The sequence below is a fragment of the Juglans regia genome, chromosome 2 (genome assembly GCF_001411555.2).
Source record: "Juglans regia cultivar Chandler chromosome 2, Walnut 2.0, whole genome shotgun sequence".
Classification (NCBI taxonomy): Eukaryota; Viridiplantae; Streptophyta; class Magnoliopsida; order Fagales; family Juglandaceae; genus Juglans; species Juglans regia.
The window spans coordinates 28,569,230-28,709,804 of NC_049902.1; the positions used below are offsets into that span (position 1 = coordinate 28,569,230).

A 140,575-nucleotide genomic window follows, 5' to 3' on the forward strand; every position below is an offset into this window, starting at 1 on the left:
CTTTCAATAAACATCACAAATTATTTTATTTTCAACAAAAGTTACAAAACTGTCAATCTATAAAATTGAAATGCACACTGCATCTTCAAAAACCACCGACTGTTCATTGTACAAACTACAAACTACAAAATCTATAACACATCTTCAATCCGTGAATGCACCAAACCAGAAAACACAAACAGGGCTCTCAGGCTGAAATACTTATAAAAAAAATACTTATAAATCTCACAACAAAAATACTTATAAATCTCACAAAAAAATACTTCTAAAACATAAATGTCACAAAATATTTATAAAAAAAAATAAATCTCACAAAAATTAAAATCATATGGTTCAATGGTTCATACCTAAAAAATAAAATGGAGGCTCTCGGGCTGTGCCGTTTGCCGGAGGAACGTTGAGCGGTGGAGGCTGCGTCGCTACTGGACAGTGGACCGCTGGGCGTCGGTGAGCCATGAGTGGAGTGGAGGCAACGGCGCTAAGAGTGACGAGTGAGAGGCGAGAGCCTGAGTGGAAATCGAAGAGGGAGGGGGAAACAGGGAAAGAAACAGGGCTGGGGATTAATATGCTCTACTTGGAACGGCGCCCGCCGTTCCCTTTATTTTTTTTTTCTAACCTTAAGATGCAAACGACACCGTTTCACTTATTTAAGTGAAACGGCGTCGTTTAATGAATGAATATATTTAAAATATATATATATATGACGTCGGCCGGTTTTTCAGTTTTTGGCTGGTTCAAACCGGGACCGAACCGACCGACGCCGGTTTTGATAAATTACCACCGACGGCCGACCGGTTCCCTGTCGGTTTCGGCCGGTTTCGAGCTCCGGCAACCGGTCTGAGTCGTTCCTGGTCGGTTTGCCGGTTTTCTGTACAGCCCTACTTAGAAGTCATCTTCAAGCTCTAGGTGGCTACTGTTCACGTGAACAGTAGTCTTTACACAGTTGCAAACGCAGCCGACGCTAGAGACCACCACAAGAAGCCTCACTTGCATCATCTGCCGAAAAAATATTCCAACTAGCTGGGTGGCACCGCACCACCTCATTGGTGGGTGCTACATCATGGTGGTGTGTACAGCACTTCTGTGGTACTGTGGTGAGCACTGCACCACCCGGGTGCGCCCCACACCACGGTGGTGCGCACAACATTGTTGGGGTGCGTGTAGCACCTCTGTGGTGCTTACAGTGCTACTGTGGTTTGCACTGCACCACTGCCCTGCTACGGTCATGGATGCTCAACATAGATGAAGCTTTTTTAAAAAAAATTAGTGGTTAGTGGCAGCACGAACGCTACGCACTTCACAAAACAGTTTTCATAAAAAAATTTGAGGACAAAAATGGCATCCAGAATTTAAGCATATGCAAGAAAAAATATATAAACTGGGAACAACTATAAGATGACTCTGATATCAATGTAAGAAAGCATAGTGAAAAATACCCCAAGCACAACTTACTAAGTTGTTCCACAAGTATATCCAGTTTAGCAAACCTCAAGCATCTCCTCTTAATGGTGAAGTGTACTACGTAGTATAGACTAGAGTAACACTCAACACATCCATAACCTAAATATTATTTCAAGAGAGAACAAAAAAAGAGAGAGAATTTGTATTTTGGATGATCCAACAAACCAACTAAGGGGGGCTATATATATAGCCCACCCCATATGACTAGCCTTTAAAACCAGCCTCCAATCTGCCATTTAAATGGCAGTAACATAAAGCCATGCATTACAATACAGGAGAGGAGAGGGTCAGCCCCACGCGGGCACCCCTCCATCTAACAACCTTTCTACAGGTTCATCAGTTGGCAGTCTTTCAAAGTCTTCTCCCTCATTTTCTTTCTTTTCTTTTCTTTCATCTCCATGGCTCTTATAGAAATTGTTTGCAAAATCTTTCAACGCTAAAAATATTACTTGACTTAAAAATTCATTATCCCAACTAACATAAAATATGAAATATAATAAAAATTGAGATGGAGGAAAGAAAACGAGAGATCAGAGATTTCGATGGCTGCATCTTTATTATTTCCTATTGTAATTGAATACAAAACAATGGTCACGATTTATAGGAAAATTACATGGGGATGAGTTCGTAAATATCTTAATCATTATAAAAGTCAAATCACTTGATTTGATAATAATAAAAATTAAATCAGGATAACTATTGATTTGATTATTATCTCTAACATCTACTCAAACTCAAGATAAAGAGTTTTGAAATTTTGAAAAACATAAGTGTAGCTTTGATATCTGTTGATTGATCGGCGATGAATTGATATAAGTAGTGGTGGTGATGATATAACTGAATCTGGAAGATTAAATCTAAAGTTGTGGTCGATAATGTGTTGATAATGGACCGAAACCATTAATGGGCTAAATATGGCCATAAATATTAGCCTGACAATGTGCTACATATGACCTTGGTCAACTATAGGAGGAAATCAAAAAGCAAAATATGGATTTGACCCATCTGGGTCTTCAAACAATGCTTAAAACAAACCAAAACCTAATAAAAATGCTCACATCTAGTAAAAATACTCCAAATGCATGCATTTAGGATAAAATATGGTTGATCTATGTTGAAGATTTTGTGAGCATTTATGTTAAAACTACATATAAAATTCATGTTAATATGTAATGAACTAACAAAAAAAATTGATAAATCTAAAAGTTTGTAATAAAAAAAGTTTTGAATTTTTATGACAAAATAATGTATCTATATTATATTAAGGTTGGAAAATAACTTGAAAGTGCATTTTGCCTTGTTAGAGAGAGAAACTCTCCCTTCTCTCTAGAAAACTCAATGACTTCGAGTCCCTTCGCTGGAAAGGAGGGTGGAGCCTCCTCTCTCTTCCCTTTCCATTTCCGCAATGTGTATACACTTTCATGATAGTGTTTTTTTTTCTCCCCCTCCACCGGTTCAGTTTTGGTCAAATCTATTGCACTCCGGCCGCCATCAGTCAACACGCACCCACCATGCCATCCTACAGCCACGGATCTACTGGGACGTAGTAGAATCACTCCAAAACGCTTGGAGTGTGGCCCTCACATGAGGCTTGTTTTCGTGCGTGGTCTTCACATGCCACTACACCATGACGCCTCCGCCGGACACACACGTTGTACCAACAAATCCCCCACGCCGAGATCTTCCAGATCTGCCTTACCTTGACTCCCTACCACCGGCGTGTGATTACCATGTGCCACCACTGATGCTTGAGGAGACAGATAACTGGCCGCAGATCAGTCCATCCAATGTCGTGCTTTCAACTATGTTATCGATTTCTCTAACCGATGATTTTGAAAAAGGGACTACGGATCTCTCCAAAAAATATCTCAAGACAACAAAACGTAGTGCACCCACAACTTTCACCGCTTCCAGCAGAGGTTCCACCGCCATCAGCGGTGGTTCTATAGTTCGCATGACTTTGTGAATTGCAAACTACCGTCTTTTAAGACGGCGCCCTCTTTGTAGGTCATGGGTGGAGACCAAGAAATCAGTCCCAAAACCTATTTTATTTTTATTTTTTCTACCACTTTTACACTGTGATTATTGTATTGGGGCGTTTGTTGGGGAACCTCACCCCCTCCTCATGTATGATCCTTAAGAACATATTACATACAAAGTATGGGAGAGTATAGGAACCAAATCTGGTGTAAAAAGGGGATTTACGCCCTTCAATGACTGGACGACATATCACCATTCTAAAACGATTACAATAGAACCACCCTCGTGTGATTATTTCACACAATCTCTTCTCTCTCTCTCTCTCTCTCTCTCTCTTATTGACAGGCATTGGCCCAAATATTTGGAATAAGATCAATCCAAACCAACAGAAACGCTAAAAACAACATTTCTTTTGTCTTTTGGTTTTTATCCCTTCCTATTCTTTAATCGTTTTCTTAACAACCTTAAGCAACTTAGGAAACAAGTGCAAGGAAAAGAGCCTGAAAGTGTTGAAAAGAAATAAAGGAAAGAAAGGTTATAGTGCTCATGTTGTGGTTCTTACGTTTCCAGGACAAGGCCATATAAATCCATTGCTCCAGTTTTCTAAACGTTTGGCCAGGAACGGGATCAAAATCATGATATCAATGACACTTTCGAGCGTCAAATCTATTCAATCTCTAGCTGGGTCATTTATAGTACTAGAATCAATATATGATGATAAAGTCGAAGGAGCTGGGATCGAAGGAAGACTGAGGGATGCGGCTTGAAGAGAGTGGGGGGAGAGATTAGAGAGGGAGGGAGAGTGGAAAAAGAAAGAGATGGGGATTTTATGGGATAATCATCAAAGTCGATTCTATTGTTATCTTCTTAGAATGATGACGTGTCGTCCAATTGAAGGGTATAAATCTCGTCTTTACACCACATCCAATTTGAAGTTATTCTCTAAAAAGTATAATGTTTGGATGTAATTTATATGGATTTGATTACTATACAAAAACAATTTCACAAATTTTTGTTCAAATTGAAGTTGAATCGAGATTCTTGAAACTTTGAACGCAACTTGCATCCTAAGTCATTTGGTTGAAACTTTTTTTTAAAAAAAAAAAAAAAAACTGAATCATATTCATTTCATTAATGGATCACATTACAACTTTTGTCTTTTTCAATCAAAGGATAAATGTTCTCGGGGACCTCTTCTATCCAACACTGCTCTCCTTCCATTTGTAAAGCCATCCTTGCAAGTTGGTGTGCAACTTCATTTACTTCTCTATGGTTGAAATCCAATGTCCATTACCTGCTATTTTGCCATAGCTTCTTAATATCCTTTGTAATCTGCTCTCTCTAAGATTCATCTTCATCTTCAAACTTGACAGCATCAATTACTTCCTTTGCATCTCCTTCAAATATCATATCCTGGAGTCTTAAATCTGAGTACAGCAGCATAGCCCTCCATAAAGCATTGCACTCTGCCAGAAAAAGGGAGTTTACATATCTTCTTGCAGTAGACATCGATGCTAGGACATCTTCCTTATAATGTCTTATCACAATTCTCAATCCATCTTTTGCTTCCCCACATTTAGGGCCCCATCAAAATTAGCTTTGTACCTATTACCTTCAGGTTTCACCCAACGACTCCTTCTCACACCCCTTCATCTCGTTTCATACTTCCCACCCTCTCCATATTTGCATTATGGTAATATTCAAGCCCTGCAACAGCTATTTGCACAATCCTATTTGGACTAGTAATTTTGTTTTTAAAAACATATTTATTCCTTACCATATGCTTTTCATAATGACCACTACTTCTAGTTTTTCTTTCTGTATCTTTCTACACATTTCTATCCACAACTGTACAAAATCCCTACCACATATTAGCCACTTGTTAACAAAGCTCTTTTTTTCACCCCACACATCAATTGCTGCTAGGCAGTTCCATTAGGCATGAATCACAGATTCTTCTTCAATTCGACATATAGGACAGTTTGGATCTTCAATAATTCTTCTCTGCCATAGATTCACCCTTGTAGGCAGAATGCTATTTGTAGTTTTCCATAAAAAAATGCTTGACAGCACCAGGAACATCAAGGTTCCACATCTCTTTCCACATTTCACTACCCTATCCATCATAGGAAGGACCACATTCCCCTATCTTATTCCTCTATTGCAACATATGGTAAGCACTCTTGACCGAGAGCTTACAAATTTTTTATGGAGCCCAGATTTGCTTGTCTGCAGGCCCAAGTCGACTAATAGGAATAGTGCAGATTAACTTAGCCTCATCTTCATTGAACACTGCAGATACTAAGTCTTCCTTCCAAGCCCCTTCCTATTCATCAATTAGATCACATACTCTAGAGTCAGCATGTAAAATTCTTTTGGGTGACTGGACACAGTGAATGGTAGGTGTGGGTAGCCACTTTTGACCCCAAATATGTATATCCTTTCCATTCCCAACCCTCCACAATAGGCCCTCCCTAACCACCTCCAGACCTGACCAAATGCTTCTCCATATTAAGGAAGGTGATCTCCCAAGTGGAGCCTCAAGAATCTGGGAATTCTTATGATATTTCTTCTTGAACACTTTAGCAACTAAACATTGGGGTTCCTATAATAGTCTCCATCCTGTTCAGCTAACATAGCTATATTAAAAAGCTCCAGATCTCTAAACCCCATTCCCCCTATGTAAGAGCATGTTAGGAAAGTTATTATTTTATTGAACTAGGGTTAGGGTTACTGTAGCGTCGTACTGTAGCCGCGGCACTGTTCACTCAGGGGTTTTTTTGGAAGATGGGGTTTGATTTTATCTAGGGTCTTAATTAGGTTTTGGTTTAAATACTCTTTATAGCCTCATTTTCAGAGGTTTTTATGAAATTTGATGAATTTATTCATTGTGAGTTGAGTTTTACTCCTCTTGTTCTTAATTGAACTTCTAAACTTATCAAATGTAAATCACAACCTTTGTGGCGTTCCTCGTTTGTAATTTGGATTCTTGAGACGGGTTCTTCAACGGGTCTAGATTTTAATATAATCTAGGTTCTTGAAACGAGTTCTCATCGGGTTTAGGTTCTCCATCCATTGACTTGATTTTGGCTTTCTTGGAGAGTTTTCAAATTGATTGTGGGTTCAAGGGATTCCGTTCCCGTGGGTTCATATCATTTGGTATTCAGAGCAAGGTTTCCAATCAGATCTGATTCTATCTTTTAATTCTAGCATCCTTAAATTTAATTATATGCCTTCATTGTTCTAGGGTTGCCAAAAAAAAAAAAAATAGAAACAAAAAGTAGGCTGCCGAAATTCTTATGATTTTGGGTTTGGTTGAAATTTGCATCACCTAGGGCTTCAAAATTCTAGGGTTTCCTGCATCTCTAAGTTTGTCAGTTGCTTGGAGTGTCGTTCCATTGATTCTCTTCTACTTCATTGTCCATGCTTGTGTGTTTGAATTCAATTGGTTGGTTTTCACAATTGAATATTGCTGTTTGTGGTTGAATTAGAGAAAAGGAAAAGAAAGGAAAAGAAAAAAAAAGAAAAGAAAATTCGAAAAACAAAAAACAGAAAGAAAAAGAAGAAGAAAAGAGAAGGTGGCGTATTCAAAGTTGCTACATAGTTACAATAAAGAGAAATAAAGTATTTGTTGATTGAGCTTTTATCATCATAGGAGCTGAATACATCTCTCTAGTTGGTATCTTGTTTTATAATCACTCTTTCCCTCGTATAAATTCCTTGAGTCTCATGTCATTTTATTCCTTCATTGTTTCTTGGATTTATATTACTGGTTGGAATAATACAAGGTTGTATTGTCTTGATTTAGTTCAACTAATTTTTAAAGAACTTGAGCGAAAAAACTATTGAGGTAGAAGGCAAGAGAGTGTGAGACTATTATATGGAAAAAGCCAATTAAGAGTGAAACACGAGTAGAGTGCCATTATTCGAGTGTAAACACGTAAGGGAGTGTGTGAGGTTTTCCACTAACATTCTTTTTGTGCAGCACATTATGATATCTCATAGAAGTGACTCATCACCAAAGAGGATGGTACATAACTCATCCCTTCTGTTGCAAGCCATGCAACAACAGTTTGAAAAGTTGAACTTGGTGTTGGGTGAAGTGAGGGATATGATGGATCATCAAAATGCGGTAATTAGAAATCTTCATGGCAGGAGAGATAGGAGGCATCCTGAGTTTAGTGTTGAAAATGGGTATGAGAATGAAGACTATGGTGATTCTCTTGTTACCAGGCATGCACTCAATACAAATGTTAAGATGGATGATATAGAGCAGCGGAGTGAGAACATTTTTCATACTAGATGCCACATCAACAACAAGGTATGTAGTATGATCGTTGATTTGAGGAGTTGTATTAATTTGGCTAGCACCACTTTAGTTGAGAAATTGAATTTACCTATCTTGAAACACCCTAGACTAGGGCTGGGCTCCGACTCCGACGGAGTCGGAGTGCTCGTTTCCGACCTCCGACTCCGACAAGAGTCGGAGCCAAATTGGAGCTCCGACTCCAACTCCGATCGGAGGTCGGAGCTCCGACCTCCTATCGGAGCTCCGACCTCCTATAGGAGCTCTGACATAAGATCGGAGCTCGACGTGCACTCGACGTGGTGCTCGAGCGGAACTCTTTCAGAGAGGTTTGCTCAACTTCCGCTCGAGCGAACCTCTCTGGAAGAGGTTCGCTCGACTTCCGCTCGACCTGTCGCTCGAGCAGAACTTTTCCATAGAGGTTCGCTCGACTTCCGCTCGACATGTCGCTCGAGCCAATGTTCAATATAACGTGTGCTCGACTTGCGCTCGACACCTCGCTCGAGCGCAAGTGTTCAGTAAAAAAAATTTCGGAGTCGGAATCGGAGCTTCTTGGAGCTCCGACTCCGAATAGATATTCGGAGCTACTCCGAATTCCAACTCCGAATTCCGATGACTCCGACGAAGTCGGAGTCGGAGTCGGAGCGGAAGTCGGACGGAGTCGAAATTTTCAGAATTTTGCACACCCCTACCCTAGACCATACATGTTGCAGTGGTTGAATGATTGTGGGGAGGTTAGGGTAAATAAGCAAGTGCTAGTTTCTTTTTCAATTGAAAATTATCAGGATATGGTCTTTTGTGATGTAGTGCCTATGCATGCTGGTCATATTTTGTTGGGGAAGCCATGACAGTATGATAGGAAGGTGATCCATGATGGGTTAAGGAACATGTACAGTTTTGAAAAGGATGGAAAAATAATCAAATTTGCTCCTTTAACTCCAACACATGTCCATGGGGACCAATTGAAATTGAAAAGTGAGGTTGCTCAAAAAAGAAAGAGTGAAAATGAGAGTGATCAAAAAAGAAAAAGTGAAAAGGAGATTGAGCAAACAAGCAAGAGTGAAAGTGAGAATGAGCTGAAAAGCAAGAGTGAAAGTGAGATTAAGCTGAAAAGTAAGAGTGAATATGAGATTGAGAAGAAAAGCAATAGTGAGACCGAAATGGAGAAAGAGAGAAAAATGAGAGAGAAAAGAGAAGAGGGTGAGAATAAGACCTCAAGCACAAGAAAGAATGAGTTGAAAAATAATTGTGAGGTCGAGAGTATAAAAAAAGATGAAGAAAAAGAGAGTGACAGAAAAAAAGAGAGTGAAAAGAAAAAAGAGTGTGAAAGGGAAAAATAGAGTGAAAAGGAAAAAGAGAGTGGAAAGAAAAGAGAGTGTGAAGAAAGTGAGAGAAAAACAATGAGAAAAATGAGTTTTTATGCTAAGGCAAGTTTTAATCCTAACGAACTTGACGTATGTTTGCCTAGTATTGTTGTCTCTTTGTTGCAGGGATATGAGGTTGTGTTTCCAAGTGGTGTATTTAGTGGATTGCCACCTATTAGGGAGATAGAGCACTACATTGATTTTGTGCCAGGCGCAACAATTCCTAACCGACCTTTCTTGAAAGAACATGAGTGTAACATCCCGACCCTATATCATTAGAGACAATTACACAAATATTTTATTAGGTTTGATAATTAGGTTATTATTATTATTATTATTATTTAAGATTTTATTGTTATTAGGATAACTACTCTCATATTTTAAGTTCCACGTTTTCCCTCCTCTCCGCCCCGCACGTCTCCTCTCCTATGCATGCACATCTCTTTCCTTAGGGTTTTATTTTTAGGGTGTTCTCTACCACCTATATATATATGTTTATACGCTGGATCTTCTGCATAAAGAAAACCTCACGCCGCAGACCAAGAACCACTTCGAGCCTTGCCCAGCCCATGCTCAGCCCCGCTACCTGCAGTGCCGTCGACCTCGTTAGACCCAACGGAAACCAACGTTGCATGGAATGACAGAACAAGAATGACTCTGTTTCTCTCTCACGAAACAGAGCACCCCTTGTGTCGTGCCGCGAACCACCATCAACCACGGCGACTCCAAGCTGCCCAGAACACGCCGACGCCACCACCAGCCACCTTAGAAGACACTGGACCATCCCCAGCCGCGAAGACACGCCGCAGCAGCCACGGACGTGAAGGCCGAAGCCTCTGTTTCGCTTCAACCGTAGCCACCTAGAGGGACGTCGAACCACCGACCAACCACCACAGAAACTGCCGGACGCCCTTGTCCCGTCGCACCCACTCCCTTCCGGGAAGCCCACTGCCGTCGCCACCCTCCTCTCTCTCTCGGCAGTGTTTCAGCGTGACAGAGCACCCTCCTCTCTCTCTCTCTCTCTTCCTTCGGCGTCGCACCACCACAGATGAGCCCCCAGTCGCGCCGTCGTGACCCCCGCCTTCCGCCAGAGCCGTCGTGCCCTGCAGCCCTCTCGGTGAGCCCCTGCCTCGTACGTTTCTCTACCATTCTCCCAGCCTCTGTTGCCTTGAGGTTTTAAGTTTTATTTCTTTTAGATTTCAGTTGCTGCAGTGTTTAATAAGATTACGTATATGCCTTTTTAATCTAGTGTCTGGCAGAAATGTTTTAAATTACATTCATAAGTTATATATGTTAATTATGGATAATATTAAATCATTTCATTTATAGTTGAGTTGGGCTTAATATTTTCAAGTTGAGTTTAATTTTATTAAATAAATATACTAGTCAAATGCTCATTTTATTAAGAAATTGGTTAAGGAATTTAAACCATGTTTTGAAGTACATTATGGAGCCAATTATTTAGTTAATTTTCTTTTATCTATTTAGTCGGATTTTAATAAAATTATTATGTTATACTTTAAAAATAAATTATGGAATAAATTATGAGTGTTGGATAATATTATGATGGAGTCTATTTTTTATTAATCGAATGTTTCCATCAATTATTCTAGATTTATATATATATATATATATATATATATATATAGTTAAATTATATTGAGAGATTAGGTATCATATTTCAGCAGTAAGAGTTGTTATAATTATGCTATTAAAGTTATAGGTTGAAAATAGAGAAAATATGTTAAGAATATTTAAATGATATTAATATATTAGATTTCTCATATTATTTAATAATTATGTTAATAAATGAAAGTTATTTTAAGAATTTAAGTTTTATGACGTATTTAAAATAGCTCAAGTATTCTATTAAGTTTTAATATATTATTTGTATTTAAGTAATTTAAAATGCTAGGAGTCATTGGATTATAGTGTTAAACAAAATATTTGGCTGACTATATTTTGGATTGTGAATTTGATTTAGTAGGATATTAGTACATATTGTTTCCAAACAGATTTAGTGATAGTTATTATTGCGTATAGGTGTCGAGTTACGAAGTGATATTCAGGAAGAAGCACAGCGAGGTAAGTAAATTTGATCATAAATTAGGATCATCACAGTTAGCTTATATGTATGTATTATTCAAGCCAGTTCTTCGATAGCCATTATTTATGAACCGCTCATGTCATATGCAAGCATGTCATCCAGCATAGCATACAATCATGTCATTCCGCATCATGTTTAAATTCAGAAATTATGATTTATGTATGTAATATATCATGCATCTCATGTGTATAAGACACGTAAGCCATCTTAATTTCAAGTGTAAGATAAGTTCAGATCAGTTAATAAGATGGCCATTCAGATGCATGGTACCAATGCAGTCCAGTTTCAGGGTGGTGTGCAAGCCACGAACTCAGTCGTGGTCCACCATAGTATGCTAGAATACTATCAGCAGTTCCCCTTGCTGCAGCGGGATGTGGGGCTGGTGCACAACCTTACACACAGGGTTAAGTGTGTTGGCCAGTCAGATAAGTAAGATAAATCAGTCAGTTAATTCAGATAATTCAGTCATACATAGCATAAGCATTAGCATGAACAATCATGAATTTTAAGTTCAACATGAAAGTTCTTATGAAAATTTTATGTTTATTATGTTTTCGTTATGATAGATTTCTTACTGAGTCATCGACTCATTTTAGTTTATTTTCATGTTTTTAATTACCCAGGTGAAGATGATGATTACGAGCAGGCAGGCCAGGAGTAGAATGAGCATTTTAATTTTGTTCAGACTTTCTAAAATAAAATGTGTCTTTTATGACGAATTTATTCAGTTATTTCTTTAATGTTTTTGGGAAGACATTTTTATTAGACCTTTTATTTCATAATAAATTACTTCAGTTTATTTTTCAATTATGAAATTAGAGAATCGCTTGCCGGGTTTAATTTTCATGAGAAATACGTGACACACCTAGCCTACGGGAAGGGGGTGTTACAATGAGTCATTGACATACTTAAAAGGACAAGGTAAGTTGTTGAATATAATGCGTGCTAAGCGGGAGGATTGTATTGAGACTTTTCCTCATGTATTCAAATACACACAAAGTATAAAAACTTTTGTGGTTTATGCTTTAGCAAGAAGGTATGTCATTATCTTCATTTTAGATGCAAAATTGTTGAAACTTGAATATGATAAGGAATTGCATGCTAATGATGATCACTTTGCTAGTGTGTATGGAACATGTGAGAAAGCATCGTTTGATAAGTTCTATAAACTAGATTGGTACTTGTTTAGAAAGAATAGATTTTGTGTACCTACTAGTTTTATGCGTAAGTTGCTTGTGCGTGATGGACATGGTGGTTTGTTGGGTAACCATGGTGTAAGGAAGACTTTTGTTGTATTGCATGAACGTTTGTGGGAATATCATTTGCCTTTCAATGACGTGTTGCATGAACGTTTGTGGAAGTATCAATTGTCATTCATTGATGTGTTGCATGAATGTTTGTGGGAGTATCTTTTGCCATTCATTGAAGTGTTGCATGAACGTTTATGAAAGTATCATTCGTCATTCATTAACATGTTGCCTGAACGTTTGTGGGAGTATTGCTTGTCATTCATTGTGTTTGCACATAATTGGACTGGTCATTTTGGTGTAAGAAAAGCTTTAGGTGTGTTTCATGAACATTTGTAGGAGTATCATTTGCCATACATTGACTTGCTGCATGAACGTTTGCGGGACTATCATTTGCCATTCATTGAGTTTGCATATAATTGGAGTAGTCATTCTGGTGTCATAAAAACTTTAGACATTTTGCATGAACGATTATGTTGGTCTAAGATGAAGAGATATGTCAATCGCATTTGTGGCAGGTGCATTACATGCAGAAAGGCCAAATTTAAGCTTTTGCCACTGGGGTTGTATACACTCTTACCTATTCCTAGTGAGTCATGTGTAGACATATCTATGAACTTTGTTTTGGGGTTGCCTAGGAAAGAAAGTAATAGAGATTCTATTTTTATGGTTGTGGATGGATTTATAGAATTTGCATATAATAGGACCATGCATACTACCACTTTATATTCTTCTTTTGAAATTGTTTATAGATTTAATCCATTTACTCATTTAGATTTAATGTCTTTATGTTGCCAACAGGAGTAGCTTCGATGCATTTTTTCAAATTCTTGAACAAATTAATGATAATGCATATGCAATTAATGATAATGTTACTAACATTTTTCCCTTTGATCCAGGTGGAGATTCGAGGTCAAATCCTTTTGAGGAGAGGGGGAATGATGGGAACCAATGTGTGCCTAGTCTTAAAGATATGTTGCAAGTTCCAGATAGGCCAAATATAAGTTCAATGGCTTAAACGATGAAGATTATGCTTTGATTCATTTCATAAGTAATGGAAATGGCAACAACATGACTTATAGGCTTTGGGCACTTGAAGGCTTTCAACTTCTTTAATTAATTTCAAGGACCTATTTTATTTGCTTAGAATAATTGGGTTTATGCCTATGTAAGGGCATGTTGGGAAAGTTATTATTTTATTGAACTAGGGTTAGGGTTACTGTAGCCGAGTTACTGTAGCGCCATACAGTAGCAGCGGCACTGTTCACTCAGGGGTATCTTTAGAAGATGGGGTTTTATTTTATCTAGGGTTTTAATTAGGTTTTGGTTTAAATAATCTTTTTAGCCTCATTTTCAGAGATTTTTATGAAATTTGATGAATTTATTCATTGTGAGTTGAGTTTTACTCCTCTTATTCTTAATTGAACTTTTGAACTTATCAAAGGTAAATCACAACCTTTGTGGCGTTCCTCCTTTGTAATCTAGATTCTTGAGACGGGTTCTTTAACGGGTCTAGATTTTAATATAATTTAGGTTCTTGAAACGAGTTCTCATCGAGTCTAGGTTCTCCATCCATTGACTTGATTTTGACTTTCTTGGAGAGTTTTCTAATTGATTTTAGGTTCAAGAGATTCCGTTCACGCGAGTTCATATCAGGTTCCCTTGGCTTACACCTCTTGAGGGTAAAGAATTCTTTCCAACTTTGCCATTTACCATAACTGAGTATCTTACTGAATAAACGCATTTCATGATCAAGTTACTTATTTTCTCCCCAAACCTAAGCCTTCTCAGCATAGCTTCAAGGAAAGGCCACTCTACCCTATTATAGACTTTTGACATATCCAACTTGATTGTCATGCTCCCAACTCTACCCTTTTGTTTTGTCTTCATAGAGTGCAACATCTCAAAGTCAATCATTATTTTTATCAGTTATTAGCCTTCCTGGGATAAAAGCACTTGGATTTGAGGAGAAAATCTCGGGTAACACCTTCTTGATTATGTTAGTCAACACTTTTAAAATTAGTTTATATAGCACATTGTACAAGCTAATTAGTCTATAATTCTTCACTGTTATAGGGAACTTCACCTTTGGTATAAGAGTAATAAAGGTGTGATTTTGGCTCTGACTCATATTACCACCATTTAAGAATTCCAGCATAGCTAGACATGCTTCCTCTCCTACTATGTTCGAGTAGTTTTGATAGAAACTTACCCCAAACCCATCAGGCCCAGGTGACTTTAGAGCAGACATATGTTTTAGGGCCACCACTAGCTACTTCATCTACTGTAAACTGCCTCTCCAAACCCCCTTTCATCCCCTCGGTGACCCTGGATTCAGTTTTTAGCACATACTTCTCATTATCATTAGCAGTAGGATACGAAGAAGAGAAGATCCCATTAAAATAGCTATAGAAAGCTTCCTTAATCTCTCACTCTTCATTTACAATCCTTCCACATGAGTCCATAATTGACTTGATAATATTTTTTCTTCTTCTATGATTATCACAAGCATTAAAGGATTTAGTGTTCCCAAGCCCTGACAGTTCCAACTAAGGATTTTCATTGCACCTGGCAGGACTGTTGCGCAGCCTTCGCCACTTCATTGATCGCCATATCATCCGTATCACCTCTCCCTAATTTGAGTTTCTTTGATCCCTCCGCTCTCACATCTACACCCTTCTTCTTCGCACCACCTCTCTTCTTGCCTAAAATGACAATAGGGTTTTATTGACATACCTCTTTCCTTAGCTCGATGCTTCCATCTTCCAGTCTTCGTGGTTCCTTGCAACACAATTAGAACCTACCCGCAGAGATGCTGTTGTCTGTCACTAGAGCCCGAATCCAGCTCTTGTTCAAACATGGGTTTTGACCCCTGCCAATTTGCTTGTTCTTCATTGCCCTCTATGGCCTCCTTTTGTGCCTTTGTAAGCAGTTCTACATCCACCAATAAACAGTTATCCTTCACATTCTTTCTAACCTCCTTTGATCCACATTTTTTCCTTTCCTTCCCACCGTTTTCTGTGCCCTTATAGCTTTCTTCCCTCACATTTGCAAACCTGCTTTTCTCCCCCACACTCACATAGCTACTAGGAAAATTCCCCCCCTCCCCCGCTCTCTAGACCCCCAGGCCCATATTTATAAGCTCTTCTTTTTGTAGCTACATCTGCTCGCAGCCATGCCCTGAATTGATTATTTGGCTCCTCCTTCGCCACCCTTTGGCCAGCTCCCGCACCACACCCTGTCTCATCATGTAAGATCCTACCACATTGAAAACATATTCGTGGCAACTTCTCGTACTTGAGTCTTACCCAAACACTGCTACCATTTACTATGATTGTGTGTCCCCTTGTTATTACTTTGTGCATAGGAATTTCAACTTTCATCCTTAGGTACTGCCCCCACCCAACCCCATCGTTAGGGACCTCCACCTCCATTACCTTCCCCAACAATTTGCCAATTAAAACCCCACAGTCCCTCGTCATAATGCCATCGGTCGGTTATGGATTTGAATCCAGAAGACTTCACTTATGAACCTCCACTGGTGTGGTTGGATAAATCTATCAAACACTTGTAGGATGAATGGATGGTTATCAAATAACTATGGACGTTCATCTATCACCCTTATTTTATATGCATGGGTCTTGAAAGTGACAATGAAGGTGTTGTTTCCCACCTCATGAAATAACGTTGAGTTGCTTACTCTAGATTTTAGATTTTAGCTATAGTAGAGGGTATCACCACTTTTTCGATCACCCGCTCCATACAAACTCTTACAATCAAACTTCTATTGCCTTTCTCCTTGGCCACTTTCACCGATCTCCCTGTTTTCACATGAGAAAATAGAGAGGAAACTTGTAGACAACGATAGCATTTGGTTGAAACTTGAGGATACGTTTGCCTAGGTGTCACGCATAGTTAAAAAAAAAAAAGAAAAAAATATCATTGAGCAAAACTTGAAACTTTTCCTTAATGATTTCGTTCATTCAAAGCATTAATCATCAATGTTCGCACTAGTTGTACCATGTTGGTAATAAAATAAGCGAAAAAAATCTTTATCTCATTACTGGTCATTAAAAACGAAAGTCAAATCAAACAAGTAGTGCGAAGTAATAAAGGATTATTTGACAATACAACTGTTTTAAAGTATTTTTAATATTTTTATATATTCTTCTATATTTCTTTTTTAAATATAACTAATAAAATAAAATATTTTTAATTTTTAATTTTTTCATTCAATCATTACAACTTTTCAAAATTTTCAATCAACACATAAAAAATAAAAAACAAAAAATGATACTATATTTTAAAATTTTAAAATAAAAATAATATTAAAAACCTATATTCAAACAATTTTTTTAATTTTATAATATTTTTATTCAACTTTTTCTCTCTTATTTTTCAAAATCTAATAAAATATCTTAATTCAAATAATTTTATTATTATTCACAGATAGAAAATTCTACTCAGCAGTCCTACACCACACATACTTTTATTTTTTTATTTTAACAAATATGTAGTATATGATTGCAAAATAGAAAAACTCTTCATAAATATATTAATATATTTTAAGTATCCAAACAGACGCTAAGTAAAAGATTAAGTTCCGTTTCGATAGTGAGATGAGATGAGATAAGATGAGACGAGACAGTTTTAGATAAAAGTTAAAAGTTAAATAAAATATTATTATAATATTATTATTATTTTAATATTTGAAAAAAATTTAATTATTTTTTATATTTTATATAAAAATTTAAAAAATTATAATAATTAGATGAAAAAAATAAAATTATTTTTATACAATAGTCTAAGATGGCCGGGAATCGCCGTACCAAGATGTGACAGATCATGTCGATGAGTGGAATCCACCGTAAGGCTTCGTTTGGTTCCTTAACTCCTCTCAACTCATCATTACAATTTTTTCAAATTCCAACACAAAATATAATAAACAATTCAATTTTTTCAAATTCTAAAATAATAATATTATTAAAAAATAATATTCTAGTAATATTTTATCATCTCAACTCAACTCAACTCAACTCAATTTAACATCCAAACACAACCTAAAACTCTCTAACTACAGGGAATTTGGAGCCTTTTCCAAGTTGAAACATTGAATGAATTATTTTTGCTTCCCTTTTTGTTCTTATTATTTTCCAGCCAAAATACATTGAACCGAAAACAGGTCCATCCCATGCCCGTTTGCCATCTCATGGAAGTTGCAGTATATGCCAAAAGTAATGAAGTATCATACTACCGACTACAGTTGCCTTCAAAAATAAAGAGCAAATAGACAGAAATCAACCCCCATTCGTGTACAAAAGAAAATAGAAAACCAGCTCAATTCATGTACCTCTCCAACAACCACACGCGATGTATTCTCTATCCATCCTATAACAGATGGGAAATGCTATATCTTCCGCTGGGAGCTCCTGCTGGAGATTAGTGTATTTTTTATGTGTTTTTTTTTTAAATTATTTTTTATATAGATTTTTTAATAATTTTAAATATTTTTAAAAAAATAAAAAAATTTAAAATATTATTAAAAAATACTTTCTTAATCACGAAGTAAAATAAAAAATCATAAACAAATATTTTTTTATTTTACTTCGTGATTAAGAAAGTATATTTTAATAAATTTTTTTTTACTTTCTAATTAAGGAAATATTTTTAATGATGTTCTAAATTTATTTTATATTTTTTTAAAAATATTTTTTATATTTTTTATTTTACTTCATGATTAAGAAAGTATTTTTTAATGTATATTTTTTTACTTTCTGATTAAGAAAATATTTTCTGAATGGTGTTTTAAATTTATTTTATTTTTTTAAAACATTTTAAAATAATAAAAGATCTATATAAAAAATTACTTTAACAAAACACATGTAAAATAACACTACACCCCAACGGGAGCCAGCGGGGGTTGTAGCATCACCCATAACAGATATTTTGGATCTCGAATGTGTATTCTAAATAATTTATTTATTTTTTTATTTAATAATTAAGGAAATATATTTGAATGATGTTATAAATTTTTTTTATTTTTTTAAAAAATATTTATGATAATTAAAAAAATACATAAAATAAAATAAAATACACTATTCGAAATATATCCTCAGGTCACTTTTTCGGTGGATGTGAATAATTCTCAATCTGTGTGCATCTACATATATATATATATATATATATATATATATCCCCTTATATCTTAAAAGTGGCTATAAGATCTACAGTAATAAACAGTGATTCAATGGATTCAACGGCATCGTCCTCTTCTATCGTTCATTTACTTTCATTTCAGTCACATTTTTACATCTCAATTGAATGTTAAACGTCTGGTTATCTTCGACAGTCCAAAATATCTAGCCTTCATAAAAGAGATGGAATGCAAGATACTTTCTGTTTTTTTTTTTTTTTTTGGCCACAAAATAGCCACAAAATGACCACAAATTCACGACACAAAATCCAGCAAAATCACCACACAAGATGTATAAAAATACAACAAAAAATAAAAAATAAAAATAAAAATAAATAAGAACAGCCTACGGGTTTCGGCCTGTTGCGTGGTGAGAGAGAGAGGTCTGTGGGGGAGGAGATCTGCGTGGGGAAGGTCGCCGGTGATTGGGCTTGGTGGTGGCTAAGTAACGGTGGCCGGCGGCGCTGAGAGGAGCCGAGAAGAAGAGAGATCGAGAGAGAGAGGGGCGTCACTCGAGCTTCAGTCGTACGAAGCTGTGGCTGCAACTTCAGATGTAAGCTCGCAGTCGCATGCGCCCCTCTCGCTCTAACAAACACGAGGCTCAAGCCGAGAGAAAGTTGGAAACTTTGAAGGAAGTGAGCGCCAGAAGTGAGAGAGAGAGTCGGGTGCAAATATATTGGGAAGTTTTAACTGCGATTTAACCACGGTTACAAAATTTGGTTGACTGGGACCTTAAACAATTGTGTGTGGGGTCCACTCTCACTTTTGGAGTTTTTAATTTTTAATTGCTAATTCATTTAATATGGTGTTTATTACTTATTAGAGTAAATAGGAATCCTCTTCCCCAAATGGCAATACACGACTACATTAGTAACGGTTGTTGCTGGCCATTCAATTTCCAGAAAAATAGTATAATTACTTTTTGAGTATTTTTAATATTAAACTGTTTAATATTGAAATAATTTATAAAATTTTAAATGAACAAACTTTGAAGGTTACTCTTATATTTACAAATAAATTATATAAAAATAATTTTATAAATTGATATAATTTTATCTGATCTGTTAAATTTATTTTATAATAAAAATAATTTTATAAAATTACGTTAATTTATAAGATTATTTTAAATTTATTTTATAATAAAAATAATTTTAGAAAATTATGTTAATTTATAAGATTATTTTTATATTATACTTTTATGGTTAGAATATTTTTTGTATCTAAAACATTACTCAACAAGATCACAGTGACCTTATCTTGTAACCGAACACCCATACCTTCATGCAGGCTGCTGACATTGATGAAGAAGAGCATCTCTGTGTATATGATATATACAGTGTCAGAAGAAGTTGGGCTTAGTTCCACGTCTCTGCTTCCTACTTCCCTTCCCCTTTGGAGGGTCAAAAAGTAGAAAGATGAAAAAAAAAAAAAAAAAACTGTGAAAATTAAAGATGAAGGTAGTCCTACGCAGCGTCGCAGACAACAGGAGTAACGTACAAGTAATGACCCCTGCCCAGCCCAATCTTTTTTGACTCATATCTGCCAATGTCAGAAAAAGGTAAATGAATTAAGATGTACGTATTCATTTATTCAATGATAAATTATCTCGGTTATATACAACAATAATAAACAGTACCACAATAATAAATAAGTTTTACTGCACAACTACTATCACATTTCATTTTTATATTTTTTTAAATATTTTAAATATTTAATATTTTTTTTAATTTTTTTTTGAGTTTATTCTTTTTAAATTATTTCAAATTTTCTATTCATTATTCATATAATAAATATTTAATAAAAGAAAAAATAATAAAAATTAAAAATAATATGAAGTGTAGAGTGTTAAGAGGTTGTAAATATTTTTTTATAATAAATACTACTAACCAGTATAAACAGTAATTAACAGTGCTACAGTATGTGATACAGTAATAAATAGTACTAAACATTACTCGTGAACAATAATAAACAATTACAGTAATAAACAGTTCTAAATAGTAAAATAAATGATAGAATTTTATTAAATATTTTAAAAAAATTAAAATCATGTAAATAATTAGAGTTTTTAATATAATTTAAATCTCATAATATTTTTAATTAACTAAAATCTAAATGATTTTCTACCATTATAATATCTTTAGAATTTTCAAAATAGAAGAGATTTACTTTAATAATGAAAAATGTGAGAATAATATAGAAATAAAATATTCTGAATTTTTTCAGTGCTCCTTGGGTCATTGAATATTATGGTTGAATTTTATACAATTCATATATTTTGCTAAGAAAATTATTGTTAAAATATCTAAAATCTTTTAATTTTCATATTATTCAAATTATTGTAACGTTTTGTTATCATTATAATACTTGTTAAAATTTATTTTTCTTTTCCTATACATTAAATTATTAACTAATTAATTTTTTTTAAAAATATATTATTTTTTCACATCATATTATTTTTTAAATACATTATTTTTAATTAAACAAATGGGCAAACGTGTTAGCACGTCATATACTGCTGGTATATATATATATATATATATATATATATATATTAGAATTTGGACGAAACTTCGAAGTTTGAGAAAAACTCTGTTGTTTCTAAATTGATCATAATAATAGGCAGTAATTAGAGCATTCACGGTAGCTTTTTAAGTTTTTATATAAAATAATTAGTTAAAATCTACTTTCTCTATTTTAGATAATGATTTTTACAATTTATACTTATTTATTTATTTTTATATTATTTAAATATTTAATTTGTTATTATTTTCTAACAATTCATCTAATGCTCTTAAAAAGATATTGAGAATTTCCGATCCCTCGCTGCTGAACACAATCAACAATCTTCAAATCTTCATATGATTAAATGATTATGATAATTTATAAAAACAAATTCTAAGGAAGTTAATCCAAGTAGTGATATCTACTACATCCGTAAGAAAAATTTTACTAATTATTCTCATTCTACATATCATATAATTTTTTTCTCTCATTAAATATATAATATATAAATAATGAATAAAAGAAGTCCATTAATTTAGAATAATAAAATTAAAAAAAAGTTTTAAAAAATAAAATTAAAATAAATTAAAAATAAATGTGATATATAATATGAATAGGAAAACTCAGATATGGTCGAAGTCTCAAATCCACGTACTACTCGCCACAGAATCCCATAGAAAGTGTCGACAAATCTTAAAAAAAAAACACTTTCTTTGGCGTATTGTCCACGATGGCATTAAAGGGCCAAAAACCGTGTGCACTCCACCTCCATTTCCGACGACGAAATCAAAACCGACGGCCCAGCTGGCCATAGCCACCACCATAAGAGAAATTGATTTATAATACCCCCCCTCTCTCTCTCTATATGTATATATATAAGCCGTTCCGTTTCTTTCTTGTTCATCCAGAAGATGTGTAGGTCGACGGACTATCACCGATACCTATCTTACGGTCGAGATTGCCGCCTAAGAATCAGAGCATTCTTCGTCCAGTTTTCCGGTCTGAATGCCCGGATACCGTTTCCGGAATCGGTCACTCTCCTCTACCTCCCACGAATCAACGAGAACGCGCTCGATGTCGACGGGGCAAGTATTAGACCGGGCTCACCAGCGTTTGTTACCCTGCACAGGGTCGTGACAGCGAAGACGAAGGAGGGGGAGGCAGTGTTCGGGAGCAGAGATCGGATTCGGGCCAGCGAAGGGGTGCGGTTCGAGGTGTACCTGAGGGAGGAGAAGGTATTGAAGGGGATTTTTAGAAAAGACGGGGACGACGAGTGGAAACTGGAGTGTAAGTGCGCGGTGGAGGTCGGCGAGGTTGAGGTTTCGGAGGCGGAAGTTTGCGTGGAGGTGGAGGGTCACGTGACGATGAATGAGAGGGTGGAGATGGTGGTGAGGAGGAGGAAGAATAAAAGTAGGGGTTGTGGATGGTTGGAGGAGATTCCGGAAGAGAGAGAGGAGGAGGAGGATACCACTCATGAATCGGACGGGTGCTGGTGTTCTTGTGGGGAAGAGGAGATCAGTGGATGGGACGGTGGAGAAGTAGGGGAGAAGTGGGACGAAGAAGATAGTAAGGTGGTAGGGATGGAGATGGAAATGGAAGGAGTGAGATGGGCCGTTGATGTGGGGATATGGGCCATGTGTTTGGGGGTTGGCTTCTTGGTTTCTAAAGCTTCAGCGAGGAGACTGAGCCGCAGGAAAATATTATGAGGCTTTTGTTTACCCAATTTAGAAAAGCTTTACCATGAATTTTTGGTTTTGATCAATTCTTCTCTTTCTTGTTTTTAGTCCGCTTGCCATTCTGATCGGATGGGTAAGATTTTTCCAATTCGGTTCTAACTCGAATCATCCTCGGAATCTGATACTTTCGGCTTGGTCCGATCCGTTCGAGCCTTGGGTCAACCTTTTGGGCTCCTCGTATAAGATTGAACTCGTATAAGGTTGAGCTTATATAGAGTCTGTGGCATGTCCGGGATTAATTAGGGCGCAATTCTCGAATATCTGGTGCTAATAATAATAATAAAAAAATGATTCTCACTAGTAATACTACTTACAACATCACCTGCGTAGCATCTATGTAATATTATTAACGTAGCCATCATGCATTAATTGTAACAAATAAATTGCAGTTTAAAAATCAAGCCATAACCTTTAATATGAGAAGTAGTACTAGGTAATGGGAGATGTACGACATCATTTTATGTCACTATGTAAAATAATTATTTATAAGTTAAATACTGATCTTCGTATTAATAACTGTGAATCAAAATATTTAAAATAAAAATATATTATTTTATTTATAATTCTTTTTATGAATCAAATATATTTTTTTCTAAGATATATGTAGTACTTCCTTAGATCATTTGCAAAGTGCAAATAGGTTTGGAAAATAAGATGAAATGAAAGTTTTGAAAATAGTAATAAGATAATTTGTAAATAATAGTGAAATAGTTATACATTAAGAGAGGCTTGGATAGTAAGTAGAGATGAGATAGAAGTTGAAAGTTAAATAAAATATTATTAGAATAAAAGTTTTTAATATTATTTTTATTTTGAGATTTGAAAAAGTTGAATTGTTTATTGTATTTTAGATGGGAGTTTGAAAAATTTGTAATGATTAGATGAGTTGAGTTATGCCTCATTTGGTTACACAAATGAGATAAGATGAAAGTTAAAAATTAAAAAAAATATTGTTAAAATATTATTTTTTAATATTATTTTTATTTTAAAATTTGAAAAAGTTTGAATTAGTTTTTATTTTTTGTTTTAAAATTTGAGAAAGTTGTAATGATTAGTTTGGTATTTATATTTGAATGATATTTGAGAATAAAATAAGATGAGATAAGATCAAATAGAATGAGATGAGACAAAAAAAAGTAATGTTATATACTGTCGTACAGTATGCAAGCGTCGCGTAATTTTTTTTTAAAAAGTAGGATTCACTATTAAAAATCAATTTTTTTTTTTATGTAACTCTCATATATATTCATTTTTAAAAAAAAAAATTTCGCAACACTTGCGCATCACACGCTCCAAATATCATTTGTCAACCAAAAATATTTCCAAATATCCCACTCTCTATCTACTAATTCTATCTATAAGTTATTATTTACTTTTATATTATATATTTATAATTTTTTTATAAGGTGTAAAAATATTTTTTATAAGATATAATGTGTGTGATAGTAAATAGTAAATAATTTAAAGAATTTTTCCTACGTAACATGGTTGATCCATTTACCTAAAATAGTCGTGGCAATTCTTCAAGTGTGCTCGGAAAACGAGATCCCAGTCGTCCATTATGACGAGGTACTCACGTGTCAACATCCAAAACACCCAGCAAGACTCCGACACGTCAGCAACCGCACCTCTCTCGCGCTTGCTGCCTCACTCTCTCCCATCTGAAGCAGTAGTCCAATCTCTCTCCATCTTTATAGTATATACCTTTTCATGGCGGTCAACGACTCGATATTCCAACACACTCCGTGAATACCGAATTACTGAATCCAGATAGCTGTGGAGAGCGGCTTTCGATCTGTTTAGGCGGGTTCACGAGCTGTATTTTAGGGGCATGGGGAAGACGGGAGGTAATCAGAGGACATACTCGACGAATCCCGGTGACTACAAGCTTCTGGAAGAGGTAGGGTACGGTGCGACCGCCACGGTCTACAGAGCAATCTATCTTCCTCTCAATGAAGTCGTGGCTGTCAAGTGCTTGGATCTCGATCGCTGCAATAGCAATCTGGTTAACTTCTTCGTTCACTTTCTCATAGTTTGCTCGGCTTTTCCCTTTTGGAATATTTCTTTACCGTTTGGTTTCATTAGTTTTCAGTGAATTGGGTTTGATATGAGATCTTGCTTAGTTACTGCGATTTGGTTTTGTTTGTGAAGTTGAAGCTTGGAGGTGACGTGTATTTTTTTGAGATGAAAATAGCGAGCAATTGAGGTTTGAGGAAATATTATTACTCTTTATTGAAATGGCTCTTTTGAATTTACTGTTCGTCTGCTTAGAATTCATCGAGAGCAATTTTTTTAGAGTATTTATGCCTCAGACCCTGGGTTGGTTTAACTAGGCGGGGGTATTGAGTAAGCTAATAATCTTGTTTTCAGCCTAGAAGCTGTTCTTTTGGCCCTCGAGTCGAGTTATTCGTTTTTTTTTTTCTCCTTTCCATGATGTGTGCACGGAGTGTACAAGGAAGATTACACTATAAAATAGAAAAGATTATTCGGTTTGGCAGGAAAACCTACGGATTGCTAATATTTTCAAAGCTATTTTTCTTTTTGGTTTTGGGTAGAAAAATAGCACATCTTTTTTGTGTTTATGATGTTATCAAGGACGAAAGTGCATTTAAAATTGTTCTCGAAATTATAGCAGTAGGATACTTGGCTTGTTGCTTTTGTGTCATGCTCACCCACTGAGCCCTCAAAAGTAATATCTACTTTTAATTTTCCACTTATGTGTGCTCTTAAGAACTTCATCAATGCATGCCTGATGTGATTTTTTTGGATGTTGAGATTGGATACTTTTATAGAAAGAAATTGGATCCGTGAACATTGCTTAGAGATCTGTCTACGTTAGTTTAGTGGTGGAATGAATTTTGGGAAGATTGTATTGTAGGATTTGGGTTACTGGTTTGCCTTGTAGTTTGAGTATGGGTCCCAAGGTTTGGTTCTATTTCTGGAAATTGCTGAGAGTTTTCCAATGGTCTTGGGACCAAAAGACATCTCTTATCTCCATTAACAAAGGTGATTTTATGGGTCCATTTTCATATGGGCGCCTGTGTTGTGTTTGGCTGTCCAGGGGAAAATTAATAAAGGTCTAGATAGGTTGGATGAATATGTCAGAAAATTGAAAATTGTGCCTGTAGCAAATTCTTGACAGTGCCTGGTTGTGTTTCAAAATGTGTTTTGATGAGATATTTGGTGGCTACATGCTAGGGAAAGTAAGGGCTTTTATGAGGTTTCACCTTGATGCAACGACTTGTCTAGAGTGAATTTCCTGGGCTGGCAATTCATGTTGCCGTGTCAAGTTTGGCTTGTGTCAAGTCGGATTCAGCTTGCATGAGTCAACCCTAACCCTACCCATTTAATTAAAGGGGCCAAATCCCAAACCTAATCTGCTAATTTCATGTCGAGCCGTGGATAATGACAAAAATTGTTAGTTCTTGATGTCATATAATGGGTTTGGGTCATGTCAAATTGAGTTAGATCATATATGAGTCAATATAACCCGATCGATTTAATTAATGGATTAAATTCCTCAACCCTTACTGTTATTTTTGTGTCAGGTCGTAGGTCGTGTGAAAAATTCTTGGACCTAGAATTTGTTGAAGTGGGTGGTCATTTTTTTAAAGAAAAAAATGTTACATGAAACAACCTGTAAATGTCAGGGTAGGGGGAGAAGCTTTTGGTTGTTCAGGGGCTGCGTAAGAACTCTTAAAACAATTGCAAACATTCCATTTATTCTTTTCTAATAATCTCCAGCAGTACAAATATAAATGCATTTTCAAACTCAGGTTCCCTGTCTTATTGTTCTCTATGACGTTTATAATTTTATTTGGTTGCCTTTTTGTGTAACTTTAAATTGTTTGTCTATTTGGTTCCTTTTTCGGTTAATTACTTGTTCTTCTAAATGGTGTTTTACTTGCTATCGATTTTATTGTTTTGCAGGATGATATACGTAGGGAGGCTCAAACGATGAGTTTGATAGATCATCAAAATGTTGTTAGGGCATATTGTTCATTTGTTGTTGAACAGAACCTTTGGGTGGTCATGCCATTCATGGCAGAAGGTTCTTGTTTGCACCTCATGAAGATAGCTTATCCAGATGGGTTTGAAGAAGCTGCCATTGGTTCTATACTGAAGGAAACTTTGAAGGCTTTGGAGTACCTACATCGACAAGGACATATTCATAGGGATGTGAAGGTCCGTGAATCTGGAACTTCAACATTATCTCATCATATGGTTTGTTTTTGTTCTTTTGTTTTAAAGCTATGCTGGGAGGTTTCAAGGGAGTTTATTTTGATATTTGTGTTTACAGGCTGGAAACATATTACTTGATGACAATGGGGTGGTAAAGCTTGCTGACTTTGGTGTTTCAGCTTGCATGTTTGATACCGGTGATAGACGGCGTTCGCGAAATACTTTTGTAGGGACTCCATGCTGGTAAGACATTGTGTCAATAGGCTCACTCGTTTTTTTAACATCTTATTGATAGGTAATTGATATTTTTAATATTTCTTGGTTTATGATTGTATCTTATGCTAATTTTCACTATCCATTTGTTTTATATTTCGACTTATCTTTTCTTTCTAGGATGGCACCAGAGGTATTGCAGCCAGGAAGTGGATATAACTCCAAGTGAGTTTCATTCCATCTTGTAACTTCGTAGAAACATTGAGGGACTTTGAGGGGTTGGGGTTGGAGTTTGTACATTTATGGTGTCACTACTGTTGATTACAGCCCCAAATTGAACTCGATTTGAGCACTTGAACTTATAGCATGAGGAAATATAACCCTCCAATTACTAGTAGTTTTACACTTTGTATCCCAAACTACCAAAACTGACATGTACCCTATGCCCTCCAATTACCAGCACTTGAAAAATAGTATGCTGATCCAATTCTGGCTTTTAAGGTAGTTGAAAAATAGGTGACATGGTACGTCTTGACAATTGAATCTTAAAAGGAGGGAGCAAACTGTTTTTTATTATAGCACTTAATGATTGTCATTATGTAATATATGATCATGCCTATTCTTATGATCAATAAAATCTTGTTTACCGATTAAAAAAATGATTGTCATTATTTAATATATTTGACACTACCTACTTATATGTTTAAAAGCTGCTATGGTAGTTTGGGCATGCCCTTTTCTGGGTCATTTGCACTTGGCCAAGAATAGGATTTGTGCTTGGCATGGGACATGAGGCAGGCTGCCATTGTGTGTAACCCCCGTAATAGATAGTTCTTTAAACTACATTTCTTCTTTTGCACCTCCTTTTATTGAACAGAAGTAGGGGTGATAAACAGTCTGTCTGGACCGATCGGACCGAGAGTGAGACCGGTCGGCCTCTGTCCACGTTTCAGAGGACCGAAAAGTTTCGGTCCGGTCCACAGTCTAGGGTTTTTCTGGACCGAATGAAAAAATAAAAATAAAAATAATATTTTATATATATTATTTATATAATAATTGTACAATTAACAATATAAAATTTTAATATGTTATTAATTCTTGTTAATATTCTATAAATTAACAATATGTTATATCTTCATCTAACCTATCACTATTAACAATATAAAATTTTAAATATGTTATTAACACTTGTTAATATTCTATGAATTAACTAATATATAATATCAATTAGTTAATTATATAGTAATTATATAAATTAATAATGTAATTCTCATCTAATTTATTATCATTGACCATATAAAATATTTTTTTATTGAGTTTGCTACATAATCCACATTAATTAGTTACTTAATTTAATTTAGTATTTTAAATAATTTTTTTTATTAATCAATTTAAAAAAAGAAAGAAAAAAAAAAAAAAGAGGCCGGACCGAATGGACCGATCGGACCAATAGCTACCGGTCCAGTCCGGTGCAGTCCGGAAAAATGATGGACCGAAAATGTTCGGTCCATCACCAGACCGGACCGGACCGGACCGACCGATTTGCACCCCTAAACAGAAGCAGATCACCTTCTTATGATAGTTGTCCAAGTGTCTTCTTTGCATAAAGTGAAATTAGAAAATGTCTTTTAACACTTGGTTGTTTGTTTTATCACTCTTGTACAGGGCTGATATTTGGTCATTTGGGATAACGGCACTTGAGTTGGCTCATGGTCATGCACCATTTTCAAAATATCCTCCAATGAAGGTAATGCATTTTAACAGTTCAATAAGACATTATACACAGATCGGGCATGAGCTTGAGAAGGCTTCCTTGGAAGTGCTTTCGTAAAACACCTCAAATATATCTGACCTATTCTTGTTCTGATAGGTTCTCCTGATGACCATACAGAATGCCCCTCCTGGACTTGATTATGATCGTGATAAACGGTTCTCTAAGGTACTGATGTTCTTTCTGGCTAAAGTAGAAAAATACACAAATATGTGCTTTGCACTTAGGTAGTTGCTATTTTTAAATCTCTTCCTATTATAGAATGATATTCTAATTGGAGGATTTCCAGTTGTGATCAGTCGTTTAAAGAAATGGTTGCAATGTGTCTCGTGAAAGATCAGACAAAGAGACCGACGGCAGATAAATTATTGAAACACTCCTTCTTCAAGAATGTGAAGCCTCCAGAACTTTCTGTGAAGAAATTATTTGCTGACCTGCCACCCCTCTGGAATCGTGTAAAAGCACTCCAGGTTAGCCACTATACTGCTGTGATGCAGCTTTCATGCTTTGACATGCTCTGGTACGCTTATCTGATGGATGTCTTCAAATTTGGCAGCTTAAAGATGCAGCACAACTAGCTCTAAAGAAAATGCCTTCAGCTGAACAAGAGGCAATATCACAGGTCATAAGAATACTTTTAGTTAGTTTTGTTTCATAATATGTCCATTTGTGAAACATCAATGAACATGATCCAGTAATTATCAGTGACAAGTGCCTCCCATTTTGAAGAATATTCATGCTGCCTTATTATTGTTAATCTGAAATTACAATCTTGTTCCTTAATCTGGAGTTTCCCAGACCATCCCTTCCATCCTAAATTCCCAATCAATGAGAAGCCGTTACATATGAAGAAAGCACCCTTTCTTTCCTTGATTTCTGAGACCCCTAGTCCACAGAAAACATTGTTCCTGGTAAGTGATAGATTTTTTTTTTTTTTTTTAAAAGGAGTAACAATAATTTAACAAAGAATAACGCCTGCATTAGAGGGTAGGGTTTTCAAAGGAGAGATTTCCTGTGGTTGATGTATGTTAGAACCTCGTTCTCTTATTGTGAATTTGCTCTTTCATCCTGCTTAGATCTGTTTTGTTACAATTTCTGCCAGCTGCTAATAATGATATAATCAACAATATAGGTATTTTTTTTCTTTTTCTTTCTTGGTGAAGTTTGTCATTCATATACTAGAGACTTAATCTCTATTATGTCATGAGTTATTCCCTCTAACTAGAATTAATATAAATAAGTTGGGAAAATGTTACTTTTCAATATAGACAAGTTTCTAAGATCTTACATTCAGCTGGCGGAGATATCTGAACTCTCTAATTTATGCATGTGTCCTCTTATCTTTAGTTGTTATTTCTTGTTTAACCCACCAGAGTGAGTACCAACGAGGAGTTAGTGCTTGGAACTTTGATATTGAGGATTTAAAAGCGCAAGCATCACTGGTAAGAAACAGGGTTTTAGTATTTATCAATTATCATGATATTGAATATTGATATGGTATCTTCCCGGTGGTCGTTGTTTGTTAGATATATTTGCCAGCTACCTTAAGTAATTTTTTTATTAGGTGCAAGATGACGATGATATGCCAGAGATGAGCGAAGAAGATGAAGGCGTAAAGTCTTTGGTTGGTGAGAAGGTATTAGTTTTTAAAATCATATAGTGCATGTCATTCTGATTTTGAATTGGGCAAGTTCTTTTGAAAGTTTGGATCCTAGTGAACTTTTGGTTTCTCGTCTGTCCCTGGCAGTATTCACCTGATTGCCAATCCAGTTTGGCGAAATTGAATTTAAACAACAAATTAGTACAACCTGAGTGTGGGGAACAAACTAGTGGTGAAGAATTACCACAGGTTGACTGCTTGAATAGAAAGGGAAAGAATCGGGAAAGTGATTTACTGGAATCTGGATGCCAAGAGAAAATTGGTTGGAAGGAAGATGTTTCAAGCCCTGAGGCATCATCATCTATGACAGAAAAGGAAATGTTACAGGCCAAGACTAAAGCTCAAATGTTGAAAATTCGTCATACTCAGAGTGGCCCACTCATGCCTGGTGCTGTGCTTGGTCATTCATTATCAGAGAGGGGACAAAGCTCTGAAAGGTTTGTAAGGTCCAGTGCGATGTATTCCATGAAGACAAATTAACCTCTGTTTCTTTATTTGCTGTATGCTTTAGTCATTTTGGATGTTTTCTTTTCTTTTTCTGTGGATAAGGGGCTCATGGTCAATTAATTACTAGGAATGAGAATGGAATTCAACAATGTACTGAAAAAGCTTACCGTGAAGTACGGCGGGCACCAAACTTTAGTGGTCCTTTGATGCTTCCAAACCGAGCTTCGGCAAACAGTTTATCAGCTCCAATAAAGCCTACTGGAGGTAATTCAGTTATTCAATGTGCACTAAAGATCATCAATGTTGCTATTGCTATTAATATTGATATAATACAGGCTTAAAGATTAAATGGCACTAATTGTTTTTCTCTTGATAGGGTTTAGAGAATCTTTAGATGACAAGTCAAAGGCTAATCTGGTGCAAATTAAAGGACGATTTTCAGTAACATCAGAGAATTTAGATCTTGTAAAGGTAATGTTTATAATGATGACATTTTGTGTCTCTCCCCTTTACCCCCCCCTCTCTCTCTCTCTCTCTCTCACGAGTGTTGCTAACTTGAATGTGTGTGCTAGGATATTCCATTAAGTACAGTTCCACGTCGGTCCTCTCAGGTAGGTGGCCAATTTTGATTTAAAAATTTTGTTCAACTAACTAATTTGCTTTTCTACTTACTTGGTGTTCTGTTTGTTGGTTTTAGGGATCTCCACTTAGAAAGTCGGCTAGTGTTGGTGAATGGATTTTTGAATCCAAACAGATGGTTTGTATATTGACCTATTGCTCCAACATAGTTCAAGTTTTTATTAAACAGTTATTTTGTTTATCACCACCATGATCTTGTTGGTACAGCCTCTTAAAACCTTTATGAATATGGTAGATTCTCAAAAGAAGACAATGTTTGATGGCCGTGTTTCTCTGTCCTAATTTATGACTTATTTTCCTTTGGAGAGTCCCAAAACAATCCACTTGCCAAAAGTGAAGTATGTGCTAAAAAATTGTCTTAAACTACCCTCGTCTATATATATATATATATATATATATTTTTTTTTTTGTCTTAAAAAAAAAGAAATTTCATCAAATTCATTTTAACTTCTGATAAAGTGACGAATATTTTGGAATTTTTTGAACTTTTCTCCATTTCATTAATGGTTTTCAGATTTTTTTTGTTCTAAGCAGTTTTTCAGATTTCTCGCATGGTTTAGTTACTGAATTATTATTTCCATATATTTACACACACACAGGGCCACATCACATCTTTTTATAGGTAAAAAAAATCATTTTTTGTATAGCAAATTATGTTGCCAAATTAATTCTAGCTTCCAAGCAGCAAACATTTGGAAGATTAAACCACATATTATGTCAGTTTGATGGTGTTTATTTCCTCTTTAAATTATTACATTGTTATATTCTGTGTTTTCAGCCTGTTAATCAGTCGCCAAAGGACTTTAGCAACAGCAATTTACCTGCATCACTTCTCATGCCGCACCTTCAGAATCTATTTCAGCAGACTGCAATTCAACAGGTGAAAAAAGCAATCTTAGAATGAGTTTACGATTTTTGGTTTGATTTTGACAATGAAAAATTTCTTTTCCTTGATGAACTTAAAATCTCTTATCAACAAATGCTTTTATTAAAAATTTTACTTGTATACCAGGAGCTTATTATGAACTTGTTGAATAGTTTGCAACCACCTGAGGTAGCGGATGGTGAGTATGATACTTCATACAGTTGAATGTGCTTATATTGGAAAACGAGGTATCAAACAAGTTTGTGAGGAACTCCTATTTTTTTTTTCAGCTTCTCAAAATGGAAAATTGCCCCCACTGCCTCGCGGTTCAGAGAATAATGTAATTGTGAGTTTTCCTGTCTAGTCGGAGACTTTCCTGAAATCGTTTTCATTTTATAGAAGGATCATTGGAATTTGCAGAGAATGTGGTTATCATGACCGTAATAAGCTCTTAGCTTTTATTAGCTTTGGAAGTTTGTAGACTTAAAAGTTATCGATACAGGATATTTGATTAGATTTCACACGTTGTACTTCAATTGCACCTTCTACGATTTTTAAGGAAATTCTTTTTACTTGTAAAAAATGTGTAGGGTTCACTTTTTAGTTTTGGACACAGGAAAAATAAACGTGTAGGTTCTGAGACTAACTTCACCAAATTGAAGATCCCTGATAATTGGTTTTTTAAATATGTTCAGATAAGAGATGTTGATTATTGTAAATATATTTATGTAATCAATTAATGTTAATGAGAGCAATGGGAGTTTTCCTTATGAAGAGCTTCCATGAGTTCTCTCCAGGCAATTTAGCATGAAAATCAAACTAACCAAAATTATTGCATGAGGATCCGTTGGCCAAGGTTGAAATTGAGATGAAAGCAAGTAAGTGGATCAAATCTGGCACTTTCTATCCTTTCATCGTGTGTTGGCAGACCTGATTCCATCAAATGTAGAGCATGTAATCAGATCTGGATTTTGTTTTTTCCAATTATTTAGCCCGTAAGAAGTAATAAGAAATAATTATTTCTTATGGGAATAATTGGACAAAAGCTTTAAGAAATAATTTGTTATGTGAGGCAGAACAAAACCAATTGCTGGCACTCTTACTTTGCTTTGAAGCAGCATCGGGGTTGAAAGTGAACCTTGAAAAATCAGAATTGGTGTTAGTTGGTAATGTTCATAATATCAGACAACTGGCTAACACTCTAGGATGTAAGGTGGCTGCCCTACCTATGAGTTACCTGGGTTTACCGTTGGGGACTGCCTCAAGGACTGCAACTGTATGAGATACAGTGATTGAGAAGATCGAACGTAGATTGGCTGGTTGGAGACTATACTTGTCGAAAGGGGGTAGGATCACTTTAATAAAAAGTACTCTCTCCAATCTACCAACGTATTTTTTAACTCTATTACCAATTCCAGTAAGTGTGGTGACCCGGATTGAGAAACTATATAGGAAATTTCTTTGGAGTGGCATGGGGGATGACTTTAAATTTTATCTTGTCAAATGGAATAAGGTATGTTCCCTACTTCCCGTGGGAGGGCTGGGTATTAGAAACCTAAATATTTTCATTAGGGCATTACTTGGGAAATGATTGTGGCGATATAACACGGAACCGGAAGCTCTATGGAAGTTGATAATTGATTATAAATATGGAAGGTGGGTGGGGGGTGTAGTAGAGAGGTAAATGGCCCTCACGGAATGGGGACTTGGAAGCATATTATAAATATGAGAGGTGTTTTTTCGTCACACTAGATTTGTGTTGGGAGATGGTTTTAGAATAAAATTCTGGAGCGACATACGGTGTGGAAATAATACACTAAAAGATTTATTCCCCTCAGTATTTAGGATTGCATTTGAGAAAGAAGTTTTAGTGACTGATTTTATGGTGATAGCTAGAGCTCAAGTACAGTGGAACATCGTCTTTAGTAGGGCGGCTCAAGACTGGGAAGCTGGTAGCTTTGAGTAGTTCTTCCGACTTTTGTACTCCGTGAAACCGAGCATCCAAGGAAATTACAAGTTGTGGTGGGTACCGGCTGGTAAAGGCACATTCTCAGTTCAATCATTTTATAAGTCTCTCACGCAGGTGCTGAACACTCAGTTTCCATGGAAGAGGATTTGGTAGAATAAGGCGCCTCCCAAAGCAACTTTCTTTGCATGGACAGCTTTACTGTGAAAGATCTTGACGATGGATAATCTGAGAAGACGTGGGGTAATCATAATAGATTGGTGTTGCATGTGCAAGAAGAGTGGTGAAATTGTAGATCATCTTTTACTGCATTGTGATGTTGCTAGGGCGCTATGGGTTGAGGTGTTCAGCAGGTTAGAGTTAGCTTGGGTTATGCCCGCCACAGTGGAGGCGCTCTTGGCTTGTTGGACAAATCCTAAGGTATTCCAGAAATCAAAGCTGTGTGGAAGATGGTTCCTATTTGTATTCTATGGTGCTTATGACAGGACGTTCATAGACAAGGAGAGATCTTTTGAGGATCTTCAATCTTTTTTTGTTAGAATGTTATTCATATGGGCCATAGCTATAGATTTTAATGGTTTAGACCTGATTGAATTTCTTGTTTCCTCTTCTTCATCCTAGATAGGTGTTTTCCTCTTGTATACCATCTTGTGTACTTTGGGCTAATGCCTATTCTATTAATACAATCGTTTACATATAAAAAAAAAAATTTATTTAGCCCGTTCAATCACTTTAAGATAATAGATTTGATGACGTGGTATGCATGGTATTAGGTGCCAAAATTTATCAATGTGAAGGCAGAGGTGGAGACAAGGCCCATGAGAGCACTTTTATGGAACCTTGTTTCCTAACTTATCAATTCTAGAGAAAAATCCTGTGTTTTATGAATAACTACTTTTTTTCTTTGCTTGTCACCTGAAAACAGTTTGACTTGCCTGTCGTGATTAATGGTTTCCTGGGTGTTCTTGTCCTTTTTCTCTGTATCTGTTTGATAGATTGAACTAGCGGCTTCTGAGAGGGAGCGTTTACTACTTATCAAGATCTCAGAGCTTCAAGCTAGGTTGGTCATCATGAGAACTTCTGATGTGTTTTTCTTTCTTTGTTTTCCTTTTGTGCATGGTTGTTTCTCTTATTCTCTCTCTCCTCCCCCCGGCAGGATGATCAATTTGAATGATGAGCTGACAGCTGAAAAGTTGAAATATACCCAAGTGAGTAGCTCAAGGGTGTTTATATTTAGTCGTTTTTGTTTCGAGTTACCTGTCTCCGTGTCTTAGGGCTGGGCCTAATAAGGAGTTGTTTAAACATGACAACTCTGAAAACTGGTTGGTTTTAGTTGAAGTGATTTGGCTGTTGACATAGGATTACCATTAGATTAACATAAACAGTAGATATGTTCCTCTCAGCCTTGCTCCATTTGCCTCCTCTTATTTTTGTTATTTTACCCATTGATAAATACAAAGAGGGTGAGATTGTTGTTGTGGATGTAGGAATAAATTATCAAAGTAATTTTAAGCTTACGTTGATGATTTTATTGCTCAACAGTTGCAATGGCAGCTAAATGCTGCGTCCGGTCTGGAAGAAAATGGGGACAAGAGGGAAGGGGGTGCCTGAAACTCAGATATTGTGGTCGGTGTAAATTAAATAATCATGTACATCCTGGCAAGAGATCTGAGATGCACATCATATGCAGAAAGTGTTTTCCTACAAATTCTTTATCTGTGCCAAATCGGGACTGTTTTGGCTGTCGACAGCGATAGATATGAGCCGAAGTGTGGCAATGCATGTGTCTGGGTCACTTTCGCCAATGTGCTTAATAAGTTTCTTTAGAGATCTCGGCCACCAAAGATGATGAGCAACAGCTCAATTCGTTCAGTCAGTTGCTCTCATACAAAGATAAATGAGCTCCTCCCGCAATGCCATGTTAATTGTAGCTTGCGAAATTGGCAGCTGATTCTTTTTCTTGTTCATTTGTGCCCTTATAGTTATGGGTGTTAATTTATAATTGACAGTTTTTGTGGTTATAATGCTCAATTATAATAATAGATTTTTTTATTGTGTAAAATAGGACTTGTGAGCTTGTAAATTTGGCGATAAATATATATTTACTATTTTCTTAACTCTTTTTTTTTATTTGGTCTCCTGGGAATTTTGACTTTGTTATACACACACACACACGTGTGTTACGGCCAAATAAATTACATTGCTTAAGGTAAGAGAAAAATGGTACTAAATAATTAGTTCGGTCCCGTAATTATTCTATTTGAAGGCGAACGTGGTTGGATTGTTTTGAAACATCTATTGCATGTGAATCTCGCAAGAAGATGCAAACTAAGTATGACTATTTTGAGGCACAGTCGATGGATTCTAATCTTCAATCCGATGCATTGTTAGATAAGGATGGATGGATAGATAAATTTTGATAAAAGAGAGCATTGATGTAGTCTCAAAGAGTGAGACAAAAAGTGACGGATAAACAAGTTTGGAGGAGGAGGGGAAGACCCTGCCTGATCCGTCATCGTGTATAGCTTACGCCCTGTTCATAAAGAGAAAATATATTTACAATTTTAAATTGTGTAACCGTCACGTAATCGTTTTGAAAAAGAATAAATAAAATATAGAATTTATATGAAAAAAAATTAATTTTTTAATAATATATTTTATTATTTTTTAAAATAATTACGTGATGTTTATAATTATAAGTAGAATTACTCGCTCATCATAAATGTGCATGAATTGATGGTATGGGGGAGACGGTTGATCGGTATGCGGGCATGGAGGGTGGCGAATGGGCATAAATTGGTCTGACTCGGCACATTAGAATGGCTCCGCAGGCATTTGTCTGTTTCCATCTTCTCCTCCGATCTCTTTGCTTGGTTGCCCGACCTTTGCTACTGTATAGACACAACATAAACATTCTACTACGCGTAGGTCTGACTCGGCACATTAAAATACAAAATAATGCTATCAAAAAACAGAAAAAGACAAAATACTTTTAACACTCTCGATACAAAATCTCAGTGGCTTCTGTCCAACAAAAATAAGTAGAAATGAGTTTATTGTTTGAAAATATTTTGATATAATAAATGATAGCTTTTATAGTTGATTTTGTCCTCTTCAACTCCATCAATTGATATATTATAATTAAACTAATTTTTTTTTATTTAAATAGTTCACTTATAAAAGAATTTAAAATATATCATTAAAATGAAAAAAAATATTTTACTCATTATCTTTATATCATACATTAAATATAATTTTTTATTTTTTTCTTAGCAGATATGTGATTTAAGAATGATAAGTAGAATAATTTAATTAATTTAGCATGAATAAAATTAAAAGAAATAAAAATAAAAATAAATATAATATGTGGTGTGTGATAATAAATAGTAAAACTTGTGAAGTGAATATGATAAAATTTAAGACGGGAAAAAAAATACTATTTAAAAAAAAAAAAATTAGCAATTGTTGTTACGAGAGAATATAGGTTGAATAGTAATTTTCTTTACAACAATAAAAATTGATGTATATTTAAATCAAAACAACAAGGAAAATTTCGATTTTTTATTTATTAGAGAAGACGTTGAGGGGGAAACTGGAACTGTAGAAGACGCCATCAACGGTCCAAGACTCCAAGTCATGCTCGCACTGACCAGAGGGTTTAGCCATAGGCTTTTTACCATCCACAGGCACCTTACTCGTCATCTCATGGCCACCAACGCTCCCCTGAAGCGCGTCGGCACTCACAACGGGAGCTTCCATTGCGACGAGGCCCTCGGTTGCTTCATGATTCGCCTCACCGATAAGTTCTGCAACGCCGAAATCGTCCGCACCCAACATCCAGGTTCATTCCCCGAAATGGTTTCCGGTTGCCTAGAGATAACAACGGAAATAGACAAGTAAATGGAAAGAATACGGCTGTTTTTTTAATTGGTTGTTCTTATGATTCTAATGAACTTTTATTAGTTTAATGGGTTCTCCTAAGTAGCCCAAGTCCGGATTTTCTTGGTTAGAGAGAAAACGGTTGAAAAATAAAAGGATATAGAAAGAGAAGCTGGAATATTTTTGTAGGAGCCTGTTGTTTGAATCTGCTGTTCTTGTGATTTTCGCATTTTTCGTTATCTCAAGGGGTACTCAGTAAGTATAAGTGCACCATTGTTTAGCTCAGAATCAAAATGCTCTATCTTGTTACTGAGGAATTTTAGTTCCAAGGTTTCCAAGGAATAATTGAGTTCAATCGGTTAACGCAGAATTAGAAGTTTTGATTTTGAGGATAATATCTGAAGGAGGTTTGGTTTTAGTGGGACCTGAATGGAGATGTTTTTCATTTCTCTATGTGAATTTAATTCAATCGATTTGAGGGTTGTAGGTGCTGGAGGGTCTTGATGCCGTTCTTGATGTTGGGGGTGTGTATGATCCAATTCAAAATCGGTATGATCATCACCAGAAAGGGTTTGATGAAGTTTTTGGTCACGGATTTCTTACCAAGCTCAGTAGTGCTGGTCTTGTCTACAAGGTAATCCTCTGTTCAAGTGCACATTGGTAGTTTATATGTGGGAGATGGAAGTTTGGAAGTATCTACACGGTTTGTGTTAGTTTTATTTGACCTGATTTGGTTTCATTTCTTTTCGCCATTTTCTTTGTTAGAATCCAATTTGCATTTCTTTTACATTGTTGGCATCTAGCATTTTGGAAAGGAAATAATAGCCAAGGAACTTCAAGTTGATGAAGGGCACCCGGATGTGCATCGGTTATTTTTGGCTGTATACAAGAGCTTCATGGAGGTACTAATTTATATATATTGGGATGGCCGTGCATCTATGGGATAGGATTATTTTCGGCAAAGTTTTGTTACTTCCTGTATTTTGAATGAAGAAGTTCATTTAATGCGATGTTGAATATCTTCAAAAAGAAAGGTGACTGATTTCAGATTTATTGCGTGCAGACAGCTTCAGATGTGTAGATTCTTCTTGTTTGTAACTGGTGGTGAATGAAGTGTCCATTAAGTTTTTATATATTCTTGCAAGCAATCGATGCTATTGACAATGGGATCAATCAGTTTGATACGGAGAAACCTCCAAGATACTTGAATAATTCAAACTTGTCTTCAAGAGTTGGAAGATTCAATTTGGATTGGATAGACCCCGATCAATCACCTGAGAAGGAGAATGAGGCCTTTCAACAAGCTATGTCTCTGGCTGGCCATGAGTTTTTAGATGTGAGGTTTTTATAATGTTAATGGTTAAGCTTCAATTTTGTTCTTTTATTCGTTAAATTATTTACTTTACCATACACCTGCAAAAGCATAGAGATTAAAATGGGCCATAGTTATTGAATTTTTTCTTTAATGTGTTTACACTTTTAATGTGACAGCCTTCTCCTACTTTCAGAGTGTTAGGTGTCATGCAAAATCATGGTTGCCAGCGAGGTCAATTGTAGTGGAGTGTCTTGCAGCAAGACAGGATATTGATCCTTCTGGAGAAATTATGGTTTTGACTAGATCCTGTCCTGTAAGTTGGCAATGCTTATCTTTCTCCTTGCCTACACAATGTTGTTAGTCTAAAGCTGCTTCATACCCATATTCTATTCAATCTGCAGAATGTTTCATCCATTTGATATGTCGTATGCCACATACTGTTTTTTTCCTCTCTGTTTTATGTTAATTTATATAATTCGTTGTTTTCTGTGTCTTTTTTATCTGGTAATGGGTAGAGAAGTTTAATAGCTACTACATTGGATTGCCTTTAATTTTTCTTAAATAAAGCATGTTGCTTAAGATATGAGCTTCCATGTTATGGCAAACAATGGTCTCTACATTACTACATCAATTACATACCTTATGTTCATAATCTCCAATCTGGTTTTATGTGCTATAGTGATTTTTCTTGAATAAAAGCATGCTGCTAAGAATATAAATTACTCTATTATGTCAAACAATAACATATGCATCGATCATCATGTTCAGACGACGTTAATGTGATTTTTTGCCTTGCAGTGGAAGCTTCACATGTTTGAGCTTGAGGAAGAGATGAAGATTGACCCTCTCATCAAATATGTTGTCTACCAGGTAGTTATACCTATCTTGTGAAATTTTTATGCTTTTTTTGTTTCCTGCAGATAGATAGATGGCTTTGTTCACAGGTAGGTTTGGTAGGATGATATTTTTCCTATCATTTTTTTCAGAAATGCTATTCATCATTCTCTCATCATCTTATTATGTAGCATCAAATGATTGGAGAAGTATCTGTTTCTTTTCAGTTATCTACCAATCATTTGATACCATATTAGTGGATGATGAAAAGATGATGGTTAAAATGATGATAAATGATATTTTCCCTTTTTTTCCATATCAAGTTCAGAGATTCTGTCCTTAAAAAGAGGCAAGTAGTTTTTCTCTAGCATGGTAATTTTTAGTGTAATTTTTTTCTTCAAAATGTAAAGCCTTGAGTGCTTGGAGAGAGAGAGAGAGAGAGAGAGAGAGAGTTTGGGGAATTTGTTTGCATAATGGTGTTCTGCCTCCTTTTTTGCACTACTTTCTGAGTCTCCTGGTTACAAATACCTTTAAAATGAAGGTTGCTATAATTTGTGTTAGGCATACCCTATTGAAAGTGATGTTAGTTTTGAGTAGTGCAACAGTCCCAGCGGGGCACTTTTCTGTTGTTTTTCTCAGATTAATCTCTGCCTACCATCAGTAAGGATATCAAATAAATGTCACTATCTTTTGAACATCTTGTTTAGCAAGTTCATTTTATTCCAGTTTACCGTCCTAAATTTTATGTTTTTCCGAGGAGACTTCTGAATGTATATATTGCAACACAATCTCCAGGATGACAGGAACAAAACTTGGAGAGTGCAGGCAGTAGCCGTGTCCCCTGATAGGTTTGAGAGCAGAAAGCCTCTTCCTTATCAATGGCAAGGACTAACGGATGATGAACTCTCGAGGGAGGTGGGTATTCCTGGCTGTGTTTTTGTCCATATGAGTGGGTTTATTGGTGGGAATCGAAGTTATGAGGGTGCTCTGGCCATGGCAAAAGCTGCTTTGAAGCTCTAACTGAAGAAAAGTGTTCTAAGTCAGTGATTTTGTTAGTTCGGATTCTGAGAGATTTTTGGCATTTCTGCGGGATCTACCTATTATTTTTTACTGTTTCCATTTTATGTGCCTTGGGCAGCAATTTTGTAGTCCCAACTCCATGTGGTTTCTCAGAGCTTGTTTTGGGATGCATTTGGAAGATTTTTGCGTTTGGTTAATAACTTTTATCCATTTCCGATTTCAGCATATATATATAAATAGCTGTGTTTTCTTACATAAAAACCAACGCAGGCCAGTGTTCATCAGCTTGGAATGACCAAAAAATCAAATGCAGAATACCTTAAGACAATAATCGAATAGCCAACAATAAATGATAAATTGATCTCAAGGGCAAGCCCATGACTTAACCCCGGTGGGCTGGATTGGAAACTCATTTTAATTAATTTTATTTTATTATTATAATTTTTTAAAATTTTTATACAAAATATAATAAATAATCTAAAATTTTAAAATAATAATAATATTATAATAATATTTTATTTAAAATTATTTTAATTCATTTTTAAATCCAAACTAGATAAATTGTTAAAGAATTATATTGCCTCTTTTATTCTTAAAGAAATTAATTATAGACATAAACTCCGTACTTATATATACTATTTAAAAATATATAATTTTATTTTTTTAACCTCGCATTTCCTACTTACAATAGAACGTTTGGTTAAGAATAGATTGCGATGCGACTCATCATCAAACAAAATCTTCGATAAGGATGAGTAGCAATCGAAGCTCAGAGCAGGCCTAACGGAGCAGTGAGCACTCCAATCACGTCTCTTTATACAACTCCCATGGCCTCCGCCACCACCAGATCCCTCAAAGCTCGTCTCAACAACGGTGAAGGGCCCTTCTATGGCCTCTTCCTCCTCAGCTTCTCACCCACCCTCGCCGAGATCGCTGGCCATGCAGGCTATGACTTCGTCGTCGTCGACATGGAGCACGGCTCCGGTGGTATTTCTGATGCCCTCCCTTGTCTCCGCGCCCTCGCCGCCACCGGTACCCCTGCCATCCTCAGGATCCCCGATAACTCTCCCACCTGGGCCAAGAAAGCCCTCGACTTAGGGCCTCAGGGCATCATGATTCCCATGATTGACTGCCAACTTTCCGCCCAGCAAGCCGTCTCCCATTGCCGATACCCACCCGCCGGAGTTCGAGGAGCAGCCTACCCGATCGTGAGAGCCTCCAAGTACGGTATCGACGAAGATTACATAGACAAGTGTGAGAGCGAGCTCTTGATAATGTGCCAGGTGGAGTCGGAGGAAGCCGTGAGAAAGGTAAAGGAGATTGCTGCTGTTGATGGGGTTGACTGTATCATGATTGGGCCGTTGGATTTGAGCGTGAGCATGGGGTACCTGGGGGACCCAGGAAACGGGAAGGTGAAGGAGATGATTAGGGTGGCGGAGAAGGCGGTTCTGGAGACGAAAGCCGAGAAAGGAAGCGATGGCGGGAGTGCAGGAGCTTATCTTGCTGGTTTTGCAATGCCACAGGATGGGCCTGAGGAGCTTAAGAAGCGTGGATACAACATGGTGTGTGGTGCTGTTGATGTGGGCTTGTTTAAGTCTGCTGCTGTTGAGGATGTGAAAAGGTTTAAGCTGAAATGACTTCTCATGATCACTCAGGACCCATCCATTTTCTTTTCGATTTCCTGTTTGGTTTTGGGTTGTTCTTGTTGTTTTGTTTGAGGGGGGAATAGATGAAGAGATGAACTATTGATCTTACCTTCAAATAAAGTTAATATTTCATCATGAATCATGTCCTATAATGACCTACCTAACAAGAAATCCTATGCATATATTGGTCTGTTAATTTGTTTGGTGAACCTTTTCGTGAAAGAATATTGAGAAACAAATTCATGACAAGTTGGACATGTTTCACCGTGCAAAGCTCCTGACATCTTTACTTCTGAGTGCACATAAAAGGATATGCAGGTTGCCTTTCAACAACAATATGCATATTTTCTCATTATTATTATGTATTTTATATATTTATTTCATAGCTGAAAACATAAGTCATCTTTATTTATTCATTTGATACATTATGTAGTATAAATGGATCTAATATAGATCCGAAATGAAATGGTAACACTTGTTCCCTTCAAAATCTATATAATTCATGACCATGTTGCCAACAAGGAGGTTGCTATACATTAAGTAGAAGCTTGTAAGTAGTGAATTAAACAAGCTATATGGATTGAATTATGAGATACTCTAATTGTAACGAATCATTATAAAAGACTAGTCAATAATATAATTGAGATTCTTTAAAATCATTATAGAGGCCTTGGATTTCTAATAATAGCGGGGGATCCATTCATCCTCTTCCTATGCATAATCACGTAATTTGGAGTATTATTTCATTCTATGTAGGTGCATTCTAATTAGATATTAAAGTCGGAACTAGATGTTTATTTAAATTACTTGTTATATGGTGAGATTATAAATTTGGATTTACTCTATAATAATGAAAGAAATACCTTAACTAAGAAATATTATCTCATTTTCATTTTAACATTCCAAATTCTAAATGAGCCGTTGACCAAAGCTAATTAGTAAGAAATATTTTAGCTACAAATTAATTATATAAAAGTAATTCTATAAACTGATGTGGTTTCATGTGATTCGTCAGATTGTATAGTTATTTTTATTATAAAATAAATTTAATAAATCACATAAAATCACGTCAATTTATATGATTATTTTTATATAATCTCTTTATTTTTATAGCAATTTTCTCGTTCTTTTATTTGACGATGGAAAAATGAAATCCCGGGAAATCATGAAATCGAGTGCCAAATTGCCATATTATTTCCACTAAAATGAAAATCTACCCGAAACCATGATACATTGATAATGACCTTCGACGACAACTTTTTAACTACACCACCCTTTTCTTCTTCCTCACCTTCTGCCACTCTCTCTCTCTCTCTCTGAAATTGATCTGCGAGACTGCGAATGGAGCTCTTCTACTTCTTGGTGTTCGGTGCTCTAACGGCAGTAGTGGCAGCGTTGGAGCTGAGCAAAACTGGCAAAGATCGCATGAACACTTCCTCTGCGTTCAATGCATTCAAAAACAATTACATCCTCGTTTACTCTCTCATGATGGGTACGCTTTAGATCTGAACCGGCACTTGTTCTTGTACCTCATATGACTGTCCTCTATTCATGCAAAGATTACTGCAATGTGGTCGTTCTTCTTATTTATCCATGCGGGTTTGTTCCGAATTATTGGTGTTTTTGGCGATGATTATTGGATGAGTCAATTCTGTTTGCAAATTCTTGATCTAGGATCTTTTTTTTTTTTTAACATTGCAAATGTGTGTTTTCTCTCTTGACACAGAATGAAAAAGAAAAGAAAGAGAGAGAAATTTGAGAGTAAATTGTCCGCCCGAGAAATGATAAACCTGCTACACTAAATTAAACATTTGTTTTGGGCTCAGTTGAGAATCTTCATTTTTTTAATACGAGAGATTCACTATAGCTAATAATCTCTATTTCTTTTTCTCTTTTTTGTTTCTTGTTTGTTTTTCTTGAATAATGTTTCAGCTCAAATGGGCATTAAAGTTTTGGGCGGTAATCATCCTAAAGAACTTGCTATTTCTTTCATGAGTACGAATCATCCTATTGTTTTCTTATCGGGAGAAACGCTTGGCCATTGATTTGTCGTTGCTTCTGCCTTCTGGCACTTCCTTATATTAATTTACATTTATTAATACTTTCGTTGGCATGTTTCCTTTTTGAGTGGTGCCGAGATCTGTTGGCCGTAATGAAGCTTACTCTATTTATTCTTGGGAAAGTAGTTGATGATCAAAAGTTGTCACGATAATTGAATTGCTTGAATTGACGGAGATTGCTGGTTTTGGAAATTTCAATATTTTCCATGTTTTCCTGGATCTAATCAAATTGGTGGCAACAGCTGGGGATTGGTTGCAGGGTCCATATGTTTACTACCTTTACAGTCAGTATGGGTTTGGAAAGGGAGACATTGGGCAACTCTTCATTGCTGGGTTTGGATCCTCTATGTTGTTTGGGACAATTGTTGGATCTTTAGCTGATAAACAGTAAGATCTCATATTTGATGCATTTTTGTTTTACTTTTGATCCTACGACTAGTTTGTAATCAATCACATGCCAAATTCAGGGGTAGGAAGAGGGCATGTGTTACTTACTGCATAGCTTATATTCTAAGCTGCATCACTAAACATTCTCCTGAGTACAAAGTTTTAATGTTGGGACGCATATTGGGCGGCATCGCCACTTCTCTTCTATTTTCAGCTTTTGAATCTTGGCTTGTTGCAGAACACAATAAGGTGCGTCACTGCTCTGATGATGATTTAAGCTCTGCAGATCAAATAGATAGAAGTATTAAAGCAACTGGTTCATTCTCCAAAAATCGTGATTAACATATGCTTGAGCTGTTTTTGTGGATTCACTTGTGTGGCTTATTTATTACATAATCTGCACGTCCTAGGAGGTGGACCCTGTCACTGATGAGATCCTAGAAGCGATATTTCCCCTGCTATTACTTTCTCATTTTTATAAAAGCATGTGACAGTTTAAATGGGCTCTTCTATGTTGCTATTTTGGCTCATCACATTACCTGTTATTTGCAGAGGGGTTTTGAGCAACAATGGCTTTCAATTACATTTTCTAAGGCAATATTTCTTGGCAATGGTCTGGTCGCCATTGTATCTGGGTTGTTTGGAAATCTTTTAGTGGATACATTGGGATTTGGCCCTGTTTCTCCATTTGACGCCGCTGCATGCTTTCTGGCGATTGGCATGGCAATTATAATGTCATCATGGAGTGAAAACTATGGAGACCCTTCAGAAAACAAGGACTTGCTTGCCCAGTTCAAGGCTGCTGCTGTGGCCATTGCTTCTGGTGAATTCCTAGTCTTGTATTTTCATCCTATTTTAATCCTTTATCTTTTGTTATGAAAAATGAATTCATTACATTTCCATAACCTAGCATGGGGTCTAGACTAACTATTGGGAACCATTTTGGATTATTATCTGCAAAAATTGACCAATTTTGGTTTATCATAGTCATTTTGAATGAGAAATTAAAATATTATGAAGATGCTTTTGTTATGGTCGATCCTAATTTTTCTGTGCCTTTTCTCTACTACTCTATTCTCTTTGGAATTTCATTCAATGTTTATGCTTCCATATGGGATCAGATGAGAAAATCGCATTACTGGGTGCTATACAATCCCTGTTTGAAGGCTCAATGTACACCTTTGTGTTCCTTTGGACTCCGGCTCTGAGCCCAAATGAAGAGGAGATTCCACACGGTTTCATTTTTGCAACATTCATGTTGGCTTCAATGTTGGGAAGCTCCATTGCATCTCGACTGTTGGCTCGTTCATCTCCCAAAGTTGAGAGCTACATGCAGATTGTTTTTGTAATCTCATCAGCATCCCTTCTGCTTCCCATTTTAACCAATGTATGTTGTAACTTCCGATTCCTCTAACTTCTTTCTACATAAAAGTCCCATATGTTTTTCCTTTTCTAAGATCTTGTTTCTGTGGAAATAATTTGTCTGAACAGTTCTTGACAGCACCTTCCAAAGTGAAACGTGGAAGTATCTCGTTTTCTGGATGTATTCTGGTTGCTGGCTTCTGTGCATTTGAGGCCTGTGTGGGGATATTCTGGCCATCAATGATGAAGATGAGGTCCCAATACATTCCTGAGGAGGCAAGAAGCACCATAATGAACTTCTTTCGCATTCCTCTGAACATCTTTGTGTGTGTTGTGCTGTACAATGTGAGTGGCACTTGCTCTTTTATGAGATTGGATGCACAATTTGAGCTTGGATGATAAGTGTACCATGCGCTATAAGTGGCATTCTCTTTATTACTTAATAGCGTCTGTATTCTTTCCCTTTCAAAGGTCGATGCATTTCCCATGACGGTCATGTTCGGCATGTGCTCAATTTTTCTCTTTGTGGCTGCTGTACTGCAGTGGCGGCTCATGATGATTGCAGAAAGCCAAAAGCCAAGTATGTTCTGCAATTTCTATCAGAAATATATCATTCTGAGTTTAGAAAGTGCTAAAAAATGATAACATTAGAAGTTTTAAGTATTACATGTCTTGCACCTAGAAGCTGTAACCTCATGATTTGGAGTTTCCTTTAAAAACCCTTGGTTTTGTGATATGATCATATGATGATATGTGTTTCCTCATAGAACCACAAGACTGGACGGCACTGGAGAGGTCCACAGAGGCAGAGCCATTACATATCTGATTTATTTGAAGAATAAACTCTGGAAGTTTTGAAGATTAAAGCCAGCTACATTGTCTTATTTGGAATTGGTGGATGTGCATTCCGATTGATGTTTGCTATCCAATAAATAAGGAAATGGAGAATGTGGATTGAGTCTTGATAAGAATGCATAAAGATTTTTGACATAAAGAAATGAAAAGGTAAAAGAATGGTATAGTCAGTACTCTTAGATCATTACTTCTGCAGTTAGTGTATATTGGTGCTGCATAATCTCGGGTGTTTCAGGATTCAAGGCATTTGCCCTAGTATATATAGTGATGATTTCTCGGTCATTATCATTCTACATTTTTTTCTGTTCTTAATTTCTATTCATTTTTAATTATTTTTCTCCCCCTTCTGTGCCTCGATTTTTGTTAAAAAATGATGCCACAAAAAAGCAACTATTGTCGCATGTTCTTACCTCACCTGGGTAAATAGATATTACCTGGAGTTCATGATAGTTACTTTTGATTGCTTTTCTGTGGGTACTGCAACAATGTTTTCCAATTATAAATTTGCTTAATTGGGATTGTAGATAGTAATGATGATTTTATAGAATTTAGAAAGAACCTACCAAATTCGTCTGTATAATTGTTAGAAAAACTTCCATCAAATGGACATTATACAAGTAATTGTTCCCTTGTAAATTGGAACAAAAAGGTAAAGAAAGGAAAATCATATGAAAATGGAGTAAAAAATATGGATTCGAATTGATTCATAACTAACCAATGGTCCATGCACAACATCTTTCCATTTACTCGAGCCTTATTTGACGTGGAGATCATTTCTATTCCTAAAATCTCGATCGATTCTTTTAACAAAGAGGAATGTATATAAAGCACTACAAAAGGTGAAGCCCCAAAGTTCTGTGAAAGTCATGCTTCTTCATTAGAATTGACCTGAAACACAAGCCGAGTTTCACGCATTTGCTGTTTTTCCTCATGTCAACCAAAGTACTGAAATGAGTTTTTTACCCGACCCGACCCGAACGGTTCGGGATGGGTCGGTTTAGATTTTCCTGGCCAAGCCTGCGGGCCAAGTCGGGTCGGCCCAAAAGTTTATTGGGCGGGCCAATTGTGCAGGCCTAGGTACAACTAAGAAGGGGCCTGGAATTTCAGTCTTGCATTATGCCAGCTGATTATAGATTGAAGCTAAAATATGCTATTTTCTTCAAAATTGATAGGATTTAACCCCAGTCGACCAACCATGTGAGGGGGAGGGGGAGACAGGCTGCACCGCTATCTCGTCTTCTCCACCTGATGATGACATTACAAAAGAGAATCATCCCAAGTCTCCAAATTTACATGCAAATTCTGAGCTGCACTCAACTGGCCCATGTGCTAATAATGGCACCATGATTGATTTCTTTCTCATATTTTAACCTACTTGAAAATCAGTTAAATTTCCACATCTACCCAAAGTCTTTTGGGTGGGTACAAACGCAAAATTCAAAAGGAATAATCCAAGCCTCCCCACGGTATATGGGTCTGACCGTCCAATGTCAGATTTAAAATCTCCTTCAAGTCGTTGCCTTTTGCTAAACCAATCAACCCAAAAGACACTCGAGCCAATAAGCTTCAGCTTCCCCAGTGATTTGGGAAAGAGAGGGAGTGAGAAGTTAAGATGGCCACCAATCTTGGAAGTACCAGGTACCCCTTCCTGTTGGCCTTTCTGTTCCTTGTATTGTTGCAAACCAGAGTCTCGTGTTACCAGCACAAGGTTGGAGATTTAGATGCTTGGGGAATACCCACTTCAGCAAAACCACAAATTTACACACAATGGTCCAGGTACCACACCTTCAGAATCGGAGATTCTCTCTGTAAGTTTCTGATAACCCTCTTTCTTTCCAATCCAGTGTGCATCCATAGTTTCTCATTCCTAAACAACAAGATTGAATAAGTGGTCATATTGTTCATGTTCATACTCATTTCCGTTTCTATTTATTCAGTGTTTTTATACCCACCAAGTCAAGATTGTGTGATTCAAGTCGGGGAAGAATCCTACAACAGCTGCAACCTGAAAGATCCAATCTTGTACATGAACAATGGCAACTCTCTTTTCAACATCACCACCCATGGGGAGTTCTACTTCACCAGTGGAGAGCAGGGCAACTGCGATAAGAAGCAGAAGCTCCACATTTCTGTGCTTTCAGGCAATGGATCTGCATATTCTCCTTCCTACGGTCCCAGCGCATTGCCAGAGACTTCATCCTCTTACCCCACTGTTTTTGGTACAATCCCACAACCGCCTTCCTCTTCCCCTCCTCCTCTAAGCTATCCGGTCTTCATGGCTGCCCTCACTGGATTTTCTGTATCTGTACTTGTCGGCGGCATCATGTGAGGAAAACATAATTTACTCTTTTTCAGATCCCAAATGAGTGAGATTCTTTTATATATGTTCCACTTGGTATTATATTTTCTTCGACATATTGGTTAATATTAAATTTTTGGGGTAACATTTAATAGAAAGATGTAGTTCTAAATGTTGTGTACTTTTTTATGAATTCCAAAGAAGAGAGCGATCGAGAGCATCAATAAACTGTAAAAATATCAGTTTCTTTTGCTCTTTTCCGAAGAAAGGATCGACACCCAGGTTCATTATAGAATGATTGATTCATTTCATTGTTTTTAAAATTACGAGTAAAAAGATCGATTAAGAAAACAAGAAATAATTTAATTTTCAGACAAATCTTATAGACTAATTTTATATTTAAGCCTGAAAAAAATTCTGCGTTTATTCCTCATGTCACTTTTACATCCAATTCAGTAGAGGCCAGTTCTGTTGCATTAACCTCGTATAACATTTGAATTTTGGTCACCAACTTTCTCCAAGTTGATCAAGAATTATATGTATGAATTGAACTTGACAGAAACTACTACATACACATAAAACAATTGGTTTCTTTTTCCCCATCTCAGTAAACAACAGGGCAACCTTCTACCACAACTCCTTTGGCGGTTGGGCAGGAAGCCAAGGGACACCCATCAAGATCGTTTCCCCACCAACTGAGGCTAATGCCCTCCAACCCCAAGCAAAAATACAGAAGCACCCCCATAAAGGCAAGGCCAGCATCGAGTGCCCCAGACAGAACATAATTGTGGCGCTGCCACCAATCCGGCATATACCTATATGCCACAAATCCAGACAGAAAACCGGCGATAACCCAAGTAGTGTAGTTTACTGCGGTTGCTGGCGGCATACTTCCTGTGGCCCCGATCAAGACTGGCATGTTGATGAGTCTGATCCATTCTTGTTGTGGGAACGCCTTTGCTGCTAACCAGACAAGAATAGGAGCAACTGCTCCACCTAGGAAGAACCAGTTGACTGCCTCGTACGTTCCCAGGTCCCCAAAGATTCTGCGAGGTCCGATTAAACCCCAAATCACAGATGCATCGTAGAACACAGTATCACTTGGGCATGTCCACACCGAGGATGTATCCTCGCATATGTCGGGAATGGTTTCCATCAGCCACCAAGCTGTACCCAGGTACACCAATCCAGCTATAAGGGTTCCGACAACCTAAGTGGAGGTTGAGAGTCATTAAGAGTGATGCATAGAAATAAATTTAGAGGAAATAGGGTTAACAGTGATGGTTGATATTGATGATTAAGTAACCTGTGCCATGAACATTGTTCTGGGAGGGATTTTCATGTAGTGACCGAGCTTGAAGTCTTGCAAAAAGGTTATGGCCTGTGTCATACTTATGTACCCGTACACCTTGAAGCACATGTTAGCAACGGGATATCCCGGGTAGATATACCCAATTATATATTCTGTGATGATGTTCAGGCCTGGTGTCTGCATCAGAGAAACAGGAATGTAATCCCATTGATGGATGCAAAAGATACTTAACAATAACAATAGAGGACAGGGAAATGCAAGCCAAAGAGCACGCTGAGAATCTGAGTACTAGAAAACATAAGTTGGTCGTTTGTTCAACAGAAACAGTTGTCAACATTTTCAATCTTCTCAACAGCAATATGTCGGGGTGAAGTTCTGGTTTCAAATAAGTGTCCAAATGTGAAAAGGAATTACCTGATTTGTAATAGCAGTGATGATTCCAATTGGAAGAGTGAAGAGAATGGCAATTCCACAGGCAAGTAAAACGCCCCACCAAGGCAGCTGAAGTTGCTCATTGTAATACTCACAGGCAAATATGGTCAAGGCGATGTTTCCTATAAGAATAACCACAAACCACCACTCAGGGACTTGCCTATACTTCCTCATGAGTTTTGTGTGGATATCCATTGATTGCTCTTGAAAACTTGATTTGCTTTGCTCCCATATTTCTCTGCATTAATTAACAGCTAAAACATAAACTTCAAAGTGCTGCCTCAGCCGGAAAAGATGGACATGATAATATTTCATAAAACTTGTTATGTACCTTCCATGGAACAGCGCAACATGTGCAATTGTAGCAGTAAGTGCAGCAAAACCAACACCATATGTCATTGCAAAAAATGTGCTGAGGTAAAGAGGCCCTTCTCGTTCATAGGCCTCAAGGTCAAGGTGGAAATTAGAGTCAACGATGGATGAAATGTTGTACTCTTGGCCAGTTGAGGTGAAGAGATCGTCAGAGAATATTGGGAAGGTTTTGGCCTTGTAGACATTGAGCCAGTAGCATAAGGGGGTCAGAATGTACATGACAAAAGCGAATCCTGCAGCAACATTTGCTGTGGCAAACCATGGGCTTGCAAGTGGGCTTCCGAGGTAGGCAGAGATGGTGGACCAGTCAAGCCCAACGGCAGCGATTCCGAGCCCATAAAGACCGGAGCCGAGCTGTTGGGCCAAGACCGATTTAGGGAATATCCAGCATATCCAAGAGAGGGAAGTTAACATTTCAAAGAGGTAGCCTGGGAAGACATAGTAAGCAAAGCTACACATGAAGGCAATCAAGAAGAATTGGGTTCTAGTCATTCCACCTTTCTGCCGTTTTTCTTTCTCATGTAGAGCCCTGCAACAGCACATGTATTGCTTGATTAGTTAATCCAAAGCCCAAAAAAGAAATTTTTTTTTTCTATTTTTTTTAAGAAATTAGTATAGTAATTCAGATTTTATTAACCATAAAAAATAGTTAATAGATGTTGTTTTCCACATTAGATGTTTTTTTTTAATCTCTGATCATATTTACTATATAATACATTCTAAATAGTTGTCATTAAGTTTGTAACACGTAAAGCCAGATAAAATGTACCATATTAATATAATTGAAGATGATAAAATTTAAAATAAATTCAAAATTATATATATATATATATGCAAATATGTTGATACATTTGGAAACTCCGACCATCTCGATTTGATTTTGAAAACCTTGTAAATAATTTGTATGTGTTTTTTTTTCTTGATCTCAATTAGAAGTATCTTAATAAGTAATTTAATAAATTGATGTAATTTTATGTAATCTATTAAATTTACTTTACGATAAAGATAATTTTATAATTTAATAAATTATATGGTGTTATTATTTTTAAGTAGTTTATTTATAGTTATTGTATTTTTTTTACAAATATATATACAGGCATTTTATGTTATAAAAAAGAAGGAAAAAATTACTTTGCTTCTTCATTTTGACTACCCTGTTTTACTGTTGGTCAAAAATTTTTTTATTTATTTAATAATTAAAAAAATAATTTTAAATGTATTAATATATTTTTTTAATTTTTAAAAATATTTAATAAGAATGGAACGAGAGAATAGTTGCACTCTGACACTTTTGACTGATTGGTACAGCAGCAGCTACAGCTACCACCGTTGTTCCAGTGGTAACGCTGCAAGTTGAAGCCAACTTGAACTTTTGCTTCGAGAAATCTACCCAATTGAAAGCTCAGCCGACACTTCAAATAAATCCAATTTATTCAATTTGGTGCAAACTGTAGTGTTCAATGGTTTCGAAGCTACGAGAATTTAAAATTCTCACAATTCTATTTTCTTACGTCCCTTAAATATAAAATATTTTTTTAACTTAATAAAATATATATTCTAAAGTTATTTCACTATTATTTATAAAATTCTAACAAATCTATAAAGATACAGTTCAACCAAGATTTGAAAAACAGAAAAAATAAAAATAAAAATGAAAAGAACGAACTCTTGAGCTTGATGGATATATATATATATATATATATATATATATAGTTTATTTGGTTTGGTTTTAAGATAAATTACTCCCTAATTTTTAAAAATAAATTTTGTTATCCTTAAATTCTCAATTTCGATTGCTTCGTTATAAATATATATTAGATCCACTACAGGCCATTCGGCCATCTATGTGGCTCTAAAGTATGTTATATCTTCTTATTTTATATAATTTTTATAATTTTTTTTAATTTATATATAAAATAATAAATATTTTTTTTAATTTTAAAAAAATAATAATATTAAAAAATTATATTTTAATAATATTTTATTTAATTTTTAAATTTTATCTCATTTCATCTTATTTTATTTTATTTGAGAAACGAAACGAGTTTTAAGTCAAATTACCTCCGTATAAAAAAAAAAAAGTTACCTCTAATACAAATGTCACGTGTAATATGTTTAGCAACGTGTGTTTTCACGTGTCACAATAAATAAAAAATAAGAATATTTAAAAAGGAAAAAACAAGAAAAAAAAAAAGAACATTTCAATAGTTCTCATTTGAAGGCCTATCATACACACTAGGGTGCGTTTGAGTAGTGAAAAATATTAAAAATGATTGTAAATAGTAATGAAAAAATAATAATAAAATATTAAATAATAATAAAAAATAAAAAATAAATAATAAATAATAAATTAATAAATAAAAAATAATAATAAAATAAAAAATAATAATGAGAGTATCCTTCCAAACATACCCGCCTTTGACCAACATGTTGACCAAAAAGAAAAAGTAAAAACTCCTCATCTACAACGACGAACAAACTAATTTTAAGTAAAAATTCAATGATGGCCCATACTTTTTCGAGCTTTTTATATATTTTCCCACGTTACATTATATTTATTTTTTAAATTTTATTTTTTTATCAAATAATAAAATAAATAAATATATATATATATATATATATATATATATAGATATATGATATACGGTGCCAAGGTAATATAATTTTTCTGATTTGTTTTACAGAAAAAACAAAACTTTGTTGGATCCGTTGCGTGGCTTAAGATGAATCCCTTCCTAATGCAACCAAAAACTATCTGGCGGCTCTTATCCCCCCATATTGGCAGCCCAAGCTCACCGGCAAGCTCGGATATCAACCGGAAATATGACATATTTACACCGGAAAAAATGAGAACTACAAAAAAAAAGTGAAAAATACCTGAACAATGAGACTTGAACCAAATTTGCTGGCCACCACATAGCCGCCGGCTCCACCAGGTACCTCCTGAATATCCCAGCCCATCCAAACCCCAACACCTACCATTCAAACCCCATAAAAACCTGATGAATATATATAACATAAATTAAAAAAAAAAAAGTTAGATCCAGAAGAAGTTCCCAAAGTAATACTGTTGCTTGAAGAACTAACCTGAGTCGTTATAACAACAAGGAAAGACACGAAGAACGTGATGTGCTTCTTATAAAAAACTTTGACGACAGTAACAACGTGAATGGCATAGACAGTCCCAGCCCCAGAGTTGGCAAAGATTGTGATGAGAACATGCTCTTTGACATTGAAAGGACCAGGGTTCAACGTGAACTCCCAGCGGCTCCCTTTGAAGAAGACTCGGTCTGTGATCTTTGCTGCCATTAATTGGCCAAGAGGCACCACAGCAATCTGCGCTGAAATGGCTGTGATTGTGAGCGGTTCAGTGCGGTACCAGAAGAACTGGTTGAGGAAAGATAGGAGAATGCATGAAAGGGCCCCTAAGACCCACATTCGAAACGTGAGTACCGGAAGGGACGGGTCGTCTGTGGTCGGTACAGTTAGAGCAACCTGTTTGACGGGTGAGTTCTCTTCCTGTCCTTGCTCCTCGTCAACCTCGGATTTGGATTTGGATTTGGATTTGGCTTCCATGGCTTGTGATGACGATGAGGGTACTGCTGCTGGGTCATGATCTTTATCATCCTTCGAAACTGAAGTACCAGGTAGATCAGAAAGAGCAAAATTAATTGAGAAAAAGTAAACCAAAAGAAATGGTAGAGATTAATATGGAAAATTATATGAGAAAGAGGCTTACTTAGAGGAGAACTGATCTCAGACGACGATTCTTCCATGGTTTCTTCAAAGGTCCCCAAAAAAGAGAATCTGTCTACCAAAGATTAAATTATCGAGGGGTTTTTGTAAGTACAGTAGAGGTATCAGAAATTCAGAATCGAGGCAAAAAGGGATTCTAATGGTAAATAGGAAAGGTAATTAAATTCTTCTGGATTGCAGTTTTTTGGTAGAGTTATTGGCCCATGATAATTAGGTCAGTTGTTGCAGCTGCTGACCACGTCCTTTTTAATTGATCATTGACACCTCTATTCACCCACGTTGTGCTGAAGGATTAACCATATTAATTATGGCTAGCTGCTATATAATTACTAATTACTAGTGCTCATGGTTATGATGAAACAGAACATGAAATTGACACTTTGTGCTGAAACTTGATCGATACACAATTCTCATGTGATATATATCTATATCTATGAATTTTGTAATGCGGGTTTTCGAATTATAAATTTAGGAATGCATTCATTTTAGAATAAACAAAATGCACTCTCATATGCAGAGGAGTTGGATATGTACCATTAGTATATTTAAGAAGGAAAACACTATAGATACAAAGGGATCTCATAAACTGACATGTCACGTTTCTTTTTCTTTTTTTTTTCCTTATTTTTTTTTCTCTTCCCGTGCGAGCCGGCTGGCCCTGAGGTGGTCCCAGACCACCATGGCGACGACGTGAACGGTGGAGATGAGCCGAGACAGAGAGGTAAAAGAGGAGGAAGGGAGGGGCTCGCACGCTGTCGTGAGTGGGAAACGCTGTCGCTTGGACCGCCGGCAGCTTCTGTCAGCCCTGAGGTGGTCCCTGACTACTATGGCGTCAACTCAAACAATGGAGACAGGCGGAGGGGGGAGGGGAGGGGAGACGCGGAAGGGAGAAAAAAAAATGTGGGGAGACGTGACACACTGTGAGTGTGTCATATCAATGTATGAGATTCCTTTGTATATGTAGCAGCCCTCATCTAAGAATATTATTTCCTAATATAATTGTATTTTCTTATTTATTATGGGCCCCTTTCATATACATTGAAACACGCGACGCTCAATATACATCACGCAGATATATAATAGAGTAATGCTACATACAGTCGTGGAATGCGCAAACGCCGTGCAGTCGCTTTGAAAAAGAGTGGGGTCCACTATTAAAAAATTAATTTCTTTTCAGGTGGGTCCCTTATTTATTCACTTTTTTCAAAGCGACTGCACGCTCACGACTGCAAGTATCATTTCTCTATATAATATGTAGTGTAAAGGCATGCAAACATTACTTAAGCGTTGAGAATAATTACCACGAGCTGATGATCTAGTCCTCGAATTGATAATCAAGCTTTACCAAACGGGAAGGTATACTTGTGCAGAAACCCTTCCCACTTTATCCAAGCTAACTATTTCTCACAGTTCCAACTACAAGTCCAAATGGAGAAACGAAGACTTGGGGTTGGGGATATACGTACGTACCAACCTGGGAAATGGGTAAATGGCACCAAAAGTCCCAGGAACTTCTTTCAAAGTCCATGCATGCATCGTATGGAGCCACGTTGCGTATACCATTTCCATTTATTAGGGCTCGCCTGCTGTGTTTGGCGGCTTAAAAGATGTCAGATGTGGATACGAATCTCGTCTCTTGCTATCTGTTCCTAAACATTGTTATATATTGAAAGAGAATTCATAGTTACAGTGTCCAAGCCCAATCTAATTATTTTAAAAAATTAAATAAATATAAAATTTATATAAAATAAAATTAATTTTTTAATAATAAATTACACTCTTTTTTAAAATAATTATACAGTATTTATACACTCTACAGCTATACATAATATTATTCATTTTTTCTTATTCATTTTCTTAAATTTAATAAAATATCTTAATATAAACTATTTCATTATTATTAAAAAAAAAATTATTTCATCTCAACGTCCAAACCAAATATACCGCGGAAGAGGTAAACCTTTACGTTTAACTGTTTAAGCCCTTGTCCAGAACTGCATTTTATCATGATTGAGATTTTTTATCATGATTGAGATTATAAACAGAATATTGAGATGAGATATATCAAAATCTAATTTGGAATCCGATGAGAAATTATTTATTAAAAAGCAGTGCTATAATTATAAAAAAATTTATAAAAATAGATTTAAAAATTAGAGTAATGCTAGAGAGAAGTCACTATAACAGTGCACACTTTGCACTCACTGCGTAGCCGCTTCTAGTTGATTATTCTCAACACTCACTTGAAAAAATGTGTGGTCTATATGATGCCACATCATGTGTACAAAATGGATGCAGTAAATAGTAACTTCTATCTATATTTATTTTAAAAATTAATATGATTTTATATAATATAATAAATTTATTTTATAACTTTATAATATGATATATTACGACAAATTAAGTCAATTTATGATTTGCTGAGAAAAAAAAAAAGTCAATTTATGAATTTCTTTTTATAAAAATCAATTATAACTCTTCTTACACTGTGCATTAACTGTTGCCAGAGGTCAACAAAAACGGGGGAGGAAATTATCTAAATCCGCTTTAGCAACAGTTAATGATGAAAAAATTGGATGGTTGGCCCTCTGTGCTTTTAGCTGCCACCCTTTCGATCTTACTTTCTGTTTTTTTAAGGCCTCATTTTATTATAATCTCATTTCATCTGATATATTTATTATACATTTTTTAAATTCTTATATAAAATATAATATAATTTTTTTTATATACCATCGTAACATATAACCGGCATGTAGTCGTTGACATCACGTCAAATTAAAAAAATTAATATAGAGATGCCTCTCAAATGCTTTGTAAACTTTTAATGGCAACCCAAAATATTTCTTAAGGAATAGAAGCTACCTCCTCCCTGTTGAATGCTCAAAAAAGAGACTGCGTTTGGATGTTAAAGTGAGTTGAGTTGAGTTGAGTTGAGATGATAAAATATTGTTAGAATATTATTTTTTAATATTATTATTATTTTAGAATTTGAAAAAGTTGAATTGTTTATTATATTTTATGTTGAGATTTAAAAAAATTATAATGATGAGTTGAGAGATGTTTGTCATCCAAACGAAGCCTAAGCAACTCATTAAGAAATGCCACCACCCACTTCTCCACTATATCACTATTCGAGTCCAAATGAGAATAATCCTCGTAAGGTGAAAAATAAGGAAGCTTCTGAAACTCTTTCAACCAACCTTCAATCTTCCTCCTCAACCTCAAACCCTTTGAAGGAAAAAGTAGAAACTCAATTACTTCCATTGGCTCCCCAAAATAAACCCCTCTTAATAGCATTTCTCTGAACCACAAACAATACATTTTCCTTGCTCTCAACTGTCAAACACTTCAACCCGTCTTCCATCTCCACAAACCTAAAAGAACCATCAAGATTAATTTCCAAGCACTTTAAAAAATCCTCAAGCAAGCCTAAATACCACTGCATTTCCTGGATAATCTTTGAAGACAAAACTTTCCCGTTACTCATCAGAATCAACCTCTTCAAACCTATCCTTAAAATCATCCCTGCATTCCTCAAAGACCCTTTTATCCTCTTTATCAATCTCGATAGCTTTTGGATCAGCCTAAACCAAGGTAAGTTATATTGGGGACTCGTATACTCCTAAAAATTGTTGGGTATTGCCTCAAGAAGCTCACAACCTTCATGGGAACACACAACTGTAATCCCCTCTTTGAGACTTGAGAGATTGGGATGCACCCATTAGGGTCTTCGGCCATGCAGTTCTTCAAGGAAACGATGGGCTTGAGTTGTATGGACCCATGGATGTGCTCAATTGAGTCATAGTACGAGTCTTTCTTCCACTTCATGTACACATCTACATGGTGGTATTTCTGGGTACGAGTATAAGGAGGGTTTAGGGGCAAGTGTAGGAAAAAGAAAAGTTTGATTTTTTTACTGGAAGAAATCAACTTTTTAAGGACGAAGGAAAAGGGATTGCGTTAGGGTTATTTTTCTTTCATTTTGTCTTCGAGAGAGAGAAACACAGAGAGAGATTGAAATGGAAAGGAAATGGAGAGGTCTCAACGGAATGGAAGGTCTTTGTCTTCGAGGGATAGAAATACAGAAGGGGGCGGGAAATGGAAGGAAATCAATTTTTCGAGGGAGAGAAACACGGAGGGGAGGGAAATGGAAAGAGTGAGAGTTAGATATGGGGATATGCAGAGATGAGGGAAACTATATCGTTTTAATTTCTCCACGTAAGACGCGTTTGTCCTACGCTTGTACCAGGCTATTGCCTATAGCTTTTTTCTATAATAAATAATTAAATTTTTTTAAATTTTAAAATAAAAATTATATTAAAAAATTATATTCTAACAATATTTTATTTAATTTTTAACTTTTATCTCATATAATCTCATCTTATCTATGTAACCAAACAAGTTAATTTAGAATAATGCTACTTACAATCATGGAGTGCATAAACACTGTGCAATCATTTAAAAAAATAAAATTTACTATTTTAACGTAAATTTACTATTAAAATTTTATTTTTTTAACGTAAGTTTCGTATTTTAAAAAAAAAAAAAAATAGGCAGCACTTGCACTTTAAATTTAATTTCTCTTTTATTCTACCCTATTTTTTATCCAAAAGTTTTGGATGCTCACATTTCCAAGCACTCTTGGAAGCCATGCATGCGCCATGATCCTCCTCCTCCTTCGATCCCATGCGCTAATTATTCATCTTAATCATTTCTGTATTTATTTATTTAATTAATACCTGTGGGTCCACACTATATTATTTACTGGGGGATTGATATCATGACCAAATGTGATATTCCCATCATGCCTGAAATTATAATTCTTTATTGATTTTTTTTAAAAAAAAAAACAGAAATTATAATTTGATTAACATGAAAGTACCAGTACTATATTCACGTACATCGATCAAGTCGTCGAGAGGAACAAAAAAAAGTGTGTATAAATAAGGAGGTGTGAATGGTGATGATTTTTAAAAGGGATGCATTTATTTATAATCTTCCAAAATTGGCTAGCTGGTCCATTTTTGTATAGTTCGGAGAGAGCTTAAAAGACTTATATGCATATGGTAATAATTATTATAAAAAATAAATAAATAATAAATAATAAAATGTGAGAATAATGCAACAACAGTTTGTTTGTACTTTATCATATGGGTCGACCATGATCAGTACGTTCTTCTTTGGAGGTGGACATTAGTGAAAATAATGGAAATGGTGACCACACGTCCGCAGGCCAGGGGGTTGCCAGCATGCAGCCTGATACCCTACAGTAGTATTTATTACTTGTAGATCAATTGTTTAAATAATATTAGATATTTTAATTTTTTTTATTAAGCAGATATTTTAAATTTTATTTAATGTTTCTTTTTTTTTGAGTTCTTCAAATTTAAATAGTATCCTAGAATCTTAACAAGATTAAAATAAAAGAATCACAACATAAATAATATTATCAGCAAAGACAATGAATATGGGAGTTAATGGATGTCGTTGCACGTACGTGCACAGTTACTTTTATTTTAGCGATTGGTTCCTAAATCATTTGGTTATACAGTGCGACGTCCAAATCTCCACTTGAGATTTGATGGAGATTAAAGAATTGAGGCATGCAATACATGGCTGCATATTCCTCATACATGAAATTTAAGATGTAATGCACCTAATGACAACTAGCAGTATACAGTATATCGCAGCAAAAAATCTACTTTAGGTCAATAAATAAGACAGATAACATGGTACCGAAGCACATAAATTTCAAAACAGAACTTTCATAAAAATCATCAAAAGACTTAATTGTTCCAAAAGAGACTCCCAACACGTGGGACCATTACATCAAATATTTTTAAAATAAGTCAATCATCAAAAGAGGATCCATATCACAAGTCCTTTAGTGAGGCCGATCCTACTTGGCTTTGTCCTGATTCAAAATCATTCTCAGTTGCTCAAAAAGCAACAACACTTCAATGATGAATCGGTCTGCAATTTCCAACCTTCCTAAAAGCAATGACTCCTGAGAGACCTCGCACCTATCCGGAGACTCCTTAGGCATTTGGAGAGTTGGTTTCTTGCGTTTCCAAATTACTATCATCTTGGCTTCCTATCATAACTTTTACCATTCTGAATAGGGGAATGGTAATGTAAATTACAACAGTTAGATTTCGAAAAATCTCAGTAAGTAAACAAATAACATGTAACAGATATCGTAAGAATATGTAAGCAAACTTAAAAATGAATATATAGATATGAGACTTGACTTATGCATTGACTTTTTCAAAAAGAAAACACCATCTACATCATGACTTTCATAATCATTTCTTTCATAAAACATCTTTTCATCATTTTCATACTTGTGAGTTCGGGTTCTTGTTCATATATCATAGCATAACTTTGACCTCAAGACCTTTTTTGACTTTTAACTTATAAATGGATACCTCACGGCTTCCCTATGTACCATGTATTCCCCACTAGTTACTGCATCGACCATTGGTCACTTTGACCAAGATGAATACGTCTTACTTTTAATCATTCATATTACGGCAGTTCGCTTTTCGCTTTCACTGTAGGGCACCCACTAGTTTTAAGTGCAACCCCACACCAGTATCATTTTCTTTTAGGAACCATTCGAAGTCTGTTGACTGTATTTCGTCGACCCATAGGTTACCACTCCATTTTAGACACTCCTGAGTGGACAGAGAAGTTCTACTAGGACATTTTCATGTCCTAGCCTTGGGGGTCGTGACAAAAATTTTAAAAGACTCATTTTTTTTTTAAAGACTTTCACAATCTCAATGCATATGACATGAACTATGAAACTTAAAACTTCCATGGGATACATGAAATGCCAAAACTTAATCATGACTATATAACAAACAATCATGCATATCCTTGTACATTTCGCATTACGGTTTGAAAATATTAGAACATGCGACCATATTCTTTTTCATAAATTCTAAGGCATTCGAATAACAAACAAGAACAAACATTCAAGATTTTACATATAGTGGCCGAAACATATAAACCCTAGCATGGTCATGGCTGAGACCTATCAACCTTGAAATATACATTAGACCAACTTTTCAAGAACTTAGAATCTTCTAATGCATTTAATAAAACTTTATCAATGAACATGCATTTTTAACCGAAACATACTTATGGAAAGACAAGTATTTTATAGACTTAATCCTCTAAAAGATTCGGTCATATAACAAATATTCATGAACGTGTTAAGAATCATGGAATCCGAACCCTAAATTTCCCCCCTCATTCCATTTTCATGATATGAACTAACAACCACAAATCATTTCAATCATATATTGGATAATCATACAAGGAAGCGATTATATCACATGGAAAAAGTATCGTTATTTCAAATACCAACATGCAACCAAACAACAAACGAGTTCACATGACATATACATAAAATATCCAAGTACAAGTTAGAGATTTACTTACAAAAAATCCAACGTCCAATAAAATAAACAAGCTGAAAAATATAGTAACAAGGTCATAAGAGTCCATTCTCTCTAAACTCTAAATGGTGCATTAGTGAGTGTTGTGCACTCAACATATTTCCAAGAAATAATCCCTCAATGTTCGGACCCCCCTTCCTCAAGTCCGAAGCTTGCATAAAAAAAATAAAACCCTAGTTCATAAAAACACTAAAGTCGTGGCATTCATCCTCAAAACATCATGCTTACGATCTTAAAGCAATAAAGTCGTGTCTGTATTCTTTTAGAAGAAAACAAAACCCTAATCTAACCGAGTGTGTGCATGAGTATGCTCATGTGAGAAACTTCACAAGAACCAAAACTATATTCTTCTTGGTCGTGGTTGCATGCGTGTGAGCAAGTGTTCATGGTGAACTTAGTTAAGTCTGAAACTTGCTTCCTTTGGCCATGTGTGAAGTGTGAGGAAAAAGAATGTTCTTGCTTCTTACCTTGCGTGACTCCCTTCCTAGAAAGTATCATCTAGCTTTTCTTGCACATAAAATGATGTTTGGAAGAAGTGAGTGTAATGTGGATGACGCTTGGATGAAGAGAAAGTGATGGAAATTAGAGAGAGTATTGTGGCTGAAAGCTTCAAGAGAATTTCACCAAGTGACTAAAAAAAAAAAAAAACTCTAGGGTTTTCGGCTCCTCTCCCTTATATAGGTATAAGAGACTTCTTGAATAAGCTAAACTTCCTTGCATGGATGCCTAGTGGTGCATCACCCATTGAGCCTCTTCCACTTTCCCATCATTGGATTGTGTTGGGAAGCAAATGCATCTTTTTGGACAAGTGGTGTGGCCTCCTCAAAATCGAAGCTCCACTTCCCTTTTTGCCCTTCACTTTGTGTCTTGGTTCATTGTATCTTGTGGCAAAATGGTATTTCTTCAAGCTAAGATCTTCCTCAATCCTCTACAAGTGTGCATGTGTGTCATGCGGCGTGTGAAGAGTGTGTGAGTGTGGTGGCCGAAAAGCTCATCTCCTTCCCAATAAGAGCTTTCTTCTACCAATGTCTTGGACATTGTAGGTGGCAATGCACAAGTCCCCTTGCCCTAGCCGTCCATCTCATGGGTTTCCCACCAAGATTTCTTCTAGAAACCCTAGGTGTGTGGCTCTCCATTTCCCATATAGATTTCGCCCCTTCCCAAGACAATACATCCTCTCATTCCCTTTTGCATGCATGACACTTGGCCATATCTTTTAAAAATCGAAATTGTCTCTCTCTATGGTTGCCGTGCATGGCCTCTTGGCCTTGCCTAGGCTCCACTTTCGATAGCCTTATCATTTCCCTTCTAGAAACCTCCCTCTATTAGTGACAAGTGTCACAATGCCTCTTCTTACAAGCAGACCTTCTTGCATGCATGACACATGGCAAGAAGGTGGGTGATCCTCTATGGTAGGCGTGCAAGGCCAAACCCTAGACTCTCTCACCTCTATTTCCTCAATTTAGTCCAGATTCATCAAGTCCTAACTAGGTTTCATTGGATGACATGTGGCGTCCAAGAATTCTGGTTGGGCATGTGCCCTAACTCTATTGGGCTTCAAAACCCTAATTCCCTTAGAGGCCGAAACACTCATGGGCTTGGGCTTTCCTCAAGGCCTTAGATGCCTAGTACCAAACCAAATTTCTAATTGGGTTATTCCACCTCTCTTTGTCCAAATTATCAATATTTAATAAAATTTTATAGAAAACTTAGCAAAAATGTCGATCGTCACACATAGATAAGATGAAATAAAAGTTGAACAAAATATTATTTTTTTCATTTTATTTTTTTTTAAATTTGAAAAAGTTAAATTATTTATTATATTTTATATGAGAATTTTAAAAAATTATAATGATTTAATGAAATGTGATGATTTGTATAACTAAACGAGGATTCTGAGTATTGGTATTGGCTTAACCATGCCATAAAATCCTGTTAAATGGATAATTTGAGTTCAAATTAGTCTACATCGAAATAGGAAAATTCAAAATATTTTAACTTTTTGATAAAATACTTAGGATGGTTCAACATATTTATTTTATTCGATTTTGATAGCCGAACACTACATTTTTTACGGTTTATTTCTCTTTTTCCACACTTCTCTCATTTTTCCTCTCATCCAGCGGAAGTTTTCTCTACAAAATATATTTTATTTAATTAAAAATTAACATATAATCGATAGAACTGCAAAATACGTTAAAAAAATTAGATAATAAAATAAAAATAAAAACCTGAAATTAATAATATTTTATTATTATATAGAATAATCTAATATGAAATTAAGTTTTGAGTGAAATAAATAAAAGGCAAAATGTGCAATATTAGATAAACTTTAATGCTAGTGCCAAATAATGTCCATTTCAGTAATGAAGTATTGAGACACGGATATGTCTTTTTCTTTCTTTTTCTTTTTTTTTTCTTTTTTTTTTTCCTAACCAGATAGGGACACGTCAAAACCTCATACAAACTCGATCTTTTCTCTCTTTCTTGAAAGAAACACCATCTTGAGGTGAGCACCGACTTCGAATTTTTCCGACTTTAAATCCGAACTCCAATTTTGATTTGTGTAGGTTTCGATCCGATTCCGACTTTGGAGTTAGAGTGGAGTTGGATTTGAGTTTTCAGTTTTGGATTATTTTTAGTTTTATATTTAGCTCATTTTAAAAAAGAACTTTTTGTGTGCCTTTCAAATCTCAATTTTTTCAAAAAATTTAAAACTAAACCATTCACTATTAATTTACTTTTATACTAATATCTAATTTATTTTTATACTAAACTTATACTATAGTGTCTAATTACATGTTATCATACTATAATATTCTATATTATTTTTAGTGTCTAATTACATGTTATTATACATTAGTATTACATGTTATTATACTAATGTCTAACTTATTTATACCTTAATTGTATACTAGACTTTCTAGTGTCTAATTACATGTTATTATACTTTAATAAATTAGTATATATATGTAATTAATTATTATACTAGACTTATTTAAATACTAGTATCTAATTTATTTCTATATTTGATTATGCGTGGTAATAATATTATGATATTTACATATACAACTATCATTAGTCTATTTATATTATAGTATAAGTATATTGTTTTATAAAAATGAACTCATAGTAGTATAATCTTGAATTTAACTATATAAGTTATAGTTATATAACTATTTAAGTATACTAGTATATACGATAAATATATAGATAAATATATATTTTTATAATATATGTACAACATTGGAGTTGGATTTAGAGTCAGAGTCGAAAAGCAAAGTTGGAGTTGGAGCATAAAGTCGGAATTGGAGTCAGTCCAGCGACACCTCCAACTCTGACTCTGACTAAAAAATTAAAAAAAAAAATCTAACTCATGACATTAGATGATAGGTTAACAAGTGAAATATAATAAATAGTTTCCAATCATCTTATGCCGCATCATGAGATGATGAGAGAATGATAAGAATTAAGATGATAAGTAACATTACTCTTTATCTTAGGGTAAGAGAGATACCTTTAAGTTTATAAAAAAATATCTTTCAGTTTTTGTTTAAATTTGAAGATTTTGGAGTATAAAAGAAATAGACAGGTAAAATAATCATATAATGTTTATTACTGTTCATATAATTTTTTTTTAACAATATTAAATATATAATAAATATAATATTAATCTTATATTAATAAAACACTCTTAAAAAGCCTGTGCTAAAAGATAGTTGAATAAGTGCAAGATTTGGTGTTGATATGTTACTGAATTATATATCAAATTCTGTAAATTTTCAAAGATAATTTTAGAGGGAGATATCCGAGCATCATTATAGACACGACGACGTTACAGGCCCAGCATGTCGGTGGTATGGAATGTAAACATCCTGTGAAAATTCAAAGAATCTCAGAGGCAACAGAAGAGGCCATGACGGTCGCAGATGTAATTTTGGAAAAATTGGACAGTTTCATTCAATGCAGAGCCCTGCTATAATTATTGAAAAAGTGATCCGAGTTAAACAGTATATTTTATTTTATATATATATATATATATATATATATATATATACTAGCAGTGAATTTACGTGTTTGCCCTATATTAGATTATTTTAAACTATAAACATTTAATATAGAAGAAGAGAATTTAATGATAAAGTCTATAAAAATAATATAACTAATTGTTTAAGTAAACTATAATTGTTTAAGGTCTCTGATAATAGATTTAAACAAACTATACGTTTAAGCAAGTCTGGAAAGTGAATATTACATAATTGTTTCTTTCGTTACTGAAAGTAGAGTCTAAAACGACTAAATATTACTAAATATTACTTAGTAGTAAAATAATAGTAAAAGAGGTATAATTACAGAATTATAATTTAAAAATATTTTAATTTTATAATATTTTTTATTCAACTGTTATGTCTCATTTTTTAAAATCCAATAATTATTTAATCCAAAATTACATTTCTATTATTTACAAACTTTCTTATTAATATTCATAAAATTTTTATTTTATTTTATTTTTCAAGCATCTTTTAGAGTATAAGTTTATATACAATATTATTTTTAATGAGTATGTACTCTATTTTATCAAATTCTTTAATTCAAATTTCAATTTTTAAAATTTTCAATATTTCAATAATTGATTATGTATAATTATATAGGTAAAACTGTAAATATTGATGTAATTTTTCAAATGGCAAATGTATTTTGATTGAAAATTTCAACATTTTAATAATTGATTACGTATAATTATATAGGTAAAACTATAAATATTGATATAAGTATTTACATATAGAACTAAATTTGTTGGTAAAATTTTATGAGCAATTTTATAGCAATTTTGTAAAAAAAATTTTTTTTGATAAATATGCATATATAACTAATAAGATATAACATCTAATTATGTCGGAATGTTAGTTTATAAGTTCACAACTTTAAGAAATTGATATTGCTTGATGATAAAAATAAACTCAAAGAGCAAAAGAATGTTAAATTTTATAAAATTAAATTTATTTTTAATTAAATTATATGATTATATTGATCGATTCAATTAATTTTATTCTATATTATGCAATAAGAATAAATTCTGAGGTTTTTAATTCAAATATAAATAACAAAAGGAAAAAAAATTACTTAGTAGTAACATAGTAGTAAAAGAGGTATAATTACAGAATTATAATTTAAAAAAATTTTAATTTTATAATATTTTTTATTTAACTGTTATGTCTCATTTTTTAAAATCCAATAATTATTTAATCCAAAACTACATTTCTATTATTCACAAACTTTCTTATTAATATTCACAAAATTTTTATTTCATTTTATTTTTCAAGCATCTTTTAGAGTATAAGTTTATATATAATATTATTTTTAATGATTATGTACTCTATTTTATCAAATTATTTAATTCAAATTTCAATTTTTAAAATTTTCAATATTTCAATAAATGATTACGTATAATTATATGACTAAACTGTAAATATTGATGTAGTTTTTCAAATGATAAATGTATTTTGTTTATTTTGGAATTATAAAAGAAACAAACTTATAGTTTATAGTCAATTAAGACAAGTGTAACTAATTAAATAAAATATTGTTAGTGAATGTTTTAAGCAATTTTATTTCATTAAATAAAATATAGTATTATTTTTATATGATTTATCTTAAAATATGTTTGGATGTAAATGTGAGATGAGATCGTTTTTTTTTTTTTGGAAAGATAAATGTAGTAGATTCTCTTTTATATAGAAGCTGCTATATTTGTAAAAGACTAAATAATCTACAGTGCAAGATTTCAGGAAAATTCTTCTTAAAATGTAGTATTATTTTTAAATTAATTCGAAATTATAATTTAAAACAGCTCAAAGTTCATGCAAAATAATTATTGAATAAATGACATTAAATAAATGACTTAAAAGATGTTAAAATCAAAGAAGCAAAAAAGATTATTTGAGTTATTAATTTACAGTATGAAACTAAAAAGTTAAAGGATTCATACTTTCGGCACTTTTATATGTAGCTAGTTGTTGGGATATCTTGTTTCCACTTTCAACTTCACGGAGCTCAAACTATGTAAAAAATTCAGCAATGTAATATTCTAGTAAAGATAAAAGCAAAGTTGTAAAAAAAAAAAAAAAGAATTTACTAATATTTAATATTTTTCAGATGAGGAATTGTAAATTACAGGAACATATATATATTTTTTTGAGTAATTTTGTAGGAAAAAAACTTTTTTTCCTAATTTTCCTCTCTCTTGTAGCCGATTCTCCTGCACGGCCAGTTCTCCTCCAGCGTAGCCCGGCGCCGCCGAGCCCAGGCCATGATCACCGCCACCACCGGCGTGTTCCCCTCACGCCGACGAGCATCCCTGCCACCTCCATCGTTCCCCACGCACAGCCATGGTTCTCCCCCGGGGAAAGAGAACCGAAATGGGTTTCTCCCATTTATGTGATCTCGCGCCGCCGTGCGCGGCTACCGAAGCTCACGACCACCACCGAGGAGTCCCTCTCAAGGCCGCGACCAACCCAGCCACCATTGAAGTCCCCCACGCGCAGCCCTCCCTCTCTCCTACGGAAATGGAACTGAAATGGGTTTGACCCATTTGTGCCATCTTACGCCGCCGTACGTGGCCACCGAAGCTCACGACCACCACCGAGGAGTCCCCCTCAAGGCGGCGACCAACCCAACCACCGTGGAAGTCCCCCACGCGCAGCCCTCCCTCTCCCCCATGGAAAGTGAACCGAAATGGGTTTCACCCATTTGTTTCATCGAATCTGCAGCCGTAGGCAGCCACCGAGGCCACCGCACCTCCACCAGTTGACACCAACGACAACCTCTAGGAGACCCAGCCATCACGAGGTTTCGTTTCCCTCTCCGTCGCACACTGTGATTTGCACCCAGAAACCCATTTGAGGTGTAGAAAGAAAAAAAACATGCGAGAAACAAAACCAAGATGCAGAAGCTAGAGATGAGTTTGTAAATCTGAAGAGAATTGCGTACCAACGGCGAGAAGAAATCTGAAGAGCACGGGAAATTTTTTTTCTTCATCAAGTTGAGTTTGTAAATTGTTCTGTAAATGTGAATCTGGAAAAGCAAGAGATGTTGAAATCCATCTCTTGTATGTAAAGGTCAGATATTTTATGTGTCGCATGACGAAATGCTAACTGAACGGAGAAGAGTAAAATTTGAATTGAGAATAAAGGAATTTCATGGAAGGCAACGAGAAAAAGCAACAATAAGAAAAGAGAGTGCTGGACGGTACTATTCACTACTGTTGATCTTATACACGCTTTTAAGTATTAGGAAGATATATATATTTTAATTATTATAAATATTTAAAAAAAAATAAAAAATTTATAACATCATTAAAAAAAAAAAATTTTAATTATTAAATAAAAAAATTCATTTAAGTCACTATTTAAATCCTGAATTCGAAATCCAAATCATTTCTGTTCAACATAATACTGAAAAACAGGAAAGAAAACGAAAGAAAACAGTAGGCCCAAGTAATTTCAATAGTAATGTGATGTCAAAATAATAATATTCCTATGACCCTAGACGCAACTTGTCATCTTCTAATCAATGAACCCACCTCACTCCGGCAACCTGCTCAAAGAGAACAACCTTAACACTCTCCCTCTCTCTCTCTCTCTCTCTCTCTCTCGCTTACTAGAGTCATCAGCACAGACCCATCATGACACGGTGACCAGGTTCGTCGAGGAACTCTGAAAATCTCCGTTAATATATGCAAAACTTAATTGTATTGACTGGTCTGGGATTGATTATCAGTTCATTCATCACTGCATACTCCTTACCATTCCACGAAATTTCGTGGAATTTTAATGAATCTTGTGTTTTTTCCTTCACTTTTTTAGAGGTGGACCTTTACATTAATTGCTGGGTTTTTACTTGTTTGGTGGACCTGATCCTGTCTATTCTTTAACATTCAACGAGCTTTCGGGCAATTTTAACGAGTTTTGGGGGTTTTTTTTGTCTATTACGTAGAGGTGGAGCTTTATCTTCTCCTCTCTTTTATTTTTTTTTTCTTTCTCTAAATTCTGACCAATCCTATCCTTGTGTGGTTCATTGTTGAAGACTTAACTACTGGTTTTTTGCTTTTTGTTGTTCCTTGATCCCGAAGAGCCTTTAATTCTATTTTTTGTACTTTTATTTTTGAAATCAACCTTGCCTTTATCAATACCCTTATGAATGATTTCATTTTCATTTATATATCATAAATTGTTAGCATACTTACTGGTCGGACGCCATTATCTTAATGTAAAGTATGATCCTGGACATTATCACCGCCCTGATTGTCTCTGAGAACAGATATTACGCCGAAGATTAGCTGATCAGAAAAGAAATTGTGCAGTTCCTCGGTGGTGGAGAAGGTGAGCTTCATCTTCCTGTAACATTTTGAATCGTATATTTATTTAAGTGATTTTTTGCATTTTTTTATGCTTTCTTTATTCCTAATTTAGGATAGCAATAAGCGGATCGGTGTCGATTGTTATCCTCGATGGCAGAGTTAGTTGGGCCAAGGTTGTACAGTTGCTGTAATTGCAGAAACCATGTAGCCCTTCACGATGATGTCATTTCTAAATCTTTTCAGGTGAGAACCTAATGTTGGTTTTGCTGTGTCTTTAAGCTTTTAGTTTTTATATGCTTTTGTATGTGTATCAGTTGACTATTTTACCGACCGAGAATTCATTAAGTGGCTGTAAACAATGATATGGTGAAGATGAATCAAATCTAGAGTGAAGATAACTCTTATTTAACTGATGAATGATCTGGTTTGTATTATTGTGCTCCATGAAGCGGAGGTTGTTTGCACTTATCCATGTCTGTAATTAGATCATTTTGTATGTGAGTTGGCTATGCTGCTATGCCAAAACTCGATCCACATTTTTCATTTTTATGTTGTAGGGGAGAAATGGTCGAGCGTTCCTGTTCTCCCACGCGATGAACATTACGGTGGGACCAAAAGAGGACAGGCACCTCATGACAGGTCTTCACACTGTAGCTGATGTCTCCTGCTGTGATTGTCGTGTGGTACTTGGTTGGAAGTATGAAAGAGCCTATGAGGAAACTCAGAAATACAAGGAAGGGAAGTTCATACTTGAGAAGTCGAGAATAGTCAAGGAAAACTGGTAGCACCAATGAAGTTTTCGTCTCATTTATCCTTATGCCAGTTTAAGAGTATTGAATTTGATGCCTCGACGTGGATTATCTTGTCCAGAACATACTGATCAATTGAAGATGCTAAATTATTGTTCCTTGCTGTGCATTCTCCTTGTGTTTTCTCTGTAAATTGTATTTAGAGATCATCAATTATGTGGTTGATAAATCTGTGATTCATTGTGGTTGGATTTCAATTGAATACATAGAACCATTGTAATCTAGACGTGTCTCTGTCATGGATCAAGAACACTGAGCATAATATGTTTGAAAAAATCTATGTATCATTCTTCTAGTCATCATACTCTCAAAGTGACATTAAATGATTGGTATACAAGTGAAACATAACAAATAGTCTCCAATCATTTAATACCACATCATATGATGGTAGGTAGCATTACTCATAATTGAATAGACATATGGTTTCCAGTCAATTTATGAGGTTTTCAGTCTACCGATTTTTCCATATAGAAAGACAGTAATGATTTTTTTATTTGTATGATACTTAAATTATGTTACGACAGAACTCATGACATACCATGGTAATGTAAAACCCATGATATGCTTTTCTTCAGGTCAAATTTGGAAATTACATTACCGTGTTGTAGAGCTTTTTGATATGCTTATCTTCAATTTAAATGTGGTCAGAGCTCAAGTTGGGGCAAATCATCCTATGTGACTGACAAGAGTATATGATGATGAATGCATGGAAAAAGCATCCGAGGGTATGGTATTTTTCTTCATCCCTAACACAACTTATAGATACTTTAAAAATAAGAGGAATGATATATACAAGTCTCAAATGCATAAGTCTCGTGCAATCTCGTGCAAGCCCTTTATAAAAAACAAGCCCTTTATAAAAAAGTAGACTCCACCATGAAAAAGTGTGAAAAATTCATTTTTTCTTGATGTGTCCACATTTTTATAAAAGGTTTATACAAGACTTGTATACGTGGAACTTGTACCTAGCATTATTAGCACATCTTAAAACGTGAATATGTTGCTAATTGGATGATCTGAAGATACTGATCTCCAGTCAATAAGCTGATTTTTAAATTGGGACAGAACTATGACGGGAATGTTTCTGCGCAGAGCTCCTGGGTATATATCACATCGTGTTTTAACTGAAGAAAAAAATTACCTCAGATCTCTGTAAAATTTCAAAGAACAGCACTTGTGAAATTTTGATTCACAGCTGCTGTTTCATTCTAGTGGGTTTGATTGAGAGCTCCAAATGATCGTCTTTGCTACCAGGGGATGGGTCCTTTTGCTTTTGGTGTTTATGAAGAGCCGGAATAGTAACTGGGGTGCAAAACGGCAGTTATCAATTCTGGTGCAATGCTACAACAATAATTCTCCTTGATGGCTATGCTTTTAGCAACATAATAAAATGCAGCATTTCAGTTTTAAGAGTGCTTGTTGAATTAAATGGTGGGTGGTAAGGGTAACCATCAAGCAGCTGTAGCCTGCTAGAGTGATGTGGGTCATGACACTGAGGTGGGAAAGAAATTCCACTGAGGACCACATCCTGTGTTCATTCCAAGCAAACGCAAGCATAAAGGTCTCACAGCACCTTGATGTTAACAGAAAGCAGTAAACAGTAGCTTTCAACTTTAGGTTCTGAAAAGTCAGCATCGTTGTCGTCAAGTAAACTACATTTCAAGTTTCGATTCAAGTAAACCGAGTGTAAGAAAAATTGAGAAAGGAGATAGGTGGGGTGGGGGATTGCTCCTCTCACAGCTTTATGGAAAATGAACACAATATATCAAATTGATTGACATCTTAAAAAAATGATTCTCCATGTATTGCCACAGAGTGAGAGAGAAAAAGGCTATCATCAAAAATGAGGAAAAAGAATCATAGCAAAAAACAACAAAAACAAAAACAAAAAATCGCATAGATCAAATGACAGATATTTTCTTCTTTGCCGTCCACCTCGTTTTGGCATTTTCTATTGCTTCCTCCCTCATCCTCTGGAGTTCAATTAAACGTTGGTGATACTGCGTATCAATCGCATCCAGCTCCAGCTTCAGCTCATCACACTGATCCTTGTCTGCCAGAGATAGTGAACATATGCTCGACAAGCTGAAGTCTTTTGACATACCAGAACATGAATTAATAAAGGAGGTTGCAGATTTTTGTGCAGTCTCGTTATGCTCGCCATGATCATAAACTCTATACTCTGAATTAAACCCACCACACCGTTTTGAACCTTTATAGGATCCATCACAACTGAAATTATCGGACTCTAAACCACCACTATCATTAGAGACATCTGAAGCCATTGAGACACCATACTCGGCAGATATATCTGAAACAGTTGATTCTTGATTGTCTTCATCTTCCACACGTGGGAGACCATGGTGCTCAAAAACTGCATCTGCAGAAGCATCTACTGTCCCAGAATTTCCCCCAATCTGAAGTACAGTAGAATCACCAACTGAACTATTTGATTGAGATGAACAATTCCCAAAACAAGCTTTCCATCCAGGTACAAGCTTTGTTATCAAGTTGTCAATTAACTCAGAAATGACGGCCACATCTTCTTTTGACAGATCAAGTTGCTCAACCATCTCCTCAGCTATTAATATTGTAGTATCGGAATCAAGATAAAATGCAAAATGGATGTTTCTCACCTGAGCTGTTAAAACAAGAACAATATATAGTTAATGCTAGAAGGGAAAGAAAGTAAATTATTCAGCAGCGCATTTACTTACCATGGGGATCAGCAATGCGAAGAGTAAATGAAATTGTATTGTCATCATTTTTCTCCCCTCTTAACTTAAATTCATTATTCTCAGTAAACCTCTGAAATTCTGGAGTAGAACAGTCAGAAGTTTTCATACTACAGCCAACAGAACCCTTGTTAGAGTCTATATCCATGGCATGAGATTCAGGCTGTTGTGAGTTCACCAATGTGGGCAAATTATTGGACAACAGCAGCGAATCACAATTGAGATCCTTCGGATTTCCAGTTGCAAGGAATGGATCTTTCAACAGCTCCATTGCTGGCAATCTCATGGATGCTGGAACTAGACACTTCTCTATGAACTGCTTGACTTGAGGGTCATTCACTTTACTGAGAGAAGCAGGCCTAATGCCCTATAGGAAAGGAATGTCAAAAAGGAAAAAAAGCACAACAGCCATTTTTAAGAAAAGCATGAATGAGACATATTGCAGGTAGTTGCCAACTTACAGAGGTGACTTTCTTGTATATTTGAGCTGGATTTTTGCATTCACCATATGGATATTCACAGGTAACCATTTCTAACATGCACATGCCAAAAGAATATATGTCGACAAGATCATTGTATTCCTCTTCATAAAGCTCGGGAGCCATAAATTCAGGAGTGCCTGTGCAAAAAAGAAAAAAAGATAACAAACTGCAATTTACACAGTTAGGCCAAAGTCATAACACTTTCAGAGAAAGGGATGTCCATACCAATAACACTTCGGGCAGTAGGCTGCTTCAAGACAGTTGCCAATCCAAGATCTCCAATTTTAACTTTTCCATTGTTACCATTAACAAATATGTTGTCACATTTCAGGTCTCTATGGATAATTGGAGGATTGTGGCCATGCAAATAGCTTAAACCTTGAAGAACCTGCCTAGCCCAATTCTTGATGGCCTTCATATCAACATTCCTATGCTTCTTTCGATATCTAGAACACAATGAAACCATGTATGCTATAAGTTATCATTGAACCCAAAAAGAAGTGAAAGAAAATATGGCTAACAGTACAAAAAAACTCACTGTCTCAAACTCCCAGAAGTGAACAACTCTGTTATTAGGTTGACGGTCTTGCTCTTATCATCAACCCAAGAATTATAGAACTTGATAATATTTTCGTGTTTCAAAGATTTCAGCAGATGAACCTCCGAATATAATCTTTCCAGCTGCTCTGGTGACTGCAATACATCATCAATGTTCACTTGGTTCCAAGCAACTTCTATTCCATCAACTTCATCAAATGCCTTGTATCTACAAATAACAAGGGAACCACAGGACAATTTTTTTAAAAAAATAAAAACAAATTTTCTAGTTTGGAAAACCACCGACTTTAGAAACTAACTACTACAACCACAAAGAAAAGAATTGATTAAGATAGGTTCTAAGAACCATACACAGTCTTAAAAGCTCCTCTCCCCAAGACTTCGTTATACTGAAAGAATAAAAGCAATAGAAATAAACGTTATCTCACAAAATCAAATAGAATAAACAATTTGACTCAACACAGCATGCAAGATACTAACAATGCCATGGGAGTTGAGACCATATGACTACAAGTAATCACAATATCCCTGCTGACATAAAATTTTCATATTAAAAATTTAAAATCTACGACAATTAATGGAAACAAAACAAAAAGGACTCTTCCATCTGAATTGGATTTCCCAAAATCAAGATTGTTTAATCCATTAATTTTCATTTTATATAGACTACTATAAAGATTTACCAAATAATTTGAAAAAAAAAAAAAGAAGAGAGAAATAAAAAGCTAACAATATTATATTGTGAGTAGCCAAGGCAGGGATTATTACCGACGAAAGCACGCGTAAAACAGAGTTGGATTTTTTTTTTAAAGTGTTTGAAATACATTATTTGATTAAAGACGTATACTCATCAAAACCCAAAAATCTTAATGCAAATTACTAGCAAAATGGATGTGGTATCAAATCCAGCTAAATTTTTAAAAGAAAAACTACCACTAGAAACATAAAGTGCGGTTTGGTTGCTCAGAAAATAAGGGAAAAGATCATGTACCAAGTAGTCCGCTCAACTAAGCCAAACGAATAATTGGCCATGGAAAATTGAAACAACGAAATCAGAAAATCCATAATTTTACGTTCTTTTCTTTGCCTAATAATTTTATTGGAAAAAGGGACAGATGTTGAATTCAAAACCTAACATTACCCATACCCGCACGTATCTTCCGGTAGGATCTTTCTCCACAACATCACCGTCCTGAGCCTCGAATTTCGGACCCGCACCAAAGTCCATTGCCAGAGAAAGACGACGAATTGCAACGCGAACAGAAAAAAGAACGAGAATCGAGAAGACAACGGGCGAAACGCTATCAAAGGATCTGGATCCTGAGTCCAAAAAGACGAAGAAGAAAAAGAAGAGGCTTTTCCGAGAATGCTTCACAGGCCACCAAATACGAATCGAAAGCTGATTTTCGGAAGCGAGATCGGCACCCGACGAGCTGCAGCGACGAAAACGACTTCGATTCCATGGCCCTGCAGAGCCGCTGAGCGATTAGGTCACACGTCTTTATACTAATCCCAGATTCGTCCATCCAACTATTATCTGCATGTTTCAACGCACCAATCAAACCCTAGAGATCGATTTGAGAGGGTGTAGGGATTTATAATTTTATATCGAACCTCAAAAGATGGGAATCAGATTATGAACCGGGTAAGGACGAATCGAGCGATTCAAAAAATTGATGATAAGTTTAACTGTTTAAGGAAAATGATATCACGCCTGAATTTGCCCACTCAATTAGATATTTTATTTTATTTTTAATATTTTTTTATTTAATAATTAAGAAAATAATTATGAATGTATTAATATTTTTTGTTTTTTTTTTAATATTTAAAAATATTTAAAATAAAAAATAAATAAAAAATTACAAATTGCTTTAGAGGGATCAAACCTAAGCAGGCATGGCATTGGTAGGTAGAACTACCCTAATTTTAAATGAAATATCTAAAGATTATATTTAATGCAATTCAAACATTTTATATTATCTATAAAAGTGTATAAAATATAAATTTATTGGCTCGTTTTAATAAAAATATTTTACCAATCTAAATAAGTTTAATAAATATATAATTAATGTATTTAATCTCAATAGTCGATATTTTTTTACCTTATAGGCAAAAAATATAAAAGTCATTAAGTTATAAACACATGATAAATATAGTATTTTATGCACAATCATAAATTTAATATAAAATACTCATTCATTTTCTTAATTTTTTGTTCAACTAAAAAAATAAAGAACTACATTTTTTATTTTCAATTTTTCTGTTATTTTTATTAAATACAATGATGAAAAAGGTAATATATGTTTAGTAATATCATATTTTTGAAAAAAAAATTAAAGAAAAATCCAATTGTTAGATAACTTTAAAACAAATACAATTTTGAATCGATTGAAATGAGTTCAAATCAGTTAGAATTGATCTAAATCCATCAATTGAAGCAGTTTAGTCAAAAATTCAAAATATTCACTAAAATCAGTTCAATTTTGACCCATTTAATTTAAATCGACATCAATCGAATCGTTTTTTGAATTATATACACAGAGTTGGGTAAGGTGAAAGCGGACGCACCGTAAAAGTAGTTGAAAGAGAGGTGTCCCAAATGGATGAACAGCTCCGAATCCTAATCATATTCATCAACGGCTTCTTCAAAACTTTTATTTTACGGAAGATGTATTTGGATATTGGATTATAAAATCATGGAAAAATCTATATATTATCTTTTTATCATCGTCATCACCATATTTTTTTGGTTATTGTTTCGGGCAAAATATAAAATGGATAAATTTATTGTGTTTCCAAATTTCGCATATTCTTTGAGTTTTGTAATAATTCTAAGATTTGGCAATGATATAATGACTATATTACAACTTCAAATTAGATAATACCTAATTTATTTCACTTCAATTCAAAATTATGGTCAAAGAAATAGCTTAAAATAAATTAAAAAATATATTTTTTTAACACTCAATTATAGTATAGTTTTTTAATTTTTTAATTTTAATTTTAATTTTGTTTTATTCTTGCTAAACTAAATTAATTATTCTACTTATCATCCATACACCACATATTTGGTAAGGGAAAAAGTAAAAATAAAAAATAAAAACAAAAATAAAAATAAAAAAATAAAAAATCATGTGTAATATGTAGTGTAGAGATTACGAGTAGAGTTTTTCTTCAATATAAATACTTAGAAACTACTCAATTATATGAGCAGTGCCATGAACAATACATCATAATATCATATTGCCTCCCAATTTTTTATCTCGTTCATATATCATCATTCATTAAGTTGGAGGGATTGCATTAAAACATATGTTGTGAGGAGATGAGAAAACCTGGGGAGCGGTCTGGCTGCTACCCCTCGTAAGCAGCCATCTAATGTTTGTGTGCCACATAAGTATTTTATAGTGTTTAATCTACGCTTGCATACACCTGATCAGAGACCCATACAGCCCCTTCCTCACTCTTCGTCTTCCATGCCATCCCAACCCAAACGAAATCCCACCCCACACTCATCTCCGATGGCGCTCGACCCAGATGGTGGCAAGAACGGAGCTCGACCCAGTTCCACCACCACCATTCTTTTGCTCACCATCTCCGTCGCCCAAAACTTCCATCGCCTGCCATGTTTTCTTTGATTTGCCATCAAATATTGTTGCGAAAAAAAAAATCCAAGCAGTGCTCATCGATATCCATACCCATAGAGGACAACGAGTTTGACATTCATAGAGAGCATGGGGGTTTTCTAGGCGTGGTCGTGTCAGTGAGGGGGGCATTGCTGGGTTTTGGTCAGATAGTGGTTGTGCAAGAGTGGATTATGGTTTGCAATATTTCTTGGTGACTCACGAGTTTTTTATTTCTTTTCCAAACCAGCATTTTACATTTCAAACATGAAAGTCTATGGATACATTCATGATCTATAAATCTAAAAATGAAAAAGATTACACATACAAGCATCTAAAATCTCAGCTCCTTCCCGCCATGAAGAATATCCAAAACTCTCTCAACTCGGTCTCGCTGGGTGGAAAGGCTTCTGACAATCAGTTCACTCCATGGTCATGAAGGTCTCGCCAGATCATTCAGTCTAGAAGAGATTTCTTTCCGTGTGAGGGGGCCAAATCGATTTGGGTTTCGTAAGTGGAGAGGGGGGCTTGCCGTGGGTTGTGGTCTGTTATTTGTGGGTTTCCATCGAGAGAAGGGGAGGGTCAACGCCAGTGTAAGGGTTCTGAGGATCGAACCTGCCCATCTGGTATAGCTTGACCAGAGTTTTCCACATTCGGTCTTGGGTGGCGGGCTTGGTGGCGGTGCAAAGAGACCTAGATGGCGTTGCCCAAATAACGATTTCTGCCTCTTTTGCATATGGTGATTCTGTGTATTGAGGTCTAACTAGTCTATTGTGTTTTTTTCCTATCTCAATGGATGATTGCTCTTCTATCTACAACAACTCGACAGTCCTGCAACGCTTCTCGTGAGGAGATACGATATCAAGGAGGCTCACATTGTTTTTACTATACTTAGAGTGATAGTTGAAGATCTTCACTCATGCACCCTCTGTGTTTTCAAATAAGGATATAGATAGGAGATCATAGACAAATTAAAGACCAGCTTCCAGGAAAAAAAAAAAAAAAAACATCAAGATTCTAAGATCTACTTCTCAAGTGGAAAACAAGGGTTAACAATCTCTCGAAAAAGGAGGAATATGTGAATTTCATGTGCGTTTTATAGTAGCGCATGAGTTCCAAGCTTCGAAAGAAAATAAACTAATTGGTAGTGGATAATAGATCGACATGAGAAATTCAATTATAAGACTTGTGAACGGCGATGATCGGTTTAGCGAAACTCAGCTTGATTGTTTTATAATATGAGATGTTCGAAAGTAAAAATTACGATGGATTGTAAATGACAAAATCCAAATAAAACCCAAGTTAACTCATATAATCTTATAAAACTTTTTATAGGAAACAAATTTAAGCTCAAAATGAGAATATTAAGTATACAAAAAGATAAAAGAAGTTTGTTACAAATGCAATACATATTTAAATTCTTGCGAATTTAAATATTAATATGTATATACATATATAAATGTAGTTACAAAAATTCAAAGTTGGTTTTACCAAAATATATAAATAAAATTATAAGATATGGTGTAAACTAGAGTCTTACTACTCATCATCCCTACACACCATACACTACATATTTTTTTATTTTTTAAATTTTTAAATTTTGTTTTTTAGTTTTATTATTCTTAAACTTATTGAATTTTTCAACTCATCATCCATATACCATACATTTAATAAGGAAAAAAAATATGGTGTATAGTATGTGAGGATGATGAATATAATTTTTGTATCGAGAATAGGTTAGTCTTGAGAGACAACTAGTGGGTCTTGCGGGAAGTGTAATTTCAATGGGAGTATCATCTATGACTAAAAAATTATGTAAGGATATAAAAAAAAATGGAAAAATCGATTTAACTAGTCCAGTTTTTAAGTTGTCCAGTACAGTATCGATTCTTAAGAATCGAAAACGGTTCAAAATTAGTGCAGTTACAGGTTTTCATATTTTGAAAATCGATTTAAACCGAACCGAATTGGTATATATATTTATAATTTTTTATATTATATTATATGAGTAATACTACATACAATTATGGAGTGTGCAAGCGTCGTGCAGTCACTTTGAAAAGAAGTGAGGTTCACTATTAAAAAACTTAATTTTTTTCATGTGAGTCTCGTATTTATTCACTTTTTTCAAAGTGATTGCGCGACGCTTGCACACTCACGACTGCAACTATCATTTCTCAAACTTTAATCATATAATATAAAACCAATATAATATAAAATTTTAATCTTAAGTATTAATATTAAATTATTAATATAAAATTACTTTTGATATATAATATATATATCAATGGTAAATACATTTTTAGCATAATAAATTATAATATATATTCTTTTTATAAATGCATTTTTACACATTTGATCATATATACTCATATAAAGAGTCTAGAACTTATATAGACTATAGTTAAATTCAATACTATAAAAATATGTGTTAATTATTATAAAATAATATACTTATACTATAATATAAATAAACTAATAGTTTAGTATATGTAAATGTTATATTATTACTAACATAGATAATTCGTAACACTAGAAAAATCAGACTGAAACCGGAAGTTTTGATTTCGATAATGAATCGATCCAATATCAGTTCTTAAAATTTGAAGACCGATGTATACCAATTCGATTCTAAAAATGCACAAAATTAGACCGAACCGGACCGGTTACACCCCTAAGGATGCTTGAGACCTATTCTCTCTTAGGTCACTCCATTTGACCACCTATATATATATATAGAGAAATATATATGATCTGATTATTGGTCGTATTTAAAGGTCTATATATCACACATCATTCACGTGACATAATTTAATTTAAAAGATAAATTTTAAAATAATAGAATCCATTTTTTTATAAAATCCTGCATGAGACTTGAACATTTTGAACTTGTATATATCATTGTTCATAATTGTAACTGTTTTCTGAGTAATCGGCAGCTTCTTGGAGAGGGTAACCTAGATAGACGTGCTTCAAACACAAGGTTAGGGATAAACACTAACATATATTGTTTACATAATTACAACTTAGGCCAATCCTTGATTTTTTTTTATTTTTTCAGATAGAGGTATACAACTTGCTTAGGCTAATCCTAACCAACATATGATACGGCTAAGACGAAATAAACTAATTAAGATAAAATAAACATATAACTACTCGGATTCAAACTTTATAGGACTTTGTTGATTCATTGGACTCTTGTGCATTATTCATTCCTTTTAGGACTTGAAAAAAAGAGTCTTAAGCAGCTAGACAATCCACCTGCCCAACATTTCACCCAAGTTTCCCATGCACCATGTCAAATGACCCCAAACATAGACATCAAAGACATCTCAGAAACCAATTAGATGCTTCGGAAAATATACAAATCCAAAAATTATTATTCAGAGTTGGACAAGATTTTTGAGTTAAAAAATTATTACTGCTACCACCGTGTAATGTTCTAATGTATAGGGGTGTGTGTGAGACCCGAAAATTCGATTAAGCTAACCCGAACCGACCCGGCTTTTATCGGGTTATTACTTGAGCGGGTCTCCAACCCAACTAAATAACGGGTTTGTTAATTGGTGTCAACCTGTCCGACTAAATAACTCAGTCCTCAAACAGTAGCTGCCCACTCAGCCTTCTTCGCCCACTTAGCTGCAAGCCCTCCTGCGACGAGCTCCACGTCCTTCTGGCCAACATGGACGCCAACGATATGCAGAGAAGAAATTCACAAAAAGGAAAACGCAACAAAATAGAAAATAGTAAAAAAAAGATTTGGATTTGCTACGAAAAAAAGAGGAGGAAAATGCGAAAAAGGAAAATGAAAAAAAGGAAAACACAAGATCTGAGCTAAATCTGAGTCCCGAATCGAGAGAGAAGGAAAAAATGAAGAACTTTTTTGAGTTAGCTATGCAGAGACGAGAACTTCCAAGAGCCTATCTGACATGTACACAACCGGTATTTTGACTCATGGCCCATGGGTATGCGTTGGTTGTTTCAAAGCCTAGTCTTGGTGCTTGCAAAGACGACATGCGGTTTTTTGTTGGAGACTTGTGGACGAGGATGAACGTCGGCGATATGAAAATGAAAAGGCAAGCCTTGATTAATCTGTATGAGGTTGTGGTCGAAGACGAAAATGGCTGGAAACTAAGGGCTTTTTCTTGGCATGTCGTCTAATGTTGGCCAAATCCACTTGTGTCATCATCAGCTCGAGATCTATAAGTGTCACAAAATCTGGGAGCTTGTGAGAAATCCAACCACTTTAACCCCAGAATCTCGCGAAACCACTTTCCTAGAAAACTCTAAATAAAGTACTTCATTTCCAGCCAGCCCACTTTATTGCTTGCCCAATGCCCGGTATATATTTATGGACCAACCTGTCAATCTTTGCTTGATAACTGAACCTCTTCTGAAAGTCATCAACTTTCAAGCATTACCTTCTTAAAACCAGCTTTCATATCATTCTTTACCTCTCTGCTAATTTCCAAGATAGAAAGACAAAAAAAAAAGATGGGTAGTAATGGGAAGGTCTGCAAATTTGAGATGGCATTGAGGACTCTTCGACCCCAAGAGTCAAAGACCACTTCTCTCTCTTCTTTCCGTGATTTGTAAATTCTGTGAATAAGGTGTTTCTGGAAGCAAGGAAGAGTAACGATGTTGTTTTTAAATGTCGGGTCACACGGGTTCGACCCGATTTGATTTTATTCAGGTCTGACTGGGTCGAGTTGGCGCCTTAAACAGTTAAGTTCGGGTCAGGTCGGGCACAAACCCGGCTGGAACAGATCGGGTTGAAGGCCTACTAATGTATCAATAATCAGCTGTAGCTTAATTTAATCTTTCAATTCGACATATGTGCAAAATCAAGGTCTTATATCATATCGAACACATTTTCCACTTAGGGCCATCTGCTTCAGTGATTATGCATTGAGGGGAAATAAACATCCACAGAGACATGGCAACCTATCTTATCTGATTGTATCCATGCTAATTAAGTTAAAACAATAACAGAGAAATACAACAATCAATCCTACTTGCGGCCCCATATCTGACTACATTTTTTTTTTATCATATTACTTACTTCTGAAGAAGTTCCTCCTGTATCAGTTCAGCTCCACAAAAAGGCTGGCCTGAGGATGCAATCCTGCTTCATTCAATGTCAAAGACAGTTTCTCTAGGCCATAAATGACCCGAGGAAAGTTAGAGACAAGGCTATAATTCTCGACTTCTAAACAGCCCAAAGAATCAACATAGTCATATAGAGACTGAATCGTTGCAGTACTGTGAAACCTCCTCTCTTTGCGTTCTCCAGTAGGAAACCGCACTAGAACCTGGTTTAAAAACATAAAGCACAAATGCACATCAGGTTAGATAAAACTTTAATTTCCATGCCCAAACTACCAACAAAAGGTATTAAGATAACGATATCTGAGGCCATACACAAAGTGCAAAATGCAAAGAAGTTAGACAGGAATGCTTCTTGTGACAATTCAAAAGGAAAAGAAAGACTATTTACCAGGCAATTTTGTTGTAATAGAAAGTTATAAAATTTACACTTGGTTTAACAAACATATAATGGTACAAGAAAACTTGTTGGAAAAAAAAAAACGGTACAAGAAAAGCATGAAGCCTACAAAAGTATTAGTTCAAACTCGGCGTACCTGTGTAACATTAGGTCCTTTTTCAGGTTCAGCACCAAGTGACAAGGCTTTCTCATGCCGCATTTTTGCTAATGCAGCCTCTTTCTCTACAGCTTCGCGTGCAGCTCTTTCACGAGTCTCTTCTTCCTCCTTGCGTTTCCTCTCAGCTTCAGCAGCTTCTCTTTCGAGACGTTCTTGCTCTTCTCTCCGCTGGCGTTCCCTAGCCTGATGCAACATAAAAAATCAATAAGGAGCAGTGAGAAAAACATTGACAGTTTTTTGTAAAACAGAACTCTTTGCAGTGTGGAGCCAGGGAAGGAAGAATTCCATCTGGCCTACAGTAAACTGCACAAGAAGACGAGCAAAAACTCAAAGTTAAAAGAGTTGCGTACTTGATCAGCTTCAAGTGCTGCTCTGTAAGCAGCATCTTGCTCCTCTCTTAAGCGCATGTTGTTTCTTCTTTCTTCTGCATCGAGCCTTGCTGCAACAAGAACAGGAGCACTTTCTTCAAGAACTTTCTGTAATATCGTGAGCATTTCTTCAGGAGATTTTGGTCCCTCAACCTGGAGAACATAAAAAACATAAATGGGCAAGTCCAACATACAAAAGAAAAAGTTGTCCCCTTCAGTAGCAGTGAAGGCTAAGAAGGTAATGAAAGGATCATGATAATAAGGCAGATAGCAAATATAAAGTTTGATGAAAGCAGAAAGCCCAGTCATCCCACCAATTAAGGAAAAGAAGATCACTTGCATATAGATGTTAAGAGAAATTAATATTGGCAGCAAACACCGTCCATTCCTGACCAAATCTATGGATTAGAGTGTACCCACATATGCATTTAATCATTCATAACAACATTCAAGTTCATTATGATATGTAGAACACCCAATACTGTTAAAAAAATAATATCACATATTCTGAGCATATAGCTTAAGGCAGAGTGGTTGTCTTAACACCTGCAACAGGGTGGTTGGCTCAGAGACCCCATCAGACAAAGAACAATGAAGTTTAATGCAGCCATAGAATCATGCTTTTATTTTCCATTACAAGTTTGCCCTTAAAATAGATAAGAGAGGGCTGGCTTACTTGGCTTCCAGCAGCAAGATAAAGCGAGGGAAAATTCTATATAATAAATTGTTTGTTGTCATACATTTTTCTCATGTGAAATAATGGAGCATCATGGCAGAAGAAGAGCAGTCATACTTCTCCATCAGACTCCTATGTACGAACAAAGATATAAGAGGAAAATACACTTTCCACCCTTCAAGTAATAGACGTACTACGCTTGGTACCTCATCAATTGCATTAAACTAGCACTTTCCAAGATTATGTCACATTATTTACCTTTACCCATTTTTCATTCATCCCAGTGGCTAAAAATGAATGAGGGTGATGTTTGTTAGTTTTTGGTAGTTAGTGTGCAATATGTCACTTTTAGAAGGATACATCCTGTATTCAAGCTGTCTTTCCTTTATTATCAATTAAATTTTTGCCGTCTATAAAAATGCCTCTTCGAGTAGTTTGGGGTATAAGTGTAGACCAATTGTTAGTTGGAGGGTGGAAAGTGAATTTTCACTGAGAAATAAAGTGCTATTAAAAAGAACCAACCTGTTTCTGGCATCATGCCCATAATGAGCACATTAATCATAGGTCAAAATTCAAATCCCCCCTTGTATCAACACCATGGTCAACATCATCAATATTGCCACTATACAAAAGTTTTTTTTTTTTTTATAGTTTGCTGCCACTATACAAATATTGTTTTCCCTAGTTTTTCCCCTTCTCCCAATTTCAAACCCATATTCACCACTATCAACAATCAATCCTATACCTTCTCACTCCCGTATCATGCTCGTCTAATCTGACTAAGTCAGCAAAATGTTTTATTAGTGAATTCCAAATTGCATTGGACAAAGAGTTGATCAAATTAGTATAGCATAGAAAAATAGGCGACAACAGCAATCTAAATCAGACAAAAAATAGACGTAAAAAATAACAGGGTTCCAAAAAATTCAAACAATACATTCTAGGTTTTTAATGGCCTAAATGTACATGATTTTCTTGTTTCTTCTTTAGTGACCTAGATAGGTCTTATCTCTTGTATACCTTCTTGTGTACTTGGGCAATGCCTATTCTTATTAATACTACTGTTTACTTATAAAAAAAAAAAAAGGTTTTTCAAAGAAGCTTGCAAGTGATTTCACCAAAACAAAGAAAATAAGAAGCCATAAGGGTCACTCAGACTCAGCTCGACTGCCTTGGTCCCTTAGAACTCTGGAAAGAATCGAGTCAAAAAATCGACAAAATAAAAAATCAATGAATGCAATCACCAATCATTACTTTTCCTTATTGGATTACATCCATTATCTCAATGAATGGAATAAACTGATCCGCTAACAGAAATATTTTAAAACCTAAATTTTCCTTGCAAACATCAAACATATACTACAAGCTTGTGAGGAATCTTCATGTTGTAAGCCTTGTATTGAGGAAACTCATTGAACATCTTATTTGTGTACATTCTGGCTAAAGTTATCAAACCAGAGCTTGCTCCTTGTGTCATTGAATGCAAACTTACACCATTGATCCAATGAAAAGTCCAGAAGAACAATAACACAGAAAAAAAAAATAACTGAAATAACAAGATGCAAGTACAATTGCTTCATCTATTTACCTGTAAGAAAACAAATGCTGGATGAGTGGTTTCTAAAAAAGAAACTTCCGAGGGTGCGGTGCACGGAACCGGGGTTTACTTTACAGGAGTGGGTCCGAAGGACCCTGCCTTGGAGAGGTTCCCGACATTAAAAAAAAAAAAAAAAAAAAAACTTAAATGGAATTCTTTATTCAACAACCAATATACCTTTTTTGGGTCTACTGAACGGGTAACCTTCCCTTACATTAACAACCCTCCCACCCTAGTATAGATGAAACTTGATTCCAGGTATCCTATCCAATGAAAGGAAAATGTATCAATTTGGATCCACTTTCAGCTGCACACAAGACTTGATTCTTCTTTCGGGTATGCTTTTCAGAACACTTGTTTGTTATCATCCAAAAAGTTAATGCTGAATGTTAAGAGGTCTAAGCGAAGATTCACTATCGTTTGCCGTATACTGTGTATGCAACCATTACATTCAGTGGGGCTCAGTTCAAATTCTATATATGACCAATGAGTGTAATTATGAAAATAAGAAGAGTGACAAAGATGATTTTCTCCCAAGTAAACTCTCTGGACTCGGATACCACAAAGTTCCACTGGAACTTCAATACCTCAAACCAAGACGAAATATATACTGCAAAGAGGGGTACCTGCTGGAGCAGCGCAATCCTCTGATTTGTAGCCGCCATAACAACGCCACAGAATGGAAACCGCGACGCCTTCAAGCTGTTACTCATCTTGAACCCTTCGCTAGCCCTAATACTCCCTCCCCATGGGACGAAGTTCTCGTTGACGAACGCCGCCAAGGTCTCCGAGCACAGAGTCTGCTCGCAGAACAAAGGCGAGTCTGGATGATCCGGCGAGTGCAAGTACACGAACATGAGCTTGAACTCGTTCCTCGACCTTTGCAGCGCGTCCATGAACCCCTCGCTCACGAAATTTGGCCTCCTCAACCCGTAATCCCTCTCGAAAGCTGCCACGAAGTCCATAGCCTCCGATGCCGCCGCCGACAATGGAACCAACCGGGCGGACTCCCCTGTCCGGCCCGAACCGGGGCCCAGCCCGATCATTCCCATAGAGTACGAGATCACGCCACCCGCAGCCCATAGTCCGAGCCCAATCGCGCCGGTAATCAACCCCAGACTACCGGAAACAACAGAAATCGGCAAAGTAACGAGTTTCCACGCCAAACCGGGACTGGCGACCGCGTTCGCGGTCTGTTCCAATCGTTCGGAGACTTCTCGACGCGGTTCTAAATTGGAAGACACCGAACCGCCGAATCCACCCCCTGCGGCGGTTGTGGTTTCCGCAGTGGAGATATCCTGCGGTGCGACGTTGGTGCTGGTGATGGAGGAGATCGCGAGCTCGAGGTCCCAGCCATGGGCGGCGAGGATCTCAGTGCACAAATCGGGATCATCAAGGCCCGTGATGGCTTGGAAATACGCCAATTTGTCGGCTACATCAACCATATCTGTTCGGAAACACGTCAAGAGGCGTTTCAATTGGATTTCGCCACTGAAATCGATGGCGATAATTGTTTGACAGGCGGAGTAATATACAGAGAAACCTGTCTCTCTCCGAAATTGAGGGAAAGGGACTGGGAATTTTGGGTGAATGTATTAATGGCCAATGGGGGTTTAGTCTCGCACAGTTATACACAGTTATACGGACACCGACGGAGTGGAATCAGTGGATCATGTAGTTATATATAGAATAATGCTACTACGCACTCATTTTGCACTTAATATTTTAAAAAAAAAAAAATTTATTGATTAAGAAAATGATTAGTATTGATATATTTTTATTTTTTTAAAATGTTTAAAAATTTTTAAAATTAAAAATTAAAAAAAAATTACAATATACATTAGGGGCACACCAAGTGGACAAACTAAGGGGGTATAGTAGCACTGTCATTTTAGAAAATGATAGACGAAGATTCATTTCACAATTTTTTTTATATAAGAGTAATGCTATCTATATATAATACTTTGATCTTATTTTCATCCTATTATGTAAGATGTGATAAATTTATCACTAATAAATGATCATTGTGGAGGTAGTGGAGCAAATGTTTGAAGAGAAGAGCAGTTATAAAGAGTTAGGAGAGATAATATTTTCTGAGGAAAAGAGTATAGAGAGGGATGAGGGGTTGTTGACAAAGGGATTTCTTGAGGTGGAACGGAGCAAAGGGGTGAACCCAAACACTAGGATGGGAGAGATATTTTTTTAGGGAAAAAGCACAGAAAGGGGTGAGGGGTTGTTGACAAAGGGATTTCTTGAGGTGGAGGGGAGCAAAGGGGTGAATCCAAATAGTAGCATAGAGAATGTCAGAGGTGTATGGAAAAGGAGGACCAAGGACCAAGGAAAAAAGAGTGAGTTGGTTATTGACTTGTCACCTTCTAAGAGGTTGCTGAGATCAAGGATTGACCTAGAGGAGAAGGGGAGAGTAGGTAAAAAGTTGAAGGGTTGGAGGGACGAATGGTTGTGAATGTTGAAAGGTGTTCATTTGTAGAGGTGGAGGCTATGCAGCAGCCCCACCCATCATTATGAAAACCTTAAGTTGGAACTGTCGAAAGTTTGGAAATCCTCAGACATTTCAAGACCTTTGCCATTTGGTAGAGGATAAGTTGTCCAATGTTGTGTTCTTAATAGAGACCAAGTTGAGGAAGGTTAATGGAGAAAAAATTAGGAGGAGGCTGAAGTTTGATGGCTGTTTGGTCATTGAACCTTTAGGAAAGAAGGGTGGACTAATGTTGTTATGGAAACAACCTTTAAAAGTTGAAGTTCTGAACCATTCCAGATGGCAAATCAATGCATGGATAAAAGAAGAACATGGAAATGACAAGTGGCTGCTAACAAGTTTTTATGGTCAAGTAGATAACAATTTAACAAAAGAGACTTGGAGACTTCTAAGCTCTTTAAAACCACAAGATGACAGAGGGTGGTGCGTGGTAGGTGACTTCAATGAGATACTGGCTCATGATGAGAAGATAGGGGGCAAATAGAAAACTAAAAGACAGATGGCCAAGTTCAGGGAAGTTTTGGAGATGGGGGGTTTGTTTGACTTGGGTTGGAAGGGGGACAAGTATACATGGAGTAACAAGTATGAGGATGAGTCTTTCACCAAAGAAAGATTGGATAGGGTTGTAGTTAACACCAAATGGAAGAAAGACCATGTAGATGGGTGGGTGGAAGTATTGGTGGCTAGGTACTCTGATCATGGGCCTATTCTACTGTGCATGAACTAGAAATATGAAAAGGTTTGGCGCCATAAAAGACTGTTCAGATATGAAGCTTGTTGGTCCTTGGATGAGAGATGTGAAGAGGTGGTTAACACAGCTTGGCAGGAGAGGTCAACGGGGAGGGAGTCTCCTTTGGGGTTAAATCTCAAACTGGATGAGACCAGAGAAGTTTTGGCAAGATGGAGTAAACAAATGGCTTTTGATAATAAAAACCAAAAACAAAAAACAAAAAAAACAAAAACAAAAACAAAAAGCTCTAATAGAGAAAACTACTTTGTTAAAGGAGTTACAAAAAAATGAGAGAAGCCATAATTCAGCAGCAATCAAGATATTACAAAGGGAGATTGGAGTTTTGCTTGAGAAAGAGGATGTGAAGTGGAAGCAAAGGGTTAAGGTTAATTGGTATCAATTAGGGGACAAGAATACCAAGTTTTTTCACAGCTGTGCAAATCAGAGGAGGAAGAACAATAGAATCTAGATGATTGTTGATGAACAAAATAGAGAATACACGAGTCAAGAAGGATTGGTAAGGGTTTTTTAAAAAAAAAAATTGATAAACTTTTTACCTCCTTAGAACCTGGGAGTTGTGACATTGAGGAATGCTTGAAAAGCTTAAAGTTTTGTGTGACTAATAGCATGAATGACCAGCTCTCAAAAGCCTTTAAGAAATTGAAGTAGCTGTGAAACACATGACACCTCTCAAGTCTCCAGGACCCAATGGGTTTGGAGCATGTTTTTTCTAGAAACATTGAAACTCAATTGGTGAGGAAGTCAGTATTAATGTGCTGAGTTGGCTCAATAGTAACTCTTTAACTCCTCTTACAAATTTTACTTATATAGCTTTCATTCCCAAGATTTCAGATCCTAAATTGGCTAGTGATTTTAGACCCATCAGTCTGTGTAATGTAGTTTATAAGATAATGGCTAAGGTGTTGGCAAATAGACTGAATGGGGTCCTTAGTGAAATTATATCCCCTAATCAAAGTGCTTTCATTACTGGAAGGTTAATCTCAGACAATATTTTGGTAGCATATGATGTTTTGCATTTTATGAAAGTGAGGAAAAAAGGCAAAGTGGGGAGTATGGCCATTAAGCTTGACATGTCAAAAGCTTATGATAGGATATAATGGTCTTATCTGAGAGCAGTCATGGTCAAAATGGGTTTTTGTGGGAAATGGATAAAGGTGATCATGAAGTGTGTGTCTACTGTTTCTTATTCTATCCTTATCAATGGAAAACCCAGTTGCTTAATCAAGTCCTCGAGTGGATTGAGGCAAAGAGATCTTTTGTCCCCCTATTTGTTTATCCTATGTGATGAGTGGCTTAGTTCTTTGTTCAACAGGTCAAATCTTATAGGAGAGACAAGGGGTGTGACTGTTTCAAGAAGAGGGTCTCGAATAAACCACTTACTTTTTGCTGATTACTGCATACTTTTTGGTAGAGCTAAAATAGAAGAATGAGATAGGATTCATGGTTTGCTTAGTTTGTATGAGAAAGCATCTGGCCAGTTTCTCAATAAGGACAAAACCGCTGTTTATTTCAGTTCAAACACTAAGGAAGCTAATAAGAGGAAGATATTGGAGGGAGGTGGTGTAGTGTTGAGAGGGAATTATGAGAATTAGTTAGGGCTTCCTGCTATTGTAGGGAGTTCAAAATATAATGCTTCTAAAGGCATTAAGGAGAGAGTTTGGAGAAAAATCAACAACTGGAAGAATTCCTTTTTGTCTGCTGTAGGGAAAAAAGTACTCATCAAAGTTGTTAAGTTGTGCCTATTTACACTATGAGTGTTTTTCAGCTCCCCAAACAACTTTGTAAAGAACTCAATATCATGCTAGGTAGGTTTTGGTGGGGTAATAAAAAAAGTGGTAAGAGAGTGCATTGGTGTAGTTGGGAAAGGATGGGGAAACATAAGGGAAAATGAGGGCTGGGGTGCAAAGATTTAGAAAGCTTCAATCTGGCTTTATTAGCCAAACAAGGGTGGAGGATCCTTCAAAATGAGACTAGCTTAGTTGCCAAGATTCTGAAAGAGAAATACTAAAAAAACAAGCCATTGCTTGAAGCTAGTTTCGGTCATAGACCTTCCTTTTTGTGGAGGAGTGTGTGGAATGCATCGAGTTTACTCAGGGAGGGTCTAAAATGGAAGGTGGGGAATGGAGAAAAAATCAAAATTTGGGGAAACAGATGGCTTCCAACCCCTTCATCTTTCGGGGAGTGGAATGTCCCTTTGATTCGAATTATTTTTAACAAGGAAGAGGCTGACCAGATTTGTAGCATCCCTATAAGCAGCATGGAAGTGGAGGATAAATTGGTATGAGGTCCCAAAAAAAAGGTCTTTTCTCTGTTAGGAGTGTGTATCATTTGGAGATAGGAAGAAAGCAGGCCATCAAAGGTGAAAACTCTAGGCATGAGGAGAGGGTCAAAGGCTGGGACAACATATGGAAGTTGGATGTTCCAAGGAAAGTTAAGCTCTTCCTTTGGAAAGCTACAAATGACTTCCTTACTACGAAAAAAAAAAATCTTTTCTTGAGGAAAATAATAGACAATCCTCTATGCCCCATCTGTAAACTAGATGATGAGACAATTATGCATGTGGTTTGGCAATGCCTGCAATTGGTGATGTATGGTCAGAAGCATTAAGTGTTATGCAAAAAATGAAGAGTGAAGAACATGAACTGTTGGCCTTATGGGAAAAACTTACTGTTAAGCTTAATGAATCAGAATTAAAGGAGGTTATTGTAGTGATGAGGGGCCTTTGGGTGAGAAGAAATGAGAGTATCTTTGAAGACAATTTTAGGTCCCCAAGTCAAGTCATCGGAATTGCTAATAATGAATTGAAAGAGTACAAGCAGGCTCTACAGATGGAAAAGGCAGTGCTAAGGAGTAATGAAGAGAGTTGCAGCAGAACCCTGAGGTGGGAAAAGCCAAGAATAAGTTTTGTTAAAGCCAACTGGAATACAACAGTAGACAAGAAGCAAAGGAATGTGGGGAATAGGGGTAGCAATCCGTGATGAAGATGGGAAACTTTTAGTTGCTGTTGAAGGTCATAAGTTCAATGTAGATCAACCTGCTGTGGCTGAAGCTCAGGCTCTGTGGAAGGCTATGGAGATATGCAGAGAACTTAGATTGGAAAAAGTTATTTTCGAAGGAGATGCACAAGTGATTGTCAAAATTGTAAACAATGCAAGTGAAGATTTTTTTTTTTTTGGCAGTTTAACTGAAGGCATAAAATAACTGTTAAAATGGAGGACAAACTGGACAATATAAACATAGGTCTAACAATGTAGCAACACACACTTTAGCAAAGGAAAGCTTACTTTTATAGTCTGAATCAGTTTGGGTAGAAGACATACCTAATAGTATTCAAAGAATTGCAGAGAGGGAATGTTATTGTATTGAGTGACATCCTGATATCAATGAAGTTGATTGTTTCTTTAAAAAAAAAAGTGATAATTGTGCAACATCTTACATAGTTAAATGAAAGTGGGATAATAGTGTGGTATATAAAATTTTCCTTTATGTAATTATGTTTTAAATGAAGGGTATTTTTGTACAGTAACATTGTTTTACATAAATTTCTTCATTTTAAAACATATTATATAAAAGATTATAAAAAAAATTGTGCATGTTACTCATTGGTTTTTGGGGGGCGGATTACGAAATTCACCCTCACTCTTTCAATGGTGGTTAAGGTTTTTATTTGGAAAGCATGTCACAGTGGCTTACCAACAAGAGCAAGTTTAGCAATAAAGAAGGTGGCTGAATATGATCTTTGTCCCATTTGTGGTTTGACATGCCCTTTGGAATTGTGCTGCATTTGGGGATGTTTGGAGTATTGATTGTCAAAAAATTTAGAAAATGAGTAGTTGCGAGTTGGACTTTCTAACTCTTATGGACAATTATTATGAGGAAGATTTGGCTTAGGAGGAATGTTGTTATATATGATAATTTCTTCCTTCATCCAACTATCCATGTTGGGAAAGCCATGGATCAATTGCAGGATTTCCAAAATGCTAAGATGGAAAGGGTGCATCAATGTATTTTAAGACAGTTTGAGTAGCAAGGGTGGTCACCACGTGAGAGGCCATGGGTTAAGGCAAACTACGATGTAACAGTTGACAAAGAACACTTTCAGATAGGTATTCAGGTAGTGATAAGGAATTTTCAAGGGGAGGTCTTGGTAGCTATGAGAGAACCTGCTGTTTTTTGTGCAGACTCCACTTCAGTAGAAGTTAGAGCAGCATTGACTGTGAGTATTTTCTCTCGTGATTTGGATTTTGATAAAGTGATACTAGAAGGAGATGTTAAGCTAGGGGTGGATGCTATAAATAAGTCTCAAGAAAATTTCACTAAGTATGGACATATTATGGAGGAAATCAAGCTAATTATATATGGGTCAGCTACTTGGCAGATTTACTATGTTAAGAGGGAATTCAATCAAGTGGCACATTTGTTGGCAAAGAATGCCTTATCATGTAATTATGCGTGTGTAGATAAGGAATTTGTACCAAACTGCATTCGTGTGATTGTAATGTCTGAAACGGTTACTGATTAATGAATGTAGTTATTTTTTTTAAAGGAAAAATAACATAATTTCCATTTGGATCCGCCTCCGAGGAATTTATGCTGGCAAAATTATAAACACACTATTCTTTTCTAGGTTGTATGCACCCTTACGTTGAAAAGAATTTCACTTTTCTTTTTTGTAAAACAATTAAGAGATGTAAAAATCATCAAATATAGGGTATTTTGTCCTCTAACAGCTTGTAGACTTAATGTTAACGTTGTGTTTTGTACGGTTTTAGGTTGGGTTCCAGCAACTCGAGTCTTGGACCTTTCACATCTACACTTAGAAAAACACATAGAGTGGGGGGCCTTGGTAGAGACTGGGGAGTCTTTGATGCTTAAGTCAATATATCTCCTTAGTAATTTGTGCGTGACCTTAGAGGAATAAGATAGAGTTCTTCGTACCTAGATGTCGATTTTTCTACTAGGTCGTTAGGTGGAGACAACTCATACCTAGCTTCGAGGAATTCATGTCACTTCAACTGTTTACTTAATCAGAATCATTTAATGCGACTTGGCTCATAGGGTGGCGTCATTAATGCGGAGTAGAGTCCAGGGAGTGGCGTGGCTCCCTGACTCACTTTACCTTACAGACATTCCTTGTTAAGCCTCTCCATGCCTACTGTCAGGAGATCAAGGGTTTTCCGTATCTCTCGTCCACCTGCCTGCGCAAGTTTCCAAGGGTTCGGTGTCATCAGGGGGTGTCAGGGTGGTGAGTCCAATCTGCCCATACCGTCCACTTTTCCCACGCGTGGGTTTCTTCATGGACGGGTTTTGCTCATTGGCCAAGTACTTTGTAAAGGCCCACTAACTCCTCTTAGAGGAGGGTCTTTGGGCTTGATCGGGCTCTATGACTCACTCCCCAGAGATCCCTCATAGGCTTGCTATACGGGCTAATAGGAGGGGAAAACCTCATTACAGTTATCCCGCCAATTCTTATTAGACTAGTCCGATGAGAATTCCTTTTTACCTTTGTCTTCGTGCTATTATCTTCCAGCAGTCGTTACAATCAAGATCCTCTTCCTTAGAACTGGGCGGTTAGTACTCTCTCTAGCTCTGCTACGTGTCAGGTTCCAGGCTTTAGGTTATGCTCGTATGGTTTTATTCATCATATAACAACATCAGGTGACGGTTCCTCTCCCAACTTTATTGACACATTTTCTAACGGTTGGATTTTGCACTTGATTGCGTCCTTCCAATTCCCTCAGCATTGATGGTGTCAGTCGACTTTTTCTCCCCACGTCGCATCGTACAATACATAATGCAGAATTTGTGTACGTTTTGCTAGCTTCGTAGGGCGCATGCGTTCCCACGACTTCGGGATGCTAATTGTCTCTGGGTTCTATTTAAATCCTCCCCCCATTGTCGTTGGAGCCCACTTTGCTCTCTCATCCTTTCCCGAAATTCTTCGTGTTTCCTTCCTTTCTCTTCAAATTTATCTCTGTGTGTATTTTGTCTTCACTTCTTTTATCTTTCCATTCACATGGCTCTAAAGAACCCTTCACACCCTACTCCTAAAAACCCTAAGCCTGCCAAGCCTTCTAGTTTCTCTTAGATTCTTGGGGGCCTAGAATCCCATGAGGTCCGTATTGATTCACAAAGATTTGACGGGTTCTCATGGTAGTCAGTGGTGACTCCTGGTGAGTTGGAGTCATTAAAGTCGAACTACAAGGTGCTTGGCATTGTTGATTTTGAGGTGTCATCCCCAACAAAGGCACCATAGATTCTGAAGGGTACGCATCGAAGGTGGTTGTGTACCCTAGCATGTTTCCAGCGGCCTTAGACTGCCTTTCTGTCGTCCAGTTTGTGATGTGCTAGACTACCTGTGTTCGACACCTACCTAACTCCACCCAAATGCATGAAGGGTCCCATTATCATGTTGCATCATCTGGCGACGAGCGCTGGAGGAGGCAAGTTTCGAGTACCCTAATCTCACTGCTCACAAGTTCCTCCTTACCCAGAATCTTCTGAAGCAAAGTGGCAACACATGCATTTTTCAGTCCATTCAGGCATTAGCTCGGTTAGAGTCGTAGTATAAAGGTAAAAGGGTGGAGTCGGCGCTTCTTTTTCTTGACCGGCAAAGGGTGGGAGTTCTCGGTTAGGGAGATCAACTGACGCGACTATCCCGTTCGCGCCATCGTCGTGGGTAGGGCTTAGCATTGATTCAATCAGAGTCGGTATGCCCTAATACCGACTTCGACTTCGACCACTATAAACTCTGTTCTAGCAAGTCGGAGTCAAAATCGGAGCGAAGTCGAATCCACAACCACCTAACACCCAATCACAGATTTGAGAATACAGATTCACAATCACCCAATCAATGAATCACAAATCACAAACAACCAATCACAGATCACAACCAGCAACCATGAACTACCCAATCACCGAAATCATCCAAAAAATAAAACCAAAATGCATATGTAGAATAGGATTAAAACCAAAAAATTGACACAAATCGAGACTCAAGAGACATGGATTGAGAGGAAGAGGATGTTGGTTGCTCCGGTTCCATATCTGTGTGCTCCGTTGTTTGATCGGCTGCACTCGATGGTGTTGGTTGTTCTAATGTCTTGATATCCTAAGCAAAACCGTAGATCTTTGAGAGAAAGTGAGTGAGTCAGACGGTGAGGTGGAGTCAATTGATAGCCACAAGGCTGGAGAAGACAGAAAGGCGATGACTGAGTTGGGACTTTGGGTTTAAGAGAATCGGAGATGAAATTTGAGAGTGAGGTCATGCATGGGGGTGGGGTTGGGTAGAAAAGTAGTCAGTATAGTCAAAACGGTGCATTTTTTCCTATAAAAATGATGTCGTTTTGCTTGAGGGCGCATAGAAAAAGTAGTCAAAACGACGCCCTTTTTTTTTAGGAAAAACGGCACCCTTGTGACTGAATTTGAGTTGGTAGCATCTTTTGGGCTAGGTTGCTCTAGTTTTGGGCTTCTAAATCCAATTTTTCTCTTTTGGACTTTTTTCTCTAAACCCTAAACTAAATCCTAAATTTAGTTTTAATTTTAATTTTAATATTTGTTTTAGCCCTAAGTTTTTTATTTATAATTTTTTATAATTGTTAGTAAATATAAATACATTTTAGCTAAAACAAAATAAAAGATTAATGATTTAAAAATCATCTTAGCTAAAAGTATTTGAACGACGCCTTTTCTTAAACTTCGTGGCCAAGATTATAGGAATGCATTTAAAGACTGTTAGCAAACAATAGGGGTGTTACCCACCTCCTACGGGGCAGGGGCACCCCTTCCCCGCATCCCGCCTCGCATAGGGCTGGGGATGGGGTTTTCACCCCCGCCCCCGGGATGCGGGGACAGGGTGGGGGACAAATTGGGAATCCACCCCACCTCATTCTACTTAAAACAAAACACTACATTTTATTTGATTAAAAGATTATTTCTAAGTGCAGAAGTAATTAAAAATACATTTGTAGACCCAAATTATAAATTTAAATTTTGTAAATATGACTATAATTTAAAAACTATGTAATTTTTAAATTTGCTAGTGCATATTTTGTGTAAATTATAGTGTATTAGTTTTTAAACTATGTAGTTTTTAAATTTGCCAATACATATTTTGTGAACAAATCTAACAAATTGTAATATATATTTATATATATACAATTTGTAAAATATAAATATATATTTATATTTATATATATGTAAATAATATATATATATATATATATAATTGTAAGTGGGAGCGGGGCGGGGTGGAAGAAATGCAGAGCGAGGTTGGGCCCTCCCCGCCACCCACCCCCGCTGGGGCCCTAGATGCGAGGCAGGAGGCCCCGCCCTGCATGGGCGGAGCGGGGTTGCCAACTCTGCCATGCGGGAGCAGAGTGGAAGCAAAGGGCAAACAAGCCTTCTGTCAAGAATGTCATTATCAAATTTTTAAATCCCAATCTTTTCGAAAAATAATAAAAATCAACATCAAAATAAAAATAAAAACACCAACGAATCTTCCAGATTAGTAATTATATGCCCAATGAACGATACATGAGAAATACTAGATTTAATCTTGAGTTATGTAAATGTCACACATTTATTTTTAAAAATAGTAAAATTTATTATTAAAAATTTAATTTTTTAATGTAAATCTTATATTTATTTATTTATTTACGCAAGTCTAATGGCAAGCATCCATTGATTCCAAAACACTCATTTTTTTCCTCTAATTATTTCTCCTTGCGTTTTTTTTTTTTTTCAAAACGTACTTAAAAATGGCATAATCAAGATTTTTTTTTTTTTTTTGAGAAAGAATAATCAAGATCTTTAGCAAGTAAACTCTTTGCATGTAAAAAGTTTCAATATTCCTTTCATATGCGTGCTTGATTCGGATGACGAAAAATTTTCATATACATTTTCAGCCAAGAAAACAAAAAGGTAATAATTCACCTATCCTCATAACATATGCTATCACTCAAGTCTCTTCAACCAAAACCTTGCCTCTGGTTTCTCCCTTATTGTTCGTTTTCACAGCTTGCTTACTGCCTCCATAATAATCAACAGCAGAGCTTTTCTCTGCACCTAAAATGGCTGCTAAGGAAGACCAAGCTTCACCCGGCTGCTCATGGACCCAACACATCATGAAATAGATCTTCCTCCCGGCAAGCTTGAGCTTACTCCTAATTTCCACCCTCGTGTACTTTTTGGGTTTCTCCGACTTCAGTTCCCTCTCCCCAGTCTGAATCAGCCTCTGCAGATCACAAAGTGAACACACCAAAGCAGGACCCCCAAGAGAGAGTAGGCTTATCACATCTTCAACAAGAACCAATCCAAGTTGCAAGCCACCCATGTGTCTGTAAGCTGGAGAGCAAATTTGCTCCAAGCAATGAGACAGAGCTTCCAACACAGTTTCTGGTTGCCTGCCTTCACCCAAGACAGAGGAAACACTCAACACCACCATGGCTGATCCTATGGTATCTGATTGCCATTCTCCGTTGTATAGTCGAAGTGCGAAACAGTAGCTATATAAAATGTCAACCAGGTGAACAGCCAACAATGGTGATGGCTCTGTGGAACTAAGCTTGCTAATTGGAAGTAGTGGACTTTCGGGGCCAGGAGGAATCTCACTTGCTTGGTTACTTTCTAAATCTTCTTGTGGTAATACCGATGCTTCCTGCTTGTCAAGTGCCTGGATGAGTTGAGTTCCTTCCTGACTGAGGGATATTGTTCGTGCACAAGGCTTCAACCACCATGGATCCCATGGCTCAATCATTTTACTCAGTTCCCCTGATGCAAGCGCTCTTTGGAACTGTTTCTTCTCTGCTGCAGATAAATCATCAAAATCAACTTGATCTCCTGCAGAGAAGAAAGATAAATGAACTCTAATGAGTAATTACTAGATAGTCTTAAAAGACGGACATGTGGTACTCCAATCCTAACATAGGATGCCATATCATTAAGGCCTATTTGGATGTTGAGATGAGATTAGATGAGATGAGAAATCTATGAATAGTAATGAAATGGTTTGAGTTAATATGTTTTCTTGTGTTTTGAGAAATGAGAGAGAAAAAGTCGAATAAAAATATTATAAAATTAAAAATTGTTAGAATATAATTTTTTAATATTACTTTTGTTTTGAAATTTGAAAAAGTTGAATTCTTTTTTGTGTTTTGTTTGAAAGTTTGGAAAACTTGTAATGATTAGATAATGACTGGATGAAAAAGTTGAACATTTTAAATTGAAAAGTGTTTGTGTTTGAGTGATATTTGGAAGGAGATGAGATGAAATGAAATGGCTATCCAAACGAGGCCTAAAAAATAGTGCTTATACAAGTAATTTTAATGGCATGACATGTTGTGATAGGGTAGGAGTATCACATCATCCATACTCCAGGAAGATAACCCTACTAATTTTCCAACTCTCATCTGCTTTACGCAATTGTGCAGAATTTCAAAAACATTATATCCAGAAGAAATACCGGCTGATATTCACACTCCAACTACGACCTAAGGAGTGCAGGGATCCGCTTATTTGGCAATGTGTACTCAGAAAAGAATTGAAAGATATGCAAGCAATTAAGGCCTAGCATCTAGAAGAAAACGAGAGGATAGACAGGAATGTACCGGACAAAATCCTTTGAATAATCTCTTCAGACACAGTTGAATCTGCCCATAAAAAAATAGAGAGAGCAGAATTTCGTCAGGGCCTCTTCCAAACAATCATTCAGTTTATCATCCCAAAGTTGCTTCATAAAGAACAAAAAGGTGGAGCTATTTCATTTTTACTTGAATTCTTAAGCATATATGCATTTAAAATAAATTACCCATGTAGTCAATTTGCAACCATCAAAGCATCAGGATGCCATCAACCACTACTTGCAATTCTTTACTCAACCATCTTATCTATATTTAACTGCAGTTAAAACAAGGTGTAATATGAATCAACTGAAGCTATATGATCAATTTGGCTGTTCACCCGCAGAAATGATCACTTTGTTGAATGGTCTCTTTGTTTGTTTTATTTTTTAAATGTCCCAAGCGTTGATGATGAGGATGAATTTGCAGGCCAAAACCAATAGTAGAGACAAGACAGTTGTTAGGCCTTTTTTTTATGACATGATGCCTCAAATTTGTGAAACGTACTCCCTCTTGGGCGATGTTCATTAGGGGCTCTTTATTATGGGCTAGGCATTTTCTCTTGTATACTCCCAATGTACTTGGTTATGCCTATTAATATTAATACATTTTTACTTATGAAAAAAAAAGGTCACAGGCCTAAACAACCCACCCTCCCCCCCCAAAAAAAAAAAAAAAAAAATGAGTCAAATGAATCTCAACTTCAACTAGCAGCTGTTATTTTATAACAAGGAATTCCAAATACTGCAAAAGTGACATGTCTTTTACCCAGTTAAACCCTGGACACATGTGACATGTCTCCATCACAGGGACAAGTAAATCATCAGCTTTACACCGATGAGATGTGGCCCCTAGAAATTGGCAGCTTTTTCTCTTCCAATGAATTTTTTCAAATGAAATTCGAAAAAATTGTTGAGCAAACATTGTGCTGACAGCTTTGTAAGCTCTGGCCCAGACTTCCTTCACCATACATAGATCCTCTTTTCTGCATTTAGTCTATATCCTTCCCTGGAACATGTCTGTTATGATAGAGCCTAGGAAATTTTAGATTCACATGTTTGTCATTTGGGTCCCCTATCACTTCAAGTATGCTATATTGCAGATATATATTTTAACAGAGTTTCATGTCTAAAATATTCTGTAACAATTGATAACAGACAACTTCACCAAATCGCAGGATAACCCAACAATCTCAAAGGAAAATAAAAAAGTATATCTAACATAGCATCCTCATCTACTTATCACAGGGAAAAAAAAAACATACAATCCTCATCCATGCTCTCTGTTTCCTCTTCTGAATGGAACCGCTTCAATATGTCTAGCATTTTCCGTTTAGTTTCATCATTGGACTGCATCTGCTGAAGCTCCTCAACTACATTTTCTCGCATGAAGGACTCAGTGCATCGAAGACTATGTGACTGTTAGAGAAAACATATCATTAACCGTAACTCAGAACACAGCCTATATTCAATCAAACCAACCCAAAAGATATCTTATGAGGACTCTTCAAATGATATAGAATTTGGATAAGAATCAACAAGGCACAAGAACCCACTAGTTCAGCTATATGCAAAGTGATGAATAGCATCAGGATCCCCCCTTTCTCTCTCTCTCTCTCTCTCTCTCTCTCTCTCTCTCACACGCACAAGCAAAGCAACTCACAAAAATCCTAATTCAAAGGTAAGCATATATCTAACTTTCGATTTAAAAGAAGGAAGTTCTATAAAGCAAAGATATCCAAGAAAACAACAAACAAACAATCCAAACAAAGCCCTGGCCTTTAAAAAATATGCTGCTAAACGCAGACAAAGTCACGCAACCAGCAGGCATCAATTCTGCATACCTTATAACAGTGGAGGGAACAGTACCGAGAGTTGCATCGAGGGCATGTATACTGTGAAAATTGCTTCTGGCACCTGCTTTAAAGAGAGGGAAACACATGAATAGTTAAAAAAACTGCTGCAGACTAATTCAACATAAAATACAAAAAACTTGAGCAATACAAAAGGATACGTTTATAGAAATCTTTTATTCATTTACATTATTTAGACAGATTCTTCTTTAAAAGACTGCACAACATCAATATTACTTCCAGTAACACTTTCTTCACTTACAAAAAAACATTTACTTATACTACCTTCAGAACATAGTACACAATTTTGCCATAGATCCGCTCCAATTTAACTTCTCCTGTTAATCTCAGTCTATCTCAGTGTTCAAGAACCTAGAATGTTCATCCAACCATAAAAGGGCAACCGCAGCCCAGCTCAGTCGGATGGCATGATTCAGAAAATGGAAATAAGAAATAAATTGACTAATAAAGAATTCAAACGAATAAATCGTGAAGATCTGAAGGCATTAACCTGTGAAAAAAAGGCCTTTACATCCCAATAAGAGCATAGAGCAACCAGGATGAACCAAATAGTCGAGTCTAGTCCAAAAGCTACAAATTTATCACCTCTTAAAAGCTTGCGTCAAATAAAAATTAAGAATGCCATTGAACACTTTGATGACTACAACACTTAAACAAGCAACCAAAAAGATCATGAAATTCCGAACAAAATTTAAAATCGAAAGAAGGTTTGGAGAGGAAAATACACGTGGCAAATTATCCGGGAAGGAGGATTCAACGATGAAGAGTTGGAAGGTTTCTCGGAGGTGAGGATCATCTCCGCCATAACTCAGAAGCTCAGTGAGCAGGTCAGCACCAGTGAGACGCAAGTTGCTAGGGTTTTGCTTAGTTGGATTGTCTGCGTTTCGATTCTCGAACTCGTGTAGCGTTTCGAAAGCTCTGGAAAACAGAAAGGACAAAGCTTCCGGACGGATGGGTTTAAAACCCAATTTCACACCTAGTTAATTGATGGACACGTAGGCACGCTTAGAAAATGAAATCTGAACCCCGTACACACAATTTCGCTCTCCCTCTCTCCGAATGTCTCTCCCTCCCCCATTAAAGTATTGGTAATAATCTAGTCATTTGCCAATATAAATCCAAATTGAAAGCAAATAAGAGAAAAAATATCTACATTTGCCTAGCTAAATTTGTCAAGTTTAACATATATGCTACAGTATATCTTAACTCCTCTCCATATCTGGCGAGCTACTGTTCATTATGGAAAGTTGTATTTTATTATTTTGTCCGCTCTCTCTCTTTTCCTCGTTTTTTTCTCTTTCTTCTCCCATTTCTCTCGTTTTTCTTTTTCTTCATTCGAAACGTGTGAAACACAGACCTGCATCTTCTTCGATCGTCCACGCCCTCTTCTCTTCATCGATCATCCACGCCATCATCTTCTAGCCCACAAATCGTCCAGGCCGTTGTCTTCCAGCCCACAAGAGACCTGCGCATTTCCTCTCCAAATCTGTCATAACAAAATCACCATTTGAGTATTTCTTACAAACTGATTTCCGATTTATGTTTCGATTTACATGAGTTTCGATTTACATAGATTTCTTACATGGGTTTCGAGGGTTTCAATTTATTAAAATTTATTGCAATAACTGATATCTATGGGTTTCGAGGGTTTCGATTTACATGGATATCTTATTTGGGTTTCGAGGGTTTTGATTTATTACATGGGTTTTGAGGGTTTCAATTTACATAAATTTCTTATTTGGGTTTCGAGGGTTTCGATTTATTACATGGGTTTCAAGGGTTTCGAGAGTTTCGATTTACATGGATTTCTTGATAATGTTGAACAACTGATATTTATTGTAATTTTGCTTATTCGATCTGTTATCTATGATATATATTGCAGTTTTGGTTATTCGATTTGTACGTGTAGCCAGCATCTATGATATATATTGCAGTTTTGGTTAGTCGTGATATTTTTGTTGTTCTTGAGGCTCAGGAATAAGATGTTTTTGTTGTTCTTCTTTACAAAACAGAACACATGCATACCAGTTTATCTTTTTTTGAGAGCCATATTTTCTTGAGAGAAACCAAACTATTTTGTTATATGCTCTCGATAGAGGTCGATTACTACCTCTTTATGTTGTAGGTGAGTCTGATTTTGCCATCCCCTTTCAGTGAATATGTTCAAAAATAGTGTTCCAATTTTAATTGATTCTCATCAGTTTAACAAGTTAGAAAATAGGATTGTTAACAAGTACTTTTCTATTGTTCTTGTTAACCCTCCATATATATTGAAGCATGATGATCATGCTCACCATCAGGTTGAGGCTCTCAATGATCCAGACATGAAAGTGCATCCACCAAGTGATGCACAGCAGCCACCAAGGAATGCACGATGCAGCAGAGATCATTCCTTACCAAAGGACCACTCTATTTTGGCTTGTTGCTTGTAAATAAATTTCTGTTAGTGTCATTCTTAGTATTTTTTATAGGTCTAATTTTTAGTGTAGTGGACAGTACAGTTGAGTGCTAGGTAAAAGATAACATTTGTATTTTTTATTCCTTTTCGTGAATGAGAATAGAGTTTCTGATTTGTTCTTTATGCTCAGGTCTCTATCTCTCTCTCACACAATTTTGATGTTCATATCTGTATGATTCATTGTGAGATTTGATTACGCTTGTAATTTTATTGGAAGTGATATTATATAGTAATATGAAATGTTAATATAAGGTTGAGGAAACAAATAGTTGGGAAGAGCAATAATTTTAAGTAAAATATAAATTATTAATTAATATATGAAGTATATTTGCAAAATATTAAAAAATAAAATTTTGTAAAATATTATTAAAATATATAATATTATATTATTATTTTGACTATAAGATGGCTAGTTCAATGTGGATTCATCTAGTCAAAGGTTAATACTATAGCTAAAATTTGAGATTCTAGCTAAAATTTAGATTTGGCAATGGCTAGGACATTGCCAATACTCCTAGTGCACTCGAGCTTGAGTAAAAAGGGAAAAAACTCTCTAAACTCAAGCTTTAGGCTGCATTTGGTTTTTAAATTTATGTAAGTTTAGTTGAGTTCAGTATAATTTTAAACTGAATTTAATATTTAAATACATAATTCTTAAATTATTAAACTCATTCAAACTTAAAACATTCTTACACGTGAGACCCATAATATTTTTTAATTTAAACATATTTATATATGGGACCCACAACCTTTTTCAATATCTCATAAAAATACTAAACTCATTTTAATATTCAAACACACTTTAAACTCAGTTTAGATGGGCCTCACATAACTCTCTCTACTATTCAGTTCAGCTCAACATCAAAATACAACCTTACTCTTTTTTTTTTTCAAGTAACGACTGTCATCCAAATGAAAATATTATGAGTAAAGCTCATATTACATAATCATATACAAAATATCAAATCTTTTAGCATTCCTTGACTTCCATGTCTTGAGAAATCCAAAATGATAAAACGAGAAGACTAAAAAGATTAAGAGAAGGAAGAAAAATACTAGTACATACTGAATCAAAATAGTGTTCTTCCATTACATAGGAGGCTTTGATACCTGATTGAAACACCACACTGTTATGTAATTTGTCTTCATGAAGTTCAAACTAGTGATTACAGATTACAGAGTTGTCTCAGGATGCCACTTTATGCTACATCCAACACTAGGTTTCTGAATTGATGGTAATGGTTGGCTGTTGAGAACACAATCTATTGCTCTGCTCAAGTCCCTTCCACTAACAGGTACATTATTATTGGGTCGGGAATCATCAAATTGACCATGATATACCATTTCAAATGGCATCCGACCATCCTTTTTAAATAGGAAAAATCTGGTGTTCAAACTACTCCAAATTCTCATGCAATATCCTGTGACTCATCGTATAAATATGGGAAAAGATAGTTAAGTAGCTTAGCTTCTTCTGCCATGAATTGTGGTCCATCCTGTGGGTGAGTATGTGGCGCCCTCGATCCCCACGTGTTATTTTAGTGGAGTTTGTGATATCGGGATGATGACCACACGGATCACGCATCTCAACGATTAGTACTTAAAGTGTGTACAACATGCAATAAGTGTACAAAATAATATTCGCAGCAGAGAAATAAAAAGGTATGTCTTTATTAAGTACCAGAATTGTTCAAAAACAGAAAAGTAACTTCACTAGGATTAAACAGTCGTCCGACAGATATAATAAATATAGAAAATAACATAAGTGAAACAAATCTCATAATACTGAACAGTAAATCAGCAAGTCAAACCTTCGGCGGAGCTGATCCCTCAGGTTCATACTTGGGCTCTGCGTCAGATTCTACGAAACCATAAGACGGAACCGTAAGGTAAAACACCACAATGAGATTATGACATCTCAACAAGTAATTAACAGAAATAACATCCAAGAGATATATAAAAGTAACACGCGATCCCATACAGACATAGTTCACATAAAACAGTACCATATATTTTTATTCTCAAAATACCATTTTTAACCACTTACACCAAATATTCTATTTTTTGTCCAATCATAATTATTAATTAAAAAGCATGCGCCACGGTCTCCCCTAGGGACCGTCCGCATAACCTGACTTTAATCATCATATCACGGGTAACGTCTGTGCATGAGACTTAGTAACGAGCGATGCTCAGTTCCACGCTTAGCGCGTACGTGGCCAAGCATCCTCTAACATCGCCAGCCAAAGGCCACGGAATCAATACAAGAGCGTTACCGCCTCGTTCGTTCCCGCATCGCCCTACGACAACTCAAGAGACATCACGTCAGTCTGTTACGCTCCCGAGTGACCAGATGAGCTCCACCTAGATAATACATCATCTCGACTTGGGGTCGTGATACACACACACCCACATTTTCAATTACCATTTCAAACAGACTACGTAACATCACAGCACATTTTTAATAAAATCATAAATATGCATTTCAACAATTTAATAAGAATATATAATTAAATAATTCATTTACATAAAAATATTCCTTTATTTACAATTTCATTATTTTATATTACAAATAAAATCTCGTCCTTCAAACCGACCCAAGGCCCAATTCCAATAACCAGAATTCATAACCCAACGCTTCAACAACCCGAGGCCCAATTCCAATAGACCAATACAAACCATAGTACAATAGAAACTACAGTTTACAAAAAATGTAATTACAATAATTATATTAAAACTGAAAAATTACATATACGCGGGAAAAATCTGGAAGATCACGTGAAAGGAAAATACAAGGCGGCGGCACAACAGCGGCAAACGACAAAAAAGTGCCCAAAAATTGGGTTTCACTACACGGCAACAACCCAATTGATTTTCCCTCAAACTAGAACAAAACCAAGCACAACAAAATTCTCACAACTCTCGGACTCACCACAAAAATTCACATATCAAACACTCAAAATACAAGAGGATGAAAAGCTTTAAGAGAGGTGTACTCGAATCGGAATCCCCCAAAATTTGAGAAACCTGTGGCCTATTTATAGGCCAAAATCGGCAATTCGCAAGGCACGCGTGTCGCACGGTGGAAGAAGTGAACAACGGCAGCTAGCCGTGCGTGGCAGTGGAAATGATCTCACGCGGACGCGTGGTGAGGCGGCAAGAACAGCTCACACGGAAACCATGCACAACTTCACCGAGGAGCTTGCGGAAGAAGGAGCTGATGGCTGAGTGGGGTAGGAGCTGGACAGCCAGGACTCGGGGCTGCAACCGAGCGACACGGAGCTGCCGTGGGAAGGTGGAGGTGGCCCACGGCAGCTGCTGCGTGGGGGTTTGAAGAAAGAAGAAGGGAGGATAAGAAGAAGAAGAAGGAAGAAGAAGATGAAGGAAGGAAGGAGAAGAAGGGGCGTGCGGCGCTGCAGGAAAAGTCCATCCAAACGACGCCGTTCCACTAATTAGAGGGGAGGGCTGGGTCTTCACATACGGGCCGCACGGCTGGGCTGGGCTTCACTGGCACACGACTGGGCTGGATCCAAACTTGCAAACGGGCTGGCTTAACACAACACACACCCACGGCTCACAAGACAAAAACACAAACCCAAACAAAACACTACAAAAACAATTAAAATAACACACTTAAAGTAAAATAAAATTTTAGCAAAAATAAAATACCAAGAATAAAACAACATAAACAACATAATTTAAATAACACATTAAAATAACATGGAATTAAAATTACCAATAAATTAATAGTAAGGAAATAAAAACCCAACATAAAAACATACCATAATAAATAACAATAAAACAACACATTAATTAAAATAAGGATTTAAAACACAAGCAAAATTAGAGATCTCACAGAGTAGCTATAGAATTTGAAGATATTGCAACCACTGCAAGTCCTTTCTTCATGTAAAAATTTGTCAACTTCACAATAGCTTTCTTCGAGTGTTTAACAAATGGGCAGTGGTTGCAAACAAACATAACCAGCAAAGCAGGATATAGTTCAAAATCATCTAGTTTCCACACTTTCCCAGTAAGTGGCTCTAGAAGCTCAAAATGGGGAGCTTTGGAACCTAAGGATGCCCCTTTGGACTCAGTTCTAGCTGCTCGAACCACAAGCTTTCTTGCTCGTAGAGTGGTCACGAGATGCATCGGGGTAAAACCCATTTTAGAGGAGAATGTCGATCTAAGTAGGGTGGTGAATGGTGCTAATATGCGCGGTAGATGCAGTTACCGTGCACCCACCAACGACACCGCAACGGTCAAGGCCATGGTTGATGACTCTCGAGCTTCACTCAAAAAAATATCAATGGTGGGCGTCAGCTGAAGACGAGTGCAATTGGTGAGCGTCGCGTCTGGTGGGGCTTCCGTCGTGAGTCGTGTGGGCGTTCCAGCGTGAGTGAAGCTCGAGTGCAGAGATGGATTTTTTCCCTTTTCTAAGTGAAGCTCGAGTGCAGAGAGTTTTTTTTCCTTTTTTGAGTGAAGCTCGAGTGTAGTAATGGGGAGGGAGAGACATTCGAAGGGAGGAAGAGCGAAATTGTATTTACATGGGTTCAGATTTCTTTTTTTTAGGAGTGCCTAAGTGTCGTCCATCCTGGTGTAAAATTAGAGTTTAAACTTTTCCCAAACAGAAAACTTGACTCCGGTAAAAACTCATATGTTCCACCGCTCCAATATTATAAAACCCATTTTAAGTGGGATCGTCCAACGACTCCTACCCAAAGAACCAAATTAATTTCTATTATCCCAATGATGCATAGGAAGAAATTGGAAAGACCAAAAAAAATACCGAATGATACTTGGACTCCAGAATATAATAGATCTAAGAAAAAAAACTCTTAAGATATTGAAAAAAATACCAAAAGGGCAGACGCCGAGGGCGTCTGGAAGAGAAGGAACTGGTGGTGAGGGACTATGGTGGACGACATCAAGGGGAAGGGATAGTGACGGCCACGCGGGGGAGAAGAAAGAGAGAGTGTTATGATCCTGAGGGTTAAAAGTCTAAACAAATTAGTATCCAACAGTCATAGGGCTTTTAGATCAATGGTTGAGTTTTTAACAATTAGTATCAAAGTAGTGACCATGTCACAGGTTCAGGGGCAACCTATAGACTGGATTAAAATATATTGATACTATGTATGAGCATAATATTAAGTCATTGAATACTGATTAAATGAGTGAAGTTGTCAAAAAGGAAAGAGATACCACCAGATTAATGTCGATAAAGTGGGCTGCCATGGATGTCGGATTAGGAAGCATGATGAAATGTTATAATCTTGATGGTTAAAGGTCTAATCAGATTAGGATCCAACAGTCATAAGCACTATTTTAAATTTCGTACCGTACCGGCTGGTACAGTCGAAATTTTCCTTAACGGCTACTGGGCCTGTACAGGTACCCCATACGTTTCGTACCGGCCTAAATACCGATCGTATCGGCTTCAATTTCGGCCTGTACCGGCCGGTACCTACCAATATTTCGGTCTTCCAATTTTTTTTTTCATTTTTTTAAACTACAAGTTTATTTTTTGACCCTCAATTCAGACTAGGCTATTTATAATTTATATATATATATATATGAATTTATATATAATTTATTCATATATCGACTATCTAGAAACAGTACATGAAACGGTACCGGTATTGAAATATTTCGTTCTAGTGTCTTGACCGGTACGACTTCTGGTATGATATTCAAAATATTAGTTCTAAGACTTTTGGATCAATGGTTGAGTCTTTAATAGATATAGAAGTGGCATGTCTAAGAGTTAGATTAAGAGCGAGTGAGGTTTCCCAGGGGGACAGTGGTGGCCGACGGTGAGGGCAAGAGCAACGACGGTCGCACAGCAGGAGAAGAAAGAGAGAGAGAACGACGGCACACGGGTCCCAAACTCAGAGTGAAATTGAGAATGAGTGGCTAGTGCGGTCGCGCGTAAGAATCCTAAGTTCTAACCAAGCTAAACGATGACATTTTTTATTCTAAAAACGGCGCAATTTTGATCAAACAGGGCTGGGCTCCTTCGAATTTGGACCTTTGGGCTTCTACGCTCCCTTTTTTTAATCTTAAACCCTGTTTTCGGCTTTTCTTTTTTCATAAACCCTAAACCAAACTCTTTTTTTTTTTAACCCTTAATTTATTTTTAAATTTTTTTTAGCCATAATTTTTTTATTAATGATTTTTATAATTTTTTTCAACACTAAATTTAATTTTAATTAGTATTGATTATTAATTATTACTAATGTACTAGTGTTTAGTTACATATTATTATACTATAATATTACCTGATATTAACTTATTATACTATATTTATTTCTATACTAGACTTATACTATAACATGTTATTATACTACTAATTTATTTCTATATTTGATTATGTATGATAAACTGCAATAATACTATAATCAAAGCAGAATAGAGTCAGAGTCAAAGTCAGATCTGAGCAGAATCTGTCAAAACATAACTCCGACTTGGATTTTTGCATAGCCCTAGTTGGCTTCGAAGATAATGCGAGGGAAAAATTCTAGTTTAGCCATTGGGATGAATGAAAAATGGGTATAAAGGTAAAACAACGTGACACAATCTTGGAAAGTGCTAGTTTAATGGGGTGCAAACTGCAAAGTTTTGCTGGAAAGTGTATTTTCCTCTTATATCTTAATTTGTTCGTATATATATAGGAGTCTGATGGAAGAAAAATAAAAACTTATAAACTTTTTTATTATATTAATAATTATTAACAGTAATCCCCAGGTAAATTGTCACCATATCGTCCTTGACTGCAATGACTTTACTTACAATCTGGCCCTTAGCTCCGGTCACTTGTTTCAGCGGCCATACTCTCAACAATTATATAACGCGCATGCAGTACCACCGGCTCATGATTTCTTAATTCCAAAGTATATTAATATTTAGAGTAATATTACGTATAGTCGTAGAGTGTGCAGTCAATATGAAAAAGAGTAAGATTTATTATTAAAAAATTAATTTTTTTTCACGTGAATCTCATATTTATTTATTTTTTTCAAAACGACTGTACGGTACTTACACACTCACAACTGCAAATATCATTTCTATAATATTTATACATACCGAGCCAAGACAAACAAGATATAGTGGGTCTCGTATATATTCCCTTTCATCACTTTCAAGGCTTATTTTAGTAACTTTAATTATAGGCACTCAGATCCGTTGAATCGTCTCCATGGTTTCCTTATCTTTCTGTTCATGACGGTTTGGTAAAAAATGGTTACTCGGCTGAATTTTTTCGCACTTGTCATTGGCTGCAGGCGAGAATTCAGACAAGTCTGACAGCTCTTCAACAGCCTCGACGATGTCATTGATCCGTGCGGCAATTTCAATCAATAAAGAAGCTTGTGTTACCAGTGGAATAATCTCCATCAGTGGCATTAATGTAACCACTACTGTTCTTAAGGCTGCCTCTATTTTCTTGTTTTCTGGAATTTCAGCTTCCATGTTTGATGGGGGACTGAATAACTCAGGAGGGGATTTTAAGTCAGTTTGGAGCTCTTGAACTGCGCTGTTCAAATCTCCAACCAAGTAATGGATGTTAGAGGATTTCTTCATGGTCTTGATAGTCATTGCTAGCTCTCTTATGACACTTGCCGAGTTGGAGCTTACTTTCAAAGAATTTTTGCTGATATGCTTCTTTATGTACTCTGGGGCCTGTTGGAGTTTTTGCATTAGTGATTCTCCACATGTGTGCATGCAGAATAATATTATATAGGATTTGTTGGAACTTGGGTTGTAATTACCTCATGATTTTCTGAATTGATGCAACCATTGAGAGCCTCTATGCAATAGGCACAGCTGCGCATTGATGCCCCAATTTTCATGTACTGTCTCCATGGATGCCGAAAGTAGAAGCGGCCATGGGGTGGCTCCCATCTGGCAAAATTAGCCTATGAAAAACAATGCCCATCAATGATTTTAGTGAAAGATCGATCATAAAACAAAGTTCAAAACATGAATATATTGCATGGTCCTGTCAAATACCATAGATTCTTCTGCTGCCTTCGAACTTAGAACACATTTATAACCTTGCAGCTTCTTCTGACATTCCTTATCATAATCAGTATCATCAGCAAGGCTGCAGCCACCATCTTGGAAGTATTCGGATACACAAGCTGAATATTGTCGTAAAAATAGGGTATGATCAACAAGAAGTGACATGAATATTATAACAACTAAAAAAAAATATGTATTTGACAAAGTACTGACCACCTAGGGAATCAGAAAGCTTGTCCATGTTACGAGTTATTAGAGTATAGAGCTCTTGACCAGCCCAAATGGGGCAAACCAGCATGCTTACGATAATGCACAATGAAGTGCCAATAAGAATTGTGGATATTCTGTGATGTGCCAGATCAAACAATCTATCCACCCGATAACCTGATACTGAAACAAAGCTAAAGGTAAGGATGAATATCATGGCACCATAATCAAACCGGGCTTTCACCGAAGGAATGAATCTTGAGAAGGTCGCTGCAGAAGCTGAAGAAAAGATCGATGAATAATCATGAGTCAGGTAACTTATCTAGATTCATGCAGCAAGAAGAACCCAATATTCACGGTTATCAACTTTAATTAATTACGTACAGACCTAGTAGGAAAACTGAGACTCCAACAATTACAGGTTCAAATCTCTCTCCCGATTGACTAGCAACCCAATGAACACCAATTGCAAGAAATCCAGCAAGACAAGTCCCGAACACTCTGTTCAAACATTTACAAAGTGTTGCACCTGTATTTCATTGATAGGCAAAGTCAATAAACTGTTATGCTAGTCAAGCAAGTTGCTTTTGTATTGTGAGTGAATTTTAAGCACACAAATCTGCGAGGAAACCAATATCTTTTATGCTCATAAAAAAACTTTTTTATTTTCTGAATTTGAGAGTCTCAAATCAAAGAAATTAGATACACATAAAAAGTGATCAAATGAAGAATATATACTAAAAGATCCATTGCATATATCTCTTTCTGATCTTTCGTACGTACTTCATGAGGTTCTTAAATTCGACCAATAAGCTTTGAACAGATTTTTTGTACATGCAAGAAAAATTAGTCAAATGGTAGAACATTGATAAGTTGTACAAGCATGACATGGGTGGGTACTGACTCTTTTAAGGGTTGTGAGTACTTACCCACAGTGTTCTCAAACACAACCACAACAGTCATGATTGCCCACATAGCATTTCCTCCAACACCTTCGTACAGAGGCCTCGTATAGTAAAATAGCGAGACAACAGTGAGTGCCATCCCCACTTTTAGACAATGGATCACTTTTCTGGGATCATCTACCCCTAAGTCCCACGCTTTCTGAGAAAACTTGCACACTTTAAAGGCCAACCCCACAATAAAAAGTTTTAGATCACCAAGCAAGCTGAAATTGCTGCAGGCTGCAGGCTTTGCCTCCGGAACCAAAGTCTGTGATGAGCCATCGGCCACCTTTATCCTCCACTCCACTCCATTGTTTACTTCTTTCTCAGGAGCCATCCTTATATATGTTAGCTTCGAGAAGAAAGAAGAAAACTTGATTGCTGAGATATGTTGATCAAGTCACGCAACAGATCAAGCTCTGGGATAGTGAGAAAAGGTAGCCAAGAACCGTAATGGCATGCAATACATGAAAGGTTAGGCTTGGACGATGAAGTATTTATACAAAAGATCGAAGTACTATTTAACATTTCTTACTGCAATGAAAAATCGAGTATATAATAATATTTCCTATGACGTGAGGATACTTTTGCTTTTTTCTTTATTTTGTTAAAAACTTCAAAACATGAAAACCAACATTAATGAATTAATGAGTACTGCAAGAGAAAATCACTTGCACATCAAATTCAAATCATGATCACTAGCTAATACAAGCATGAGGAACGTCAAATTATATTATAATATAGTTGTTTCATATTAAGTACATATACAGTACTGTCAGATGGCCTTTTGGAAGGAAAATCCAAATATAATTAAGTTTTTCCTAAACTTTGAGGACCTTGCTTTCAGGAATGGAAATGAGGCAACATCAGTTTTCACTTCTCCTGCTAGCCCTGCTGATCAATTCTTCCCCAAAGCTAGCTAGGTCAAATTAATTTGGATGGTCCTCTAAACTTGTTACACGTCTCATCAATTGTTTATTCTTTTATTTTCTCCCCTGATCAGTACGTACGTCTCAATTGCATTGATCTAATTGTTGCAATTAATTGGTTAAATTTCCATGCAATTTCTTTAACAATAGTTGCCTGATCATTTCAAAACTTTGTATGAGCAGGTGACATATGCGTCCAACTAACAATATAATGGTTGGCAAAACGTCACAGAAGTGTATATATATATATATATGACTTAAATAATAGAGTATACCACACTCTGTTCATATTTTATACCCTTATTCCTCCTTTCTTCTAAGTGGATATTCGATTGGATTCCTCTTTGTCCCCCGTGAATATGAATATTTTTGTAGAGAACTACTGCAAAATTATATATAGCATTCTTGTTATATCATGGTACGCGTGTCATATGCATTGGTGATGTAACGCCTCAATGAAAGACTCAAACTACATGACCTATACTCTAAAAGGACTAGTCAATGATACAATTAGAGCCTCATTAGAACCTTATAAAGAGCAAGAACTTCTCCTTCCCAAGCAATGTGGGATCCCATATACCGCCTACCCTAATCCATATCATATGGGGTATCACAATCTACCCCCCTTAAATTTCCGATGTCTTCGTCGGGCCTGTCCATTGTAGGTGGCACGGCTCAAGTCTCACATTTCTGGTTGGGATAGGCTCTGATACCATTTGTAACGCCCCAATGGAAGGCTCAAACCACATGGCCTATACTCTAAAAGAACTAGTCAATGATACAATTAGAGCCCCATTAGAACTTTATAAAGAGCAAGAACTTCTCATTCCCAAGCAATATGGGATCCCATACACCACCTACCCTTATCCATATCATATGGGGTATCACAGGTGAGGTAGTAGTATTTGCTTGAGCGCAGTGTCGAACGCTCCTCGAGTGAACAACAAATTGGACATTGGCTTGAGCGGTCTGTCGAGCTCTGCTCAAGCAAATACTAGTGTTAGTGCTTCGCTCAAGCCCACTGTCACGTGAGCCTTGAGCGAATTCACAGGTTGACTTTCACTCGAGCGCACCTTGAGCAAACTCACGAGTTGAGCTTCGCTCGAGCCAAGGTAGAGTGACAGTCGAGCAAACTTTCTGCCTTTGCCTTTTCTGCTCACAAATCATGCTCCACATGCAACCCACAAGTCCTATCACCTCTATAGCTCACAACTCTCGTCTTAAAGCCAGAAGACGCACTGAAGTTGAGTCCGACTTCAGTCTCTCACGTGCATTTCCCTCAATAAGCACATCCACTAGGCGACTCACAACTCCCATTGCACTGGGAGTATCCTATCTTGAACTTATCCTGGCAACGTTAGCCAACTTCCCCAGACTTACACATGAGGAATAACAAAACTGGCTCCCTTTTGTTTACACATTTGATTCGCGTGACCAAGCCTGCTCTTTTACACTCTAGTATTTTTCTGCACATCATAGGATCATGATGTTAAATACAAAGTGTTAGATCTTTTACCATGTGCCAATACCAGTGCACCCTAGTGATCTTCCACACTCATCCAGAAAGTGCTACTGCATGACCGTTGTCATCGAGCTGTCCCACAAGGATAAGTTTTTTCTTCAAATCTGGAGCGTGTTTGACTTGCTGTAAAGCCCACACACTCATGTTCGGAAGTCTGATGTGCACATCACCCACTCGCACTACATCCAGTGTCTTTCTATCAAATGCGTACATCTTCCTAAAATCATCAGCAATATAGTTCTGCATGATCTCTCGATGTGAGGGACTACGGAACCAAGCCCTTGAATCCAACACCCAATTGTCAACCAAACCGTGCATTGCAAGGATTAAAGCATCTTGTATTTATTCAACCACCACGTTCACAGCGTCATTCTCAACAGTTTCCTAATTCCGGCAGTCTCTCTTGATGTGACCCGACTTGCCACAACTTCAACAAGTGATCTACTACCCAAATCTCGTTTTGCTCCTGCTTCTGTTCTTGGAGCTTGACCTGTCATGTCTCCTACCCCGATGGTCAACATTCAGTGCCAATCCCGAACCTGAGAACTCACCAGACTCTCTTCTACATACATTCTTAGCAAGAATCACGTAACGTACGTCATTGTAATTCAATTTCATCTTGCCGATTGAACTACTCACCGACATCCTCATGGCCTCTAACTATCTGGCAGCGAAGCCAACATGATCAACGTTCTGATTTCGTTATCAAACTCAATCTCTACAGAAGACAATTGATTTGTGATTGTATTAAAGTCATTCAAGTGTTGGGCCACAGACATACCTTCTGACATATTCAGATCGAACAACTTCTTCATCTGATGCAACTTGTTATTTGTCCACGGCTTTTCATACATACCTGACAAAGTCGCCATGAGATCCTCCATGTTTCTCTCCTTAATATCGTTTTGCGCCATTGTTCTGGACAAGCCCAACCAAATATATCCTAGAACCTGTCAATCCAATAGATTCCATTCAGCATCATCTATGCTCTCACACTTATTTCCCAACAGTAGAAGATGTAGTCTCTTCCCATAGAGGTAGTCATCTATATGCATCCTCTAATATCCGAAGTCAGTGCCTTCGAACTTCTCGATCTCAGGTGCTTTCAGTATATCTCTACCCATCATTCTCCCTCAGACCCAAATCTTGGCTTTTGGTAACAGTTATTATGAAACCAATGACGACAAACAAATAAAACAACAATCACACGACACAAAATTTACGTGATTCAGCAACCTGCGTACGTCCATAGAGCTACAACAATTTTATCCCAGAGGAGATTATAATTACACACATTAAGTTATAAGAGTACCACTCTACTCACACAATCTCAACTCTCTTTCTCTAGGGCTTTTTCACTCTCACAATATGTTCTCACACATTTGCCTCTTTTGTACACTCTGAGTTGCTGAACACACTTACAAAAGAACATATATATATATATATATATATAGTGAAAAATGGCACTGGAAATCCTAAACGAAAAAACTAGGTTCTTCGGTCAAGTGCATCTCGAGCAAACAACCAATTGAATATTGGCTCGAGCAGTCTGTTGAGCGCTGCTCGACCAAACACCAGGGTTAGTGTTTCTCTGGAGCCCACTGTCGCGCGAGCTTTGAGCGAACTCATGAGTTGACATTCGCTCAAGCCCACTATCGAGTGCCCCTCGAGCGAACTCACGGGTTGACTATGTCCTTATCTTTTTAAATTTGTGTCATTTAACAAGGTCCATTCTTGAAAACCTCTTGGAGGTTTGCTTCATCTGACTACATTCCCGAATGACTGAAAACCCAAGTACAGACTCAATGGCCGGCACATATGATCAGCATCCAACAAGGAAATTGTCCATATATAAATCTGGCCTATAACTAAAGAAACTTTTAAGTTTGGCGAGGAGGACACACCCTCACACGGTTTGAAAAGGGTTAAATTTAAATTTAAAACAAGTTCTTGCTAATCAGCATTATACCAAGTACATATTAGAACTAGCTAGTAAGAATGACTAATATCTAAATCTAACAAAAGATTTCGTACACAAAGTGAGCAAGTGCGCATGCACAAGCATCATGTACATTAAAAAGGGCAGGTGGGACGTGGTGAACTAACATCATTATACAAGGCAAACCCTATCTCTCTCTAGAGAGAACCGAAATCAAACTGTACTGATCTCCAGTACTCGGTTTCAACTAAAGTGGGGATCCCTATATAGCTCTAGCTAGAAACTTTAATATTGCATGCATCATTTTATAATGAGAAGCTGAAAGAATCTAACAAAGTGGTCCTGATCCTTTCCCTAGCTAGCTAGCTGGCAAATTAGGTCACGAATAGGCCAGACCATCTAAATTCATCTTTAACAAAAGACGTAGTGCATTATGGTTTTGATCTTCTGTTAATTACCTTTGAGTGGAGACAGCACTTATCTCCTTATATACATATATATCATATATATATTATATATATATATATATATATATATATATATGCTGGAGTACTACTGCTTGCTAGAGCCTTTCCCCACAGCCGCATGCACACTCTTGAAAGGCCAACTCAACTATCAAAAAGCAGCTGCACATTCCCTATCATCATCTCTCTTATAAACAATATCATGATAATCAAATGCTTAATATATAAACATTTACTTCTAAATTAAAGGCTTAAATTAAGTAAATATATTATCAGCATGCACGAGGTAGCTAGGCACATTCACTTTTGTATAATCTCATGTATATCTATCCAAGAGATTATATATATAGAAGTAAATTCATAAAGTAGTGATGTCCTGCTTGATGTATGGTACGTTAAATTGTAAATTATCTTAAAATAGATCTAACGAATCATGTGAAATACGTCAGTTTATGAATTTACTTTTATCTAATCATTTTATGTGTATATATATATATATATAAACCCAAACTTGGAGCAAGCACCACCACATCATGCGGCCATAAGGATCGATGCTATCATAGGTTAACAGATGAAATCACGAAGAAAAGGAAATTAATGAATTACTTATTGCCTAACTTTATGTTTTTTAATATTTATGAAAAGAAGTAGATATGTATGTACCTAATAACTGCTTAACCTAATGCCAACTCATGATATAGTGCATGATGACAGCTTATTATATATTGTAATGGACATTTAAATTTATTAAGCACGTATATAATTTATTTAATGCATGCAGTATCTATAACAGTATATCTCAACTCAGGCGTGACAGATCATGATCAGATGTTAGGCAACATGCATGCATGCAAGTTGGTTATAAAATACATATATCGATATTGTGATTGTTAAATTTTGTTAAACAAGAAGTTCTCAAAAATTGTATATAATGATTCATGGGTATTATATATTATTGTATTGCCATTTTCTTTTTCTTTTTCTTTAATATATATATAGTAAACTTTCGTTGCTAGCTATCATAACAATATATGAAAATACTGTCTCGTTATTTATTTATTTTTTTATAAAGGAAAAAGATAATTGTTCCAAACAAATAACAGCAAGTGCATATTAAGGCTCCTAAAAGTTGGGTTAAATACTATAGTAGTTCTAGCAATTTTGGATTTTGGACAAATTGGTTATTATACTCTAGCTAGTCTTGTGTAATTTTCAAGTACTTTGACTATTTAATCTTAGTGCCATCATTTTATACCATCATCATGCATGTACTGTTATTTCCACTAAGAGAAATGCTTTAGATCACACAAAAAGATCTCACAAAAATAAACTTACAAACTAATGTAGCTTAATGTGGTACGTTAGATTGTCAAGATACTGTTATTGAAAAATAAATATAACGTATCAAATGAAATCGTGTCAATTTATGAGTTTTATTTTTATAAAATTTCTTTATTATTGTAGCACTTCTCTTTCACCAGGGATGAGGCCAAGGGGGGCCAAGGCTCTTACCCAAAAGAAATTTAATAGATATATATATATATATATATATAATCTTGTATTTAATTTGTATATCTTTCTTAAAATTTTATATGCTTTTTTTTTGTTCTTGTCCATAATTCATATCTAGTACCGGCCAATGCTCTTAAATGACCAGTCTTAAGGGATGTTTTGCAAATTGTCAACAAATTTTTAACAGATTTTTTTTTTTTATATTTCATCAAATTAGAATTTGATCTCATTTAAAATTTTATGGTAACACGAACCAAAAAAACATAAAAAATTATGGTAACTACATTTTATTTTCCTGTTTTATTTCAAGAAATTAAATTAGAATATAATATTCACTTTTGGTTATTTCTATTTTAAAGTTTGTAATTATCTATGTGAAACATATTAATAAAAAAACTCCACGTTCACTCAATAGCTGGCTACATAGTATATAATTGCGCTATTTAAAAACTTTTAAATGTATGACGTTAGTGTTATACATTATTCAACAAAATACTAAACTTAGTTTCTAGTTTACATATATTACCTCTTTCTTATAATTCCTAAATAAATCGTTTCTATAGTTCAACCTCTTTTCATAATTGCAACATATAAAAAACATAGATATAAAATCATCGGTATTAATCATGCAAGACTACAAGTTTGAAATTTATTTATTTTTCTTTCAACTTATTTGTTACTCAACTTTTCTTTATCAATTTGTTAAATGTGTTCCTAAAATTTTTTAATTCAGTAAGATGTGATTGTTGTTATTGGGCTTAATAGGAAGATAAAGGACTAATTAAATGATCAAATTGAAATGGTAATAAGTAAAAAAACTTAAAATTGGATTAATATCGAAAGCAATCTTATAATAGTCAAATAATAACAACCCTAATAGAAAGTGTTTTTCACGTTCATATTATATACATTCCAACTGATTCTTTAATATATATTTTTTCTCAAAATTGTAGATCTCCAAAAATTATTTTGTAAAAAAAAAAACAAACAAATTAGCGATGGACAACGAAACATCTGAAGTAGTGCACATTAAAACTAGGGCTGAGCAAAAATCCAAAAATCTGACTCCGTTTTGTCGGAGTCGGAGTAGGAATTCTTTTTTAATTTTTTCAGTCGGAGTTGGATTAGGAGGTGTCGTTGGACCGACTCCCCAATATTGTTCATGTATTATAAAAATATGTATTTATCTATATATTTATCATACATAATAGTATAGTTATATAATATTATAATATTATAACTAGAACTTATATAATTAAATTCAATAATATACTTGTTGGGATAAAGTTGACTGGGTCCAACCCATTGAAAACCTATCACTAATAATAAGAGAAGAGATAAAGCCAAGAGATATGGTCAAGAATAGATGAGGGATTTCGATTCAGATTCCTAAAAGAAAAATGTTTCTTAAGGTAAGCAAAACTCAATCACTTGAAAGGAGGAAAAGACTTCTATAAAAAGAGAATATCTCTACAAATTTGGGGCTCTCGATGACTTCTCTACGCACAATAACTCCGAAAGATTTTATCTCAAGGGATGCACCGTCTTCAACCTCCCAAAACCTTAAATTTTTTCATTGTATTGAGAGTTATGTAAAATCACCTATAATAATGGATTTCGCCTCAAATAGCCTGTAGACATAGGTATTACGTCGAACCACGTAAATTTATGTATCTCTCTTTATTTATTTTTATTTACTTATTTACTATTTATTTCATAGGGCAGAGAATATTTCTTTCCTCCCTTCCAATGTATTGTGTAATTTTTTACATTAACAATTGGTGCTATCTATAGAATTAATTTATTAATCCTCTGTATCAGAAGTGGGAGAAAGAAATTCTCCGACTTATGATATGTCTCCAAAGAAGCATATAAGTGTCATGTTTCTTTCTATGTTATCTTTCACTTGGGTTTTAATTCAATGAAAATTGTCAATCAAAAAAATAAGTAAATAACATGTGCCAGACACAATGTGCAGTGTGCAACGTTCACTCCGAAGGTCTACACACCAGGCATCTGTGAGCCGACGGAACCACTACCAGCTACAACCATGGCCAACATAAGCTTAGCCCACCATAGAGCTCTTCGTCACTTCCAGTACATGCGACAACACCCCTCCACCGATTGAAGTCCCCTCTAGCTTTGAAACTAGGCCAACCTCGAACCGGAGACAAAGACCACCAGCGGTCGTTTCTGCTGCTAGTGGGCTTCTACAGAGATGAGAAACAGCGAGCGAGTTCACTACCCACGCCCACTGTTCCTCGCCACCCCTATGGCGAGCAACGATCTCACGAAGTAGTTAACTACCTATGGCGGACAATGATGCACGATGAGCAAAGATCTTGTTGTGGGCAACCCGACCGACATCATTTGGCCGATAACTTGATGGAATCTATTAATATTTGGAGTTTAAGGGTTTTATTTAGAATTTTATGTGTTAGAATTTGTTTAAATAATTGCTCATTAAACATTAACGAACATTGGGAAGGAATTTTTGTATTAAACTGACTATTAATTTTCTCTATTCCTAGTTCTTTATAATAAAGCTGTGCGTACGTGACTCATCATTTACCCAAAATCAACGACTTATCATTGTTGGTTATCTATTAATAAATTTTTATTTATTAATTAAATTTAATCGCACTTCTGGGAGTTTTATTTGGGATTTTATTTGTTTACTAATTTTATTTGAAATATCATCTCTTTTAACTGTTGTATATGAAATAAGGTAAATGATATTTGTAGTTATAGAGTATGCGCGTTAGTATCGTGCATTTTTTTTTTAAATGAATAAATATGAAATTTATAAAATTAATTATTTAATAGTGAACCTCATCATTTTTTAAAAAGAATACACGACACTTGCATAACTCATGACTATATTTAACATTATTTTAAAAATCCTATGTCACAGCAGTCTTATATAGTGACTTCATCCCGTAGAATGCAAATGAAAGAAGAAAGATTAAGAACAAACACAAATTCAAGAACTGGACCAAGATTCCATTAACAAATCTTGGAGAGAATTTTCGAGGAATTCTCAAAACCTCAACAATCACCCTTCAATGTCTTTCGATGCAGAACAACGAACCACTTCCAGCTTTTATACTTACGGGAAATGTGTTCATTACAGAGCCAAAAACGCAACGTTTCGAATTAGTAATAAAACACAAACAATGAAAGAATAAAAGAACACCTTAGCTTCCCTTTCTAAGTAAAACACACTGTTTTTGCAACAAAATGCACAATTTTATTAAATCAAACGCCCTGTTTCACGCTGACTTCTTCTTTTATACTTCCAGTCTTTGAAGTAGTTGATCTCCACGACAATCTCCTCCCCTTAAAGCCTTACCCCTAAGGCCAATTGACTGATTCTCTGGAACCTGCTACTACAGGTTCCCCCCTACACCAAAGAACCTTGCCTATAAGGTGGGGATAAAGACCACGTAACTTCCACAAGGATTCCCAATGTCTTCCACTAGGGCCCCTAGCCATTTAATCAATCTTCTCTATTTCGGATTTTTTATAGTGAGGATACCTGTAAGGCCTCAATGAAACTGGAGGGGTCCCTTTTTTCAACACAATCTGATGATCAAAAGCTCGTGGAGGTGGCAGTCCTACTGGCTACTCAAACACTGCCTTGAACTCCTCAAGTACTTCAGCATGCAACTTCAATCTGCACTACACTGCCTCCTTTTAGTTTCTCCACTACCACTAACTGCAGCAGCCAAGCACTTTTCCTTACAAAAAAAGATTTTAATTGTTTACTAGTAGTCTCCACTTCAATACACTCAGAATTAAGACTTTGTAGGGTCAGGTTGCCCTCCTTCACTGCAAACTTCATGGTCATGTTTGTGAAGTCCCAATTTATAGGACCTAATGTTTTCAGCCACTGCACACTAAGAACTATATCACAAGCCCCGACACATGAAAAGGCACCAAAAATTTAGTCCCTTGAATCTTTATAACCTCCTCACACTTCCCTTGACTGAGAATTTTATCCCCATTAGCAACCTTTACTTGCAGATTAGAATCCCACTCAATCTTCAGTTTTGCTGCCTCAACTACTAATAGATCTAGGAAGTTATGAGTAAGTACCAAGTTTACCAAGCAATCTCACAGCATTATTACTAGGGAAACCAGAGATTGCATGGATCGCAAATCCAAACGTACTCCCCTCGGCATAAAGCCTCTTTCTTCTTGACCAACCATCTTGGTCTCATGATATTCATTCTGAGACTGATCATCTTGTCTACTTTCAACTAAAAAATGAATCATGTTGGTAAGTTGATCTAACCTTTGAGAGATACCCTGAATGCTCATGATTCTCCAACTGACTTTGCATCACTTCTTGGTGTTTTTGAGACGTTTCTTGTTGTAACTTCATCGTTGCGGACCGTGTGCCTTCTGTCATTGTAGGATCGTCTTCAATCAGACACCGATTGTCACGGGTAGTCTTATACTCCATTGACTTCTTCCCACGAAAGAATGTAAATTAAAAAAGAAAAATTAAGAACAAACACAATTCAAAAACCGAACCAAGATTCCATTGACAAATCTTGGAGAGAATTTTCGAGGAATTCTTCGAACCTCCACAATCACCCTTCAATGTCTTTTGATACATAACAACGAGCACCTTTCCGCTTATATACTAGCGGCAAATGTGTTTATTATAGAGCCAAAACGCAACGTTTCGAATTAGTAATAAAACGCAAACATTGAAAAAATAAAACGCACACCTTAGCTTCCCTTTCTATGTAAAACACACTGTTTTATTAAGTTTTTTTTACAATAAAACGCACAGTTCTATTAAACCAAACGCACCGTTTCACGCTGACTTCTTCTTTTATACTTGGTTGATCTCCATGACACCCTAATAATTGAAGGATACAAAGTGTACTTTTCTTCTTTTTTATTTTTCCCCTCTGCGCCTGATCCTCCCACTAGGACTTTCACATCAACGGTTTAGATTGAAAGAAAAAAGATTACAGAAGAAATACAATGGTTTAGAAGCAGAACTTAAAATGAAACGTCCAACATTTGAAAGATAAGAAATTCTTTCTAATTACCATAATGGGATCAAGATCCAAGATCTCAACAGAAAGGGGTAGAAAAAAAATACAAGTTAGCCTATCATTAATTGATCTATCAGCTTGATTCACGCTATAAACAGGTTATATGGCAGCAGGAGCAACCCAAAGCAAAAGACAGAACAAAAATGGTGCAGCATCCTTCAGGTCTTAGTTTGAAAACCCAAGTACCTAAAACCCGGCAATTATATGACCAAGAAGCCTGCGGCATCATTTTGTCTCTAATTGGAAACTACCCCGAGGAGCAACAAGAACTTTTCCCATTTTTCTTTCTTAGACGGTATATCCTAGCTAGTCTATCAACCCTATGCACATTACATTCCCATTTCAAAGATAGCAGAAATGGGATGAGCCAACTCCTTCTCCTTGTTCAGGTGTGGCTCTTTTAACTTTCAGAACACCCATCATGGCGCAGGCATTTGAACACGTGATGCTCAAGGTACTTCTGAAACTCTCATGCATAAGCTCCATGATCAGCACCCAAGTGTCTCGGCCAAGCTTATGGGATGCAGCAAGTTTTGTTGCTGGTTACTGTCCAACAGAGAAATCCCAACACCATCAATGGCGTTATTAGATTCATATGCTGTATCCTTCGAAGAGGTGGTCATTTGCTTTAGAAGCTGGACAAGTGACAAAAATATATCTATCCTCGTTACGTGACTGCTTGCCTGTAACACAATTTGAGAACAGTAAACAAATAAGAAACAGATAGCGGATTTGTTTTTGGAATGAATGTGACGTGATCTTATTATTTCGTCGTATCTTATTATCTAGTTTACCTCAACAATGAAGCGTGCCCAAATTTTATCATCTCTAGTTTCCATTACTCCTTTCAAGATGTTCAACTGGAAGCCCCGGATTATATCTGCTATCTCAAGAAAATATCCCTGTTCCTCACAAAGCATCTGCAACAGGAAAATGAAAATACATTGGTGGATTGCCAATGCTGAAAGTAGACTTGAAGAAGCTTTTTTATTTGCCTTCCTATACCTCTATGAGCATTTGGCCAGGTGGGTGGTCCTCAACTATAATGGGGCAAACCATCGTTTGACTTCCCACTTCAAATGCCCATGTAGAACCACCGCTTCCCCCACCCATGCTGTTGTCTCTAAGAACCACTCCATTCTCTTGGCCTATCAGCTACAGAATCCAAAAAAAAATTGTTTTGCATTAGAGAATGGTAATAAACAAGCATCGATCCTGTGCTTATTAAACCTTGTCCAAGCTAATCAAAATACAAAGTGAACTAAACTAGTCACCTTTGGCTCATCAGATTGTTTAAGCCTGTCTGCATATTTTGTCATGCCTTGCAAGAAAAGCATGTATTTGATGGTCCGATCCAACAGAGAATCAATGCTGCACTGTTACATCATAAGACCAAAGTAATCATCAGCATCACATATAAGATGTTAGATAATATAAAATGGGGAATGGTTAAAAAAATCCAAAATATAAGAATAACTTGCATGATCCTCAAGTGATACAAGGAATTACTTTTCTCCCACTAATCAGACACTTTGTTCCCAAGATTATATGTCAACAAAAAGACTAAAAGACTTAAGTACCTTTCCACCATGAGGGATGATCCCCCTCAATTCTTTGATACGGTCTTGGATCTGCTGCCGGTCTTTAGGCCTTGGTCGCGTACTCTCCCCTGGCCTAGCCCTTTTTCTGGTTGCCTTTGCAGGTTCCTCAGGCTTCTGAGGTCGTGCTAGACCAGTGTTCCCCACATTGACGCTATAGCTATCATCAATCCATAAACCTACCTGTGATTTTGAGAGAACTTCTTTCTTGGGTACATTATTTTTCTTCTCCAGGTTGTATCCAGGTTGCATTGTGTTCATGCTCCCATTAGAGCAAGCAAGACTAGCCAACTGTAATTGATTGCTATTCACAGATGAACTATCCACCCTGGCTCTTTTGGTGGTGGGTATTTTTTCCTCAAAACTAGATTTGGCAAAAGACTTAGAATTACTTATGCCATCCAGAAGTTCTTGAAGGCCTAACTCTGAGAATAACCCCTTCCTGGGGCCAGCCACGGAACTGACATCCAACTCTGAGACGCATTCTGACAGACAAGTATCATTGGCAGCACTCATTACCGGCATTATGAGATCTTCCCCAGATTGATCATAGCCAAAATCCAGTCCCAAATTGTCAAACAGACAATTTTCAGCACCATGCATAATTGCAGAATCCTCTTTTCCATCAGAGTTGAATGTATTAGGGTTGGAACTTTGAACAGAATTACCAGGACTTTTTGATGTAAAACGATTAAAGACATCGCCTCCAACCAGAAAAGATGATGCTGAAGTAACTCCTATTGGTTGTGAGCAGTCATTACCCAATGCAGTTGCTACCCTATTGAAGCCATGTGCTGGTGGGGGAGAAAACCACTGAGACAGATCATCCACCAGACACAGTTTGGAGACTTCCGTAGTAAAATCATCTGGCTTAAACTCAGAAAAGTTATGCATGCTAGTTGCTGTTTCTGGAAGTTTGCCTTCTTTTACAAGAGTTGATGGACAGAAATGCTGAGACAAATCATCCCCCTGAACATTGATTACTGTATTTCTGCAAGAGTCAAGACTACTTGCTTTCGAAGTAAACGGATTTGAAGAATCCTGGACCCTTGATTGAGATGCTAACAGCGGGTCAAATGAAGTCAACATAAAATCTTCAGTACTCCCTGTACTAGTAGGCGAGGTAGACTGTACAAACACTTGCTGCAACTGAGTACTAAGCTTATCAGATAGCAAGATTTGAGTTTCTGTACCACCTGTAAGTAATCTATTATCCGGATGATCCCAGTCTCCGAGCAAGGGAGCCATCCTTGCATCATGAATCTCCAACATGGTATGCGAGGACTCATTCAGAATTGTTGCTGAATAAGATTCTCCCAGCACCTCCTTACGGCTGTCATAACATATGGCATTGAGATCTCCATTTCGTGAATTTCCAGATGAAATTGAGGAATCAAATAACCCATTTAGAACATATGCGTCACTGTTCAAAGAGGATAATGCCTTTTCCAACGGGATGGACTCCTCAACGTTTGTCAACTCTTGAAACAATCTTTTTGTTTGATCCAAAAATTCTGATCTCTCCAATATCTGCAGCAACAGCAGTAGCAGCACTTTCGGTGAGAGCTATTCAACCATTCCACAGTACATATGATAATTTACTTCCACATCAATTCCGAACCTTAACCGTTAACTTTGATTGTGGACTAATAATTAAGATAACACAATATATCTAGTTGTTTTAACTTCTTTGCAATATGATGTTCAAAGGTCGGGTCTTTAATGTCAAATGCACCTTAAATTGAGATGCGTCTCAAATTTCTTCTAATATACATGAACAAATGGATAGAGGTAAAACATAAATGGGAAACAGATTGAACAATGAATAGAAAGGTAAAACCCAATTCAACTCTTACAGTCAAGTTTTACAATTTTCAGGTAACAAGATCGGTCACATTACAATAAACTTTTTGTTACGTTCTGTATGGAATCCTAGAAACTTAAGAAAATCAATGGCTAGTAAGTTATTTCACTAAGACATAATAAAATAGCCTTCTCAAGTTTATTCATGAAGCTGAAAAGTATTTCATCCAAGGTCCTCAAACTAACCTTTTGGGTGGATCCAAACAGTACCACTCCTTGAGGTGCCACAGAAATCACCGCTATTGTCTGCAAATTAGATTGAATTATGAATAACCATGTTAGATTGATACTTCGATGGAAAAAAAACAGCAAACTCCCAAACAAGTATCGCACTTTCAATGATGAACAGGGGAATAGATTAACTAATTTGCTTTGTACTATATGTGCTTCGTGTATAAAAAGGTACCTTAATTCCAGAGGAAAATTGGTAACGAAACTCAAAACCATCCTGCAGAATGAAAGAAATTTTTTACATAAGTGGACGAAAACAAGACTCCTTCTGGATAAGTAAGTTATTCAACAGCTGAAGATGGAGGAGGATAAGGAGGAGAAATACCTGGAATATATCTTGACTTTCAAAAGAACCAATGGAATCCCAGTCTTCACCGAGAACATCTGCGAACATCCATCTATGCTTTCCAGTGAAAGCGGCTTGGCCAATTACCCTAAAATACAGAATAACAATGAGATTACAGTCGCGTTCTTTCCAATGCTTAAATTTGAGCACTAGCTTAGAACAAAAATTGTGGTGAATATGGAAACTAATGCTAAAACTCAAACGGATCTTATTCCAGAACAACAGAACTGAAGTAAATGAGGCGTACCCTTCACCCATCATGTGGACCTGGGGAAGCATGTCAACCATTGCCCCTTCTTGCTCTTGGTAATAGGCATCTTCAAAAGTCAACAATCTGCTAGGATATCAAAAGCACAAGTTATACATCCAAACTAATTCCAAATATCAAAGGCATTAACTAAGTTTCAAGACTAATCAAAAAGTCAAATGCTAAAAAATACACTTGTTATAACTTCAAAATAGGCTTGATCTCTCATACAGAAAACTATTAATTTTGGCAGTCATTTATTAATATAATTTGAATAAATATAAAGAAAGAAATTTACAGAACCAGATTGCATTACAAAGCTTAAGTAAGTACTTCAAATTGTCAACCGAAAAAATCACTTCCCACCATCCTAAAGCAGTTCATATTTATTAACACGTACTGGTCATTGCAATGTGTGTAATCATAATAATCAGCAAAGCAGAAATCCAAAAATCATGGTATATAGAGGAAGAAGTTACTAGCAAAATATAGGAATTGAAAAGGGAAAAGAAAATTTGATAAATTCAAAAATAAAGAAAACAAAAATAAAATAAAATAAAATAATTACAACCCCCTCCAGAAGATTAAAAAGTTTAAGATAGTAGGGATTGTAAAAATAATAAAATGAGATTTTAGAAGAGTAACTGTAAGAGTAAACTAGAAGCCGATCAAAAACAATCAAATAAATACACAGATAAACAACCCAGAAATCTTTTTAAAAAATGGAAGAACCTAAAAAAGAAAGAAAGGTTTAGCTTACAAAGAATCACGCTGAGCCAAGCGCCAGAAGACCCCATAAGACCATCCATCACTGCAACACAAAAACTTGAGCGTTTTCTTCAGCGCCGAACCCGTCTCTGCTTCACCCATTTCAGTACCTCTCAAAAGAAATATCTGAATATATCTAACTTCACGATCCCAAGCGCATCACACAGACTCGGGCAGGTCGGGTCCGACTCAACCAGCTGAACTCAGACGCATCAAATGCCAAGAAATCCACTGTCTTCTTCGAAAAAAAACAAAATACACGAACGTTTTTCTTGCGACCAAAAGCAGGTTTGAACTTTGGAAGAGACTCCGAAGTGTGCAGAAGAACAAGGCCAGAAAAGCTTTGTTTTATATAAAACAGAAGCCTGTTGTTGTGAGAGAGAAACAGAAAGTGGTCGGTGAGAGAGTGAGCGAGAAGATTAAAAAGCAGGTTCTTTTTTTTTCTTTATACATACATATATATAGCAAAGCCCGTAGAGATGGACGAAAATGAAATCAGATACACTCCGAGCTTGAAGGGCAACTACAGGAAGATCCCCAGCATTTACCGTCTAATTATCTGTCTCTGTTCCGGTTTTCTAGTTCAATTTCTCGTGAAAGATTTTCGAAATAGCGTGAGTTATATTTGAGTTTCGAAGTCTTTTTATTCTCGTGTTAAATGCAAAATTATGTGAGTGAATATTTATGGTATTGATTTGGAGATTTATTCCGAGTTATATTGAAATATATTACTAGTTATTATGGATGGGATAAAGTATAAATTATAGGATAATCACAAATTAACTACCTATTATTTTTTTTTATCTATTTTATTATTTATATTTGATTGTTTGTAATAATTAATGACCATCATTGCAACAATTTCATAATTAGATTTGTTTTGCTAAAATGCATTAATGTTTATGCCCACATAATATATTAATATTAGAATTTATGATGAGGATTTTTTTCTCCTTTTATATGTATGATATATTTAATAATGATGATGCAAAAACTTATATCGGATTAAATTTTCTCTAATTATCCGTTCCATATATCATTCGTGATAAATAAAAATATTAAATATTGTAAAATCCACATATTAAGATCTCATTTAGATACAGAAACAGTTTCATCTTATCTCATCTCATCATTATAATTTTTTTAAATTCTCACATAAAATATAATAAACAATTCAACTTGTTTTAAATCTTAAAACAATAATAATATTAAAAAATAATATTCTAATAATATTTTATTCAACTTTAAATTTCTATCTAAATCCATCTCGTCACATCTCTCCTAATGTAAAATATATTCATCTTAAATATATTCAATTTTACATTACTATCATTCATCTTAAATAAGAGTTATATTAACAATAAGAAGTAATTACAAACACAAAAATGATGGTCAAAAGAGGTTTCAAGGTAACATTGACAAACAAAGAAGCTCATGTTTAGTGGCAGCAACTATTGACCCAAGCTCAAAATTGTCCTATTCCAACTTTAGTGAATAATGAGGTTGCTTAGTGCCATGTTATAAATACCATGACCTAATTATGAAGGAAGGTGGTAGCTAGCTAGGTCTATCAAAATATACAGAATAAAATAAAATAAAAATAAAAATAACATTTACAAATTAATTAATTTGTCACTATATATATCATATCTTATAATAAAAATAATTTTACAATCAACATAAATACTATAATATCAAAACACATTAATTTATAAAATAATTTTTTTTGTAATTATTTTTATAGACCAAGTGCTTCTCAATTATTAGCCACACTAACCTATGATTTAGGGGTTTTAATAAATAAAACTTCCCTGTATTAAGTGTTTTGCATAGCCTATGCTAAGTACTATTGGCACCATATATGTAAATGTTCAGTCCAATGATGACGACCCAACTGAACTTGATTCAATGTCACTACTAATCATGACCATTTTAAATAGAGTGAAACTTTCAAGTTCCAATAAAATAGTACTCCTCCTTTTTATGAATAAATATAAAAATAAATAAGGTATATATATATATATATATATCAAGATTAACCTATCACATTAATGACACATTATCCTAAAATATGAAAGAAAGCTATTTTTTTTTTAAAAAAAAAATCCACAGTTTTTAGGGAGTAAATAAGTATAAATGCTAAATAATTCTCATAAAATGTGACAAACAAATCATATTTATATTTTACATGATGATTATCTTTTCTAGTGTTACATTAAATACTATATTTCTTCTGATACGGCATCAGGAATCTGCAACTCTTTTTCATCCGGGGTCCTTGCACGTATTCAAACCTCCAAATTAATTCACCTGTATTTTTAATTTTTAAGCACTTTTTTATATTTAAAGTTGGTAAATATCTAAATTACATAAAAATAATTTATAAATTGATATAATTTAATGTGATTTATCAAATTGTAAAATTATTTTTATTATAAAATAAATTTTTAATATGATTTATCAACTTATTTCAATTTATAGAATTAATTTTATGTAATTTCTTTATAAATGTAATGGAATACTTTAAAGTTGTCAAACAAACAACCACCTAGAAATAATTAGGAAAAAAGCACCAATTTTTTTTTAATATATATATATATATATATATATATATATATATATTAAAGAAGCTAGTTGCAACCTAATCAATGCCATCCCAAATATAATGATTCAGCTCTGCATGGTGATGATTCAGGCTATTGGTCGTATATATTTTTGTTATAATGCTATGTATATGCCCACGAATCTTCTCAAGATGTTCTTTAGAAAACCCAAAATAAGAAAAAAATAGTACTAAGAAAAAGAGTAATATTTATGCAAATATAATTATTTTTATAACCATGTTTTAAAATAATATATAATTAAAGTACTATCTATTTATAGAGAGTTATGCTAGATATAATTTTAAGTTGTGTAAACTTCACATATTCTATTTAAAAAAATAAAATATAAAAAAATATACGAAATTTATATACTCTAAAATTATAAATATTATTTCTTATTTATATAGAATAAAGAGAAAATGATCAAACTTATTATTTTTACTCAATTGTCATTGTCACTAATTCTGAAAAAACAGGTACATAATATTAAATATTTATATAAAACCCACATTATAGTGTCAATATATTGAATCTATTCACTAAAAAAATAACAATTATTCATGTCTCTATCTTAGTTCTCATGAGTCGGTCTTGTTTGATTACGTAGTTCAGATGAGACGAGATTAAATGTTTTGTTAAAAATTGAATAAAATCTTGTTATATTATAATTTTGTAATATAATTTTTATTTTAAAATTTAAAAAAATTAAATTATTTATTATATTTTATATAAAAATTTAAAAAAATTATAATAATTATATAAAATAAATAATTTAATTTTACGTAACCAGACTAACTATTAGACAATTAGATAGATAAAGATAAATGCATTAGCATTTTTTTTTTCATTTTTAATAAATTTTCATTGGAATAATCAATTTAAAAAAATATATATATATCAAAATAAACAAACTTGTACTGAAAAAGACAAATCCAAACAAGAGAAAAATAATATTAGTATTGCAGAGATCTCTTTCAGTGGTACTCAATTACTTGTTACAGACATACATTGAATGCAAAAAGGTGCTTTCAAAATGGCAGGCATTGGCTCGGCTTGAATTCTCGTCAAGGCAAAGCTATAAAGTCGGACTAAAATAAGGCCTGGGCGGTGAGACTTTTTTATCCGTCTGATGTAAACACCCAGCCCCGTGAAAAAAGTAGACTACCTAATTGAGTAAACTCTAAGACATATTTTTTTATTTTTTTTAATAAATAATTCTATTATTATTTTTTCAAATTTTCATTTTATTTTAATGAGTTTATATTTTTTGCGTGATAAAAAGTTATTCCTAAAAAATATATAAAATAATTCTTTTCATTAATGCATATATGATAATTTAATGTATTAAATCAGATAAATTTCTTAGATATTTTATGGTCAAAATAGTATCCTACCATATTATATATCTAGGAAATTATTATAGAGACCTATGGATTGTACAGAAAAAATGCAATGATGATGCTTTTCGGCTGTTTTTTTATTAAATATTTAAAAGAAATAACAACAACAGTTTTGTGGGTTTAATTTTTAAAGATTTCGATACGGTATCATATAGTAAAAATAATTTTATAATTTAATATATTATATCAAATCATATCAATTTATAAATTTAATTTTTTATAATCTCTATGAAAGTAACATATTTCTCATATCGAATACTCCTAATAACAAATGATTAGGTGTATTATCTTTTCACACAAATTGTTTCATGATCTTGTTCTAATGCATCAAGAACAACCAACTTGAAGATTTATTTAGCATATGTTTTCCCAACATCAACAATAACAATATAAACTTTTTGTCCCAAGATGTCCGATCGAGTACTCCGACCGATGTATTTATTTTTCTAAAATTGTGTAATTTGTTTCATTTTCTTGGCTTATCCTCTCTAGTTCAAGACCTTGGGAACTGAAATATTAGAAAGAAAGAAGGAAGGAAAGGGTGGGGGTGGTCCCTACTGGAAAGTCTTGTAGCTGTAAGGTGTGGGGTTTTTAGGGATAATTTTCTGATTCAAACCTTCTGATATGCTCTTGATCTCTCGACTCTCTCGACTTAATAATATTCATAAATTTTGTTTGCGTAACTTAGATATAACTGTTATTTTAAGAACAAATCATATTTAGTTTTAGAATGGATAAATTTTGCCTATTCTTTTTAAATTATTATATATATTTATTTAATAATTGATCATATGTATTTTTTTAAAACAAAAAATACATAAATCTTGCACAATCTAATTTGGATTGAGGTTAATCTCAAACCATTTAATTTTATTATTATAATTTTTATAATTTTTTATATAAAATATAATAAATAATCTAAAAATAATAATATTTTATTCAATTTTTAACTTTCATATTAAATTTTCTATATAAACCTAAACTTATTTATACTTTCAAACTAATTGCTAGGATTTGTGTGTCTATCTTTTCATGTCATTCATGCTTTATCAGAATTTGACTATGTAAAAAAACTTTTTTTTTTTTATCCGTGAAACCTTATCCAAATGATATTCTTTATAATTTTCATGCATAAACATCTCGAAAAATCTATTTCTATTGGATAAATTAGCTACATCTCATCAGAAAGTCTTGCACCTTACAACTCCGACTCCTATAAAACAGAATATTTACCATCTTATTTTTTAACTGTTATCGTTTTATCATCCGTTCATTCCATATCAAATCAATAAAAAATTATTTATTACTTATATATTAATCATTTCATATCGCGTTAAACCAAATGATTATGATTAAAAGATGATGAATAATATTGTCTACAAAATTAGCTACCATGTAATAGCTCATACAAACTATAAGAAATGATATTTGCAATCTTATATACGGTATGAAGCTTCATGCAGTACTTCTTTTAAAAAAAATGAATAGATCAACATGAAAAATTATTTTTATAATGGCAAACTTTACGTTTTTTTTTTTTTTAAAATGAATATACGAGACTTGCACACCCTAAAACTATATTTAACAATATTACTCTACAACTATAAAAATATGACTATTTGCAAATAACCCACAGGTTCTTTCTAATTTTTATAGCAAACCCTTTTTCATAGCCTTTTCGATATTGTGGAATATTTGATGAATCACCTCTATCATATCACGTTAAGTCAATATATATGCACAACTTGCTTTACATACATACATTGTCTGATCAGAGGCTATATAGCCAGCTAAAATTTAAATACAGCTAAACCAGAATATCTTGGAGCAATATATATTCTCGATCTCCCGTTTCTCTTTCATGTGTAGGGTATCCAAGGTCCAAAATCTAAAAGCTTAGGGACATCCATTATTGTTCATAATAGAAGGAAAGGAATGTTGGTGCAGTACCACTAATATGGGTCCCCATTTATATATACCACAATCTGGCTCTAGTCTGAGAATCTTGACTTAGCAGTACCTCTAATGCTATTGCACCACCGGCCCTTACCCTCTTTTGGATTTTCCACATGCAAGATTGTCATTCCATTTCAATATGCACTCCTCCAATCCCTCTCTTTCCCCCCTACCCAATGCCAGCAAACCCTTTAATTTGCAAAGCAAAGGACCATATATAGCTAGCTTTTGATTAATATTTTGAAAAACAAATCATGCCAATGTGTAAAACATGATTAAAAAGTCAGTCCAATGTGTATTTTCTTTAAAAACACATTCATTTTGATGTTCATTTGTTAGTCAACATCGAGAATAATAAGGTCTGATCATCTCTGGGCTGCTGTAAACTACGTACTCATGAGCAACCCATTTTGATCTCTTTGTGGGTATATATGCCAGAGAAAGCTGGGGGCTGAGAGAGTGAGAGAGATCAGAAAGACCCACAACTGATTGCAGACGCAAAGTTAAACCCATTATTCTTAGCATCTCAAAACCCTTAAAATCTTTTTAGCTAGCAAAGCTTATGATTCTGTCTCCTATAGCCAACACACGCTTCATCATAGCCGTTGAGGGCGAAGTCAACGGCATATCAAAAAGCTTGCTTACAACTTTTCCAATCTCCTTTTTATGCTAAAAGTGCAGAATTAAATCCAAGGCTAAGATTTAGCTTTGCTCATTGTCTATAAATCCTTTTTTTCATTAACTTTTTCGTATTTTAAAGAAGCCTGCAACTAGCTTGAATGAATCTCGACTACTGTGGGAATAGTAGTAGTACTGACATTCATATGACTCAAGCATTAATAGTGAAAACATGACTCAAGTAAGAGGTCTGCCCTACATTATATATATATGATGATGATTGAATGAACAAGAAAGATTTGCTCAAACACATCTTAATTATGGTGTCATAGTGCTTATATATATATATATATATATGCAACTAAATGAGCTTTATTTCGATCTCAAGCACAAAACATGCTTTGCCCTATGAAAAATATTAATGGGGTATCGGACAGAAACCATTAATGAGAGCTAGCTATAATGGCATCCTCTCTTTCTGCTAACAGTGGCACATGTGATTATATTTTTCGACTTTCCCAGTTTTGACTACCGGTAAAGGAATTTCAGAATATCTCTTTATGTACCTCGGGAATAATAATAATAATAATTATAATAATAGTATATATCACTACTAATAATAACAAGAAGAAGAAGAACAAAAACAGTATTTCAGAAAAAAACTAATTAAAAAAAGTCGTTTTCGTTTTACTTTTAGTGGGATCATAAAATAATAACAATAATAATAATAATTATTGGACATATGTATATGAGAAATGATAAACTACCAACTAATTTACTACTCTCAAACTACTATTGAATAAAATAATATTTTTTTTTAAATTTGATTTTGCTTTTTGGTTTTGATTTGATGCATCTAAAATTTGAAAAAAAATTATATTTTATAAAGAAGTAGTAGACAAATTGTAGATGAGTTATTAGTGTATCACTACTCTATATATATATATATGGCGAGTAAAGGCTAGATAGTGGGTAAAAGCGAGATCGATCACGAGAGATTCATGTGATAGTGAGTGAGCAAAGTAAAGGACGTAGGCCCAAAGTGAAGCCTAGGAAGATGTCCAAATTTACATCCATATTCCTATTAAGTCAAGATCTACGGAGATAAGTCCAAGCGAGATACTCACACTGGAAGGACAGTTTCAGTGATGAGATAATCGCATCGAAAGTACGTCGTCAATGACGAAATACTAGCATTGGAAAATGTTGTTAATAGTAAAATTGAGATCAAGAAGGAAAAATTCTTAACTAGGCGTTGAGAATTGTGTCTCCAAATGGGTAACGCCATTGGCGAACACTTCAACCCCTATAAATATTCTATCACTTATGTTCTAAAGGGATTCTAACTTTTTTATTACTAAGAGAAGGTATCCCCTCTCTAACTTAACCATCCGAGGCATCTCCCACTAAATTTCTTGAGACTTTATTCTAGTCTCAGGTTGGTAGAGTACATGGAAGACATTGCTGAAAATTGCATAAAAAACAATAATAATTCTGAATAAACCATAAAATAATGAGCTATATATGATCATTTCAGATTGCTTTATATGTGTAGTGGAAAATCAAGGACTTAATTCAGTCAAGACCTATATACAGTCCTAGATTGTGAATTAATATGAGAAAGGCTTT

At 35.6% G+C, this 140,575-nt stretch overlaps 12 protein-coding genes and 3 pseudogenes across 23 annotated transcripts; 7 read left to right on the forward strand and 8 right to left on the reverse strand.

Annotated features, from left to right (window-relative positions):
• The first annotated feature begins 21,968 nt into the window (after positions 1–21,968).
• Positions 21,969–22,995, forward strand: LOC109021714. Its single transcript, XM_019004412.2, has one exon. The coding sequence runs from the start codon at positions 22,072–22,074 to the stop codon at positions 22,864–22,866; it is 795 nt and encodes a 264-aa protein (XP_018859957.1). The 5' UTR covers positions 21,969–22,071; the 3' UTR covers positions 22,867–22,995.
• Positions 22,996–24,480: 1,485 nt separating this feature from the next.
• LOC109021712 (serine/threonine-protein kinase BLUS1-like) lies at positions 24,481–36,679 on the forward strand. 2 transcript variants are annotated; one of them, XM_019004406.2, is made up of 21 exons: positions 24,534–24,901; positions 26,827–27,081; positions 27,197–27,321; positions 27,472–27,516; positions 28,957–29,038; positions 29,162–29,230; positions 29,362–29,532; positions 29,619–29,684; positions 30,436–30,504; positions 30,627–30,698; positions 30,810–31,159; positions 31,297–31,433; positions 31,546–31,640; positions 31,742–31,780; positions 31,867–31,926; positions 32,587–32,688; positions 32,821–32,872; positions 32,964–33,019; positions 35,635–35,699; positions 35,796–35,847; positions 36,182–36,679. In XM_019004406.2, exons 1-21 carry the CDS (start codon positions 24,728–24,730, stop codon positions 36,248–36,250), a joined length of 2,205 nt encoding a protein of 734 aa, XP_018859951.2. In that variant the 5' UTR covers positions 24,534–24,727; the 3' UTR covers positions 36,251–36,679. The 2 variants fall into 2 exon arrangements, with proteins under 2 accessions (XP_035543207.1, XP_018859951.2); XM_035687314.1 differs by lacking the exons at positions 31,742–31,780; positions 31,867–31,926 and having other exon boundaries at positions 24,481–24,901.
• On the forward strand, positions 31,686–48,279 carry LOC109021708 (molybdate-anion transporter-like). 2 transcript variants are annotated; one of them, XM_035687315.1, is made up of 9 exons: positions 31,686–31,702; positions 44,634–44,825; positions 45,636–45,780; positions 45,861–46,029; positions 46,333–46,603; positions 46,902–47,167; positions 47,272–47,487; positions 47,614–47,722; positions 47,910–48,279. In XM_035687315.1, the coding sequence occupies exons 2-9, from the start codon at positions 44,675–44,677 to the stop codon at positions 47,966–47,968; spliced, it is 1,386 nt and encodes a 461-aa protein (XP_035543208.1). In that variant the 5' UTR covers positions 31,686–31,702; positions 44,634–44,674; the 3' UTR covers positions 47,969–48,279. The 2 variants fall into 2 exon arrangements, with proteins under 2 accessions (XP_035543208.1, XP_018859947.1); XM_019004402.2 differs by lacking the exon at positions 31,686–31,702 and having other exon boundaries at positions 44,550–44,825.
• On the forward strand, positions 38,232–41,912 carry LOC109021713 (annotated as a pseudogene).
• Positions 42,332–43,590, forward strand: LOC109021710 (2-keto-3-deoxy-L-rhamnonate aldolase-like). Its single transcript, XM_019004403.2, has one exon. The coding sequence runs from the start codon at positions 42,515–42,517 to the stop codon at positions 43,322–43,324; it is 810 nt and encodes a 269-aa protein (XP_018859948.2). The 5' UTR covers positions 42,332–42,514; the 3' UTR covers positions 43,325–43,590.
• Positions 48,280–49,394: 1,115 nt separating the features above from the next.
• Positions 49,395–50,528, forward strand: LOC109021711 (mavicyanin-like). The gene is made up of 2 exons (XM_019004404.2): positions 49,395–49,805; positions 49,935–50,528. Exons 1-2 carry the CDS (start codon positions 49,610–49,612, stop codon positions 50,324–50,326), a joined length of 588 nt encoding a protein of 195 aa, XP_018859949.1. The 5' UTR covers positions 49,395–49,609; the 3' UTR covers positions 50,327–50,528.
• A 159-nt stretch (positions 50,529–50,687) lies between these two features.
• On the reverse strand, positions 50,688–57,148 carry LOC109021707 (oligopeptide transporter 7-like). 2 transcript variants are annotated; one of them, XM_019004400.2, is made up of 7 exons: positions 56,152–57,148; positions 55,500–56,047; positions 55,290–55,387; positions 52,372–52,941; positions 52,023–52,278; positions 51,603–51,785; positions 50,688–51,506 (listed from the first exon to the last, which is right to left on the reverse strand). In XM_019004400.2, the coding sequence occupies exons 1-7, from the start codon at positions 56,186–56,188 to the stop codon at positions 50,901–50,903; spliced, it is 2,298 nt and encodes a 765-aa protein (XP_018859945.1). In that variant the 5' UTR covers positions 56,189–57,148; the 3' UTR covers positions 50,688–50,900. The 2 variants fall into 2 exon arrangements, with proteins under 2 accessions (XP_018859945.1, XP_018859946.1); XM_019004401.2 differs by lacking the exon at positions 56,152–57,148 and having other exon boundaries at positions 55,290–55,411; positions 55,500–55,587.
• Positions 57,149–58,933: 1,785 nt separating this feature from the next.
• On the reverse strand, positions 58,934–60,831 carry LOC109021704 (annotated as a pseudogene).
• Positions 60,832–71,200: 10,369 nt separating this feature from the next.
• On the forward strand, positions 71,201–73,101 carry LOC109021699 (protein yippee-like At4g27745). Of its 3 annotated transcripts, none has more exons than XM_019004391.2 (4): positions 71,201–71,334; positions 71,871–72,015; positions 72,106–72,236; positions 72,551–73,101. In XM_019004391.2, the coding sequence occupies exons 3-4, from the start codon at positions 72,144–72,146 to the stop codon at positions 72,776–72,778; spliced, it is 321 nt and encodes a 106-aa protein (XP_018859936.1). In that variant the 5' UTR covers positions 71,201–71,334; positions 71,871–72,015; positions 72,106–72,143; the 3' UTR covers positions 72,779–73,101. The 3 variants fall into 3 exon arrangements, with proteins under 3 accessions (XP_018859936.1, XP_035541482.1, XP_018859935.1); XM_035685589.1 differs by having other exon boundaries at positions 71,909–72,015; XM_019004390.2 differs by having other exon boundaries at positions 71,954–72,015.
• A 1,442-nt stretch (positions 73,102–74,543) lies between these two features.
• LOC109021716 (serine/threonine-protein kinase WNK8-like) lies at positions 74,544–78,292 on the reverse strand. Of its 2 annotated transcripts, XM_019004414.2 has the most exons (7): positions 77,725–78,292; positions 76,929–76,966; positions 76,558–76,785; positions 76,245–76,465; positions 75,999–76,156; positions 75,520–75,904; positions 74,544–75,443 (listed from the first exon to the last, which is right to left on the reverse strand). In XM_019004414.2, exons 1-7 carry the CDS (start codon positions 77,803–77,805, stop codon positions 74,704–74,706), a joined length of 1,851 nt encoding a protein of 616 aa, XP_018859959.1. In that variant the 5' UTR covers positions 77,806–78,292; the 3' UTR covers positions 74,544–74,703. The 2 variants fall into 2 exon arrangements, with proteins under 2 accessions (XP_018859959.1, XP_018859960.1); XM_019004415.2 differs by lacking the exon at positions 76,929–76,966 and having other exon boundaries at positions 77,725–78,267.
• Positions 78,293–85,005: 6,713 nt separating this feature from the next.
• Positions 85,006–90,160, reverse strand: LOC109008742 (plant UBX domain-containing protein 10-like). Its single transcript, XM_018988952.2, has 4 exons — positions 89,131–90,160; positions 86,214–86,384; positions 85,843–86,046; positions 85,006–85,512 (listed from the first exon to the last, which is right to left on the reverse strand). Exons 1-4 carry the CDS (start codon positions 89,947–89,949, stop codon positions 85,285–85,287), a joined length of 1,422 nt encoding a protein of 473 aa, XP_018844497.1. The 5' UTR covers positions 89,950–90,160; the 3' UTR covers positions 85,006–85,284.
• Positions 90,161–100,562: 10,402 nt separating this feature from the next.
• LOC109008741 (zinc finger HIT domain-containing protein 2) lies at positions 100,563–105,185 on the reverse strand. 5 transcript variants are annotated; one of them, XM_018988948.2, is made up of 7 exons: positions 104,970–105,184; positions 104,735–104,814; positions 104,509–104,595; positions 104,215–104,287; positions 103,636–103,789; positions 102,360–102,401; positions 100,563–101,592 (listed from the first exon to the last, which is right to left on the reverse strand). In XM_018988948.2, the coding sequence occupies exons 5-7, from the start codon at positions 103,757–103,759 to the stop codon at positions 100,712–100,714; spliced, it is 1,047 nt and encodes a 348-aa protein (XP_018844493.1). In that variant the 5' UTR covers positions 103,760–103,789; positions 104,215–104,287; positions 104,509–104,595; positions 104,735–104,814; positions 104,970–105,184; the 3' UTR covers positions 100,563–100,711. The 5 variants fall into 5 exon arrangements, with proteins under 5 accessions (XP_018844493.1, XP_018844496.1, XP_035543717.1 ...); XM_018988951.2 differs by lacking the exon at positions 104,509–104,595; XM_035687824.1 differs by lacking the exons at positions 104,509–104,595; positions 104,735–104,814 and having other exon boundaries at positions 104,215–104,290; positions 104,970–105,185.
• A 2,590-nt stretch (positions 105,186–107,775) lies between these two features.
• On the reverse strand, positions 107,776–110,881 carry LOC109000224 (annotated as a pseudogene).
• A 2,997-nt stretch (positions 110,882–113,878) lies between these two features.
• LOC109008740 (aluminum-activated malate transporter 10-like) lies at positions 113,879–116,212 on the reverse strand. Its single transcript, XM_018988946.1, has 6 exons — positions 115,861–116,212; positions 115,320–115,460; positions 114,938–115,210; positions 114,713–114,843; positions 114,477–114,618; positions 113,879–114,384 (listed from the first exon to the last, which is right to left on the reverse strand). The coding sequence occupies exons 1-6, from the start codon at positions 116,210–116,212 to the stop codon at positions 113,879–113,881; spliced, it is 1,545 nt and encodes a 514-aa protein (XP_018844491.1).
• Positions 116,213–127,273: 11,061 nt separating this feature from the next.
• LOC109020141 (transcription factor bHLH157-like) lies at positions 127,274–132,810 on the reverse strand. Of its 2 annotated transcripts, none has more exons than XM_019002553.2 (10): positions 132,362–132,810; positions 131,602–131,688; positions 131,334–131,442; positions 131,184–131,225; positions 130,964–131,023; positions 128,897–130,444; positions 128,591–128,692; positions 128,322–128,471; positions 128,111–128,236; positions 127,274–127,999 (listed from the first exon to the last, which is right to left on the reverse strand). In XM_019002553.2, the coding sequence occupies exons 1-10, from the start codon at positions 132,469–132,471 to the stop codon at positions 127,805–127,807; spliced, it is 2,529 nt and encodes an 842-aa protein (XP_018858098.2). In that variant the 5' UTR covers positions 132,472–132,810; the 3' UTR covers positions 127,274–127,804. The 2 variants fall into 2 exon arrangements, with proteins under 2 accessions (XP_018858098.2, XP_018858097.2); XM_019002552.2 differs by having other exon boundaries at positions 131,602–131,691.
• Positions 132,811–140,575: the final 7,765 nt, after the last annotated feature.

Excerpts from the sequence above, each read along its gene's own strand:
- LOC109021712 (XM_019004406.2), top strand. The coding sequence starts at position 24,728 with ATGGGGAAGACGGGAGGTAATCAGAGGACATACTCGACGAATCCCGGT. Across the intron at positions 27,082-27,196 it reads ATATTCATAGGGATGTGAAG|GCTGGAAACATATTACTTGA; the intron begins GTCCGTGAATCT and ends TTGTGTTTACAG. Across the intron at positions 29,039-29,161 it reads CAAAATATCCTCCAATGAAG|GTTCTCCTGATGACCATACA; the intron begins GTAATGCATTTT and ends TTGTTCTGATAG.
- LOC109021716 (XM_019004414.2), bottom strand. The coding sequence starts at position 77,805 with ATGGACTTTGGTGCGGGTCCGAAATTCGAGGCTCAGGACGGTGATGTT. Across the intron at positions 76,786-76,928 it reads AGAGGAGCTTTTAAGACTGT|ATACAAGGCATTTGATGAAG; the intron begins GTATGGTTCTTA and ends TGTTATTTGTAG. Across the intron at positions 76,466-76,557 it reads ACTTCTGGGAGTTTGAGACA|ATATCGAAAGAAGCATAGGA; the intron begins GTGAGTTTTTTT and ends ATTGTGTTCTAG.
- LOC109021714 (XM_019004412.2), top strand. The coding sequence starts at position 22,072 with ATGTGTAGGTCGACGGACTATCACCGATACCTATCTTACGGTCGAGAT.
- LOC109020141 (XM_019002552.2), bottom strand. The coding sequence starts at position 132,471 with ATGGGTGAAGCAGAGACGGGTTCGGCGCTGAAGAAAACGCTCAAGTTT. Across the intron at positions 131,443-131,601 it reads GTCCACATGATGGGTGAAGG|GGTAATTGGCCAAGCCGCTT; the intron begins GTACGCCTCATT and ends TCTGTATTTTAG. Across the intron at positions 130,445-130,963 it reads TGTTTGGATCCACCCAAAAG|ATATTGGAGAGATCAGAATT; the intron begins GTTAGTTTGAGG and ends CTGTTGCTGCAG.
- LOC109008741 (XM_035687824.1), bottom strand. The coding sequence starts at position 105,049 with ATGGCGGAGATGATCCTCACCTCCGAGAAACCTTCCAACTCTTCATCG. Across the intron at positions 104,291-104,969 it reads TCCCGGATAATTTGCCACGT|CAGGTGCCAGAAGCAATTTT; the intron begins GTATTTTCCTCT and ends CTCTCTTTAAAG. Across the intron at positions 103,790-104,214 it reads GTTCCCTCCACTGTTATAAG|TCACATAGTCTTCGATGCAC; the intron begins GTATGCAGAATT and ends TTTCTCTAACAG.
- LOC109021710 (XM_019004403.2), top strand. The coding sequence starts at position 42,515 with ATGGCCTCCGCCACCACCAGATCCCTCAAAGCTCGTCTCAACAACGGT.
- LOC109008742 (XM_018988952.2), bottom strand. The coding sequence starts at position 89,949 with ATGGTTGATGTAGCCGACAAATTGGCGTATTTCCAAGCCATCACGGGC. Across the intron at positions 86,385-89,130 it reads GGATTGCGCTGCTCCAGCAG|GTTGAGGGACCAAAATCTCC; the intron begins GTACCCCTCTTT and ends TATGTTCTCCAG. Across the intron at positions 86,047-86,213 it reads CAGCACTTGAAGCTGATCAA|GCTAGGGAACGCCAGCGGAG; the intron begins GTACGCAACTCT and ends ATGTTGCATCAG.
- LOC109021708 (XM_035687315.1), top strand. The coding sequence starts at position 44,675 with ATGGAGCTCTTCTACTTCTTGGTGTTCGGTGCTCTAACGGCAGTAGTG. Across the intron at positions 45,781-45,860 it reads GGATCTTTAGCTGATAAACA|GGGTAGGAAGAGGGCATGTG; the intron begins GTAAGATCTCAT and ends TGCCAAATTCAG. Across the intron at positions 47,168-47,271 it reads TGCTTCCCATTTTAACCAAT|TTCTTGACAGCACCTTCCAA; the intron begins GTATGTTGTAAC and ends TTGTCTGAACAG.
- LOC109021699 (XM_019004391.2), top strand. The coding sequence starts at position 72,144 with ATGGCAGAGTTAGTTGGGCCAAGGTTGTACAGTTGCTGTAATTGCAGA. Across the intron at positions 72,237-72,550 it reads TCATTTCTAAATCTTTTCAG|GGGAGAAATGGTCGAGCGTT; the intron begins GTGAGAACCTAA and ends TTTATGTTGTAG.
- LOC109008740 (XM_018988946.1), bottom strand. The coding sequence starts at position 116,212 with ATGGCTCCTGAGAAAGAAGTAAACAATGGAGTGGAGTGGAGGATAAAG. Across the intron at positions 114,619-114,712 it reads AGGCAGCAGAAGAATCTATG|GCTAATTTTGCCAGATGGGA; the intron begins GTATTTGACAGG and ends TGTTTTTCATAG. Across the intron at positions 114,385-114,476 it reads TTGCATCAATTCAGAAAATC|AGGCCCCAGAGTACATAAAG; the intron begins ATGAGGTAATTA and ends AAAAACTCCAAC.
- LOC109021711 (XM_019004404.2), top strand. The coding sequence starts at position 49,610 with ATGGCCACCAATCTTGGAAGTACCAGGTACCCCTTCCTGTTGGCCTTT. Across the intron at positions 49,806-49,934 it reads CAGAATCGGAGATTCTCTCT|TGTTTTTATACCCACCAAGT; the intron begins GTAAGTTTCTGA and ends CTATTTATTCAG.
- LOC109021707 (XM_019004400.2), bottom strand. The coding sequence starts at position 56,188 with ATGGAAGAATCGTCGTCTGAGATCAGTTCTCCTCTAA. Across the intron at positions 56,048-56,151 it reads TGAGATCAGTTCTCCTCTAA|TTTCGAAGGATGATAAAGAT; the intron begins GTAAGCCTCTTT and ends CTGGTACTTCAG. Across the intron at positions 52,942-55,289 it reads GTTCAAGTCTCATTGTTCAG|GGCTCTACATGAGAAAGAAA; the intron begins GTATTTTTCACT and ends GTGCTGTTGCAG.